This window comes from Molossus molossus, unplaced genomic scaffold (genome assembly GCF_014108415.1).
Source record: "Molossus molossus isolate mMolMol1 unplaced genomic scaffold, mMolMol1.p scaffold_m16_p_23, whole genome shotgun sequence".
NCBI classification, from domain to species: domain Eukaryota; kingdom Metazoa; phylum Chordata; class Mammalia; order Chiroptera; family Molossidae; genus Molossus; species Molossus molossus.
This window is the reverse complement of record NW_023425359.1, coordinates 2,564,285-2,689,577: the sequence shown is the minus strand read 5'-3', so window position 1 is coordinate 2,689,577 and position 125,293 is coordinate 2,564,285. Positions and strand designations below refer to the sequence as shown.

Here is a 125,293-nt window from a genome sequence, read left to right as displayed (position 1 = left end):
GGCGCCTGGTGTGGGACGGGCACCCCTCAGTCCTCAGGGAGGACCTTCCCAGCCGAGGTGTCCTCCTGATTTTTATCCGCCACACGTGGGTGTGGGGCCAGCCTGTCCCCTCCGCCCCTCCTACCAGTCTCCATGTGGCTGCTGCTTTAATCCCGTAGTTGTAGGACTTCCATTCAGCTTGATGTCAGGCGGTTTTGGATGATGGTTGTTCTGTAGTTTAGTTGTAACTTTGATGTGGTTGTGGGAAGACGAGATACCGCGTTTACCTACCCGCCATCTGCACCGGAAGTCCTTCAAGTTGATTTTTTTTGTTGTTTTTTTTTTAATCCTCACCCGAGGACATTTTTCCATTTTTTATTCAGATAGAGCGGGAGGGAGAGAGAGGAAGTGAGAGAGAGAGAAACATCGATGTGAAAGGGACACATCGAGTGGCTGCCACCCACACGACCCAACCTGGGCCGGGGACAAACTGCAACCGAAGTACATGCCCTTAGCGGGAACCGAACCCGGGTCTCTCTGGACCTCAGGCTGACAGTCTAACCTCTGAGCCAAACCGGCCAGGGCTCAAGTTGATTTTTTATACAGTGTATCTTCTTTGCAGCTTTGTCATAAATTAATTGGCTGTATATGTGTGGGATTATTTCTGGCCTCTCTATCTGTTCCACTGATCTGTGTATGGTTTTTTATTTGTTTTGTCTTTTACCAATATCATACTATTGCCAGTCTTTTTAGTGTTAGTCACTCTGTTGGGTGTGTAGTAAAACCTCACTGTAGCTTTGACAGCTTATAATCGACGCTGAGAACATATCCATATGTTGATTAGACATTTAGATATTGTCTTTTTGAAGTGACTATTTTAAAGAGGCCATTTTTTTACAGGGCTCTGTTTGTCTTTTTGATTTAAAGCAGCTCCTTAAATATCCCGAGTATGAGTCATTGGTCAAATATTGCAAACATTTTCTCTGTTCTTTGGCTCATCTTTACACGGTCTTAATGTTGGTTCTTGATAAATTTGTTTTTAAATATCACTACTCCTAGGTGACCCAGCTGCTGAACTCTACTTTCCAGTGGGGCCACCCCTTGCCTCTGGGCCCTCCCTCCTGCTGCCCGTGCCCTTGCCTTCAGGACAATAGCTCTTGCTGGCTGCACTGAATGCCACCAGAGTCCAGCACACCTGTTCCTGTCCTTCCCGGCCTGCCCCATCCCAGGATGCAGATCTGGTTCCAAGTTCCACCACCTTCCACTCTTCTGACTCCCTGCAGTTAACTAGATGTGCTCAATCATGTTCTGAAAATAAGTTCAGGATGTCCAAACAGTTTACTTATAAGTGAACTTTTGAAGCCATGGCTTGTACATCAGGGAGCCCTAGTTGTATTTCTTTCTGTGTTAGTCACCAAGGTCCAAAAGGACCTCTTCTGGCTGCAGGGAACTAAAACACTAAAACCATGAAGTGGATCACCAAGACAGCACTGCCATTCAGTGCCAGCCCACCAGTCATGGCAGAATTATTCTATACGAAAAGTCTTAAGCTTAACTGGGAAATTCAACAAACAATTGCTGTGTGCCTGGTGTGTGTCAGTCAGTGTTCCGAGCTCTACAGAAGTGACGAGTGAAACTAACAGCCATGCATACACAGCACTTATGTTCTACGTGCAAAGACAGAGAGTGAAGAAGCTGACCAAGGAAGACACCTAGCGTGCTGGATAACGGTGCTGAGAGAGGGAGACAGGCATGCCATGACAAGGGTAATAGATTGACAGTTTGGGTGGGATTTCCAGGTAGGGATGCACCAAAAAGGTGGTATTTGAATAAACACCTGAAAAGGGGTGAGAGCTGTGGAGATATATGGGGAAGAGCATTTAAGAAAGAGCAGACAGCCCTGGCCGGTTTGGCTCAGCGGTTACAGCATCGACCTGCGGTCAGAGAGACTTGGGTTCGGTTCCCACTAAGGGCATGTACCTCGGTTGCAGTTTGTCCCCAGCTCTGGTTGGTCGTGCGGGTGGCGGCCACTCGATGTGTCCCTTTCCCCTCAATGTTTCTCTCTCTCTCTCTCTCTCTGTTCCTCTCTCCCTCCCACTCTTCTTGAACAAAAAATAGAAAAATGTCCTCAGTGAGGATAAGAAAAAAAGAAAAAAGAAAGAGCAGACAGCAAGTGCAAAAGCCCTGAGGTAGAAGTGTGTCTCTTGTGTTAGAAAAACAGTGAGCAGAGAAGAGACAATGTGGCTGGAGTTGGGAGAGGTGAGCAGAGAGAAGAGGTCAAAGAGGTATAAGGGTGTAAGGCCTTCTAGGTCGCTGACCTATAAATAATATGTCGTACGGCTATACTAACTTGGGATAGGTATGCTCAGAGCCCAAGTTCACCTGATGTGTAGACAAGGAAGATGTTTGTAATTTGGCAGTTGTTAAGAATAGCGTGCTGCAGCCCTGAGGAGAAAGGAAAGAACAGCCATGAGATAGGAAGGGCCAGGGGCCACCACTGGACAAAGGGTTTGGCTGGTGGGGGTTGGGGAGCACTGAGTCCACGGAGACAAGTCCGTGGGGAAAGTCCAGGACTTGGGAGGCTCAGCAGAGCCTGGCTGGCTGTGCAGAGAATTAATAAACGAGAAAAGGGGCTGAGATCATATTAAGAGATCTTACTGGTACACAGTTCATTATACAAGGAACAACTGTTCGCCAGTGTCTGTCTGTTTTGGATCATTTCAAGTATCTTAAGGTATTGCTTTTTATATTTTGTGAAGATTTTATGATTTTTATCTGCAAGAAAATTAGTCCATCCTAACTACTATACCAGGAATAGAAGTGAGACTTCCGTTATTATTATTTTATTTATTTCAAGAGGTTGTCTGTCATCTTCAGCAAATCTGTCTTGCGCTACATGTGTTTTGTTAATTCTCTTCGTGGGTAGTAGTTCTCCTTAAGTAAGATGCATTTTCTTTGCCAGCTCACTGGGGCTCTGGGCTGACACTGGAGAGCCCTCCGTGTGATGAAAGTAGCCGCTCCGCCTATGGGCTGGCAACGGGAGGCAGGCAGGCGAACAGCTCTGTTGAGGATCACAGTGTCTTTCTGTTCTCACTTTCTTCTTACTTTCCTAGCCCTGGGATCGGTGAAGACTTGTTGAGCTTTATTTTAGTAGGCATTGCCATGCAACAACATCACCGCAAACCTAGCGGTTCAAAACAACACTCGTTTATTATCTGACACTTCCTGTGGGTCAGGTGCCCAGTCATCTGCTTCAGCATCTCACAAACCTGCAATTAAGGTCTCAGCTGGGGCTGCGGGATTGTTTAAGCTTGACTGGGGAAGGACCCGAATCTGGGCTCTCATGGCTGTTGGCAGCATTTAGTTCTTGTGGGCTGTTGGGTTGAGGGCCTCCATTTCTTCCTGGTTGTCAGCGGGAGGCTGCCCTTTGTTCCTTGTCCTGTGGGTTTTCCCAACAGTCACTGGTTCCTCAAGTCAGCACGGAACAGAGCCTCCTGGAGAGACTGATGTTACAAGTGTATGTCACGCAATCACATACCATACCGCCTCTGCCCTATTCTATTGGTTAGAAGCAAGTCACAGATCCCATCCCTACAAAAAGGAAGGGGTTAGATAAAGGCAAGAACACCAGTTCAGGGGTTGCAGGGACCACTTTACAGTCCATCTTCCACAAGTTCCTTCTTAGCATCTTGGGGCCAGGAAGACTAGACACACTCAGGCATTTGACGTCAACCTACCAGAGGAGAAGGGCAGATTTCCATTTCAGCAGGACACATTCAACCAAGAAGCCTCTCCTTGATGGTCTTCATGCAAGTTTCCTGATGCTATTAGCCTCTTGCCCTTCCTCGACACCAGGGACAGACAAACCTCACGGAGCAAAGGGTCTGCTTCTCCTAGCTGCTGCCATACCTGCTGGCCCAGGTGAGTCATAGGCAGGCAGGTCACAGTGAGCCCCATTTAGATGGCACATCTCCACAGTCCCTGTTGTATATCTTTTCTATAATACTCCAAATGTTTGGAACCCATTTAAATATTGTAAATTATGATACCCATACATCACAGCACCCTCAAATTATGTAGCTATTAACAGAGATTTTAGCATGGAAAAATATTCTGGTGAGAAGCAGTTTAAAAACCAGTAGATAGTTTAAACATGATTCTTTTTAAATATATGCATGTACATGTTTAAAGTGGTTACCTCTAGGTGGTAAGGATAATGAGTGATTTTATATTTCTTCCTCTAACTTAGCTATATCAAATATGTAATAAAATATACTACTTGATATTAAAGGACCAAGCTTTAGAAGTTTTTGCTTATTTTCATTTTAGAGTGTACTCTATTTGAGATTGAGGCCTGTGATATTATCTCTGTGTTTCTAGCCCCTAGCATAACCCCTTTGACATATCAGGCTCTTAATAAATGTTTTTGAACAAACACATGGATTTCAGAAGATTTAAAACTAATATCAAGATATTCTGTGTGAATACAAATAATACTAATTTATATGCATGATTACAAACAAGACAAAAACCAAATCTCCCAAACCTGCACTCCACCATTTTTTTAGGAACCAACTCTACTCTGCCATCCCCAGCTCAGTCAGCGGTGTAGGAGGTCAGGGTGGCAGATGGTATGGCTGCCAGTGAAGAATGGCTTAAAGAAGTGAAATTCACAGATCATCTAACATTTAATTTTAATCTATACTTTCACCTGTCTTCCCTGATATGACTTTTGAAAAGAGTAGAAAATAGGTAGAAAAATTGATGAAGTTGTCAATAATACACTTCCGATTTCGGACCACCACTGTAGGAGTTGGTAAAGTTCATTTTGAACTTTAAGATGGAGAACAGAAAAATAAGGGGCCAAATAAATAACACTTATAATATCGGGAATTTACTATAAATAATTCCTTGCTATTTTTTACTTCAACCAAAATAAATTGTTACTCACCAGGAGGGAGTAAGTGGTTTTTCCCCCAAAATACTACATGGTAACATATGATGTTTATGTTGTTCTTTCAGTGTAGCACTTTAATGCTTACTTCACTTTTTAACTATGCTTTTATTGATTTTTTAGAGAGGAAGGGAATCAAGCCAGGACCTCTCAGTCCATGGGACCACGTTCAAACCATTGAACCACACCAGCCAGGCAACTTAGTTCACCTTTTTAAGGCTAATTGGGGCAAGAATAATTTGAACCCTATTTGAAGCACAGCAAGAGGCTAAAGAAATTTTACAGATGATTTGGAAAGTGGCCCATCGAATAATAGATACTAATGTTTTTGATCAAACTGTGCTCTGGTTGCGATCTTTTTTTAACCTCCTCTTCACTAGTTTCTCCATCCTTAAGAAAATAAAACAAGAAACAACTAATTGTTTTCTTTTTCTTTGTGATTCTACTATTTTATGATGATAAGCTCAGGTTCTTCTTTTTAGTCTACGCTTTGCCCAACAAATATGTCAGGATCTGAGTGCTTTGAACGACAGACTCTTCTGATCTCAGCGGAGGAACAAAGTTATCCGCCAACGTCACGACGCGTAAGATCACAGGTGCACTCCGTCTTGCTGGGTTTCCCCTGTAATTGTGGCTCCAGCCTCAGTACCATCTAGGTTCAAACCACTGCTGCACTTTGCCCCATTTATCGTCCTAAAACCACTGGAGAGGCTGCATGTGCTAGACAGGGCGCTGAATCCTGGCTGGAGGGTGGAGGGGAGGGAAGAAAGCTGAGCCGAGACAGCCCACTTACCTGCTTCTGTCCTGTGCCCAGATTTTCCTTTCTCTTCCATTCTATGGCAGACTGTTTTTGTTTTTGTTGTTAAGCTTCTATCGCATCCCTGCTTCGATGCCCCTGGCCTTGTACATTCTGTATCTGAAATCTGAGCTCCAGCAGGTGAATCAGCGAGCAGCCTACTCACCTCCTTTCTCTCTTTTCTTACCCTTTGATCTCCTTTTCTCTTGGTTGAAACCCAGTTTTTATTTGAGAAGATCAAACTTCAATTCAACTTCTTCACCAGCGAGTGTACACATAAATTAATATGAGGCACGTCACTCTCCTAGGACTGCCTAAAGTTGACTGTCATTCATAGAAAAAGACATTCAGGAAGTATTGTTTTAGATAATATTGCTTCCAGATCGTCTTTAAAAATTTTTTTCTGATGTCAAATGTAAACACTCTTTTGACAAAATAAGAAAACACACAAGTATAGGGACAAAAACAGAAATCAGAGTGTCATCATCCAGAATTAATAGTCACATACATTTCTTTCAATATCTTATTCTATGCATATATGATTGTATAAAAGTATGTTTGGTGAATAGGGATAATTTGAGATACACATTTTTGTATCTATTTAGCACAGTTTATGACATTTTCCAACAGAATTAAATATTCTTATATGTTATTTATTTTTATTTTTTAATCCTTACCCAAGGATATTTTCCTATTTTTGTTCATATAGAGTGGGAGGGAGGGAGAGAGAGGGAAAGAGGAAGGGAGAGAGAGAGGGAGAGAGAGAGAAACATCAACGTGAAAGGGACACATCGAGTGGCTGTCACCTGCACGACCCAACCAGGGCCAGGGACAAACTGCAACCGAAGTACATGCCCTTAGCGGGAACCGAACCCGGGTCTCTCTGGACCGCAGGCCTACGCTCTAACCGCTGAGTCAAATTGGCCAGGGGATTCTATGTTATTTTTAAAGTCTACCCTTGAATTACTTTCAGATATTTCCCTTCGGATATTAATGATTGATATAATTTACTAATGATTAATATAGTCAATAAATTAATATAACCAATAATTATACGAGCATTCCTAAAATCTGAAAATTCTAACCCTACACTTTGAATTTTTTAATTACTAAAGTTAAATTTAAAAAATAAACATGGAAAAGCTAATATTGTTGTAGCTACTGAGATAAACAAAAATTTCGCATATTTGATTCTACTTGATGGAGAGCGGTGTCACTATGCATCATGAATACCAAAATGCAGCTAAAAATAACAACTATAATTGAGCAAGACTGCAGAAGATGTTCTAAGAACAGATGAAGAAACATGATAGCAAATTCCTCTGCAGTTTGCGAATAGACTTGCGTGCTCCATTGGAAAGTCTGGGTCTTCTGTTCGAATATGGAATAACGTCCAAGTTCATTTCTGTCTCGTCTTCGTGGATTAGAGGTTAGGGAAGTGGTCAGAATATAAGTATAGTAACTCTAAATGAGTATTTCTAAGATGATTATAATTATACATAAAGAAAAAAATGTGAATACATAGCTTATCAAGAGGCTCAGAAATTTGTCTTAATAAAATCAGTAAATCACACATTTTACTTTTTTCTTTCTTTCTTTTTTTAAATCTTCACCCAAGGATATTTCCCCATCCATCTTTAGGCAGCGTGGGAGGGAGAGAGAAAGAGAGAAACACTGATGTGAGAGAGACACATCAACCGGCTGCCTCCCTTACGACCCTGACCAGGGCTGGGAACTGAACCACAACCGAGGCACATGCCCCTGACCAGAATCGAACTCACGATTCTTTGGTTTGTGGCCCGAGGCTCCAAACGCTGAGCCAAACCGGCCAGGGTGACATTTCACTTTCTTAGGAGATATGGGCTATGAATAGATCCACAGGAAGCTACACATTCGGGGAAAGGTCTCTCAAGAACTTGCTTTTAGTAGGAAAAGCACCCAAATAGGATTAGAGAACGTGGGCTCTGCGCCCATCTTTTTTATTTTTATTTTTTTTATCCTCACCCAAGAACATTTTTCCATTTTTTTGTTCAGATAGAGTGAGAGGTTGAGAGAGAGAGAGAGAGAGAAACATCGGCGTGAAAGGGACACATCGAGTGGCTGCCACCCACAAGACCAACCAGGGTCGGGAACAAACTGCAACCGAGGTATGTGCCCTTAGCGGGAACCGAACCCGGGTCTCTCTGGACCACAGACCGCTGAGCCAAACCGGCTAGGGCTGGGCCCATCTTTTTAACTAATCATTTGAGTGATCTGAACAACTTCACTTATCTGAGGCTCAGATTTTTCTTCCTTAAAAAATGGTAGAAGTAATACATGCTCGTTGTAAAAATAATAAGCAATATTTAAGTATATAAAGTAAAAATACACTTTACCTCACTTTCCAAGTTTCTTCCATGGTATAACCACTGTTTAAAATTTGGTGTAGACCTGGCTGATGTGGCTCAGTTGGTTGGAGCGTTGTCCTGTGCACTGAAGGGTTGTGGGTTCAATGCCCAGTCAGGGAGGGCAACCTATCGATGTTTCTCACATCAATATTCTAATAATGTATGATGTCAGATGGGTGTGATATTTATCAGGATGAGCACTTATTGTATAACATAGTAAACTATATAATGTCTAATTAGTGGAGTGTATACCTGAAACTAATATACTATTGGATGTCAACTGTAATTGAAAAATTAAAAAATGATTAAAAAACAAAAAAATTAAAATTTGGTATATATCACTCCATATAGTTCTTTATAAGCCTTTAAATATATATTTTAATAAGAATAGGATCAAACTCCACATATTGTCCTATAACTTGCCTTTTTCCACTTATCATGGACAGTCTTTCCAACTACAGTATTATATTTCATGGTACAGTTCCCATTACCAATGGACATTTATATTGACCTCAGTTTTTCACTGTCTAAAAATCTGCAACTAGCATATAGGTGCCTATTTCCTCATGTATATATATTAGGTTTCTTTAGGACAGCTTTTTACAAATGGAATTGCTGAGCGAAAAGGTGTATGTATTTTAATCTGCATGAGTAGCACCAAACTGCCCTCTAACAACATGCCGTGTGATGCTCCCCAACCAGCACACCTTCACAGCATCGAATATCATGTGTCTCTTCATATTCTGCCAATCCCATCAGTGAAAATGGAATCTTACTGAAACTTTCTTTTTTTTTTTCTTCACCTGAAGACATTTTTCCATTTTTTGTTCGGACAGTGTGGGAGGGAGAGAGAAAGAGAGAAACATTGACATGAAAGGGACACATTGAGTGGTTGCCACCCACATGACCCCAAACCAGGGCCGGGGACAAACTGCAACCGAGGTACGTGCCCTTAGCGGGAACCGAACCTGGGTCTCTCTGGATCACAGGCCGACACTCTAACCGCTGAGCCAAACCGGCCAGGGCGAAACTTTCTTAATCTATAAAATGAAGAGCTGGATTGCATGATCTCCACGGACACTTTGGGTTCTAAAATTATGTGGAACATAACTGCTTTATCTAAAGACATAAATGTCTGGCATCATGTTAACTTTCTGGGTCCTTCCTCACCCCTCTGGAAAAATGTAATGCATATAGTCCCTGAGTTTCTGGGGAGCAGTCCAGAGGAGGTAGGACATCCAGTTAGAGATATGGACCTGTCAATTTCGTCTGGGGTGAAGAAAGACAAATGTTGCTATTTTCAGCAATTTTAACTAAAAGGGAGAAAGCATAGTACCAAAAAATAACAACAAAAGAACAAAATTGCTTAAAGTACATGATCCTTCGATACTACATGATTAAAGCAAGGACAAAAGCTTCGTATTTAAAATCTAGCATTTGATAGGGACTCTGTAACTATTGATAATAGTTCTACAGATGAAACGACCTCATTTAATATCTTCTTTCTGTCTAAATTTTGGATATGCAGATAGTATGCTAATACTAAAAAAACACTTTCAGTAAGCTCTAGGGGGGAAAAGATTATGACAGCAATGGAAAATCTACCAGGGTGGTTTGTTTGATTGATGTGCCCTTCTGGCTTCAGCACTCAGTGTTCCATGAAGAGTTACAGTGTCTTTTCAGTACTATTTGGAAGCCACCTCCTAGGTTTTAGGCTCTGGTGAGCTTCCCCCATGTTAACTCCTTATTCCATTAGTTTTTGTTTGGTGCCTTTCTTTCTGGTAGCTATTTTTTAAAAAAAGTTTTTATTGATTTTTTTAAAGGGAGAAGCGGGGTGGGGGATAGAAACATCGATCGGCTGCCTCCTGCACGCCCCCTACTGGGGATTGAGCCTGCAACCTTGGCATGTGCCCTGATTGAGAATCAAACTGGGACCTCTCAGTCCGTGGGATGACGCTCAATCCATTGAGCCACACTGACCGGGCTCTGGTAGCTCTTTTTTTTTTGTACAGATAGAGTGGGAGGGAGAGAGAAGAAGAGAGAGAGTGAAACATCGACGTGAAAGGGACACATCGAGTGGATGCCACCCGCACGACCAACCAGGGCCGGGGACAAACTGCAACCGAGGTACGTGCCCCCAACGGGAACCGAACCCGGGTCTCTCTAGACCGCAGGCCGACGCTCTAACCGCTGAGCCAAACCGGCCAGGGCTCTGGTAGCTCTTTTTATTTAATAAAATCTGTATACAGTTTAAAAGCTTTTAGCTTTTAAATTTTCAATCAATTATACTATAGGAATGGAGAAAATGATTTCTAAATGGCATTTGTAGGGAAATTTATTAAAATGTTAATATAACCTCAGTGTCATCTCCTCCTGATCTCTGCTGCCAGCCTTGCCCCTGTGACTTGACCTCCACTTTGGCCAGAGTCACCACCACTTTACAGAAGATGTGACTTGGCCTGACCTCGATCTCCAGCTCCACCTCTTTTCTGCTGTCCCTTCTAGCCCAGCCCACATTCCAGTCCATCACCTGCAGTCCCCGAACACTCTGCTCCTGTCTCCGTGCCTTCTCACTGCCCCGAGTGACTTGTCCCCTGCATGTCATACCCTCGTTAGTTTCTAATCAATCTTTCAAGACACAGCTCAAATGTTACCTTCTCTGGGAAGATGAACTCTCCAGGAGAAGATGACCCCTTGTGCCCTCTGGTATCTGCCCAGTTAGCCTATCAGCAGAGGTGATTTTATTTATTTTTATTATTATTTTTTTATCCTCACCTGAGGACATTTTTGTATTCATCTACAGATAGAGTGGGAGAGAGAGAGGGAGGGAGAGAGAGAGAGAAATATTGATGTGAGAGAGACACATCACTGGTTGCCACCCACATGACCCCAACCGGGGGCGGGGACAAACTACAACTGAGTCACGTGCCCTCAGCAGGAACCAAACCCGGGTCTCTCTGGACTGTGGGCTGATGCTCTAACTGCTGAACCAAACCGGCCAGGGCCAGAGGTGATTTTAAATGGCTGCCTTCTACCAGACCCTGCTCAGGCTGCTTTCTGGCTAAATACAGGCCCTGTAGGTCCGTCACATTCCCATCATTATCAAAGTGCAAGGCATACTGTGGAGACGTAGTTAATGTGCATTGAATTGATTGGAATTGAATCTGATATTACTTGGAAACTCATTTTATTGGTGATCTTGGCATAAGTTCCAACAAAGCATTGTCAAATAAGCTATATTTAGAAAGTATGCAAACTACTAACAAATCGTGATTGGGGCACCGTGATCCCAAATTCCTTATTATTAGAAGAAGGCGGTATGAGAGATTTCATTCTGTGATATTTATAGTGTTGGGCACACTTCTTGTATAATATTCCATGGCTCCCTAAAAATTCTGAATCTCGTGCAGTGTTTGAGAGCACATTCAATGAAAACACAAGACTAACAATGTGTGTGAAGTACAATAAGACTCATTTTGCTAATGTCCACCCAATTAACCAATTAATTCTTTAAAAGCAAACCATCATTCTTCTAACTTCAAAATGTTCAAATAATTTGGATCTGACTAATGTTGGAGCTTTTAATGGAATGGATTCCCCCTTTCCCTTTCTGATAGTCCAAAATAACAACAGCCTTATATATAAATATATCACCCTTTAATCAAAGAATTCCATTTTTTAATGTCTGCAATTCTACTTGTAGCTTAAAATTCTTACCAGTATAAGGACTTTTGTCCTCTGAGATACACCATGAGGAATTTCACAATGTCTTTATAAGTAAATTGCAGAGTGAATTCATTCTACTTTTCCTTCTGTTATAGAAACCTGATTCCCAGAACTAAATGTCTTTTTCAAAGGATGCTCTCTGCACCAGGATAAAGAAAAGCCTTTAAAATAGCATAACCCACATGTGCATTGGTATTTAAATCGTCATTGATACATTGTCTTTAATAAGCTATATGGAGTTATTTTTGGAGAAAAATGTTAACTATATTAAAGTTTAAATATCAGAGACTGATTTAAACTGGAAAATGGCAACATGTAAACATGTTTGGTATGCATAGATAAATTAGAAAAAGAGCTTTGGTTATTTTTGTTTAAAACTATCAAACTACAGTTTTTAAAAGTTTATATTTGAAAATATGTACTCATATTAATTATAGTTATATTTAATTATATATAACTGTGTTAAAAGTCCACCATTCCACACAATAAAGTGATCATAGCTTGCTTATGGCTGTGGAATGTTGGAGTGGTAGAGACTTTCAGAATGGAATGACTGTTATTGGGTAGGAACATATTTTGAGTTCCTGATGCATATTTCCAAATTGGTTCTGGAAGGGTGAGTTTATAGTATCATTGGTAATGCATGAAAATGTGAATTAAAATCTTTTTCCAGCCCTGGTCGGTTTTCTCAGTGGTTAGAGCTTCCGCCCACGGACCAAAGAGTCCCCGGTTCAGTTCCCACTAAGGGCACGTACCTCAGTTGCAGTTTGTCCCTGCCCCAGTTGGGGTCATGTGGGTGTCAACCAGTGATGTGTCTCTCTCACATCGATATTTCTCTCTCTCTCACTTCCTCCTTCTCTCCCTCCCATTCTATCTGAAGATAAATGAAAAAAAAAAGTGTCTTGTGGTGAGGATTAAAACAAAATCTTTTTCCAATATTACTTTTTAAAAATTTGCTAACTTAGTAGGTATAAGGTGCATTATTCTAATCTACATTTGTTTGCTTTGTAATAGAGTTGAACATTTTCCTGTAAATGTAATAGTTGGATTTTGTGTGTGTAAATCATTTGGTTATTTATTTATTTATTTTTGGCTATTTATCTACTGAAATCTTAGTGTTTTTCTCATTATTATGAGATGTATTATTTGCATACATATATACATATATTATCCTTTTATGTTCTATATTTATCATTTTTCACTGTGTTTTGTTTTTATTCTTCACCCAAGGATATTTTTCCATTTATCATTAGATAGAGTGGGAGGGAAGGAGAGAGAGAGAGACAGAAAGAAACATCGACGTGATACAGCCACATCTACTGGTTGCCTCCCACCCAACCCCGACCAGGGCCAAGATGAACCACAACTGAGGCACGTGCCCTTGATTGGAATCGAACCCAAGACTCACTGGTCCACTGGCCAATGCTCTAACTAGTGAGCCAAACCAGCCAGGGCTCACTGTTGTCTTGTGAGTTTGTTTATACATGACTTTAAAAGGCAGAAGATATTTGAATTTATGGTTTATATGTAGTTAGAGTTGCTGATCTTTTCCTCAATAATTTATTTCTGAAACTTCTAGGAAGTCCTCTCTTACATCATCCCCCAAATTGATAAAAACGCAATTCTATCATTTTCTGTTTTTCCTACTATTTAAGTTCTTGTATACTTTTTTGCATTTTGATTATGATGAAACTTGATGTACTTTTCCTCCTGTTCCTTATGTGTGTTCATTGAGTTTCCTTGATCTATCGATTCACTGTTTTTCTTCCAATATTTTTCTGTCTGGCCCTTCCTTTGGGAACTCCAATTACAAACACATTAGTTCATGAGACATTGTTCCATGGCTTAATGATGTTTTCTTCATTTTTATTTAATTTTTACTTTTGGTTAATCCTCATCTGAGGATATTTTTCCATTGATTTTTAGACAGAGTGTAAGAGAGTGAGGGGGAGAGAGAGCGAAAGAGAAAAACATCAGTGTGAGAGGAAGACATTAACTGGCTACTTCCTGCACAACCCTGACCGAGCCGGGGATTGAACCTGCAACCCCTGACCAGGAATCAAACCCGACTTTTCGGCCTACAGGCAGACGCTCTAACCGCTGAGTTAAACCAGCCAGGGCTGCTCTGTTCATTTTAAAAATCCTCTTTTCTCTGGACAGTTTCTGTGGCTGTGCCTTCCAGTTTTCTGGCCTTTTACTCTGTGGATCTGCATAGACATCAATCCCATGCAGTTTATTTTTCATCTCACACACTGTAGTTTTCCTCTTTAGTAGTTCAATGTGTCTTTAAAAAAAGTCCTTGTCTCTGTTAACCTTCGAATATATGGAATGCACTTATAGTAATTGTCTATTGTCCCCGTCTGCTGATTCTGAACTCGGTTAGTTCTGATTCCGTTTCAACTGACATTTCCCCTCCTGCGCTGTTTTCGCCCGGCTTTGCACACGTGCTTTCCCTGGCCGCGGGCATCGCGGGCTTCGCGCGCTTCGCCCTGTGGGTGCTGAACGTGTCTGTGTTCCTCCAGACGCGGCTGCATTTTGCTCTGGAGTGTGGACAGATCAGTTGGAAAGTTTTCTCTTCCATATCCTGCTGTTGAGACACGGCAGGGACTGGAGCCGGGCTTGGCCAGCGCCGCTTCGTCCCCCTTCTGAGACCCTTGCGCCGGACGGGGAGAACAGGCCTGCGCGCCCGCAGGGGTGGTTCCGCTATCATTACAGAGGGCTTTCTTCAGCTGCAGGGTTCTCTCACATGCAAGCCTGGCGGGTACCCCAGGGGGACCCTCTGCAGATCCCAGATGCCTCTCCTCTTCCCTGTCCTGCAGCTCTCCGCGCGGTGTCTCTGAGCTTTCAGCTCCACTTATTCAACTCAGAGCGTTCACTGTGCCCTGCCCGGTTTCCTTCCCCAGGCTGTGGCCAGGAGACTGTCCCAGGCTGCAACGACTCCATGTCTCTCTGGGATCACTGGGGACTTAATGGCCTGATGTATGAAAACTGTTGTTTTACACATTTTGTCCATGTCTTGATTGTTTCCAGTGGCAGTGTAAATATGGCCTCTGTTACTCCATTCTGGTGGGAACTGTAATTTCTGTATGTGTTCTGGAACCCATTCTTGAGTATGAATTAAGGTGAATATCCAGTTTGATTTTTTTTTTTTTTTACTCATCCAAATTACCCAAAATTGATTAGCAAGTACTTTCTTCCCTGATTGTTTTCTATGTTTACCTTGTGTTATATTAAATACTCACATATATTGGGGTCTGTTTCTGGATTAGCTCTTTGGAATTGGGGCTATTTTTGCCTAGAGCTATACTCTTTTATCTATAGCTGCTTTGTCATTTATTTTTAATATCTAATCATGCTAATCTCCCCTATTATATTATTTGCCATTATGTCCCTCTGAGAATTTTTAAATGTATTGTTATACTTGTTCTTTTATACCTATTTAAGAAACATTTTCACAAATTAAAAACACCATTCTGGGATTTTTCTTAAGACTGAATTAAATATGTAAATCAACCAGGGGATGGCACAGATATTTTATAAATTTTTCTTTCTATCCAAGAGCATATATATCTATCCATCTTTTCTACTCATTCAAATCTTTCGTTTTAATTTTCCTTAAGGTTTTATAGTTTCTCCATAAAGATCTTATAAATTTAAGTTTTCTCTCAAGTACTTTGTGTGTGTTTTGTTAGTGGAAATTGGCCTTTATCTTGTCTGTTTTCCCACAATTACTAATAAAATGTTATTGATGCCACATGAATGTATGTGTATCTTGTTTCTTGTATTACACTATATGCAGTTGTTTTCAGAAAGGAATCTTTGGCTTTTCTAGGTATATAATCATGTCACTAGGAAATAATGGTATTTTTGTCTCTTTTGTTTATAGTACTTTAATAACCCACACAAAACTAGACTGGCCTACTGGGTCTTGAAAGCATAGAGTTAGTTATACAAGAAATATTAGTCTGGCTCCCAAATGGAACTTAAAGTAAATCGAAATCTTCATATATTTTTTTTGTTTGTTTATTAATCCTCACCTGAGGATATTTTTTCCATTGATTTTTAGAGACAGTGGGAGGGAAGAAGGGAGGGTGAGAGAGAGAAACATTGATAAGAGACACAGACACATTGATTGGTTGTGTCCTGCACCACAAGATCAAACCTGCAACCCAGGCATGTGCCCTTGATTGGAAATCTAACCCACGACCCTTCAGTGTGCGGGCTGATGTTCTAACCATTGAGAAACACTGGCCGGGGCTTCATACAAGTCTTTTAAGAATATGAAAGGGAAAATCCAAATGTCATACAAAGCAAAAACGTTTATTTTCCCATCTACTTCTTATCTACCTAGTATCACACACAAGAGCTGCTCTGCTCTTCAATTTATCCTTCTTTCTACCCCAAGTCCTTCAAATCCTGCTCACATAGAGCCAAGTCCTGCCCATCCCCCAGCAAACTTTCCTGGATTTTCAGATCTTTCTTTGCCATTATATTTCTATTAATTTCATCTTGCAGTTTTCCCAGTTCTCTACTTCACCATTACCTTAATCAACACAAAATTCTCCCAATGGCAAATATTTAATGAAAATTTACTTAGAATGAGGTGGATGGGATTCAGGCTATTCACACCTACAATTTAGTGTATTTATTAAACAGATGACTTTGAATGAGTCTCATTAGCTAAGAAAATCTGAACATTTTAAAGTCTTTGGTTCTCTAAATAACACTTAAAAGCATTATTTTATTGCATTTTATAATATATGGAATACTTAATGATTAAATTTTTACATAATTGTACAGTTTTCAAATTTTAAAAGTTTGAAAACTCCACGTAAGGTCTCCGGGATACTGCTGGGTGCACCAGCATCAGGAAATGCTTGGTTGCCATCTGTTGGCTCCCAGAGGTATAGCAGACACTCGCTATGGTGGATTTCCAAATCTTTTGTTTCCAACTCCCAACTCCCTACCAGTTATTCAAAATGACCAGAAAGAAGGTTGTAAGTTTTGGTGATAAGACCAAGAATGATCACATTCATAATAATGTAAGTGACTTAGGGACATAATATGGAGAAACAGTTACTTAATTTCTCAGTCATTGAACTGGTCATGCATTTGCTGGTACTTGACTAAAATGTAGATTTCATATTGAATTCACTTTGCTAATTACATGCATCTTATTTCGTTTCTCATGAATATATTTTAAGTAGATGGTATGCCATCGGTTGTCATATATGATACAAATAATCTACTAATAATAAAATTCTGAAGTTTCTGAGTAATTAATTTTTCTTATGGTTAGAGTAACTCAGTTTCTGCGACAATGCTACGCTCAGTTTCATTCTGCTACACATTTCTTGAATAGGAAAGGGATATAGATGCAGCTTGTGCAACTTACATGCATCTGTTCAGCCAATTAATACTTATTGCCAACCACATCCAGGCCCTGTACTTTGCAGTGGGGTTCAGCAGTGAACCTGAGGAAGCCAGGTCTTCACCACCACTCCTGTGCAACCCCGTTCCAATGCGCTGAGGGCTTGTGGGTGCGCTGCCCTGGGCCCTGCTGCAGTGTGCAGGGAGGACTCGAAGGCGGAAGTGCCTCAGGAGAGGAGAGGACAGATCCACGAGGTCGACTCCTTCTTCCTCCAGACCTCGAACATGATTGTTTTGCATAACGAAGTATAATTTCTGAGTAGTTTCAAACATGCCATTTCTTGTTTCATTTGTTTTCCAATTTATGGTTCTAGATGTACTCATGAGTTAGTGTGGTATTCTCAACAACTGGATGTGGTTGCTGAGCATCATTTAACAATATTAAATAATTCATATGACTCACTTATAAACAGGTAAATACAAATTTAACATGAATGAAGAGCAATACTGATTCTTTACATGGGCAACTAGTTGGTCACTGAATGGGAAACTTGTGAATAACTTCTTTTTATGAAAATATTTAAGAAGGTAATATTGCCCTGGCCGGTTTGGCTCAGTGGTTAGAGTGTCGGCCTGCGGTCCAGAGAGACCGGGGTTCAGTTCCCGCTAAGGGCACGTACCTCGGTTGCAGTTTGTCCCCAGCCCTGGTCGGTGGTGCGGGTGGCAGCCACTCAATGTGTTCCTTTCACATCGATATTTCTCTCTCTCTCTGTTCCTCTCTCTTCCTCCCACTCTACCTGAACAGAAAATGGAAAAATGTCCTCGGGTGAGGATAAAAAAAAAAAAAGAATATTTACAAAAAAATTTTACTCATTTTAATTTTATTTAAATTTTATCACTAATCTGTATTTTGCATTCTTAGATGTCTTTTGAAAACAAGTGAAAATAAATATGTATTAAATTTTTACTTAATTTCTATTTTTATGAGAATATGTTCAAATTTTGTATATAATTAAATTTTATAATCTGATGATAATTTTTGTCAATAGAACAATATTTGTGAAAATCCGGATTAAACAACATAATTGATGTTTTTCCTGAAATGAAGGCAAATTTTTATGAGCTAAATATATAAGAAATATATTAGCTCTCTCTGTCTTTATTGCTCATCCAAAATCATCAGCCAATCAACATTTTACCCAGACAGGTATAGTGATAATTAAGTGCTGTCACCTTTCACATTTTGCTGTCTTTCATCCACATAAAAACATTTTTGTCATCATAAATTTTTATGTGTCAAAGTTGGAGGTTATAACATTTCCTAGTTAACAGTGTATTAGGTTGATTTATAAGTTTTAAATATTTAGACTGACAATAGGTGAGTTTCCAACTGTGCTCATACCTGTTTCTAGAAATCTCGAACAGGCTTCAAGCCAGCCTACGTGCAGACAGTAGTCTAGTGAGGGGATACAAGACATACAGGTCAACAGATCAGATCATTTCAGGTCACGGTAAGTACTGTGAAGGAACTACAAGCCTGGTACATTTGATGGGCAGAAAGGAGCCTGTGATGACTGCAGTAGAGTCCTGTCTGGGATGACCTCCATTTCTTCAAGACTTCTCATTCAGGTCTCATCTTGAATGCTCCCTCCTCGGAGAGTCCTCCGACCACTCAAACAAGGGATGCCCTCCCTCCGTCACCCCCATCATGTGGATCTGTGTTACTGTCACCACAGCACCCATCACATGACCTGGTGGGACGAAAGGGCCACAGGAGCAGAGACCTCAGCTATTGTGTTCACCACCACATGCCCAGCCTGGCATAAAGCACACATGGAATCCATCTGAGCATCTGTACTCTGGATTAAAAGGGGTGGGGTGAGAGAAGAATATCTTTTAAAGAACAACATATTCATTAAAATCATTCTTACACATTCTGGTTTTTTTTTTTTAGTAGAATCCTTGCCATGAACAGTGATTGACATGAAGAGTGGAATTCATCATTCTGCCGTTTGAAGTCCCCATCAGTGAAAGAACATGTGGTTAAAACATCTCCTGGGCCCTGGCCAGTGTGTTTCAGTGATTAGAACGTAGGCCTGCCCACAAAGGGTCTTGGGTTCGATCCTAGTCAAAGGCATATACCTGGGTTGCAGGTTGATCCCAGGCAGGCCCTGACATGCGGGAGGCAAACAAGATGTTTCTCTCTTTGCCTCCTTCCCTTCCACTCTCTCTAAAAAAAAATCAATGGAAAAAATATCCTTGGGTGAGGATTAACAACACAAAAAAACATACCACACACACACACACACACACACACACACAACCTGCATGGGAAACATGTCTATCCTTACGTCAAGAAATATGTATCAGTTACAGCTAAAATTATGGGTTTAATGAAAGTTAAAGAGCAAAAGCCATGAAAAGAATTATTAGAATTACAGAGCCACATCAGATCTATAACTGATATTTTAAATTCAGATAACAACAGAAAAAGTAAATTTGCTTGGGTCCTGGATCGAATGAAAAGTCTAATAGGGAGACAGGCATGTAAACACAAAACCGAGGAGACAATAATCGGAAAACAATCAGGAACACACCCAAAAAATTATTTATTTATTTATTTATTTATTTATTTATTTATTTAATAAAAACACTCAGCAATGTGGGAATAGAAGGATCATATCTCGACATAATAAAGGCCATATATGGAAAATCTACAGCCAACATCATACTCAATGGGTAAAAATTAAAAGCATTTCCGTTAAGATCAGGAACAGGGATGCCCACTTTTGCCACTTTTATTTAACATAGTACTGGAAGCCTTAGCCACAGCAATCAGACATGAATAAAAAATAAAAGGGATCCAGATTGAAAAGGAGGAAGTGAAAATGTCATTATTCGCAGATGACATGATATTATACATAGAAAACCCTAAAGACTCCATCAAAAATCTGCTAGATTTAATAAATGAATTCAGCAAGGTAGCAGGATACAAAATTAACATCAAGAAATCGACAGCGCCCTGGCTCGTTTGGCTCAGCAGTTAGAGCGTTGGCTGGCGGTCCAGAGAGACACCGGTTCGGTTCCCACTAAGGGCACATACCATTGTCCCAGGCCATGATTGGGTTGTGTGGGAGACAGATACTTGATGTGGCCTTTTCACGTTGATGTTTCTCTCTCTCTCTCTCTTCCTCTTTCTCCCTCCCACTCTATCTGAACAAAAAATGGAAAAATGTCCTCGGGTGAAGATAAAAATAAAAATAATAAAAATAATAAAAAAGAAATCGAAGGCATTCTTATACACCAATAATGAACTCACAGAAAGAGAAACTTAAAAAACAATCCCATTTAGCATTGTGGCAAAAAAATTAAGATACCTAGGAATAAACTTAATCAAAGAAGTAAAGGACCTATTTGCAGAAAACTACAGAACATTGAAAAAAGAAACAGAGGAAGATATAAAAAAAGTGGAAGCACATACCTTGTTCATGGATTGGAAGAATTCACATCATTAAAATGTCCATACTCCCCAAAGCAATCTATAGATTCAATGCAATTCCCATCAAAATACCAACGACATATTTCACAGAACTAGAACAAATACTTCAAAAGTTCATATGGAACCAAAAAAGACCCCGAATAGCCACAGCAATCATGAAAAAGAAGGACAAAGTAGGTGGAATCACAATACCGGATATCATGTTATACTACAAGGCTACTGTAATCAAAACAGCCTTGCCCTGGCCAGTTTGGCTCAGCGGTTAGAGCGTCGGCCTGCGGTCCAGAGAGACCCGGGTTCGGTTCCCGCTAAGGGCACGTACTTCGGTTGCAGTTTGTCCCCGGCCCTGGTTGGTCGTGCGGGTGGCAGCCACTCAATGTGTCCCTTCACGTCAATGTTTCTCACTCTCTCTCCCTTCCTCTCTCTCCCTCCCATTCTATCTGTACAAAAAATGGAAAAATATCCTCAGGTGAGGATAAAAAAACAAACAAACAAACAAACAAAAAAACAGCCTGGTACTGGCACAAGAACAGGCATATAGACCAGTGGAACAGAACAGAGAACCCAGAAACGGACCCAAGACATTATGCTCAATTAATATTTGACAAAGGTGGCAAGAGCATACAGTGGAGTAAAGACAGCCTCTTTAATAAATGGTGTTGGGAAAATTAGAAAGCTACGTGCAAAAAAATGAAACTAGGCCATCAACTTACACCATACACAAGAATAAACTCAAAATGGATAAAAGACTTAAAGGTAATCTGTGAATCCATAAAACTCCTAGAAGAAAATGTAGGCAGCAAAATTTCAGACATCATATGCAGCAGAATTTTCACTGATATATCACCTGAGGCAACAGAAACAAAGGAAAAAATGAACACATGGGACTACATCAAACTCAAAAGCTTCTGCACAGCAAAAGATACAACCATCAAAATGGAAAGACAACCCACTGTATGGGAGAGCATCATTGCCAATGATGTATCAGATAAGGGGTTAATTTCCAATATATATAGAGTGCTCATACACCCAACAAAAGGAAGACAAAGAACCCAATTAAAAAATGGACAGAGGAGCTGAATAGACACCTCTCCAAACAGGACATACAAATGGCCAAGAGACATATGAAGAAATGCTCAACATCACTAATCATCAGAGAGATGCAAATTAAAACAACAAGGAGGTATCACCTCACACCTGTCAGAATGGCCGCCATCAACAAATCATCAAACAAGTGTTGGCAAGGGTGTGGAGAAAAGGGGACTCTAGTATACTGCTGGTGGGAATGCAGACTGGTGCAGCCACTATGGAAAACAATATGGTGTTACCTCAAAAAATTAAAAATTGAACTTCCATTTGACCCAGTGATCCCACTTCTAGGAATATACCCTAAGAAGCCTGAAACACCAATCAGGAAGAATATATGTACCCCCATATTCATTGCAGCACTATTTACAATAGCTAAGATCTGGAAACAGCCCAAGTGTCCATCAGTAGACGAATGGATAAAAACGCTGTGGTACATGTACACAATGGAGTACTATGCAGCTGTAAGAAAGAAAGATCTCTTATCCTTTGAGACGACATGGAGAAACCTGGAAAGTATTATCCTAAGCGAAACAAGCCAAGCAGAAAAAGACAAATACCACATGATCTCACTTATTTGCGGAATATAATGAACATAACAGTCTGAGGAATAGGGTAGACCCAGAGACGTGGAAGTAGGGTTCAGACTGACAACCGTTGGAAGAGGGGTTGGTGGAGGGAGGGAGGAGATAAACCACAGAACTTATGTGCATGTACGCATAACCAATGGACATGGACTACAACACTGGGGATGGCGTGGGCGGGGATGGGGAGGAGGGTGTCAATGGGGTAAAAAAGGAGAAACATTTGTAACAAAAACAAAATAAAATAAAAATGTTTAAAAGAAAAAAATAAATAAAAATAAAAATTAATTTGCCATTTGACCCAGTGATCCCACTTCTAGGAATATATCCTAAGAAGCCAGAAACACCAATCAGAAAGAATACATGCACCTCTATGTTCACAGCTATTTACAATTGCTAAGATCTGGAAACAGCCCAAAGAATTATTTTAAAATAGAGGAAAAGAACCCGGCCAATGTGGCTCAGTGGTTGACCGTTGATCCATGCACCAAGCGGTCGCCAGTTTGATTACTGGTCTGGGCACATGCCCAGGTTGTGGGCCTGATCCCCAGTGGGGGACATGAGGTAAGCAGTCAATTGATGTTCTCTTTCATCGATGTTTCTATCTCTCTCTCCCTCTCACTTCTTCTCTCTCTAAAATCAATAAAGGAAAACAAAAAAATTTTTTTGAAAGAAACACACTCCCAGCACTTGGTTGAACCCTTTCTTTGCCAATTTTGATGGAATTTAGTGCCACATGAAATTTTACTTTGGAAGTAAATTAAGAAATCCGAACTGGCAACCTCTTGGTGCACAGGTCGATGCTCAGCCACTGAGCCACACCAGCCAGGCACCATTTTAACCATTTTTAAGTATACAGTTCACTGGCATTAATTATATTTCATTCATAATGTTGTGTAACCACCACCTCTATTTATTTCCAAAACTTTTTCATTACCCCAAATGGAAACTCTGACCATTAAATCCCTGGTAATTGTAATCCAACTCCTGGTAACCTCTAATCTACATTAATTATATGCCTGGCACCTCAGATAATTAGAATCAAACAAGATTTGTCCTTTTGTGTCTGCCTACTTTTACTTAGCATGTTTTCAGGCTTCATCTGTGTTGTAGCAGGTATCAGACTGGATATTACATTGTATGAATAGACCACATTTTGTTTATCCACCAGTTTATTATAGGTATCTGTGTTGTTCTACTTTTTGGTTATTATGAAAATGTTGCCAAGAACATTCATGTACACATTTCTGTGTGGACATATGTTTCCGTTTCTCTTGGTTGTATACCTACAAGTGGAATTGTTGAGTCACGGTAACTATGTTTAACTTCCTGAAGAACTGCTAGACTGTTAGTTTGCACAGTGGCTGTGAAGGTTCTAATTTCTCCACATCCTCACCAACACTCATTATTTGTCTGTAATCATCCTAGTCAGTTTGAAGCAGCATCCATCTCATTATAGTTTTTATTTGTATTTCCCTAGTTACTAATGTTGAGCATCTTTTCATGAGGATATTGGCCATTTGTATAACTTCTTTAGGGAACTGACCCAGGTCTCTCCGGACCGCAGGTCAACGCTCTAACCGCTGAGCCAAACCGTCCAGGGCCCGTTGCCCATTTTTATCTTGACTTATACTAGACCCTCATCAGATATATGATTTGCAACAATGCTCAAAAACTAAAAACTAAAAACATGTTCTTGCCCTGGCCGGTTTGGCTGAGCGGTTAGAGCGTCGGCCTGCGGTCCTGAGAGACCCGGGTTCGGTTCCCGCTAAGGGCACGTACCTCGGTTGCAGTTTGTCCCCGGCCCTGGTCGGTCGTGCGGGTGGCAGCCACTCGATGTGTTCCTTTCACGTCGATGTTTCTCTCTCTCTCTCTGTTCCTCTCTCTCCTTCCCACTCTACCTGAACAAAAAAATGGGAAAATGTCCTCGGGTGAGGATAAAAAAATAAATAAAAAAATAAAAACATGTTCTTCTTTGCAAGACACGAAAAAGAAAGTTACTAACTAACTGGAGGTTTGGGCTGTTTTCGACACACAGCACCCTGTCTGGGGAGACAGTGGCACAGCCACGCAGGACCATCTCATTAGTTTTAATGTGGTGATGCGGGGCACTGGGGCAGGAGGAACTGGGGGCCACAGAGACTACCTATGTCTTGGCTGGGGCGACAGTTACACCAGCACAGTCTTTGTTAAAACTCATCGAACTGTTAAGCTGACGTTTAATTTGTAAACTGTCTCTCTCCTTTTTCTGTTTTTTTTTCCCCTCACCCGAGGATATTTTCCCATTTATCTTCAGATACAGTAGGAGAGAGGGAGAGAGAGAAACATGGATTGGCTGCCTCCTGCACGTCCCCTACTGGGGATCCAGCCAGAAACCTGAGCAAGTGCCCTGACCTGGAATCCAACCGGGGCCTCTCAGCCCCTGGGATGCCGCTCAACCCACTGAGCCACACCGCCGGGCTATAAACTGTATCTCAACAGGGTGCATTTAAAAGAAAAGAAACCTCAGTGGTGGCCTCCAGGAGTGCACGACAAGACGGCCAGGCCCGCGGCGGCACCTGCAGAGAGGTTCTCTCCAGAACGAAGGGGAGTGACTGACGCCGCCTTGGAGCGGTACCGCGCACAGCTGCGCACCAAGGGACCGGAACCTTCGGTCGCCGAGGTGTCGCAGGAGGCCTACCCCTGCGAAGGGTGGCATCCGGGGTCGGAAGTTCGGCCGGCGAAGGCGGGGCTTCGCTACAAGGGGGCGGGGCTACATTTGCATTTCCGGCAAGCTTGGACCTTTTCTCTCGCCGTAGTGCCTGGGACCGGAAGCTGCCCTTGGCGTGCTCTAGGTTTCCGGAGGGGAGCGGCTGTGGCGCTCCATGTGGGAGCTGCTGTGAGGAGCTGGGGCTCGGAGTGACCGACGTGGAGCGTCGGGTGAGCAGGGCTGTGGGCCGGTGGCGTACGGAGGGGCGCGGCGCCCGCGGGGGTTCGGTGTGGCGCGGCCTGGGGGCTGAGGACCTCGCGGAGGCTGGAGTCGCACCTGCGGGCCGCGCGTCCCGGGCACCGGTTCCGAGTCCCAGACCGCTGGTGCGGCGGCAAGCATTCCGCACGCGAGGCCTGCGCTGCTGGCGGCTGGGCGGGAGATGGCCTCACTCGGTTCGCCACGTCTCACGGCGGCTGTGTTTCTAGCCCGTGGTTCGGAAACCCGCCAGCGTGGGAGATGACGTCCTTAGCCCAGCAGCTCCAGCGACTCGCCCTCCCTCAGAGTGACCCCAGCCTCTTATCTAGAGATGAAGTTGCCTCCTTGTTGTTTGACCCCAAGGAGGCGGCCACCATCGACAGGGACACCGCCTTTGCCATTGGTGAGCCACCCTGTAGAAAGCCCTGTGAAGCGTTTGTCTTCTGGGTGTTGCTATATTTTCTTTTTTTCTCTTCTGATCTGCCCTCTAGCTTAGCAGTTTCTAACTTGTTGACTTACGTTGTTAGGGAAAGAGAATGACAGCCGTGAGCTAGATGCTTGAAATGTGTACAGTTAGCGGCATCTGCGTTTCACAGATGAAATAAGGTTAGGGAGGAGCAGCCTCTCCAGAGGACTGGCCCAGGTGTTGTAGGAGATAATTAAAAAAAACAGCCCTTGCCAGGAAGCACCTTTTGTTCTCCTGGTTGCTGCGATACTACTTATTCTCTAGTTGAGAATTACAAACCTACGTTTGGGACTGTGTAACAGATTACACGTGCTCAAAGAATTAAGACACCTTTTTAGGGGTGAGTAAAACTGTAAAAGGGGTGGGAGGGTGAGATGAGTTTTCTTGCAAAGAATTGTTAAATAAACTGTCCTTTTCCTAGGTTGCACTGGCTTGGAAGAGCTGCTTGGAATTGATCCTTCCTTTGAGCAGTTTGAAGCGCCGTTGTTCAGCCAGCTAGCAAAGACCTTGGAGCGCAGCGTTCAGACCAAGGCGGTGAACAAACAGCTGGATGAAAGCATTTCATTATTTCTTATTCACTTGTCCCCTTACTTCCTGCTGAAGCCAGCACAGAAGTGTCTGGAGTGGTTGATTCACAGGTAGCAAATGGAACTGCAGAAATAATTAAGGGCTAACAACTTTGATCTTTTAAAAAATTAAGTAATGACAGCATTTATCAATTTAAAGCTGAAAAAATTAGGTGAGAGATTGACATAATATCTAGAGATACAAGATGCATGATGAGGGTGTGATGAGCATGCCCTTCTGCCATTAAACTTGTTTTTGTTGATAGTGACACAGGACTTGAAGATCTTGAGGTTGAATCTCATTGGTTCTAAGGTGCTCATGTCACTTTGCCATTTCTAATTGTTACTGCATATTTGGGGCAAAGGAGCTTACTAAACTTCTTTCTTGCCAAAATAACAAGATCAGTGGTTTGGGAAGAGGAATAGTAGCCTATAAAGTACTATAACTTTAGAAAACTATAATAGCTAACATGTATTGAACATTTATACACTAGGCCCAATGGTGTGGGAGCACTTTATGGGCATTATCTCAATACTCCTAACATTCCTATGGGAAGATACTTGTATTTCCCCCTTTTATAATTGAGAAAACTGAGGCATAGAGGGGTTAAGTTGCCTAAGTTACATATCTGGTAAGCTGGATACAAGTCCGTTTTCAAGGTCTGATGTTTCATCCACGTTGGGAATTCTCTCTGTTTATTCAGTTTTATTTTCTCACTTATTAGCATCACATTACAGCTTATACATTTTTGTTTATTCACCCATATATATGTTTTAAGAGAAGAAATATTTTTGTTTCATTAATTGGAGACAAGATAGTAAAGTGACTTCCCTTCAGGAAGCAAGTGAATCATGGAGAAAACAATTTTATCTGAGGTCTCCTGATTATCCGAACATTAGACTCATCAGACAGAAAAGAATGAAGATTAATATTTTCTTCTGTCTTCTAGCATTTAATTTCTCCCAAATAGGTCAATTAATGTAAGGAGCACTTTTTACATTCGTTCTGCATTAACATTGAGTTCGATACAAAGATGAGTAAGTTGTCCTTGGTTGCTGTTTTGAAATACATGCTACTATAAATGTATGCAAAGTTTGGGGCTTGTAGGACTGCTTGATTGGTGTGATACTATTTATTCTCTAGCTGAAAATTATAAATCTATGTTTGGGACTGTGTAACAAATTATACATACTCAGAAAATTCAGAGACATTTTTAGGGGTGAGTAAAACTATAAAAGGGGAGTGAGATGAGTTTTCTTGTAAAGTAACATCTTGATTAGTATAAAGTCACATACAAAACTAAGAAAAGGCAGAGTGGTGTGATACGCTAAGAAAGATACCGGTAGCCCGGCCAGTGTGGCTCAGTGGTTGGGCGTTAACCCATGCACCAGGAGGTCACCAGTTCAATTCCCGGTCAGGGCACATGCCCAGGTTGTGGGCCAAATCCCCAGTAAGGGACATGTAGGAGGTGGCCAATTGATATTCTTGCTCATCGATGTTTCTAGTTCTCTCTCCCTCTCCCTTCCTCTATCTCTATGAAGAAAAAAAATATATATAAATAAATAAATAAATAAATAGAAGAAAGATACAGGTAGAGTGTAGACAGATGTAAGAGGGATCACTGGCTGGGGATAAGGGAAAGCATCTTGGAAAAGGAGGCATTTAAACTAGGTTTTGAAGGCTAGAAAGTATTTAATGCATGTGACAGAATTAATCTGTCTTTTGTTATTAGAGTGGAGGGACCAATACAAAGTTTTGTGAAGTTCATGGACAAATTATATAGGGTTGTAATTTGCTAACTTTTTATTCAAAGAAGGTTATGTGGTTTTGTTTTTAATTAGTCTTTTGGTTTTAGAAATGACGATAATTAGGGAAGCTGAGGCAGCTATGGAAGTTGAACTTTGGAGCATGAAGAGAAGCTGAGCATTGCTGCCTGGTGGATCAGTTGTTTCTCTGTTGGTTTAACTGCAGTGATCCTACAGTTATGTTAATATAATAATAGGTTAAAACAAAGTTGAACAAAAGTGAATAGGACATAAATTTTAGTATCAAATATTAAAAATATTACTGCATAAAAATGGGCAGAATCCTGTTGAGTACTTCAGCGCAAAATAGAGGGCTTATGTTTAACTGCTCTATATTCTATATTTATGTGGTTGTTTTTACTGCAGTTCATTCTGAGTAGTTGTAGCTCATTGATAATACAATTTTAACATGTAAGGAAATATATGCTTGTAAGTTTTATGTCAATTTGAATTGTTTCTTTTTTCCCCCAGGTTCCACATCCATCTTTATAATCAAGATAGCCTCATTGCTTGTGTTCTACCATACCATGAGACAAGAATATTTGTGCGGGTTATACAGCTTCTAAAAATTAATAATTCAAAGCACAAATGGTTCTGGTTGTTGCCAGTTAAGGTATGACTGTTGAATGATACATATCTGTGATCATTACCAATCTTAATTAAGAGATGTAGTTTGGAAGAAATCAAATCATTAGTCCTAGTATTACCTCCATCACTTTTATTTCCTCACTTCGAGTTTGTTTGTTTATTTTTTTGTTCGTGCACCTAGCGGGAACCGAACCCAGGACTCTCTGGTCTGCAGGCCGACGCTCCAACCGCTGAGCCAAACCGGCCAGGGCTCCTCACTTCCAGTTTAAACTACTTGGACTGCCTGCTGGCTTTTATTTATACCTGATACAGGTTAGGCAGTTTACATATAGGGTGTGGCAGAAGTAGGTTTACAGTTGTGAGTATAAGAAACACAAAGTTTCTTTTTAATAATTTTTTTTAAAATATGGTTTTTTTTGTTTGTTCGTTTTGTTTTTTAAGGGAGAAAGAGATAGAAACATCCATTGGCAACCTCCTGCACGCCCCTACTGGGGATCAAGCCTGCAACCTGGGCATGTGCCCTGACCGGGAATCGAACCGGGACCTCTCAGTCCATGGGCCGACACTCAACCTACTGAGCCACACCGACCGGGCCCGAGTTTATTCTTGTATTATTTATTTATTTATTATTGTATTTTCTATACAAACAACTGTAAGCCTACTTTTGCCCCACCCTGTATATTATCTTGGGTTTTCACAAAACTGCATTTTTACAGATGAGGACAGGCTCAAAATTAAGTTACTTGCCAGAGCTGACATAACTATAAAGTGGGAGAATTGGGATTTGAATCCAAAGCTGATTTTAAAGCTTATGTCTTTCCACTATGTATACTGTCTGGTATTTTAAATTTTGGAACTGAAGAGCTTTAAAAAAGTTGGAAGTGAAGGAAAGGAAATACTTAACAAAAATAAAAAGGATAAGAAAAATTTGAAGGACTTCAAAAAAATTATTAAAGTTGTAAGGGAAAGAAACATCAATCACTTACCTCCCATACATGCCCTGACTATGGATTGAACCCGAAACCTAATATGTGCCATGACTGGAAATGGAGCCCACAACCATTTTTGGTATACAGGACGATGCTCCAACTGAGCTACACTGACCAGGACAGAAATGGGAGTTTTTAAGTAGGAGAGTTTGAGTTTGGTTGTAAAGCACTTGAACTGAAGAATGTTCAATAAGAGAAGGCCAGCGTATGCTAAAGCTTTTTATCAAACTACTCAGCATTCATACTGCTAATATCAAGATTATTTTTTTCCCCTCGTCTGCACACACACCCTGCTGCTCTCTGGGCATATTTGTTTCAGGTATCCAGACCCCACTCACCTATTAAAGTTTACTTCAGATTCTCCTTTCTTTGATATTTCAATATGTACCATGCACATTGCTAGGTGGTGGGAATAGCAATATAAGTTGGCCAGGTTCCTAGAGTTAAATTTATTACTAGAGTTATTGTAAAGCAGTGACAAAACCATATCTCGTTGGCTCAAAAACCAAATCTAGCCAGTAGTGTTACTAAGTATCTAGAGAATTCACGTTTAGATTAATATGTGTGAAGATACTACATGTGATAAGTAAGTAGGCATTTTTGGCTGCATACCTCTATCTTCACTGCTAACATTCTCTTTTGAATTTCTAAGGTTTGAACAATATTAGGTATTAATCTCATCTCTCCACCAGCTGTTGGGAGACACTATATTTTGTATTTACGAACTGCAACAATATAGAGCTGCTGCTATGGTGGGTACTTAAGCCCTGGCTAGTGTGGCTCAGTTGGTTGGAACATCATCCCGTGCACCAGTTGTGGGTTCAATTCCTGGTCAGGATGCATACCCAGGTTGCAGTTTAATCCCCAATTGTCATGTAAATCAATATAAACATATCCTCAGGTAAGGATTAAAAGTAATGACCAGTCAGTGACTATCCTTTCTGTCTGACAGCAATCTGGAGTGCCCTTAGCTAAAGGAACTTTGATTACCCACTGCTACAAAGATCTTGGATTCATGGATTTCATTTGTAGTCTGGTAACAAAGTCTGTGAAGGTGAGTAGTGTATTGTTTCATGAATGTGTAATTTCATTAGATTGCTTGCTCTCAATGGAGAGAACGTACTGAGGCCTTTCTAATACAGTGGTAGTTGGAGGAGGTTCCTGTTAATGACCTCCTGTTAGCATGAGCAGTGGGGTCAGTCTTTCCTTAATGTTTTTTCTACTAAAATGAATTACTCCTTGCCAAGTTCTGTTTATAATGATTGTTTAAACAGTTTAAAGAGAGAGTCTAAAATGTCAGGAAGATTGTTCAGTCATCTTTGAATTTGTGTATTTATTTAATGTTGCAGATGATAAAAATTAAAATGTCAGCCTGAGGTGATTGAGGAGAGCAGTAAATGTTTTTATACTTTTATTAATTGGCTTTTCACTCCTTAAATGTGTTTTGTTTTTAAATATGTTTTTTATTGCTTTTCAGAGAGAGGAAGGGAGAGAGAGAGAGAAACATGATGTGGGAGAGATACATTGATTGGCTGCCTCCTGCACGCCCCCTGCTGGAGATTGAGCCTGCAACCCAGGCATGTGCCCTGACCGGGAATTGAAACCGGGACTGAGCCACACCAGCAGTCCTTAAATGTGTTTTGTTTGTGTTTTTGTTCCAGGTTTTTGCTGAGTATCCTGGGAGTTCAGCTCAGTTGAGAGTTCTCTTAACTTTTTATGCTTCTACCATCGTATCTGCTTTGGTAACTGCTAAGGACATGTCGGACAATGTGGTTGCTAAGCTATTTCCATATATCCAAAAGGTTGGCCCTGCTCAAGTGTATAGTAGATCATTTTGTACTTGAAGGAATGTTCTTGCTTTTAGACATAGATATTCTAAAATTGACAATTTCAGATAGTGAGAGATAATTTTTAGGTAAAAAGTATGACTTTATTTGTCTTAAAAACTTATCAGAATGGGATTAAAATAAAAATAAAAAAATATATATATATGTTTTTAAAATTGATTTTAGAGAGAGATTAAGGGAGAGGGAAAGAGAAAGAGAATCATCAATGTGAGAGAGAAATAATTGGCTGCCTCCATGCCCCCTACTGGGAATTGAGCCTGAAATCCGGGTATGTGCCCTGACAAATTCAAACCGGTGACTTTTTGGTGCATGGGAATATACTCAATGAACTGAGCCACACTGGCCAGGGCCCAGCGTAGAATCTTAATTGGGGTTTCTTAAAGAATAAATGTTGGCTATTAGGCCTTGCCACTATCTCCCAGATATATATGTTTTGTCCTTTTTTTTTTTTTTTCTTAGCATAAAACAACAGAAATTCTCAAAGTTCTGGAGGTTACAAGTCTGAAAGCAAGGTGTTGGCAGGGTTGGTTCCTTCTGGGGTCTCTGAGGGAGATTCCAGGCCTCTTAGCTTCCAGTGTTGCTGGCAACCCTTGACACTGCCTGCCTTGGGGTAGCATAGCTCCAGTTTCTGCCCATCTTCGCATGGTGGTCTTCCTTCCCATATCCCTTTCTTAGTAGTCATGCTACCTCACTGGAAAGAGAATGGATTAGAGATCTTTAAGGCACAGGCTCTCATCATTCTTTTTGCACTGACTTCTACTTCTCAGTGCTTCTTCCCATTTGCCTTGGTGCTTGCCACCTTCCCAGATCCCCACGGAGGTACTGCTTTCACTTCCCACCAGTGTCCCACGACGGTTGTCCTCACTCAGACTCTGTTTGTTTCAATGGAAGGCTCCCTTACACAGGTGGGAATTTTCATGTAAAAGAAGAGAGCTCCTTAGTTCCTGTTCGGATGTGTGGCGGATGTTAGAGGGGGAGATCCTTGGATATCCCTCCTCTCGTTTGTCAAGAGACTTGTTTCTTCTGTATGTCCACCCAGGGGGTCAGCATCTCTATTTTTCACTTCTGAGGAGTGTGCACTAGGTAGTATTAGTCTTTAGATTATGGCATTTTAAGTAGAATAAAGTAACATAGTTTATTTTTTTTCCTTATATTTTAAAAAATGTTTAGGGATTGAAATCATCTTTACCAGATTACAGAGCTGCAACATATATGATAATATGTCAGATTTCTGTGAATGTGACAATGGAAGACACCATCGTCAATTCATTGGCTTCACAGATCATCAAAACATTGACTAAAACTCCCTCTTTGATCAAGGACGGATTAGGTTGCTTGATAGTGCTCCTGCAGAGACAGAAGCCAGAGAACCTTGGGAAAAAGTATGTATAATTGAATTGAGAAATCTTAATTAGAGATGAATGAAATTATTTTGAATAATTTTTTGGAAGATAAATTGCCATTTATTGTGTAACTTGTAAAGTCAACATCTTACGTACTTGCTTCTTCAAAGGCCATTTCCTCACTTGTGTAATGTTCCTGATCTTGTTACAATACTTCATGGGATTTCAGAAACATATGACATCAGTCCTCTTCTGCGTTACATGCTTCCCCATCTGGTCGTCTTCATCATTAGTCATGTTACAGGTACCTGGTTTAACATTTTATGTCCCAAAACTTGCTTTCTAATATGTGATTATCTTAAAATAGGGACCATACCCTGTTCATATCTTTAGGATACTTAAAGTTTTTGCTAACCAATTGTTTTTGTGTGATTTGTCTATTTTCTTCAGTGAATATTTGAAGTAGAGAGCATAGAATTCTTGATACGCTTAGAATTCTATTTTTGAATAAACGTATGTTCTTAAACAGTCTCTATAGGGAAGGCTCTGGAATTACTTTTAAACAATTAAAATATGTTACCAAGTATAACTTTCCCTTTCTCTTTTTTATCCTCACCCGAGGACATTTTTCCATTTTTTTGTTCAGGTAGAGTGGGAGGGGAGAGAGGAACAGAGAGAGAGAGAGAAACATCGATGTGAAAGGAACACATCGAGTGGCTGCCACCTGCACAACCGACCAGGGCCGGGGACAAACTACAACCGTAGCGGGAACCGAACCCGAGTCTCTCAGGACCGCAGGCCGACGCTCTATCCGCTGAGCCAAACCGGCCAGGGCTAACTTTCCCTTTTTATATTTAGATACTTAATGAATTTTAGTGTTTTATTTACAATAAATATCCAGTTGCCAACAAAAGAATTTTTCTCCCTTGAGTCATTGAAAATATAAGACCAAGAAAATATCATGCATAAAAATCCAAAATTTTTTTTAATCCAAAACTAATTAGAAAGTGATGACTTGCATTACATGTTTTTTACTCTTTAATAAATACAGAAAGATAAAGGAGAAAAACTTGGTCCTATTGCTACTTGGACTAAGAAAGACATACTAATAAAGACATCTCCAAATATATGTCAGTCTTTTAGAAAATAAGGTTTGCGTAACCAAATCTTCGTTTAAATATGTTTCAGACACATGACTAGTATAAATGAAAGTGCATTTTCCCTATTCTGATGGTAATGAGCAGTGTGATCCCAGTCTTTGAAGGCAGGGCCAAGTTCTGGTTCATACATTTACAGTGAATCTGAAATAGAAGGTGACAGCTCTTGGTTCAGTAAGGAGTTATTGGACAAACGTTTAGCCTGTTTTCAGAGATATAGTTGTCTCCCCTTTGGCATTCCATGGTTTTAGTTCAGCGGTTCTCAACCTGTGTGTCGTGACCCCTTTGGGGGTCGAACGACCTTTTCACAGGGATCGCCTAAAACATAGCAGTAGCAAAATTACAGTTAAGGAGTAGCAATGAAAATAATTTTGTGGTTGGGGGGGTCACCACAACATGAGGAACTGTATTAAAGGGTCACGGCATTAGGAAAGTTGAGAACCACTATTTTAGTTACTTGTGATCAACTATGGTTGGAAAATATTAAATGGAAAATTCCAGAAACTAAGTACTTCATGAGTTTAAAGTTGTGTGTTGTTCTGAGCAGCGTAATGAAATCTTGCTCTGTCCCTCTCAGGACGTGACTCATTCCTTTGTCCAGTGTCTCTATGCTGTAAACACTTACCCACCTGTTAGTCATTTAGCAACGTCTTGGTGTTCAGGTCAGCTGTCTCGGTATCACAGTGCTAGTGTTCAAGTCACCCTTACTTCACTCAGTGATGGCCGAAAAGTGTAAGAATAGTGATGCCGGGAATTCAGATCTATCAAAGAGAAGCCAAAAAGTGCTTTCCTTTTAGTGAAAAGGTGAAAGTTCTTGACTCAATAAGGCATTTTATTATCATCTCACATCATCACAAAAAGAAGGGTAAGTATAGCACAATGAGATATTTTGAGAGAGAGAGAAAGACCACATTTACATAACTTATTATTGTATATCGTTATAGTTACTTTATTAGTTATTGTTGTTAATCTCTTTCTGTGCCTAACTTATAAATTAATTTTACCATATGTATGTATGTACAGGAAAAAACACAGTATATATAGTGTTTGTTACCACTCAAGGTTTCAGGCATCCACTGGGGGTCTTCAGACGTCATCCTCATGGATAAGAGGGGGACGACTGTAGTTTAAGGAGACCTAGGTTCATATCCAAACTTCAACTACTTGTAATATGACCTGGGGAAAGACTATTTTCTGGATTTATGTTTCATTAATAAAGTAGGGATCATCATACTTGTTTTTAAAAATACAGAGAATTTCAGGTAAAGGATAAATGAGGGTAATAACATGCAAAAATGCTTTGAAAAATATAAATGATTAAATAGGTAAAAGATAGTTTTGAAAATGGGTTTTAAAAAATCACATTTTAGTATATATGTTTTAGAATTATTCCCAGGAAAGATCTGCTATAAGTAAATTTAATAGTGTAAGCATGCAAAAATTATTTCCCTAATCAATTTTAATTTGTTGTATATACTAAGGAGAAGGAACTGAAGGGATGGATGGTCAAATCTACAGGAAACACTTGGAGGCTATACTTACACATATATCACTGAGGAACAACTTAGACCATTTGTTGGCTAGGTAAGTGATTATTTTTGTTGTTAATCCTCACCCGAGGATATTTTTCAATTGATTTTTAGAGAGAGTAGACGGGAAGGGTGGGAGGGAGAGAGAGATAGAGACAGAGAAAGAGAAACATTAATGTGAGAGAGACACATCATCAGTTGGTTGCCTCCTGCATGACTCAGAAGGGGGCCGGGATTGAACCTGCAGCCCAGGTATGTTGCCCGTGACTGAGAATGGAACCCACTGAGCCTTCGGTTCATAGGCCAAACTGGCCAGAATGTAAGCAACTATTTTTAACATGATTTTGATTTGTATTTTTGGGTTGATTAGTACTTTTCCAGTATCCCTTTGTAATGTGTTTCTTGCTTTGTCCATATCATTTCATTAATTGTAAGTACTTAGTCCAGTAATTGTGACAACAGAAAAAGTAATTTTTCTTGCTTGTCTTTAGTGCTTATACTTATCATGGAAAGTTAGTTAAGCTAAAATTGGCTTATAGCCTCATGTAAATTATGGCTGTTTAGTTTCCTGATAATAAATGGACCAAAATACTTGAAACAATATAACACAGTTGATATTCAGTAAATATCAACGAGCTTTATATTGAGGATTGGCATCAAGTGAAGGTTATTTCTTCCTTTTCTGTAAAAATAGTCGTCTCCCATTTTCTTTTCTTGCTTAAAGGGCAACTTGATACAGTGCAAAGAATGTAGGCATTGCAGTTAGACGTGGACTTGAATCCTGCCTCTGTCATTTCCAGGAGAGTAGAGTAGGAAGTTCTGAAGGCCAAGCTGCCTGAGACACTGGGGGTTGCCCGTTTGCTGGTGTGTCATTATTTGTGCCTCTTATTCCAGAGTTGACTTGTGAATGAAAGAGAAGTATATTTGTGAAGTAGTTGAGAGCTTGGGCTCTGGAATCAGACCGAGGCTAAAAACCCTGCTCGTCTTTGTATAGGGGACTCACCAGTGCAGTGGCTGTTTCTGGTCTCATTTGATCTCAGATAGATTATAAGACTTCTTAGCTCTAGTGCTGTATCTGCAAAATAAGTATAACTTGAGGGATGTGGGAGTTAGAGATAATATTTCTAAACCACCTAGATCATGATAGGTACTCAATAAACAGTACCTCTGATGTCTCATACTGGTTTTGTTTTACAGCCTTCTTTTTGAAGAGTATATTTCATATAGTTCACAGGAAGAAATCGATCCTAATAAAGTATCTTTGCTTAATGAACAGTTTCTTCCACTTATCAGACTTTTAGAAAGCAAGTAAGTCGTGTGTGTGTTTGTGTCTCGTTTTGTTAATGTGTACTTCTTGTTTCAATTTAATGTAGTAAATGGATTGTAAGAGATAGTCCCTTTTTTCCCTTCAGGAAGGGACAGGTATAGAATTTAAATATATTTGAAATATAAGAGGGATTAGGGGTTGTGTGGAGGCTGTGGAGAGTGTAATTTTTCATACAGAGACTTTTTTTGTTGTAAGTCATAGTAGTGAACTTGATCGATATCACTTGGTTTTACATATTTCATCTGTTAAAATTTTAGTTTCAGTCTCAGTAATTTTTAAAATTTATTTATTTTATATATGTAGGGGGTGTGTGGTTAATAACTTTGAATAATTTTTTATATGAATTAACTCCTAATTTCTTCCCAGATATCCTAGGACATTAGATGTTGTCTTAGAGGAACACCTGAAGCAAATCACAGACCCAGGGAAACAGGAGCTTTTCCACCAGTTTCTCTCTCTCTCTGCAAGTGGAGGAAAGTATCAGGTATGTTTCCTTCAGAGGAGTTAAGACAATTTGGGGTGTGTTTGTGTGGTTATTTGAACAACACTGGAAGGAAATTTGTTAACTTTACTGCTCTCTTTGGAGTATCTTATGAAGAGATGAGATTTTACACCATTTTGCCTAGTTACCTAAGACAAGGCTGTGAGACAGGCATTAAATACCTGGAAAAAAGTACAGGACTTTAACTGTGAGTAGGGTACTTATTTCAGGAAAAATATTGTTTGGAATATATGTTAATTAGCAGTCAGCAAAAGGTGGCCTTTCTCGGGTCTGTAGTGTCCCCACCTTTCTCCTCTGTCTGCATTTCTAGCGTGGTGCAACCACGGGGTGATAAGTCATTGATCAGAAAAAAGGAGGTGGATTTTTATTCTGTGATCATTTTAGAACTTCAGAAAATTTCTGGTGATTCACACTAAGTCTTTATACTAGAAGTTAACATTTAAGTAGTTCTTATAATTATCCTTGAAAATAAATATTATCAAGAGAAATATGATCATTGGTTTTTCTCTTTCATGATTAGACTCATATCATTAATGGTGTTTCATTTCCAAATCTTAGCTTGACATAGATTTCCTTAGTCTAGTTACATTAAGTGAAGTAGGTTGTTACTCATTTGAGTGTCACTATTGTATCATTTAGAGGAATTGCATCCGTTTTCAGTGACTAGTTTTTTAAATTTAATTTTTATTAAGGTGCTGATATAGTGATTTACTTCAGGTACTTTTCACTTTGGAATCATATATAGAAAGTATAGAAAATTACTTCATAGGATTACTAAATTAAACTATAGACATACATATACAGGAAATCATAGCATTAACAATACACTTTCATCTGTTATAATTCATACTATGTTCTAAAGACAGATTTTGCTTTACTTTTTGGTTTCAGAAATTAGATAGTTGTTACTGTGTTGGGCAGTTTGGGGTGGCTTCCTCTGGTTTTTATTCTTGATCATATGCTGCCTAGATTTAGTGGTCAAATTTGTTAATTATGATGAATCCTATAGTTTTTAGCAGATTCTGATACTTCCTTGATGCTCAGTCTGAATCATCCACTTGCCCCTGTGAGACTTCTGGCCGTTAATCATCTGAAAAATATTGTGAAAACATCAAAGGTTTGTGTCAAATAGCTTTCATTTGTGATGTTTTTGTACTTATGATGAACAGTATAATTCTAGAAGAAGAACTTGGAAGTTATCACCTAGAATCAATATTGTGTAATGATAGACATAAGCTGAGTAAAGCAGATGAGAGTGCATGGGACAAAGTTTTAGGACTGGACCTGCTCTCGCCACCATTGTGACCTTTATATGCCCTAGTAACAACTGTTTTCATGCTTCCACATTGCAGCTTATTAGTTTATTTGTAGTTCAGTGTTTTTCAAACTGAAATTTATAGATCAATTTATAGAGGTTCTCAAATTATCTGAGAATTTTTTTAGTTTTGAAATTTGATTTTGATTGAAGTTTAACATGTGCATATTTGGGGACACCAGTATGATAGCATTTGGAGCACTGTTCCACATCAGTACTTGCAGTTGTATTTGTGTTTAAAATTCTGGTGGCTGCCCTGGCCGGTTAGGCTCAGCGTTAGAGTGTTGGCCCGTGGACCAGTGAGTTGAGGGTGTCGGTCAAGGGCACGTACCTTGGTTGTACTTCCCTGCCCCTGGTCGGGTCATGTGGGAGGCAATCAGTCGATGCGGCTCTATCACATCGATGTTTCTCTCTCTCTCTCTCTCTCTTTCTCTTCCTCACTCCCACTCTGTCTAATGATAAATAGAAAAATATCCTCAGGCGAGGAATAAAAAAAATATAAAATTCTGGTGGCTCCAAATAGTAACCACAGAGGCTGACTTAATTTGTAAATTCTGCCTGTATACCAAAATGATACTTTACTAAGACTTTGAATTCAAATAGAGCATGATTTTCCTAATTTGAGTTATTCAAGCAGTGTCTTCACAATTTTTGCTATAGTAGCTTAGCACTGATATTATTTACTTAATATTTTTCTTTAGCTTCATTTAAATGGACTAATTTTTTTTTGCATAGTCTTCAAATCATGGATTTGAAGTGCCAATTGTATATACATTTTACCATAGTTACTATGATTAAAATATAATATCTGTATAATATTTAAGATTGTCTCATGTATTACTTTTTATGTATTTGAAAATAGAGAGAAGTGGTAGCAGTTTATACTTTTCCATAGTGCATGGTAGTACAGACATGCTGAATTCTAGAACTGGTGTCATGCACTTAAAACCAATTCATATTACAAGTAGAACTTAGTTTCAGCTAATTATAATTACCACATTAAATTTTCTTAATTTGAATTTTACTAGTTTTGTAGTTTTTAAATATTTGACTTATACATTTTTGTTTTATATTTTTGTTTTCTATATTTTTAAGGAGTCGTACTTAGCTTTAGAATTGATATGTAAATAATAAAAGCAACATTAGGATCTGTAAGAATATTTCTTTAAAAATTGTAGATCTGTGTGTACTCAAATTTGAAATTTACATGATTTCCGATCTGGTATAAATTATATTTCTTTTTCGAACTGCTGATCAGTTTGTCTTATGATTTGTTGGAGGATTACACTCACTGAATATTGGTCTTTGTTGTAATAGGAAGATTCCTAGAGACTCCTAGCATTTCTGCAGCGCTTCTCATCATTCGTCCTTCCCCCTCCCCGCTGGTTAGTTTTTCAGTGAAGGGCACTGCACATTCAGCTCCAGGCTGCAGTGTTGTAGGTTTTCTTCTAGAATTTCAGTTTGGGATATTTGGCTATTTGTTAGCTCTTGATAAAATTTTGGTGGCATTTGATACATGAAACTTTGACTTCAGTTTTGTGAATTCTAGGGATTTTTAATTAAATCTCCCAACAGAGTGACCTTTTTTTTTTTTTGTAGGATTATTTAGTTGTTTTTCTACCACCTCTAGGTGTGAATATGTTCATGTTGATTAGCAGTCTTATTTTTCTGTTATTGTGAATGGTTATATGCTTTATTTTTTGTTACTGAAAAAAAAATAAGATCTCTCTCTTTTTTTTTTTATCTTCACCTGAGGACATTTTTCCATTTTTTGTACAGATAGAGCGGAAGGGAGAGAGAGTAAGAGAGAGAGAGAGAGAGAAACATCGACGTGAAAGGGACACATCGAGTGGCTGCCACCCGCACGACCAACCAGGGCCCTGGACAAACTGCAGCCAAAGTACATGCCCTTAGCGGGAACCAAACCCAGGTCTCTCCAGACCGCGGGCCGACGCTCTAACCGCAGAGCCAAACCGGCCAGGGCTCTCTCTTTTTTTAACAGACTGGCTTTGCAGTGCATGTCCTTTTCCTTGTAAAAATATTGATAATAATAGCTATGTTTAACAGTACTTACTATGTATAAGGCACTCTTCTAAGCACTGATATGTATTATTAAATCCTGTACCACCCTTTAAGGTAGGTATTATTACTAGTTCTATTTTATAGATGAGAATAGTGAGACCTAGAAGGGTTAAGTAACTGACCCAAGGACACACTAGAAAGTGGTAGAGCTAGGATTGAAACCTAGGCATTCTTGAGTCTGTGTGCTCTCATTTTAATATGATCAACTCTTTAACACAAAATTTATATTTAGATTATACATGTTGTGTTTTCAACGGAGATTGGAAAAGATGTGTACTAAACACTCATCTGAGAAGGCCCTTCAGAGGTCGTCTTGTTTAATACGAGTGTGCCTAGAGTGTCGAATTTGCAACCAGGGCAGAGCCTGTGTTCCTTGAATGGTGTTCTGGAGTGTTTTTCACAAAACCAAGCTTCCCTTCTAGTGGAAAGTCTTACAAGGTTTTAGCAACAACTAAATATTTTTTTTCTTGCTCAGGAGAATATCGATGAGTCTTTCATAAAAGAAGCTATTTTAACCCGATTAGGTGATGATAATATAGATGTTGTTTTGTCGGCTGTAAGTGCTTTTGAGGTGAGTGAATTTGTTGTTCATTGAAATAGACATTTTTTGGTAAATATTTTCCTGCCCTGCTCTAGGCAGGAATATATTTGAAAATTATTCTTTCACTGGAAATTATTCTCATGAGAGCACAGTTGTAAGCCTGGTTGGGGAAAGCTCATGGGAGTAATTAGATTGTGTGATTTCATGCACATGGAAGTTCTTCCTAAGGGAAAGTACTTGGTGAATTTTACCTTGGGGTCATGGGAAATTGGTTCATATATACCACTTTTGAGAAATTGCTTTTATAAAACTTATAAATTGTACTAAGATTCTTGGGAGGTAGATTCATTTTAAAGTTCATTTAACAAGCACTGTATACATTTGAAGCAAGTAAAAGTTAACTCAGGATATTTCTTTCTCCTCTAGATTTTTAAGAGACACTTTAGTCCAGAAGTGACTGTTTCACATCTTCTGAATCTCTTTCAAAGACCAGACCTTTCAAAAAATAGGGCATGGTATGTATTCATTTCTCCTCATACTGTTTGGAATTGGTGAAATTTTTATATCAAATTCATTTTTTTTTTCTTTTTCTTTTTATATTTTTTGCAACTTATAATTAAGCTACGTGACACTTTGGTCATGGTAATGAAATGGGTCTTAATGTAGCATTTTTGCATTATAAAAATCCATTTGGATTTGTGTGGTTTCATTATACTATTCTCAAATTTTTTTTAATAAATTAGGAAAAGGAGAAAATAATGTATGATATGCTGAAATCTGGAAAGTAGTATGGGAAGGAGTTTTCATTTTCTATAAATATGTTTGGGGCTTTTTTTACAAGGATAATATTTATAATTTAAAAACATATTAACACATAAACAAGCTCAGGCACATGACACTTCTGTAGTACATATTTGATGAGCTCTGGTTATTTCTTTTTGGCACCTATGCTTTTTGCATGGAAAAATCACTAAGCTCCTTAGACAAACAGCATTTTTGTATTTGTCATATTTACTTTTTAGCACATAGTATGTGTCCAGATAATTTTTGAACTTATGAGTGAGTTTCTGATTTCTAGTGGAGTTAAGATATATGGTGGATGAGTTTTATGTTATAGTTAACCTAATGTGACTTCTCAAAAAAAGACATTTGACTGAATTAGTAGTTTAAAATTACTGTCCCAAATAATTCCTTTATTAGCATAGATTTTAAGTGATTATCTTGGTGTGTCTGAATAATGTATTTGATGAGGAGACCAGGCTGTAATGATAATTTTTTGCTGAGTCAAAGTCTCTAAAGTGTCTCTGAACCAAATGTACGTTTATATGTTTTAGGTATGAGGTACTTGAGGTGGCAGCAAACATATTAATTAAAGAAGAAATGCTGAGTGGAAATGATGAGTTAGCAAATCAGGTAGTGGTGCGACTGCTTCCGTTCATGGTCATTGACAGTGACAATCTGGAGTCTGCCGATATGAAATTCGCTCTTTATTTATCCAAATCAGGAATTTGCTCTCTGCACCCTATACTAAGAGGCTGGAAAGAAGGTGAGAAATTCAGTTGTTTGTTTGTTTTTTAGAAAAAATGAACAGGTAACACTTTATTTTATTTATTTTTTATCTTTACTCGAGGACATTTTTGCATTTATCTTTAGGTAGAGCGGGAGGGAGAGAGGAAGGAAGAGAGAGAAAGAAACATGACGTGAGAGAGACACATTGACTGGTTGCCACCCACACAACCGCACCCGGGGCCAGGGACAAACTGCAACCGAGGTATGTGCCCCTAGCAGGAACTGAACCTGGGACTGACTCTCTGGTCCGCAGGCTGACGTTCTAACCACTGAGCAAAACCGGCCAGGGTGAACAGGGAACACTTTAAAAAGAAAATAAGTAAAATTAAAAATTGGCCATGCTTGTGATTTGAAATCATGTTTGTGGTATATGCCAACAAGATTTAAAATTTTTTTGCTAATGTAAAATATATACAATGAGAAAGAAACTGACCCACAAATTCAGAATTGGATAGAAGGAAAAATAAAAAGCAAACCCTTACAGGAAAATTGTAAATTTTTTGCTTAAATCCCTTGCTTTATATGATTCTTTAGGTCAGTGTTGTTGAAATGAGGGCCCTGTGTTTAATTTTTACAGCTCTTGAAAATGTGATTAAAAGCACAAAGTCAGGCAGACTAATTGGTGTAGCAAATCAGAAGATGATTGAGTTGTTGGCTGATAATATACATTCAGGGGATCCTTCTTCAATGTTAAAAATGGTAGGTATGCTGTTGAGGTCTAACCCCCAGATTTCCTTATGATCTTACTAGATTCTCAGTGTTTGCTCTACTAGATCCTTCTTCTTTTTTCTTATTAATAACTGTTGCATTCTTGACTACTATGTTTTGCTTTAAATATATATAGTATTGTATATTCTTCAGATTGTTGAAATCCTTAACATTTTATACAATTTATTTTATTGTGGTTTTATATTGGGTCAGTAAGATTAATGTGTACTTCTTACCTCCCCCCCCCCATTTAAAATGTTAAAGTTAGTGTTTTGTTAAAATAGCAAAATATCTAAAGGAGGAGAAAATTTCTTTTGCTGTAGTAAATACACTTTTATAAGGTATTGGGTTTGTGATTTAAAAACACTTACCCAATTGGCAAGTACAGTTAAATTCATTATGATTTCTGAAATTACTAATTTTTATAATCACTTAAAAATCAGTGCTTACTACTTTTTTAAGGCTTTATATTTATCATCTTACTTGAAATGTAAAACACATAATACCTAGATAGGCCCGAGGTAGAGAAAATTGTTTGGTGCAAACCAAGAGATACCAGTAATGGATGTCTATTTTTCTAGGTGGAGGATTTAATCAGTGTTGGGGAAAAAGAGTCCTTTAGTCTGAAGCAGAAAGTGACATTTCACGTGATCATGGCCGTGCTTATCTCTTGCTGTTCGTCTTTAAAAGGAACTCACTTTCCATTTGCGATAAGAGTCTTCAGTTTGTTACAGAAAAAAATAAAGAAGCTTGAACGTGTCATCACTGCAGTGGTAAGAAGTGTGTAGTCCCTGGGAAGCTGACTGATGAGTCAGGTGAACAGGCTGCCTGTCAGGGCAGAGCTGGCAGTCGGAGCCGAGGTCCTGGGTGTTTGGGTCTGGAGTAGAGGTGAAGCAGCTTTGGGGGCAGTGGAGAGTGAATCAGGTGCTCTCTTCCTTTTGCAGAAAAGTAATCAAGTTGTAGAATTTCAGGTTGCAGTGTATCTTTACCTAGTACTGCATCTTCAGTGATAAGATTACTTCTCTTAATATCTACCATATATAATTGTTTATTTGTTAATCCTCACCCGAGGATATTTTTTCTATTGATTCTTAGTGTGGGTGGGTGGGTAGGGGAGAGGGAGAAAGAGAGAGAGAGAGTGAGAGAGACATATCAATCAGTTGCCTCCTACATGTGCCCTGACTGGGGTCGAGAGTGGACCCTGCAACCCAGGTATGGGCCCTGACTGGGAATCGAACCCAAGACCCTTTGGTGCACCCACAGACACTCTAACCTCTAAGCCCCACCAGGCAGGACTATAATAGTATTTTTTATTTGTCCTCCAAACTTCAGAGGGCTCCTCATAAGATTTACTTAAATCACATCTTTTTTGCAATAACATATACCCTCATGATTTTATAAATTCCATTCATGGCCATTGATAGTTCAAGTTATGTAAACTTTAAAGGAAAAAATCTTCATATTTTAAAAAGCAGCCCAGACAGGCCCTTTTTAATTTATTTGTTATCTTTTGTAAAAGTGCTGTAACTTGAACTGTATTTGTTCTCAGTGTTAAAAATGTGGACAAATTGAGTGTTTTATATATGTGTAGGTATAAGTGGTTTTATATTTAATCCCCTTCACGAGCATCTTTCTGGCTGTGGCTGCATATTGAGCCAAGAACTCGCTCGCTAAAGATGGTATCTTGTAAGTCTAGCTTTGGACTATTTATCTTCTAAGTTATTACTCTGTATACCGTCTCAGTTGTCATTTTTCTACCCCTTTTTTCATGCTTCCTTTTGGTGTTTGCAGTATAATTTCTAAACACCTTAACAGTTTGCTACTTGTTTAGAAACATCTGCAAGGTTGGCGATGTTGTTATGTGCCTTCCTCAGATTAGCTGAAGAAAGTGAAATGAAAAAAGCCCCTTTAAGGATCTCTTGGAAATCCAACTCCTCTTTCTGTTTAGAAATGTGCCATTTGATAAACACAATTTATATGAATAATGTTTGTTTTTAGGGATGGTATTTTAAGAAAACAGATAAAATGAAGCCATGATTAACTTTTGTCTTTTCTTGTTAATAGTATTAGACCTCTTTAAAAATCTGATTAAAGTTATTCTCTCACCTAAATTCACATACAGAGTTTTGCATACTAATCATATACATCATTGTAGTCCACCTATGTAACCCATTTTCGGAACCTCTTTAAATCTTGTGCTATTTTTGTTTCCTTATCATTTCAGGAAGTCCCCTCAGAATGGCATTCTGAGCTGATGATGGACAGGGGCATACCAGTGCAGCTGTGGTCACATTACGTGCAGCAGGTCAGCACTGCCCAGAGGATTGCTGTGGAGGACTCGGTGCTACTCGTGTTTTCGCTGAAAAATTTTATTCATGCGCTAAAGGCTCCTAAATCTTTTCCTAAAGGTAGAACAAGATGTGAATCTTTTGAATGTGATACCCTAGAAAGCTTAATTCTTGGCTCCGTAACTGTTCTTTCTATTGCTTGAAAAGTCCCAGCAGAGTGTTCCCATAAGTCATGTGTCGTCTCTCTTGTCACGTCCATGTAGATGATGTATGGTGGAATCCTGAACCACTGGAAGAAGACAGCAGAGACTACCTGCGCTTGCTCATTGGGCTCTTTGAGGTTATACTCAGTGGTGCTGACACCACGCATTTCAGGGTGCTGATGAAGCTTTTCATAAAGGTACGAGGCTCCTCTTTTTCAGGCATACTCTTCTCTTTCAAGTGTTGCAGATTAGTTTAGTTATGACAGTTTTAAATGAAAATGAAAGTAGACTTTTAAACAATAAAGAACATTTGATGATAAACACAGACCTGTAAAGTAGTGCTATAATCATGACCCCAAGTTAGTAGGTTTAACAGAGAATAACATTGCCTCATGCCTCCTGATGTGTTTGGCCTGTTGATGTGTTAAATCAGACTGCTTGGTTGGTTAATGTAATTACCAAAGAGAAATTGATGTTTGGAGAGGTGATTTAGTATATGCAGGGTTGCTCAGTTGAGAAACTTTGTCACGATGCCAGTGAACTTCATGCTGCCAGGTCCAGTGTCAGTTCTTTGTTCTTGCCTGACTTGCCTTCCCAGCAGCATCTGATACAGCTGACATTCACTCCGTCTTCGAAGTACTTTCTTAATGAGGCTTCGCCAACATCACTCTTGACTCAGTGTTCTGCTTAGTGTATTCGTTTGTTTGTTTGTTAAATGTGTTCAAGTGCAAAGTTATAGGAGTCCTCTGAATTCATTTACATCCCAGTTTGTTAAAATACCAAGTATAGAATAAATTAAAGTGATTAGACAAAATAAAATACTGTAATAAAGTATATGCTTTCTATAATTGTACACTAAGGATAAGGATTTGGAACCAACCTATGTTATATTTAGTAAAGATTAAACTTCACTGTTTTTCTTTGTTTTTTTAAATTTAGGTACATCTAGAAGATGTTTTTCAGTTATTCAAGTTCTTTTCTGTTTTGTGGACCTATGGTTCTAGCCTTTCAAATCCACTGAGCTGCAGTGTGAAGACAGTGCTACAGACTCAAGCTCTGTATGTGGGATGTGCAATGCTGTCCTCCCAGAAGCCCCAGTGTAAAGCCCACCTGGCTTCCATGTCTTCCCCAGGTACTGCCGGAGCATTGTTATGTTGTGTCATGATCAGCGATTACGGCTTTCTCTGTATGTGGCTCATATGGGTTGTAGCTTGGAGAATTTCTTTTTTATAGTTTTTGAAATAGATCAAAACTGTATCTGTTTACTTCTAAGTATTTCTTTTAAGTTATAAATGTCGATTGCAAAATCTCACTAAAACAAATGATAGAAGTGATAGGTGATGAATCATAATATAATTCAGTATTCAACTACTTATAAAATGGGTCTTCACTCAAACAGCCCTCCTGGATTTATTCCTTTTATCCCATATAAGTCATTTTCAGGTTGGGCGCTCACTATGAAACCCCCAAAATAAAATTCATATTTTTGACAAAGTGAAATTGCAAATTTTGCAAAATGAGGTTGAATATTATATTGAAAGTGGGTTGACAGACTTCCAAAGCCACTACCAAATAGGAGGACCTGGCAGAAGTAGACTGTCAGTGATTGAAGAGGAGGAAGTTGATGAAGACGATGGATATGGTTGACACTTCCAACTGGAATAATGTTAATATTAGAGGAATAAGAGTGGCCCTTGGGAAATTTGGAGACATTCATGATTTTTTTTTATTCCAGAATTGCTTTTCACAAATGTTCTGTGAAAGCAACGTGAGTAATCATACACTTTTCCGAGAACAATTTCTCAGTGTTTGTCTTTTTTACTACCTTCTTGGAAGAGCACATAATTACAATTGTAACCAAAATTTTATCAAATATAAGGTAGAGTAGATATATAAATTCAAGTTTTACTTAGAAAATAAAATCCTATGAATGTATTTATTTCTCCACTACTTAGGTAGATTTATATATTTTATTTTTTTATCCTCACCCAAGGTCATTTTTCTATTTTTTTGTTCAGATAGAGTGGGAAGGGGAGAGAGAGAGAGAAAGAGAGAGAGAAACATCAGTGTGAAAGGGACATATCGAGTGCCACCCGCATGACCCAACCAGGCCCGGGGACAAACCTCAACCGAGGTATGTGCCCTTAGCAGGAACCAAACCTGGGTCTCTGGACCGCAGGCCCACGCTCTAACCACTGAGTCAAACTGTCCAGGGCAGCAGTCTATTTTTTAAAAACAAGAATTTGCCCAAATAGAGTTCATTTCAACAATACAAAACTGGTTCAAAATAACAACTGGCCGTATCAGTGCTGAAAGAGAAAACTCATATGGTCATGTTCCAATGATCTGAAATGGCATTAGATAAAAATTGGTAATTGTTCCTAATTAAGTAACAAAATCTGAGTAACCTGATGAAAATATTTCTCAAATCAAAAGCCAACATTTTCACCTGGTCAGATTGGCTCGGTTGGGCATCGTCCCATGCACTGGAATGTGGTGGGCTTGATCTCTGGTAGGGGCAGGTGTGGAAGGCAACCAATGGATGTTTCTCAGCATATCCTTAGGTGAGGATTAAAAAATAAATAAAGCTCCCCTGGCTGGTTTGGCTCAGCGGTTAGAGCATCAGCCCACACACCAGAGAGTCCTGGGTTCGGTTCCCGCTAAGGGCATGTACCTCGGTTGCAGTTTGTCCCTGACCCCAGTTGGGGTCATGTGGGTGGCAACCACTCGATGTGTCTCTCTCACATTGATGTTTCTCTCTCTCTATCTCCCTCCTTTTTTCCCTCCCACTCTGTCTGAAGATAAATGCAAAAAAAAGTCCTTGGGTGAGGATAAAAAACAATAAAGCTGACATTTTCACTGCATAGCAGGGGAAGCAAAAGCATTCCTGTTAAATTGTTCACTGTTATTGAACATAGTTCTGGAAGTACTAGTTGGCAGAAGTAGATGTTTCCGATAAAGCAGACACCTCAGATCCATGGGCTACTTGGGTGGATTATTCAGCAGGACATCTGGCCAGCCATTTGTAAACATTTGAAAAGTTTCACTCCAGCCCTGGCCGGTTTGGCTTAGTGGTTAGAGTGTTGGCCCGAGGACCAAAGAGTCCCAAGTTCGATTCCAGCCAAGTGCACATACCATGGTTGCATTTCGTCCTCAGCCCTGGTTGGGGTCGTGTGGATGGCAGCCAATTGATGTGTCTTTCTCACATCGATGTTTCTCTCTGTCTCTCCCTCCCTCCCGCTCTATCTGAAGATAAATGTAAAAATATCCTTGGGTGGGGATTTAAAAAAAAGTTTGACTCCATCCTCATTCCTTAGACAAAAATTTTATGTAAACTCAAGATGTCACCAAAAAAACTTAGCTCTAATTTTAGCAAAAAAAACTTGGAATACATGTAATCTCTAAATACACAGATTAATACTTTTAAACTCATTTAGAGTGGGGAAGGCCTTTCTGGCAACATACAAAACTAGAAGAAAAATTGGACCAAAATTTCTGCATTGAAAAGTAAAGTCACAATAAACATCAATTCAGGACAAAATCTTTGCAAAGCATGATGCACAGATGGATAATTCCTCTGCACACTTGTGCAAGGGTGTTTACAGGGGTGTTTGCAGCAGTTTTAATGCCAAATGTCTAGAAACAACCTAACCTTTCTCCAGTAAGGTACTACTTTAAAAAATATGGAAAATCAGTGGAAACCTGTACAACATAAAAGAATGATTTAATTTAGTTTTATGTAGAGAACACTTCTAGAACCTTTTGAGATGGGGCAGTAGTTTCTGCAGAACATTGTGTGCTCTCATTTGTGTACTTTCAAAAGAATTTACCACCGTATGTCTAACATTTTTCTAGACTAGTAAACAAACAGTAAATGGTCTTCAGAGTGGGAGTTTGAGTTGGGAGTAAAACTTTTCATCATGTACCCTTGGGTACTATTTAAATTTTATACTGTTTTTGGATTTTAAATTGTTACTTAATTTTTTTCCTGTGCTTTCAGTGGTGGCGTCTCTGCTCCTTAACCTGGGAAGCCCCACGAAGGAAGTGCGGAGGGCGGCCGTTCACTGTCTGCAGGCCCTCAGTGGAGTGGCATCCCAGTTTCAGCTGGTGATAGAGCACGTGGTTCCCAAAGCAGAGGAAATCACCTCGGATGCCACCTACATCATCCAGGTAACTCATCAGCACAGAAAGTTGCATGCGTGCATTCCTGTGTACACAGAAACAGTTTCCTCCTAAAAGGGTTAGTAATGTTTTGACAAAATTAAACTCCATTCTGATCAGTTATTCCTGCACGTAAACACCCGAGCAGTTTCTAAAAACCTGGGACTGACACTCGGGAACCATGAGGATAAGGGGCTAATGGTGGCCTTGGGAAACTTGGAGGGACCATAAAGAAGGAGATTAATGGTGGCCCAGACCTCTGCTGGAGCAGACTCCTCACCTCTGAGACAGCTTGTATCAGCCCCAGCACCAATTACGCGGTGCCAAGAGAATGTGTTTTTTTTTTAATGTAGTTTTTTTTTTGTAGTTTCTATAGTTTGAGCCTGTGTAAGCCAGAAACAAAGAAAGTTCAATGCTAAGCTCTTTAAGTCTTGGCCCGCCTGCACCCAGGCATATGCAATAAAGCCATTTTTCTGTACACTGACTTTGCATTATGCATGCGATCTCCCGCCGGCTCAGACCTTTTTACCTCCATTCTTGACTTTTGCTCTGTAAGGATTTTGACTGAGTTTAGTCTCTGAATTTAGAAACTGATATGTCAGTATTTGCACATCTTTCTCCCCCATTTTTAAAAGATAGGTAGCTAGGCCTGGCTAGTGTTGCTCAGTGGTTAAGCATTGACCCTGGTTAGGGCACCTGCCCAGGTTGTGGGCCCAATCCCCAGTGTGGGCATGCAGGAGGCGGCCAGTTGATGTTCTCTCTCATCAATGTTTCTATCTCTCTCTTCCTCTTCCTCTCTCTAAAATCAATAAAGAAAAAAAAATTTTTTAATAAAAAAAAATAGCTGCTAGAAGACCAGTGTCTGGCTTTTGAGAGTAAGCTGACTAAGGGGTACCAATGTCCTTTCCTAGTAAGGTTTCAAGGGAAAGTGAAAGTCACCCTCCACAATGAATACATTTAACCTTTATAGTTCCTTAACTCTTTTTTTACCCAATTTTCATTTTGGTGCCCTAGGATTTGGCTACTTTATTTGAGGAACTACAGAGAGAAAAGAAACTGAAATCTCATCAGAAGTTGTCTGAAACTTTGAAAAACCTGCTTTATTGTGTATCTAGTTGCCCATCTTATGTTGCAAAAGATCTGATGAAAGTCCTTCAGGGAGTCCACAGTGAGGTGAGTGCTGTCAGTGGGCTGCACTCCATGGAGTCCCGGGGGTCATCGGAGCACTGCTGTGTGGGCAAGGCAGGCGCGGTCAAATACATGCACTCAGAGTGAACACGTTCTCTTTAGTTTGGGAGGGGAAGCTCTGCGGTGGAGAAAGAGAGGAAACAAAAACAAATATTAGTGAGTTTCTTTGCATTTTAAAATTGTATGTTATCCCTGTCTAATCTCTGACCTGATTTTAAATGAATTTTAAAATCACATGGGGCCCTGGCCGGTTTCGCTCATGGGTTAGAGTGTCGGCCTACGGTCCAGAGAGACCTGGGTTCAGTTCCTGCTAGGGGCACGTATCTCGGTTGCAGTTTGTCCCCGGCCCTGGTTGGGTCGTGTGGGTGGCAACCACTCAATGTGTCCCTTTCATGTCGATGTTTCTCTCTCTTTCTCTCTCCTCCTCCCGCTCTGTCTGAACAAAATAATGAAAAATATCCTCGGGTGAGGATAAAAATAAATAAAATCACATGGGGAAGAACACTGAAGGTGTACTGCAGAAAAACTACTGGGTTGCGTCTGTGCTTCTGGTGAAAATTCTCCATGCCGTATATTCGGACGTAAGACTGAGCGTTCCAAAACTGTTTGCTCACTTTTTAAATGTACATAGTAGTACACTTCTCCAGGGTGGGGTGGGGAGTGGGATCCATAGTTCTTATTATGTTGACAAGGAAACCTGTGGTACAAAAGAGAGGTTATGAGAGCTCTGTTGACGTGACGGAGTATGCCGGTCGCAGAGGAAAACTTCCTTGTCCTGGGGTTCAGATGCCTGTGTGCTTCGCCAGTCTGGGACTGGCTGCAACCTGGGTAGAATGGGCCAAACACCATTTCATTGTATTTTATCAGCTCTGTCATCCCTGGTCTAGTTGAAACTAGGAATTGACAATCTTTTTCTGTAAAGGACAAAATGGTAAATATTTTAGGCTCTGCAGGCCATATAGTCTCTTACAGCTGCTCGGCTCTCCCTTCTCAGGCGGTAGCTGAGACAGCATGTAAATAAATCAACAGGCCTGGCTGTGTGTCAATAAGCAAGATTTACAGACTAGACTGTCCTCTAGATATGGCCCACAAGCCATGTTTTGCTGGCACCTGGTTTAGTTATTAAAGACTTTAACATACATAATTTGAATCATTAATTGTACCAAGTTGGAAGCATTTAGAGAAAGCTAAAATTTTTGTAATAGAGAACTTCAGTTTAGTTTGTATTTCCTATTTCAAGAAGTCTTGGGACACTCACAGATCTCCACTCATCTCTGAAGGCTTTGGCCATTGTAGACTAAACTATCGGAAGGGACCTGAGTGCTTAATTGGGTTAATAGTCATCCCATGTCCAAGAGGTCATCGTTACTGGATTTTTTTCTCCAGGCTAAGCTCCCTGTCTTCCAACATGATATCTTTGGCGATCTTTGTGAAAGCAAGCAGAAATTCATGTCAGTATAATAACTATTTTCTAATAAATTTTTCAAACTTCAGATGGTGCTTTCTCAGCTGTTGCCTATGGTTGAACAACTGTTGGAAAAGATCCAGAAGGAGCCCTCGGCTGTCCTGAAAGATGAGGCCACTGTTTTACATCTCACTCTGGGAAAATATAATGAATATTCAGCTTCTCTTTTACATAAAGACCCAAAGAGTTTAGATATATTTATAAAAGCCATGCACACAACAGAGGAACTTTTCATAGGAATGCCAGCCGTTCAGATTGCAGCCCTCGAAAAGGTCAGTGACTTTACTCAGAAACTAGAGCACATTCAAGGTTTTTAAAACATGTAATGTTCCAGTGACCTGGACATATTTTAAAGGAATATGACTTATTTGACTCATTTTGCAAAACTGAATGATGTACATTGGTCATTAAAAAGTATTACATTTGGCCCGGCTGGTGTGGCCCAGTGGTTGAGGGTTGACCCATGCACCAAGAGGTCGCTGGTTCGATTCCTGGTCAGGGCACATGCCCAGGTTGTGGGCCCAATCCCCAGTGGGAGACATGTAGGAAGCAGCCAGTCGATGTTCTCTCATCGATGTTTCTGTCTCTCTCTCCTTTTCCCTACCTCACTCTCTAAAAATCAATAAAGGGGAAAAAAAGTATTACATTTTAACCAACAAAATTGGGAATGATTTTACATTGTCAGAGAATGGTATAAAGATCTCTTTGGAATTAAAGTTTGTTCATTGAGCTCAATGGCCTCTTCTTCTTTTTTTTTTTTTTTAAATTTAACCTCCCCTAGATTACAAAGCCATTTTTCGCAGCTATATCAGATGAAAAAGTTCAGCAGAAGCTTTTGTGCACGTTGTTTGACTTATTGGTGAACTGTAAAGATGCACATTGTGCTCAGACTGTTAGCAGTGTTTTTAAAGGGGTAAGTTGCAAACAGCTTATAATATATTAATTCTTGTTCTCTTCCAGGTAACACCATGTTTAAACATCCTCCGTATACAGCGCTTTTAGAAAGCCAAATGTTACCAATTGACAAAATCACAGAAAAATCAGTCGTAGAGAAATACTAAGTCAAAATTAGACGTCTTCAGTGTTATTGTTAGTGTATGAAATATTTATGGTTTTATCCAGGCAGGGTGTGTGGGTTAGTTTGGATTTTATGTGTGTTAGAGAGGACCTGCCTATTTTGTGTAAGGGATAGGAATGATTGGTGGCCTGGTGTTCGACTGGTAGCAGCTTATTCTGCCTGACTTCACTAGTTGCCTGAGGATGAATGTCTGGTGGCATTGGGGACCTGCTTGTTGTTGATGATGCACTGAAACCTAGCTGCACTTCAGAGCAACCACCTGGTCCCTCTGTGTTTCGTCAGAAGACACGTTCATAAGAGGATCAGAGGATGGGAAAGCCTGGTGTCGGGGCTCAGCAGTTCTCAGAATTTAACATGTATTTACTTAGATTTCTAAGATAAATTAAGTGAAATAAATTGAGGTTCAAAGCAATGTTTATGATATGCTCCTGTTGGTTTTTTTTTTTAATCTTTATACAGTTGTCGATATATGGGACATTTTCAAAAGAATATATAAGTTGTCAGTTGTGTTTGCCTTTGGGGATTGGCCTGGGCTTCAGAGTCATAGGGAGACGTAAAAGTGAACATAGAGGTGTTCATTTTATCTCTTTTAGTCAACATTCACGTCTCTGATTTTATCCCATGAGTTAGGTCAACATTTTTTCTTCATATTTCAGATTTCCGTCAATGCTGAACAAGTCAGAATAGAACTGGAGCCACCAGATAAAACTAAGTCCTTGGGCACAATTCAGCAAACAAGAAGGCAAAAAATGCAGCAGAAGTAAGCATGCCGCTCCCGGGCCTTGAATGTTAAGAAATCATTGTGATTTTTTTCATACCCATCGATTTGGTATAATTGAATGTACTTATTCTTAGCACTGATAGTATTTGCTTTTCCAACTTTTTGTCTTATCTGTTTCCCAGAAAATTACAAGATGTAGAATCTGTTCAGGAAGTTGGAGGTTCTTACTGGCAAAGAGTAACCCTCATCCTAGAATTACTGCAGCACAAAAAGAAGCTCAAAAACCCTCAGATATTGATACCAACTCTTTTCAACCTGCTGTCAAGGTAATGACCCTGCCTTTGGTGCAGGAGAGAAGGGGATTGTGATTTCTCCTTGTCTTATTTTATCTAACATTCTCTTCTTGCTTCACTGTAAAATAAAGCAAGTTAAGAACTGTTGTTGAAAGATTAAAAGAATGGTTTCAGGTCCCACACACTACCCTTCATCCTGCGCTGTGTGGTAAATGACCTCTCACCTTATAGCCTCCTTACCTTCTCTCAGTGTCATGTCTCTGGAGCAGCGTTGCTTGTGCATGAAGACACAGGGCAACACCCACTCTGTTTTGTAGGTGTAAATTATTAGACAGATGGTCATAGTGTATGCCATTGCATTGTGGATATGTTCTTTCATCTGAAAAGCAAAGTAATTCTAAAATTTCAAATAGGTGATGGAAAGTGCAGTAGAAGGGAGAGGTAATTTGACATATGTACCTGCCTGTATGCGAAAGAAGTTAGAATTAGAAATCTTTTTTTCTTATGTATAGACTTGATGTTTAATGTTAATATTTTAGTCGTTGCTTATTTAATGTGTGTTCTGAGCAGTTGCCATTGGTGTATCACTGACACTGTACCGCTTTTATATCCCGTCATTTCTCTTCTGGGGTCCTGCAGGTGTTTAGAACCTTTGCCACCGGAGCAGGGGAACATGGAGTACACCAAACAGTTAATTCTCAGTTGTTTGCTTAACATCTGCCAAAAACTCTCTCTAGATGGTGGCAAAATATCAAAAGGTACGTGTGTGCTTTGTTGGAGGGGAAGGGTGAAGAGTTGTCCACTTCGGGTAGGACTGTGCCTACCACGTGAAAATTGTTTGTTTCTCACCACCGTAGATGTTCTAGATGAGGAGAAGTTCAATGTGGAATTGATTGTCCAGTGCATCCGCGTCTCAGAGATGCCTCAGACCCATCACCACGCCCTTTTACTTCTGGGGACTGTGGCGGGAATATTTCCTGTAAGTACTAATGACGTGGGACTTCAGATATTTCAGATGTTTCTGCTTTCTGTGCACATGCATGGGTGTTCACTGGTTCGGATTCAGTGGACTTGGAGAATCTTACAGCACTGGCGGGTCTCTCAGCCCTGCTTTTTACTAGATGAGACAGATTTTGCTAAGCTTTGGTTCCTCTTTGTAAAGTGGGAATAATAGGATGATTGTGAGGACACGACTGGATAATTTACACTTAGCTCTCAGCGCAGCGCCTGGCACATGTGGCCATTTGATAACTGGTAGAATTAGTGTTCCTTGGAAAAAAAATTGCTGTCCCCATCAATCCTCAAGACACCTTTCGACCAGTCACCTAAAATTAATCTGATTATGAATGACCTCAGTTAAAGAAATCATGTCCCTTACAGAAATACATCACTGAAAGATTTTTGAGAGATTGACAGTACTTTCATATTGGAGATTTCCATCAGAGGTTCCTAACCAGGGGTTCTCCATGAGCTTTAGCGGGCCTTTTGGTCTGCTAAAACCATGTGCAAGATTTTTGTGTATGGGATCTTTCTTTTCTTGGAATAAAGTCAATAGCTCTCAGGGGTTGATAATCCCGACAGGGTTAAGAATCATTGATATTTTTTCTTTGTTTTCATTGAAATATAGTTTATATGCCATAAAATTCACTCATTTAAAGTGTACAGTTCAGTGATTTAGTCTGTTCACAAAAGTATATAGCATCATATTTGTCTGCTCCTGGAACATGGCCATCGCCCATTCGCAGTCACTCCCTGTCTGTGTCACCACCACCCCTGCCTGGCAGCCACTAATCTACTTTCTGTCTCTGGATTTACCTGTTCTGGACATCTGTAAATGGAACCATATAATACTTGGCCATTTTTGTGTCTGATTTCTTTCACTTAGCAAAATGTTTTCAAGGTTCATCTGTGTTGAAGCTGAATCAGTATTCCCTTTTTTATGGCTGAGCAGTGTTTCATTTATGTACATACTACATTTTATTTGTTCGTCAGTTGAAGGGCATTTTTGTTTCTACTTTTTGGCTGTTACAGTAAAATTATGCTGCTGAGAACATATGTACACAAGGTTTTGTGTGAACATGTTTTCAGTTTTCTTTGGAGTGGAATTGCTGAATCATTTGCTAACTTTATTTTTAACTTTCTGAGAGACTGCCAGATTATTTTCCAAAGCAGTTGTACCGTTTTGCACCCACCAGGCAGTGTATGAGGAGTCTGCTTCCCCACCCTCACTGCTGCTTGTTATCGTCTTGTTACAGTCATCCCTGGTGGGTGTGGAAATTTTGTGGATTGTGCATTTCTCTAATAACTACTGGTGTTGAGCATCTTTTTTTTTTAACCCTCACCTGGGGATATTTTTCCATTGATCTTCAGATAGAGTGGGTGAGAGGGAGGAAGAGAGAGAGAGAGAAAAACATTGATGTGAAAGAGACACATGGATTGGTTGCATCCTCCATGACCCCGACTGCAACCGAGGTACATGCCCTTGACCAGAATCGAACACAGAACTCTGGTCCTTGGACCCATGCTCAACTGCTGAGCCAAACCAGCCAGAGTGGTGGTGCGCATCTCTGCATGTGTTTATTGACTGTTTGTCTTTAGGGAGATGTCTTTGCGAATCTTTTGCCCATTTTAAAACTGAGTTATTTCTATTATTGCTGAGTTGTAATGAATCATTGGTATTTGATGTGTTTAAAATAGAAAATGTTAAAAGACGTATCTTCTTTCAGGATAAAGTTCTACACAATATTATGTCTATTTTTACATTTATGGGAGCCAACGTCATGCGTCTAGATGACACTTACAGTTTTCAAGTTATTAATAAGACAGTGAAAATGGTTATCCCAGCACTTATTCAGGTAAGCTCGCTATGCCATCATTAGTTGTCGTTTTTTTTAATTTTTAAAATTTTGCATAGTAGTAGTAAATGAATGACATTTAATAGCCTTTCTGAAATGCTCAGGTATTTGTGCTTCTTAAATTTTAGATGATGAAGCTAAGAAGTAATCTTGGAAATAATGTCTTTTCCAAGAATATGAATAAATATGCATTCTACAAGGGTATAATAACTGCATAAGTGCTTTGTCACTATTCTGACAAGTGAGTTGACATTTACTGTGTATTTCAGGACGTTGCCTCAGTTTGGTAACGCCCCGGTGTAGGGCGGGGAAGTAGGAATGTTAGAGTCGCCATGGCAAAGTTAATACGCAGTTCAGCAAACACTTACAAGCACTCTAAGAGCTAAGTGCTCAGAGCTGAGGGAGATGTAGCCTCTGCCAGTAAGGAATAAACAAGTTGAAACTAAAAAGGGGCCTCGAAGATGAAAGAGGTTGGTCATCTACTTGATTTTTCTGTTTACCTCCATTGCTGTTGGTCTTATGTTAATGATTGACCATTCCAGGGATGACTGTATTCAGCACTGTCTCCTTTTAATCTTGGTATTCTCTGTTTCTAACACGTTGGCAAGTCAGGACACAGGAAAATACACACACACACACACACACACATATGAAAAATAACTCTACCTTGATATTGTATATGCCAACAGGATGGGTAAGTGCTGAATAGGGGAAAGTCTTTATGGGCCAGGCTGACCCCAGAGCTTCATGAGAAACGGGGACGTGGCAGGAAGGAAGGGTAGGGTTTGCCCAGTGGAATGGCAGAGTTATCAGGAGCCTGAGCAGATGCGTAGTGTGGGAGTGGACAGTGTGTAGAGAACGTAATGTAGGTGATTTAGTGGAGAGTAGAGAATTGGGGCAAGTAAAGGGCGTTGCGTATTCATTCTTTGTTCATTAAAAGCTCTATTTTGAGCACTGACACTAGGGTAGAATGGTTTGAACTTTATTCTGAAAGCAGCAGCAGCTCTTGGCCTTTCTGTGTCTTTGCTCTCGATTGTACCCGTTCTGAGCACAGCACAAATCCTGCTTGATTTTTGCAGCTTCTCAGACGTCCTGAGAGCACGCTGCTCTCAGCGCCTGGCATTTGGCACCTGCCATTTAGTGCCTCCTGTTGCCTTCTCACACCTACCTGTGTCTTGGGTCTGATGAATCTCCTTGTGGGCAGGGCCCACATCCTACACTTTGTATTCCCCTAGGGCCAGGTAGTGCCTGGAACATAATTTATACTTTTTGAGTTTTTACTGATTTGATTATTAAAATTCTTCTGATAACATTGGGCAAGCATGAAGGCCTTGTTCTCTCCACTTAAAACTTGTTTTGTCGTCGGCGAATTTTGTTCCTACTTGCTGACCCTCCTTGTCACTCTGCAGTCTGATGGTGGAGGCTCTGGAGAAGTCACACGGAATGTGGAGGAGACCGTGGTGAGGATCACGAGTGTGTTTGTGGATGCGCTGCCGCACGTTCCCGAGCACCGGCGCCTGCCTGTCCTGGCTCAGCTCATCGACACGCTTGGCGCAGAAAGATTCCTCTGGGTTCTCCTCGTCCTGCTCTTTGAGCAGTATGTCACCAAAACAGTGCTGACGGCTGCCAGTGGAGAGAAGGTCAGAGCCGCGGGTGGGCGAGAGAAATGGTGATGTTTCACACAGATTTTGTGATATTTTCCATCTTAAATGTGGGGCTGGTGATGCTTCACATGCATTACTTTACAGTGCTCAGAACTGCTTTTAGAGAGGTTTTGCCACTCTTTAAAGTTGTTTTCGGAGCCCATGGCTCTGAATTCCACGGTAGCAACAGGTCTCCTGAGGGTAACTTTTCTTTTCTTTTTTTTTTTTTAATCCTCACCCAAGGACATTTTTTGCATTTATCTTTAGATGGAGCTGGGGGGAGAGAGAGGGAGAGAAACATCGATGTGAAAGAGACACATCGACTGGTTACCACATGCACGACCAACCAGGGCCGGGGACAAACTGCTACCGAGGTACATGCCCTTAGTGGGAACTGAGCCTGGGTCTCTCTGGTCCGCAGGCCGATGCTCTAAACACTACGCCAAACCAGCCAGGGCTGACTTGACTTTTCTTAGAACCAGGTCTGGTGCTCTGCTGAATGGTTCTGCTTTAAGTCCAACAGAGTACAGCTTCAAAGTGATTAAACGGTGTCTCTTGAAAGTGGTTTTGAAGGCACTTTGCAGGGACAGGGAGGAGCACCAGGACCACTGAGATCAGCGAGACACGGGTGAATGTTCTGAGGAGCCCTGTTGGGATAGACGAGGACAGAACTTAGAGGTCAGGACGTGTCTAGATGACCTCACAGACCTGGAGTCTGGATGACTGCTAGACCTGCTCTGAATAAAACAGGAGGTTCTGTTCTGCTGGAAGTCATAGTGCAGACCGTCCTGGATTGTGCCCTCATAGCTCTCATAAATTGGCTTTTTCTTAATCCTCACCCGAGGATATTTTTCTATTTTCAGATAGAGTAGGAAGGAGAGAGGGGGAGAAACATCGATGTGAGAGGGACACATTGGTCGCCTTCCGCATGACCCTGACCAGGGCTGGGGATGCACCGCAACCAAGGTACATGCCCTTGGCCTGAATCGAACCTGAGACTCATTGGTCTGCAGGCCAACGCTCCACCGCTGAGCCAGACTGGCTGGGGCTCATTGACTGGCTGTTTACATAAGGAGCTCAGTAGCTTGTTCCTCTGTTGATACGGGGACCGGGAGGAGCAACACACAGTGATGTGTGCTGAGAACTGTTTTTAAGACATTTACCTCGTTGGTATTAATTAATTAACATAATAAATTTACATAGGTGCAATTTGATTACCTATGTCTCTTCTCTGTACAGGATGCTATGTTAGAAGCAGACACTGAATTTTGGATTTCAGTCTGTTGTGAATTTAGTGTCCAGCAGCAGATACAAAGCTTAATGAATATCCTCCAGTACTTATTAAAGCTGCCAGAGGAAAAAGAAGGTGAGCGTACGTCAGGGGCACTTCCTGTTGACTCTGAAAGTTCGGGGGAGGCAGAGACTGTGCAGGTTCTTCTTAGAACCCAGAGAACACCTTTAGAAGGAACTTCTGAAAGTAAGTGAATAACTTTTCACTTGGTTGTATGATTGTGTACCTTCTCAAATCTTTATGAAGAGAAAAGGTAAGTAGGGTTTCTCCTGCCATTCCTCACACACACGTTGGCGTCTGTGCCTCTGCCTTTGCACTGATGTGTTGGCTGGGCAGTGTTACAGTGTCTGGGGTGAACTGTGGTAAAAGGACAGCAGGTTACCAGGGCTTTATTAGCTGTATCTTCCCATTGAAATAGTTGTGAAGACATTTACAAGAAGAAAAGCAGTGGTAACAGTATTAAAATTTTACTGTGTGTGGGAATCTTGAAAAACCCACTCTTTGCAGTACCAATGACGTTGGCTCGATGTGTTGCATGTTCTTAGTTCTTTGCCCTTCCGAGAAGGACAGCAAGGTGCATTCAAAGGACGGGGCCAAGGATTCTGCGAGGACTGTCTTCTGGTGGCCAGCTGTGACCCTGTCATACCTGCTTGGCCAGGCAGTGACTTGCCTCATCTCACTCACAGCTCAGGGACAGATTGGGCAGTGCCTAGAGAGCTGTGTGTGGTGACATGCTAAGGAAGGAGTACTCATTCTGAGTCACTCTGACGCAGTGGTTTTTGTCTTTCTTAAATCCCCACCTGAGGACATTTTTCCATTTATCATCAGATAGAGGTGTGTGTGTGTATGGGGGGCATTGATGCAAGAGGAGAGACACATCGACTGGTTGCCTCCTGCACAACTCTGACCAGGGCTGGGGACCGAACTGCAACCGAGGTACGTGCCCTTGACTAGAATCGAGCCCACAACTCTGGTCCGTGGGCTGACGCTCTAGCTGCTGAGCCAAACCGGCCAGGGTAGGGGTAGTGGTTTTTAAGTGGCCCACCCTGGACCCCCAACCACTGCACCCAACCCTTTCAGATTAGATCCATCTGAACATGGGATTCTACAAAGTTTCAGGACATCTCTAGACTTTCAGAATTAAACGTTGAAGATTTCAGTCTGTTGTGGGCCACCAGGTAAATGCCTTGAGGCTTCAGAAATAGTGTGGAGTAGCAATTCAAGACCCTTTTATAACACTCTGGCTTCCATTTGCTTGTCTCAGCTGCCCTAGGGTTTTTTTGGTTTTGTTTTTCTTTTGGTCTTAACACACTCTTCTCAGGGCTGCTGGGTACTTTCTTGGTAAATATATTCATGTCTTTCACTAATTTAAAAGGGAAAACTGTGTGTAATAGAGGAATGAATATCTCTGAAAATTGTATCCCACTACCATGGTCCTTATGTCTACCCCTGTACTAAAGGTTCAGGTCAGAGGTGAGGGGCCACCTGTTCTGTTGCTCTTTTCCAGAAGCCACCCCTAAAGCTGCACCTAGTAAGGGTGGGGCCCCGCCGGAAGTGCTGCAGGTTTTCGACGTAGACGCTCACACTGGCAAGCAGCTGCGGCACTTCAAGTTTCTGTCAGTGTCCTTCATGTCTCAGCTCCTGGCTTCCAGTCATTTTATCAGAAAGGTGATGTGTTCTTTAAATATGTTTATGATACGATGATTTTGCTTTTTCTAAAGGAACTGTGTTTTAAATTAGGAAAGAGATCTTGGCAAATATCGTGAATGCGTGAGGCATGCCTTTAAAGATAATAGAAAAAATAGTACAACTCACCATGAAACTTTGGTGTGATCTCCATAAACCTTATGGCTCATTAATTCTACCCTCAAGTGGGAGAGGCCCAGAAGAAATGTGCGCCTGCATCAGAAGATGTCAGGGTGTCGTGGGAGCCCCGAACTGGCAGCGTCCAGTGTCTGTCCACAGTGGGGGATGAAGTGTTGCCATAAAGGGACGTGGGTGAACCTGGTGACCCCTGTAAGCAGTGTCCAAGGAGAGAAGGCAGACACAACAGTGCGCCCTGGGATTCCAGTTGTATGAAGCTCAGAAACCGCAAAGCAGATCCGGGGTTTAGAAGTAAGGACGGTGCTCATGTTTGGAAGGAGGGGAGAGTCGTAGTGGGGTCAAGTAGAGGAGGGATTTGGAGGCTCTGACCTGCTGCTCTTTACCTGAACTTGTGAACTCCACGTGCAAGACTTGCACCCTTTCCGTTTGTGTGTTAAACTTGAAACAGAGAGAAAGGAGGAGACAGAAACAAAATGAGGAAGTAAACAGTGTGAGAGGAGGAAGGGCCATGACCCGGAATACCGAACAGTTTCCCGCAGGCTATCTGTAGTGTACATCTGCTGTTGCTCCATGAGCAGTTCAGGGTGGTAAAGCAGGATCACTGAAATATTTACAGAGAAATAGTTCAGTGGATTTATTACTTATTCGTGATTTAAAAAAATAATCCTCTTGGCATCGAGAACGCAACCCAAGGAAGTGCCAGAACCTGTATTTCATCACCTTTTCACGGTGGATGTCAGCTGTGTGCCTGTCAGCCTGGCACACGGATGCTCTCTGTTACTGTTCCTATTTGGCAAAAGAAGTGACGTGTAAGAATCAGAAAAGATAAATTCATAGAGCTAATAATTACTCCAGCGAGCTTGCTTGATAGGGGTCAGTGTGGACACTGCCCAGAGGGGGTCCGTGAAGACGCAGTGGGCAGGTGGCTCGGTGTGGCTGGGCGGGAGCCTGGGCCCACCTGTGTGCCTGGGAGACGTGTGTGTGGCAGGAGGCAGCACAGAGCAGCGGGGAGAGGCCTGTCCAACAGCCACTGCTGGCACAGTTCACGTGCACGTGGGGAGGAGGTGACCTCACACTGTAACAGAGGACACTCTTAGATGATTAAAAACTTCAGTGTGGAAGACAATATTTAGAACTTTATATTTTTTAATCCTTATCCGAGGACATTTTCATTGATTTTTAGAGAAAGTGGAAGGGAGAAAAAGAGAGAGAGAGAGAGACATTGATGTGAGAGAAACATCAGTATGAGAGACACATGGATCAGTTGCCTCCTGCACGCTCTCTGACTGGGACTGGGAATTGAACCTGCAACCTAACCATGTACCCTGACCAGGAATTGAACCTGGGACCTGTCAGGGCATGGAATGATGCTCCTACCAACTGGGCCACACTGGCTAGGGCTAGAACATCGAGAAGAAAATCGGGGGTATCATTGTGACCGGAGAGTGAAGAATTTTGTGAAAACTTTGACTCAACAAAAGGCCACTGTAAACAAAATGACAAAGAAAGCCACAGACTAAGAGAAGGTTGCTGTGTGTAAATCCCAAAGCATCAGTTTCCACTAGAACACCTGGCGGAGGTGTGCTCACTGAGGAGGAATCGTGGCCAAAAGTGCACGGACACCACCTCCTGGTGAGAGAAAGTTCAGGTTAAACTAGAGGCCACCGTGATGTCCCTCAGGCTGGCAGAAGTGAAGAGCTGTTCATAGGAAGCAGTGGCAAGGCTGTGGGGACTCGGCCTTTTCGTGCTCAGGGACAGGTGCCGTGGGCCCCGACAGCTCGGCCGGGTCCAGCCAGGCGGCAGGTGCTCAGGCCCGCTGTCAGGTGTGCTCTGCAGAAACGTGTGGGCGTGCCCAAGGAGACACACAACGCTCTTTTCAGCATTGTCACCGAAGGAAAATTAGGGACATGAACTAAATGTTTACCAGCAGAGCTGAATGAATAAGCTGTGGTTTACATGGAAGGTTCTTGTGCAGTTAAAACGAGTGAACACGACAGATCTCAGAAATTCAGTATTAGCAGAAAAGTACGTTGCTGGCAGCAAATTCAAGTTCGTGGGGCTGGAAGTGGTGGGAGAAGGGTTAGGGAGCAATACAGAGGGGAGCACAGCTGTACCCACAAGAGATCATCTTAAAATCTGCTGCGAGCTAAAGACATCAGCATTTCATAATTAGTAGGTAAATGAGTATTAATTATTTGCTGTATTTTTCTGAATCTTTGTGGTTCTTTACAGATATTACTGGTATCCATAGAGTGTAATTAAAATAAAGGGAAGTAGAGTTGTTATTTCAGTATAATGGAGGTGATAGGAACCTGATTACATTATAATGTCAGAAAACTGTTGCTGTGGGAAGTGTGGATGGAACAGTCTTCAGTGTTTCATCGCACCTACTTCAAATGGTTTGCTATCAGCTCCTGTACTGTTCTAATGATGCCTTCTTTAAAAACCAGGTAGTTGAAAGTGGTGGTCCTCAAGTTTTAAAAGGCCTTGAACAAAGGTATGTTACTTTTTCTTTTTCAATTTTTATTTGGAAATAATTTCAAACTTTTATCAAAATCTGGAGGAACAGGTCACAGAATTCTCCGGTCTGTGCTAGGTTGCTGGAAGCCGTCCTGGGCTACATCAGCGCGGTTGCACAGTCGGTGGAGAAGAACGCAGACCAGCTAACGGGGAAGTTCTGGCGAGCGCTTCTCAGCAAAGCGTATGACATGTTAGACAAGGTAGGTCTCCGTCTCTCCCCACCTCTGCTTTGTTGCTGTTTCCATGTCATTGTGAATTGATTTAACATGGTTTTACTTTAAGAATAAAGTTAGCAATAGCTTCTGGTAATATAACGCAGCTCAGATTTTTCTTGGAAAAGAATCTCTTTATGACTAGAAGTAATTTTGTGGGAAGGACAGTTGTGTCCCTCTCGGTTACGTGAACACGTGCGTCAGTGATGCCATGCTTTTAACATGCAGCCGTGTAACCCTCTGTAATGTTCCACTTTATTCACAGAGAATAAAGGAAAAACACCTGTCAGGTGGTCTGATCTCTTTGCAGTGTCACTGGTCTTGACATAGGGTCCTGCCCACAGTCTGGCTGAGACACTTGGCTGCTTGGCATCGGTCAGTCCACTTAGTCTGAACATCAGTTCCTGTGCTTTGTTTTAATAAACGAGATTAGTAATGCCTTCCTGAACGTCAGTGTAAGGATTAAATAAGAAAATGTGTTTGAAAATGACTGGCACCTAGAAGGTGGGCCATGATTAGAAAGAAGTCTATCTTAATCTGAGTTTATCTTCCCTTTTTTCTAATTTCTTTTTTGTTAAATGTAAACCTGCTCCATAGGTCAATGCCTTGCTGCCCACAGAAACCTTCATTCCTGTGATTAGAGGGCTGCTGAGTAACCCCCTGCCGTCTGTTCGCCGGAAAGCAATGGATCTTTTGAACAACAAGCTACAGCAGAAAGCGTCCTGGAAGAAGAAAACCGTGAGTGAGACTGAGCGCACTGAGGCTGTGCTTCAGCCCTGTTGGGATTCTTGCTGAGCATGGGCCACGGATTGGCTTTGGGGTCATTCTAATCTGCTCTTCCTCCGAACCAGGTGTTCATGTAAGTCAGGAGCTGGTCACGAGCACACGCTTTGACTTGGTGCAGTCGGTCACGTGTGGCCCAGGACCTCTTGTTTGGGCCTCTGCTCAGGCATCGTCAGCAGTAACGGGGGAAAGCAGACCAGTAATGTTTTGCAGCTTTAATTACAGGGAATGTTGGTTGTTCTCCTCAGGTTTGCCATTTCCTACAACTGGTTCCAGTCCTTTTGGCCATTGTGCAGCGTAAGAAAAGGGGGACAGAAGAACAAGCGGTAAACAGACAGACAGCTCTGTATACCCTGAAGCTTTTATGCAAGAATTTTGGTGTAGAAAACCCAGAGCCTTTTGTCCCCGTGCTGAACACGGCGGTGAAACTGATCGCTCCAGAAAAGAGGGACGAGAAGAACGTCGTGGGCAGCGCCCTGCTGTGCGTGGCGGAGGTGGCCTCCACCCTGGGCGCGCTGGCCGTGCCCCAGCTGCCCAGGTATGCTGGATGGACCTGGGCAGGAGCGTCGAGTAGGGTTCCTGGTACCAACTGAAAAATAATACCTCAGTGATTTTTCTTGCTTTTAATTAGAAGTTACATAAACTTAGATTTGCTAAATCTCTGGCCGGGTGGCTCAGTTGGTTAGGAGCGTCGTCCTGTACACCTAAAGGTTGCGGGTTTGATCCCCATTTGGGGTGCATACAGGAGACAACCGATCAGTGTTTCTCAGGATGTTCTCACTCTCTCCCCCCACCCTTTCCCTTTGTCTCTCTGTCCCTAAAGTCAATGAAAACATGTCCTCGGGTGAGGATTTAAAAACTATTCTAAAGAATTGATCTTCAAGCTGAAGAAAACAGCATTCTCATTTACCTTCATGATGTTTCTTGTCCCCCAGTTCTCGCTCCCCTTTGACCAGCTGTAATTAGAAAGCCGCAGGTGAAGCCCCCTCTAGAGGGCCATCCAGCCGGGGGAAGTCGGACCCCTGACTCTGGGGCTCTGGCACTGACTGGCGGTGCAGCCTTGCAGGTCACTTGGCTTTGCGGTCAGTGAAACCGAGGCAGCGCCCACCTGTGGATCCTGTGGGGCGGAGCACGGAAGGCTGTTCACACGGTGCCTGGCACAGGGCAGGTGTTCAGTTGAAAAATGTCACTTTAAAATGAGTGCTGTGGCCCAGCCGGTGTGGCTCAGTGGCTGAGTGTCGACCCTGCACCAAGAGGTCGTCAGTTCGATTTCCGGGCAGGGAGGGCACATGCCCAGGTTGTGGGCCCGATCCCCTGTGGGGGTATGCAGGAGACAGCCAGTCGATGTTCTCTCTCATCGATGTTTCTGTCTCTCTCTCCCCCTCCCCCTCCCTCCCTCTAGAGTCAGAGAAAAATGTGTGAATGAGACGCGCACTGTCAGCACTGTGGCGCTGGAAGAGCTCGCGCTCTGTCACGTGAAATGTGTACCCAGTGTTTTTTAGGCTCTGACAGTGATGTAATGTGGGCACCAGTGTGGGATTTTTCATAAGGACTTGTACTCTGTTCTCTATTCTGTTTCTGCTTAAGGCTACTCTAAAACTTGTTCTTTATTTCTAGCCTGATGCCCTCATTGCTGACAACAATGAAAAATACCAGCGAGCTGGTGTCCAGTGACATCTATCTGCTCAGCGCCTTGGCAGCCCTGCAGAAGGTGGTGGAGACTCTCCCCCACTTCATCAGCCCCTACCTGGAAGGTGTTCTGTCACAGGTGAGCCACTGCACCTCAGCATGCTCTCGGGGTTCAGGGGGAAGGGGAAAACGACAAACCTAATAATACTTGCTCTTTAAGTTTTTAGTTTCTGTTTGGCAAGAAGATTCTTATTTCTGAAAAGAAGTGTTTGTTATTCCTAAATGTGTGCCTTTTTTCTTCCACTTCATTCCTCCTGCTTAATCCCGACATTGACACGGTATCACTTTGTCATGAGGCTCGTCTCCTTTGATTTTGCATAATGTATTTTATTGTTTTTTCCCCTTTGAGATCTTTGGAGTTGAGCTGGCAGAGCTTCCTTTATTACTCCCTGTAGAAACTGGTGTGTGTGTTTCTGATGTTGGAGGGTCTCCTGAATCGCAGTACAGAGGTTACTTGCAAACACAGTGGGCAAGGGTGTTTCCATCTGGAAACGCCTGAGAATGGCCCTTCTGCTCTGTTGATGTCTGTCATGCATAAGGTCAGGAGCCTTGATGCAAATGACTTCAGTGATCCACATACGCTCCTGTCAGCACTTGGAATTTGTAGCAGGGACCTCTGCACCTCAGGAACTTTCCAGACTTGTCAGCAAGAGGAGCTCAGGTTCTCATGGTCGCTGGATTCCTGTCCTCTGAAAACATAAGTCTGAATGCTCTGTCCCCCCGTGCCACTGACCCACATCCCCGACTCCCAGTTAGGAAAGAGGCATCTGTCCATTTTCGTCTACAGATGTTCAGGGTTGGCTTTAACCTGTTAACCGAGCGGGACGTACAAATACGTCAAACGTTGCATCCAGTGAAAAGGGAACTCCCCGGCTATTCCCCGGGTGACAGGTTGAGAAGAGTTCTCTGTGAGCTGCCGTGTCCTGGGCTCTGTCCAGCCACTAGCATTTGGGCCTCTTGCACCGTCTGACTTGCTGTGCGTGTGTAGATGTTCTCACTAAGTACCTGGGGAGGCCTTGGTCACTGTTTTATATTTCTATAGGTGATTCATTTGGAGAAAATCACCAATGAAATGGGTTCAGCCTCCCAGGCTATTGTCCGTCTCACGTCTCTTAAAAAGACACTGGCCACCACTCTGTCACCCCGCGTCCTGCTACCGGCCATCAACAAAACATACAAGCAGATCCAGAAGCACTGGGAGGTGAGAGGACGTCGGGGATGAGACTTTGGGGAAAGAAGGTGTGGTGCTGAAATTGTCACTCTCACTCATGAACTCGGGAAATCCCTCTCCTGTTATTGTAGAATCACATGGGTCCATTTATGAGCATCTTGCAAGAGCACATCAGGGTCATGAAGAAGGAAGAGCTCACCTCCCATCAGTCTCAGCTCACTGCATTTTTCTTGGAGGCCCTGGACTTCAGAGCACAGCACCCTGAGGTCAGCTTGTTGCAACTCCCCCACATCCTAAACTTACCGCTAAGAGCCAGAGAAAACCAGCTAGTGACTGTTCTGCTTGCCAAAATTACGTAGAGCTATGTCAGAATTCTGCCTAATAAATCAGCTTTGTTTTCAGGATGATCTGGAAGAAGTTGGAAAAACAGAAAATTATATTATTGACTGTCTAGTGGCTATGGTGGTGAAACTTTCTGAAGTCACCTTCAGACCCTTGTTTTTCAAGGTGAGCTTTCTTCTTCACCGTCGCCCCTGTACTTATGTAAGTAACAAGGTGTGTAGAAGAGACTCTTATTACTTTATCTTTTTAGTTGTTTGATTGGGCTAAGACAGAGGATGCCCCAAAGGACAGACTGTTGACGTTTTACAACCTGGCGGATTGCGTTGCTGGGAAACTGAAAGGGCTTTTCACTCTGTTTGCTGGCCACTTAGTGAAGCCTTTCGCTGACACCTTGAACCAAGTGAACATCTCCAAGACAGGTTGGTAGCTGACTCCAGTTCCGTGGACACCTTGCTCTGTGGGCCTTAACACAAGGCCCGGAAAGTATGCTAAAAGGAGGGTGCAGTCGGTTGCCAGGCCCCAAAGTGTTTGTTTGAGCGTAATGAAAACAGGGCATGAATTAATTGACTCACTGGGAGAAAGAATACAGTGGGCTTTACTCCGAGTCATTGCACATACCTTTAAAACATTAAAACCAAGATTGCTTAAGTGATGCTAGTAAGCAACTCCCTTGACACTGGTCACTTAACTTACCAAACCAAGTCTCTCAACATCTGAGACTCCTAACTTTGAAAGGAGGAGTCACTTCCCCGAGACCATCCACCTTGTGTTCCACCTCATCCTAAGCTCGATTTCTAAATCGTTGTGGAAATGCCCTCTGGCCCTGGCCGGTTTGGCTCAGCGGTTGGAGCATCGGCCTGCAGACCAGAGTGTCCCAGGTTCGGTTCCCACTAGGCCCTAGCAGCTAGGAGCACGTACCAAAAAAAGAAAAAGACCCTTCTGATTGTAGTTCTCTTCATAGTGATTTGTACTGAACATTGGAGGTGACATTGTGAACTTTTCATCTTTCCTCTCCCCCATCTTACAGATGAAGCATTTTTTGACACAGAAAATGACCCTGAAAAGTGCTGCTTGCTCTTACAGTTTATTTTGAACTGTTTATATAAAATCTTCCTTTTTGACACCCAGCATTTCTTAAGTAAAGAGAGAGCAGAAGCCCTGATGATGCCCCTCGTGGACCAGGTAACCCAGTAAGACCATCTGTCAGAGGAGGGAGCCTCACGTTGCTGCAGGTCTCATACCTACTGAAATGAGTTTGCTGGAATTTTTATTTCCCTACAGGTTTTGACAAAATTTTTATTTCAAAATTGATTTCTCATTTTAGTGGATTTAACTTAATCTTCTTAGTAGTGTTTATTGAGTTTTACTTTTGAATTTTTCAAGTGAAAGACACAATATAATGTCTAATGGTTAAATTTTTAATTTTTTTTTTTAATCCTCACTCGAGGATATTTTTACATTTTTTTCAGACAGAGTGGGAGGGAGGGAGGGAAACATCGATGTGAGAGAGACATTGATTGGTTGCCACCCGCATGACACCGACTGGGGCCGGGACTAATCGCAACCGAGCTACGTGTCCTTGGTCAGAATCGAACCCGGGACTCTTTGGTCCGCAGGCCGACGCTCTACCCACTGAGCAAAACCGGCAGGGCTAAATTTTTAATTTTTTAAAACCGGTTTCATTGAGAATGTTTGAGGCAAGGCTGCCCTGTGCAAGAACAGCTGTGTGTGTTCCGCGGGAGGGGGCGGGGTGCCGTGGGCTGAGGGTCTGTGCGCGTTCCAGAAGGTGGACACTTTCCTACAGACAATATTAGTCGAGTACCTGGTGTTTGAGCCTGCTCAGGTCATGACAGAACATTACTTATATACTGGGTATGAGGCCTGTTGCTCAAAGTCCTTTTCTCATCTCGATAGCTGGAGAACAGGCTCGGAGGGGAGGAGACGTTCCAGGAGCGGGTAACGAAGCACCTGATTCCGTGCATTGCTCAGTTCTCAGTGGCCATGGCCGATGACTCTCTTTGGAAACCACTGAACTACCAGATTCTGCTGAAGACGAGAGACTCCTCGCCCAAGGTCAGGAGCTGTGGTGACCGGCACTGTGTGCGTCTTCCATGTAGCCCAAACAGCTGGGACGCGGTCATGATGTGTGACCGTGGTGACTAGTGGGACAAACATGGCTGCTCGTCTTCTAGGACCAGGGGTCGGGCTGTGGTGGACAGAAATTTGTAGCTGAGTTTTGGGTTTTATTTCTAAGTTATTTAAAAATAATAGTTGTCCGCCTGTCTGCCCCCACCCATGTGTGTGTGACACAAGCACTCAAATTCTTTTTAAGTCTTGAAGAGACGTGAAGTGGTTCCTTGTGCTTTTTCAGCACCCGTGTGTGCTCCAGGAGACACATGCTTTGGGTTTGTCCACAGACATGCCGAGTGGGAGATCTCAGGCTTAGGGTTCCATGGAATAATGAAAGTAGATGGTGGCTGCTGACACCCTCTGACACCAGGGAGGACCAGCAGAGGTTCAAGTCCCACACCCGAGTGTCAGAGCCACACTGAATCACCATTTTTCAAACTAATTATCTTACTAGAACCTTAGTGGAGAAATCAGACCAAAACAGAATTTTAGCAATAGATTAGTTGAAGTTTGTGATATTTATTATTAGGAAATAATGAGAACAATGATGCTATTTTGATGAATTTCAAATTTTAATTGTCGGTTCTTAGAAAGTTGTAATAAAGTTATTGTTTTGATTGTACAGTATCAAGAAAATTCTGATTGAACATAGGTAGTTAGATATTATTTTAAATAACTCGCTTTGCTATATCCAAATATTCTTTAAATTGTCCAAAACCAGAGCGAGGACTAGCACAGTTTCTGTGATCACTAACACAACGGAACAGCTTTTTGCATTTCTTGTCACAGACAAGTCATGTGAGAAACACCTAGACTTGAATTCCACAACCAGTGTGATATGTGTGTTTTCACTCTGCCGAGATGGCAGCATGGTGACCAGGCCCCTCACCAGTGGTGACCATAGTCAGGGCACTGTGGCAGGGTCCTCCCTGAGGTGGCTGGGGACACTGTCCTGCCAGGTTGGCCTCACCGGTCAGCCAGGCGAGCTGGTGCACTCCAGTGCAGTCAAGTTGATGACACATTTGAGTTTGCATATGGCATTGCATATGGCATTGCATTTGTTTTTAAAGGAAAATGTTATAAAAAGACATTCGCCTTCAAGGCCTGCATTGCTGGGGCCCAGTTCGGGTTGCCTGTATGACAACCAGGTCCCAAACTGTTCAGTAAACTGCATCCTGAGGTGAAAGTTGAGTGGACATAACGTGAAATAAACTCATGTTAAGTCACATTTAGTTTAAGAAGGTAAGAGCTTGTCTCAAATTAGATTTTAAGATAAAATAAACCAGTACTGGTTTTACCCACCTTGACCTCGTTCCCTTCAGGTTCGATTTGCTGCCCTCATTACCGTGTTAGCACTGGCTGAAATGCTAAAGGAGAATTATATCGTCTTGCTACCAGAATCCATTCCTTTCTTAGCTGAATTGATGGAAGGTAATTCCCACATTATTAGGGAATAATTATAGTACAATTCCGTGAAAATGTGCTCAATGATAATGCACATTTGGGTTACAATGTGATTAGCCCTTGGCTCAGACTGCGAACACAGGAGGCTGAATTCCTATTTTGAGTAGGGTGGAGGGAATATATTAGGAAATGACTTAATTTTCCCTTTACCTCACACGGGACCATTTTGGTCTGCAGATGGAGATCTCAGTGTCTAGGGGCATTAAGGCTGCATAGGGCAGCTTCCTGCTAACAGTGACCAGCACGTCCTCGATGCTGTGCATAGATGATCTCTATCCTCAAAACCAGTACATCCATTACCTAGTTTATAAAGGAAAGAACTAGAGGCTTTAAGGTGATTAATTTGATAAACTAACAAAGTGAGTGACAGCTGGAGCTGGGGTGGAAGTCGAGTGTGTGCAGTGGGGACATAGGGCACAGTGAGCGCTGTGCCACATGCAGCCTGAGAAATGACCGTAGTTCTTACTGTTAAGCAGGGCGGTGGAGGTGAGTAGGCTGACACTTCCATGTTTGCGATTCACTGCTCATCTAAACAAAGCACATTCAGCTTTGTTTCTGTTGTCCCGGAATGTGGCATCGCCAGGAATTTGGCATTTTCACTTGGGTACCTCTGTTGTGGGCTGTGTTACTCTGCGTACAAGTCTGAGACAACTGGAAGAGGGGCGAAGGCCACCTGGAGGAACGCGGGGGTCCCCAGGGACCTGACTGCTCGCAGAGATGGAGCCGTGTGTGGCTGGGCCAGTGGTGGCCGAGGCAGGGAGACTGACTCATTGTAACTTGGATTTTCCAGATGAGTGTGAAGAAGTAGAACATCAGTGCCAGAAGACTGTTCAGCAGCTGGAAGCTGTACTGGGAGAGCCGCTGCAGAGCTACTTCTAAGACTTTGGGTTTTTGATGTTTCATACTCTGTTCAGAGTTTGGATTTATGTTTTATATTTTTATTTTTGGGTGTTTGGGGCCATGTTATTTTTGGTGCCTTAACACCTATGTGGACTTGACAAAATTCCTACCTGGTGGTTTGTGCATCCCTTCAGCCCCTCCTGCCATCTGTACAGAACTGCAAAGAGTAAAGGATACGTGGTCGATTGATACAGACGGCTGTAAAGAGTAAAGGATACGTGGTCGATTGATACAGACGGCTGTGTTGTTTCAATGTTTATTGCAGTCGTTCCTGACTGGTGGTATTATTACAGACGAGTTTAATCTTAGCACTCAAAGCTAACACCTCACTTAGACTATAAAGCCTTAACTTCTGTAAAAGAATGTCTTCGGCATGTGGCATCCATGTCAGAGATTTCTTTCAAAGTATTACATTTTCTTTACTTCAAGAAAAGGAGTTATTCAACAATGCTTTTGACTGTAAAGCCATTTGGATTTTTACTTTTCGTTTTTGGTAGATAATACTTTAGCCTTAATTTTTTTGTGTGCCCATAGAGGGCAGTAGTTCTGGAATGTATTTTTTACTCGGGACAATGATTGTCTCCTTTATCCTTTTATCTTTTGGGGGAATGGGGTAGAGTGGAGGCATTAGGCTGTTTATAAAACAGCCCACACCTGACAGAGCCTACAAATAGGAAGGGCCCAGGAACACTAGGGGGCATGAAGGAGCCCCTCCAGGATTAGAAATGATGCTTTTCCATTGGTGATTGATTGACCAAAAATTGCATGAGAAAAGAATCAGATTTTTTTCAAAGCTTTGAAACTCTCTGATCTCTTTACAGTGACACTGTAAAGTGAGGGTTCAGTTTAAATTAATTCTGCCTTTATTTAACAGTTATTTATGCCCTGGCCAGTTTGACTCAGCGTTTGGAGTGTCGGCCCGCAGACCAGAGAGTCCCAGGTTCAGTTCCTGCTAAGGGCATGTAGCTCAGTTACAGTTCGTCCCTGGCCCCGTTGGGGTTGTGTGGGTGGCAACCACGTGACATGTCTCACACTGATGTTTCTCTCTCTTCATCCCTCTCTCCCTCCTGCCCCATCTGAAGATAAATGCAAAAATGTCCTCAGGTGAGGAGTAAAAAGAAAAACTAGTTATTTACTTTTTTGCCTTTTTAAAATTTAAGGCATCTAAGAGCAGCCCCATAAAATGTTCCTGTTGAGTTTGAAAGCCTTTGTCTCGTGAATAAACTCAGTGCCGAGTTGTGACAAACAGCAGAAGGTTTTGCATATTTCTCTGTAAGAAATGCGATTCACTCATTAATGCTAACAGCTTCACTTCAAAAACATCCTAAGATTTTGTATTTATTCTATCAAAGAATCAGCCTTTTGTTTTACAACCCTCCATGTAAAACAGAAATGAAAATGAACTATTTTTAGGACTTAAGAGAAAAATCTGTCACGCAGTCTTTTAGGGAGAAAAAAAAATAACCCTGGGGGGTTTTAGAGTCTTCCCGCCTTCTATAACTCTCCCAAACACTGCCCCCCACACCCCTGCCCGCAGCCAGTGTTTTGAGCTTGGCAAGACTCAGCATAATAAATTAACATAAGAGGGTGGGAAAGAAGTGCTAGAAGTTTCTACACTGAGTACTTTGTATATACATATACATACATATATATTGGTAATAGTATTCTTTTCAGTGTATGGGTACAAAATAACCAACATCGATTATGAAATACTCCTAAATCCTGACAGAATCCACCCCAGCAAGCTAACAGGATAAAACAATCTGGCTGATAGAGCTTTTTACCTCCCCACTCTCAAGCCTTTGAAATTTTCTGTAACGAGATCTGACCTGTAAGAATTCTGCAAAGAACTTCTGCCAACTCACTTCAAAGAGAACAGAAAAAATTACAGAAATGCAACAATTTAACTTGCTGATACAGGTTTGATTTTAATCACTTCAAGTGGAACAGTGTTTTGATCTCAGTCTAATGATGGACTAATCTTGAGGAAAGCAGAGAGGCAGAGTTGCTTTGCACGTGGACAGCCAACAGGTGCTTATGCTGCCTCTCTCTACTTTGGTATATTTTACTTTCTGATAGGGCCTATTTTATAAATAATGATTAAGTCAACTCTCGACTTGGCTTTGTTATCCATAAACATTTTCTAATTGAATTCCTCAAGCGTCTACCTTAAGCTCTCTCTAGAGGTACGTGCAGACCTCTGACTCACTCTCAATACATAATCTAAAATAACCACTTACTGGTACAGAAGTCTTGTGAATGACATCAAGTTAATTTCAACACCATTTGGTTTCACTTGTCTTTGTTGCCTTAATCTTTGTGCTGTGTCCAATTTCATAGTGTTAATTATTTGGTAATGCTTACAACTAGTAGAGCTAGATATTTAGTATGCTAAAGGAAACTGCCAGATGTATCACCTTCTCAGCTATGGGGATAGCATACAAGGCTCCTTAAGAACGAGGTCACTGGGGGCAGGAGTAGTGTCTTCTGTAAGTTAACATCTTTAGGTGATTTAATAGCTAATTCCAAGTCCCTGGCGAGGGTATACCAACCTGAAGAAACAGTGGCACAAAGGCACAGCACAGAAGAGCGAAGGGAACATGGTTTTGGGCACCACTGTACACACATCTCCAGCTCAGGCACTGGCAAAGGTAAGTGCTCGATGCGTGTTAGCTACTGTGTTAGAGCGGGCACTCACAAGTACTTGCTGACTGTGCAGTGGGTTAGGAACAAGAGGCCAGGCCAGGGAGAGAGGAAAAAGGCCTTAATAATGGATAAGCTGCTGTTGCCTCCAATTTCCTCCTGTGCTAGACAAAGCCACACTGCATGACAAGGACTGAACACCCAGTAGGACTAATGTTGCATTAGCTCATTTTAACAATATATATAAGCAGGAAGTCGTGAGATGAATTTTAACAAGGCCAGTGTCGCGTGAGCCACTCTGTATTTCAGTTTTTGCAGCAGTCTCGTCACTACCAGCTCCTTACTTCCAGCAGGTGTATGTCTCCGTCAATTTCCAGCATGTCAATACTGGTCAGCTCCTGAAATCTGTGTTTGTACTCCAGGCTGTGTACACCATTCACCGCAACCTTGAATTCTTTAACGTCACAGTAAATTATCATCTGAAAGGAAAGTACACACACACCATTAATGCCTCCTTGTTTAAAAATCTGTTTCTTGTACACTAAGAATGTCTAAAAAAGTAAACCATTTGCCTTTCTTTATACACACAGAAATCTAGTCTGCTGTTGCTAATGTCCCCTCCGTGATTTCTAACCCTTAATCTAAAGTGCATCTGGTGATGGCACCTTCTGCCTTGTCTCACTAAGGAAAATGACTCCGCGTGGTTGGAGCCCTTCACTGTCCCAGGACTGTGGCCTTCCTTTCCCAGCACACGTACTCACCTGTAGCCCTCTTGCCCCTTGCTCCACAAGAAGCTGCCCTCCTAAACCAATGTTTGGGAATTCTAATGAAGTAGGAAAACTGATACATTTTTAAAATTTTATTTTTATTCCCATCACCCCACCCACCACCTTCCCTTTCGCATCTATCAGCTTGCTCTCTATACTATAGGTCTGTTTGGTTTAGTTTATTCATTTGTTTTTAGATTACACATATAAGTGGAATATATTTATTTGTCTTTTTCTATCTGACATTTCATTTAGGCCCGATACTCTAGGTCCATTTATGTTGTTGCAAATGGAAAGATTTTGTTCTTTATGGCTGAGTGGTAGTCCACTGGGTATAGGTAGCACATCTGGATCTAGCTGTCTACTGAAGGTCACTAGGTTGCTTCCCTATCGTGGTGATTACTAGTCATGCTGCAGCAGCAAACATAGGGTAAATAAACCTTTTTGAATTAGTGATTTTGCTTTTGGACAAATACCAGGAAGTGGATTACTGGATATTACACCAACTGTTTTTAATTTTTTGAGGAATCTACATACTGGAAGGACAGAAAATAAGCCTTTCTTTTTTGTTACGATTTTTCCACAATTTATGAGAAGCACCTGGTAATTAAATGCTGAGACTGCTGGCATCTCTAAATTCAACCACCTTTCTACTCAAACAATAAATAAGGGCTGTGCTTTCCGCCAGTCCCCTTCCCTGCCGTTTTTAACCCTCAAGGATAACTCCCACTGAAGTCTCTAATAGAAAGTTCCCTTCCCCCACTCCTTCAAACAAGTCTCCCTTTCCGAACTCCTTGTAACTCCTTCAGACGAGACTCCCCCTTTTCACACTCTCTGTAACTCTCTTTACTCCAAAGCATATTTTACAGACTAGAGAAGATACAATAAGAACACCTCCTGGTGCATCTGCTGAACTTTCTCCTGGAGAACAAACTGCAACTTCTCAAGGCAAACCCCGGTATCTACGCAGCTTCAACACGATCTCCCTGTCCCAACTGCCCTTTACTCCCTAAAGCCCCCAATAAAGGACAACGTTCTCTTCCCTGCCCTTGTCTTGCCAGTCAATGCATGGGTACTGTTCCTGTCACGGGGAAAGCATCACCTTTCTCCCTTTGTCTCCCCCTTCTCACTGTTGTGAATTCTTTCACAAACCCGCGTCACCAACCGAACTGTCACACACACCGTCTCCCATAGTGGCTGCACCAGTCTGCACTCCCCTCTACAGTGCACGAGTTCCCTTTTCTCCACTTCCTTGCCAACGTTTGTTTGCTATGATAGCTATTCTGACAAGTATGAGGCGATATCTCACTGTGGTTTTAATTTGTATTTCCCTGAGGATTAGTGATGTTACGCATCTTTTCATGTCTACTGGATATCTGTATATCCTCTTTCGAGAAATGTCTATTCAGGTCCTCCACTTTTTTTTTATCCTCACCTGAGGACATTTTTTGTTCAGATAGAGTGGGAGAGAGAGAGAGAGAAACATCGACGTGAAAGGGACAGAGTGGCTGCACCTGCATGACCAACCAGGACCGGGCACAAACTGCAACCGAGGCATGCGCCCTTAGCAGGAACCGAACCTGGGTCTCTCTGGACTGCAGGCCGACACTCTAACCGCTGAGCCAAACTGGCCAGGGCGGTCCTCCACTCATTTTTAATGGGATTTTTTTGGTGTTAAGCTGCATGACATGAGTTCCTTATATACTTTGGGTATTAACCCCTTATCAGGTGTATCATTTTCAAATATCTTCTCCTAATCAGTAGGTTGTGTTTTCATTTTGTTGATGGTTTCCTTTGCTATGCAAAATCTTTTTAGTTTGATACAGTGTGCTACTTGTGTGTTTTATCTTGTTTCCTGTGCCTGACAAGACATATCCAAAAGGATATTACAAAGAGCCAAAGGGTTTACTGTTTACGTTTTCTTCTAAGAGTTTTATGGTCTCAGATCTTACACTTAAAGTCTTTAATGCATTTAAATTTATTTTTGTATATGGTGTAAGAAAGTGGAGCAGTATCTTTTTGTTTTTGTTTTTGCATGTATCTGTTCATTTTTCTCAACATTTACTGAAGAGACTATCTGTACCCTTGCCTCCCTTGTCATATATTAATTGACCATATATGGTAAGTTTTATTTCTGGGCTCTCTATTCCATTGACCCATGTATCTGTTTTTATGACAGTACCATGCTGTTTTACTGTATCAGGGAGCATGATACCTTCTACTTTGTTCTTTCTCAAGATTTCTCTGGCTATTCAAGGTCTTTTGTGGTTCCATATAAAGTTAGGATTAGTTGTAGTTCTGAGAAGAATCCCACAGGGATTGCATGAATTCTATATATCGCTTTAGGTAGTAAGGACATTTTAACAATATTAATCCTTCCAGTCCATGAGCAAAGTATATCCTTCCACTTATTTGTATCTTCGGTTTCTTTCCTCAATGTCTTATAGTTTTGTTTTGTTTTTGGTACGTGCCCCTAGCGGGAACTGAACCCAGGACTCTCTGGTCCGCAGGCTGGCGCTCCAACTGCTGAGCCAAACCGGCCAGGGCAATGTCTTACAGTTTTGAGAGTACTGGTCTTCCACATCTTTGGTTAAATTTATTCCTAGGTATTTTATACTTTTGACGCAATTGCAAATGGCATTGTTTTCTTGATTTCTCCTTCTGGTCGTTTGTTATTGGTGAGTAGAAATGCAACAGATTTCTGTATATTGAATCTGTGCCCTGCAACTTGAATTTATTAGTTTTAATACATTTTCAGTAGAGTCTTTAGGTTTTTCTATATATAATATCATGTCATCTGCATATGATGAGACTTTTACAATTCTTCCTTTCCCATTTGGATGCCTTTTATTTCTTTGTTGTCTGATTGCTATGGCTAGAATGTCCAGTAGTGTTGAATAGAAGTGGTAATAGTGGGCATCCCTGTCTTGTTCCTGACCTCAGAGGAAAAGCTTCTGGCTTTTCACCATTGAGTATTGGCATTAGCTGTGAATTCGCCTTTCTTATGTTGAGATATTTTCCTTCTATACCCACTATGTTGAGAGTTTTTATCATAAAAGGATGCTGAATTATATCAAAGGCTTTTTCTTCATCTATTAAGATGATCATTTGGTTTCTTTGCTTTATTTTGTTAATATGATTCATCACGCCCTGGCCAGTTTGGCTCAGCGGTTAGAGCGTCGGCCTGCGGTCTGGAGAGACCCGGGTTCGGTTCCCGCTAAGGGCATGTACCTTGGTTGCAGTTTGTCCCCGGCCCTGGTTGGTCGTGCGGGTGGCAGCCACTCGATGTGTCCCTTTCACATCGATGTTTCCCTCTCTCTCTCTTCCTCTCTCTCCCTCCCACTCTGTCTGTACAAAAAATGGAAAAATGTCCTCGGGTGAGGATAAAAAAAAAAAAAAAAAAAAAATATGATTCATCACTTAATTTATTTACAGATATTGAATCATCCTTACATCCTTGGATGAACCCACTTGGTCATGGTGTATAATCCTTTCAATATGATTGAATCTCGTTAATATTTTGTTGAGAATCTTTGCATCTATGTTCAGCAACGACATTGGCCTGTACTTTTTTATTTGTAATGTCTTTGTTTTTGGCATCATGGTAATGCTGGATTTGTAGAATGAGTTTGGAAGTGTTCCTTCCTCTTCAATTTTTTTGAAAGAGTTCAACACAGATATTAATTCTTCTTTGAATGTTTGATAGAAATCACCTGTGAAGCCATCTGGTCCTGAAATTTTAATGGTGAGGAACTCCTTTAGTTTTGTTTGTTCTGGAAACTCTCTACCTCTCTCCTTCAGTTCTGAATGTTAACCTTGATGGGTAAATGGTTATAGGTGCCTTTCTTTCAGCACTTTAACAATGTCCTGCTGCTCCCTTCTGGCCTGTCAAGTTGCTACTGAGAAATCATCTGATAACCTTATGGGGTTTGCTTTTATATATGTAACTTGTTGTTTACCTGTTCCTTTCGATACTGACTCTGTCTTGAACTTTTGCCATTTTAACCATAACCTGTCTTGGTGTGAGTTTCTTTGTTTATTGAGTTTGGAACTCTCTCTGTGCTTCATGGTCCTGGATGTCTATTTTCTTTCCCGGTGAGGAAAGTTTTCAGCCATTATGTCTCTCAACAGTTTTTCTTTCTTTCACTCTTTCTCCTTCTGGGACCCCTATAATGCAAATGTTTGAGTGATTGGCGCTATCCCAGAAGTCTCTTAAGCCATCCTTGTTGTTTTTTTATTCCTTTTTGTTTCTGCTATCCTGTTTGGTTGATTTCCACTAATGTCTTCTAGGTCACTGATCCGTTCCTCTCCATTAGGTAATCTACTGTTGGTTCCTGCTGTGTTTTGCATTTCTGTTACTATATTCTTCAGGTATGCTTGTTGGGTCATTATTATACTTTCTGACTCTTTGTTAAAGTTCTTCCTCAGTTCCTCTATTCCACTCTCAAGTTTGTGAGCATCCTTATGACCACTTCTTTGAAAACTTCATCAGGCAAATAACTTATTTCCATTTCCTTAGGGTGTCTTTCTGGAGGTTTATCCTGTTCCTTCATTTGAGAGATACTTTTCTGTCTTTTCATTTTGTTTTGACTATGTTTATTTATATGAATTTGGCAAAGTAGCTATCTCTTCCAGTGTTGTAACAGTGGCCTTATATAGATTCAGCCTCTCTGTAGGCTGTATCCAGTGATTCTGGCAGTTTGGTAGGAGCCAACTGGGTGCCTACTGAGTCCGGAGCACTGATCAATAGAGGAGAAATGACTCTGGGTGGGAGGCTACATGCACGTAGTAATACCGTTGATCCTCCTCACTCCCTTTGTTCACTGGTTTATGGCTGTGTGTCCAGGAATATGCTGCAGCAACCTTGCTGGTAGGTAAGAGCACTTGGAAAGAGCTTCTACCCACCCTATGGAGGGGGAGGGGTATGTAAATAGTGGCCAACATTGGCACCTCTAACTCCAGAGAACTCCCACAGCTCTCCAGCCTTCTCTGTACTGTCTTTCTCTTGTTTGTTGGACTACAAGTGGTCTTGTGTAGAAGTGACCTCTGTGTATGTAGGCTTTAGTACGCCAGGTAGTTTTGGAAGCTGGTTGGAGCTGGGCAGGTGTTTAATGGCACTGGATTTTCAGGCTGGCGTGGCTTTCAACAGGAAGGCCAGGTGCATGTGCTCGTTCCCTCTGGAGGCAAAGGGCTCTGGGCACTGTAGTGGGGAATGTGGTGCAGTGCTCCTGCAGGGACCAAAGCACTGCCTTATCAAAGTGCAGGGGACATAAATAATGGTGTTCACCAGCTCCTCCAGCCAGGAGAGTTCCTGCAGCTCCTGGGCAGTTCCCGTGGTTTCTCAGCCTTCTCTAATAGGTCTCTTTCTTGTTTGTTGGTCAGAAGCTGTTCAGTCAGCCTTCAGTTGTCCTGCGGGATAACTGCTCATATATATTCAATTACTCTTGAGATGAGGCAAGTTAAGCATTGTCCTGCGCTGCTGCCATCTTGGACCTCCAAAAGCTGCTGATATCTGACCCTCATTCACAGAGGAGGTGATTCCAACACAGGCTGGGAAACAAGGGACTTGGATCCTTTTCTGTCTCAAACTCGAGGATCACTGACCAATCAGACAAATTTCAAAAATGTAGGGCAACTGCTAGGGACTGCACCACTGCCTGGTGGCCCTCATTGCCATCCCAGTTCAGCATATCCTGGCCTCCATCTGTTTCTCAAAAGCTCTTCAAAGCTCAGTATAGTCTATGAACCTATGGAGTAGTTAACATTCTGGCAGAGATTCAGTTCAGATTTATCACTGGTGTTTTCCCTTCAGAATTATTTGCCTAAAACTCAAAACAGTAAAAATCCTAAAGAAACTACTACCCTTTTACATCACTTCCACCTAAACCTCATGTTTCTGGTATCACATCCCAATGCCAGTCTGGCTCCTGCTTCTTCCATTTGTTTTCTTCCCACACTGAAGAGGCCCGTCTGGTGAGCCTGCATGGTGTCCCCTGTGCTCCTGGCCTGCACCAGGGCTACAGAAGACCAGAAAGGAGCAGCATAGCTTTGCTACTAATCTGCCCATCCCGAGGCCAAGCTCACAGAAAAATCTTTATCTGCAAAAAAGCAAATAGAGTATTTTTACTCTTTTTTTGTTGTTGTTTCTTAATCCTCATCAAGGATATCTTTTCACTGATTTTTTAGATAGAATGGAAGGGAGGGAGGGAGGAAGGGAGAGAAAGAGAAAAACATCGATGTGAGAGAGACTTACCGATCAGTTGCTTCCAACACAACCCTGACCAGGGCTAGGGATCAAACCTGCAACCTAGGCACATGCCCCTTGACCGGGAATTGAACCTGCAACCCTTTGGTCCGTGGGATGATCCTCTAACGGCTGAGCCAAACCAGCCAAGGCAAGTATCTTTTTTTTTTTTTTAACCTCACCTGAGGACATTTTTGCATTTATCTTCAGATAGAGTGGAAGAGAGAAGGGGGAAGAGAGAAACATCGACGTGAGAGAGACATCAACAGGTTGCCACCCACACGACCCCAACTGGGGCCAGAGACAAACTGTAACTGAGGTACGTACCCTTAGTGGGAACCGAACCCAGGACTCTGGTCCGCAGGCCTATGCTCTAACCACTGAGAAAACCAGCCAGGCAAGTATCTTTATTCTTGATAGGACTAGTAGAAATGGTTGCTGGAAAATTCCACAGAACCTAGAGCTGACAGAAATCAAGGCTCTCTGGTAATATAGACAATTGGGAAAAATAATGCTGTAGAAATCCCAGTTTCAATCAGGTGGAAGGGACCTTTGGTAAGGTACATTTAACAAGATTTTAGGAAACCACAAAACACAGCTTCATGCTCTCAGAAGCAAAAACAAGTGGCATCAGATGGATGCAGCGGGAAAGAGTCAGCTATATCAAAGCAAGAGCAGAGCCAATGCATGGCAGGCAAAAGGAGAAGAGGTGGCACGTGCCTAGTGGAACACAGTGTCAAAAAACAAGGGAAGTATGTAACCTGGAAGAAAACATGGAACAACAAAATCCCTCACAACCATCTGAGATTACAGGAAAGCTGACAACATGAAAATGGTTAAAAAAAAAGGTCACAGGTGAAATTACAAAGCAAAGATATTTTAATACATACATTTGAAAAGACAAAAATGATCCAACACGAGGATAACTGTTTCTGAAGTAGAAAACTAATAAAAAGACGATTATTTAAAAGAATTGATTATCACTGTCCTTTTGTATTTGATTACAGTAGTTCTAAACTGGGGCTCAGATCACCACCCACAAGGACCTCCTTCCTTCTTCGGCATTCAGCCCTGCCTCCCTCCTGCCACATCAACAAATCTCATGCTACCCCTGCCCTCCTCCAATGACTTGTTCAGATCACTGTATCTGGAAAACCCAACTTGACTTCAACCTTCCACATCCTTCTCAATTCCAAACCAATAGTCATAACTTCTATGATCAGCTCACATCTGTTTGTTTCTCCACATGCAGGGCACATAGACTACAATTTAGGAATATCAACCTCTGATCGCCATCTTCTACGCAGCCTTGATTTTTATGCTTTTAAAAACTAGTTTTGATGCTTCCTTAAGAACTCAAATGGTCCAGACCCAGAGACTGTTTACGATGTTGCAGAAGCACGACCTAAATCAGTGACCCTAAAATGCCCTGTGTAGCAGTGTCACCTGAGCTAATGAGCGAATCTAGCCAATCACCCAGCATCTGCATGCTCAACATTCCAGAAACATTTGGAAAGGGTTATGTTTTCATAATATTCACACATTTGGGGACTCAAGACTACATGCCTTCAAGTTCCAATGGTCTAAATGTATCTTTTCTTGAATATACACAAACAGGACAAATTTCTTGGGAGAAAGGACTACCACCTAAAGCCATGTGTAACCAACAAAGACGACGACACAGTGTAGGAAGTTGGCTGGTTCCTGTGTCTTCACATCCACTGGTTATTAAGCATATTACTACAGGACCGGGACAAGGTTCCTGTTATAATTCCTATTAACTATTATGAGGCTACACAATTTTCAGTTTGACAACAAATGTCCAATAATTCCAATGCAAATACTGTGGTACTCTACTGGCTTTGCCATTTGCACTGACTTTGTTATAAAAGGGGCTTTCAAAATACAATCTCGAAATAAAAAACATACACAAATCTCCACAGGACTTGACTGATTTGCATGGACCGTTTACCTCACCCCTGCTCCCAAGATTCTTTTCCTTAACCCATTTTCAAAAAACATAATCTTACCTCAAAGTACATTCCAGGACTAAAGGGGAAACAGGTAATATTTCTCTCTTCTTCTCCCCAGGACTCCTGAAGAAAAGAATTTCTTACAAATGCTTTACTCTTCAGGCGTGGGTTCAAGTGGAGAGCAATATCCTTTGATTTTCCAGATAGTAGGTCAACATTAAAGCTTTTAAGAGGAAAAAAATAATTAACCAAGTAGATGAGAATAGAGCATGTTCTGAAATTTTAACAATCAGAACTGAACTCTGATTATAACTACACAAAAATACATTTGCATATGGATACGGGAATACAGGAAGGTAAAACTTTAAATTCCAAGCTAACATTCCATAGATATAAGTATGTTATTTGCAAAATAACAACTAAAAAAAAACTTTAAAATCAATGTTGAGTGTACAGATCTGACTGGGAGGAAACTGAAAGGTTAGAAGGAAAAAACCAAGTGGTTTCTCCAGGCTGCAGGAGCAGGGATTCTCTTCTCACACTTATATGTGTTCGGTTCCTGGAAGAGTACTTCTTTCTAGGAAATACTCTAATTTCAAGCTTTCTGAAATCCGAACATCTCTGGAGGTTTTTAAAGCAGAAACTTTATAAGTTACATGACAAGAAGGGCCCTAACAAGACTTACAGGACCTCACAGAACTGTCCTGAAGTTCTACAAGGCAAGGAGGGGCCTCGCGGACAAAAATGCCACCCTCTTGTCTGGCCATAAAAAGCATAGGTCAGACGATACAATTTAGTCCTGGTTCTGCCACCGACTAGTTGTTGGCAGTCTAACTTCCTCTTGCTTTCATATACTTATGAAATGAGTATTATGACACTAGCCCTACTTGTATCTCACAAAGACTGTTAACTCAGTGATACCGACCCTTTGGCATTTGTATTCACTTCTCCTTTAATGACGACAGTCCGTCCAGGGCCCATTGAGGAGTTCAACCTCGCCACGAATGGCAGAGTCTGAAAAGAAATCACAGTCAGCACCAGGAAGCCTGCAGAACAGGATCTCATGGGGGAAACTGTCCAAACACTGGGCGATGCTTAAAGGCTGTGACTGTAAACCCCATGAAAGGATAGCCTGTGTCTGCCTTGGTCCCAGACGGGTCCCCAGCAGTAAACGCTGTGCCTGGCTCACTGCAAACACTTCATGAAATGAATAGATATGGAATGGGACCTGATATCCTTTGTATGAGTGAAACTCACTCTGAAAAGACGTGTACTTGGGGTCTGAAGCACTGCTCCTGTTCTGCCTGAAGAGCAGCAGTGAGGGAAACACACACTAATGGCTCCTAGACGTAACGGTCCAGGGACAGCGTATAAATGTCAGGTGGCTGCTTTGGGCTTCTACTGAGGGTAGAAGTAACATTTACCAGCAAATTAAAACTTAATTTGTGATACAGAATTAAGAAAAATTTGGGCTCTTCAAACCTTTGACAAACAGTTGATAGGTAGTATTTTGGCGCAAGTCAAAGTGTGATTGGCAGTCGAACCTTTGCTCTTGGTGTAGACAGTTCTGGGTACGATTTTATCAATGTCTCCTCTATAACTAGGCTGTAGGGAAACAGTTCTGCAGTAAGGTATGGAATGAATGAAGCTGTCTTCCAAAATTTAAACTATTTGCTTCCTGGGCAATTTTATAAAATGTTCTACATATTACAAGCAAAAATACTTACATATTGTGACATGCCAGCATTTTGTACCTATTGAAAGAGAAAGACAAAATGAGGACATCTGAGAGGAAAGAACTGTAGCGTTGTACAGTATGAGGAGCTGCGTCTTACTGGTTATACTGATCCAGGCGGTGACGCTAGGCACCAGAGCGTCAGGATGCTGTGGTACGGAGTCAGAAAGGGCTACTCAGGCTAGGAGTACAGTATGAACCCTGTATCCTCCCCTGTAATTTACTAATTTTTCATAGGAGCTTCGAACACATTTATTTTATTTTTTAATTTTTTCTTTATTGATTTGAGAGAGAGGGGAAAGAAGAGGGAGAGAGACAGAAACATCGATGAGAAAGAACATCGACTGGCCGCCTCCTGCACACCTCGCACTGAAGATCAGGCCCACAGCCTGGGCATGTGCCCTGACCAGGAATCAAACCTGCGACCTCTTGGTGTATAGGTCGATGCTCAACCACTGAGCCACACCAGCTGGGCAGAAACACATTTATTTTAATCCTCACCTAAGAATATGTTTTACTGATTTGAGAGAGAGGAAGGAAGAGCAAGAGACATCAATGTGAGAGACAAACATCAATCAGTTGCCTCCCATACATGACCCAACTAGGGATCAAACCCATAACCTTTTTGGTATACAGGATGATGCTCCAACCAAATGAGCCACCAGCCAGGGCCAAACACATTCTACTTGTTCTCTCCAGGGTGCTCCGTAAGTGCGGAGCTTAAATTCTACTTATGAGGTACAAATGTGCTGAAATCAATAAAACCTCACTTGTTCCATCAGTAACAGATAACAGAAAGCCAATGTTTAAGCCATACTTTCTCCTAAGGGGGGAAGACACGTGGAAGTTCACTCCCCAATGCACTGAGAGTGGCACTGCCTCATGCAGTACTAGTCACTCAACATTCTACACAGAACGGCGGGCACTGGGCAGACACACTGATCATTTCAGCACCAGCAAAACGTACAGTGCTTGATGCCTCAGATGTTGCCTCAATTTCAAATGATTACTTCCAGCCTATTAATATTAAAAACAATTTTCCATATTGAAAACATGATTACAAAAAACTGAGCCTGCCTGCCATCTGATTGACATGGCAACTAAATTAGTATTTTTAACTGGTGGTTTAAGAAAAGATTTAATACTTACATTTTCTCTACTTATCTCTGTCAGTTCCAGAGTAGATGCTTGGGAACTTCTTAAATCCTGAAGAAAAGATGAGATTAATTTTTAACATCCATAAAATTCCAGATATAACCTGCTTGACATATCAAAAAGAATTATAAATGGGACTAAAAATATACTTGAAAATTGTGCTTTAATCTATTTGAAGGGCAAGTTAGCAGTATCAACCCTAACTTAAAATGCAGATACCCCTTGGCTCATACATCCACCTGAAGAAACTATCTTAGAAACACACTCCACTGTAGTCCTGTGTCAAGGAAATAACCCCCATCTAGATAAAAAGGGTTTTTGTTAGAACCACACTAGACTTGAGAGCCTATGGACAATAAATAGCATCAGGAGGTCCAGATGGTGCCAGTGGAGGACACTGAACTCACCCCTCCTATGAGCAAACTCAAATGCACACATACATGGAGAGCAGTGACTCCCATTAGACAACTGAGGGCAGAATGAACAGTTTCTGAACAAAGAAGAGAAATAGACCAAATGGAGAGGCTGGGAAACCAGAGGCCTTCAAGGAGCTGTGGGAACTCAGGGCCAGAGGAGCCCATGAGCACCATTGTTTTGGTCCCCTCCATTTTAATAATGTACAGTTCTATCCAGTTCTGGCCGACCTGCAGTAGCACTGCAGCAAATCCCCATCTACTAGGCCTGGAGCCTTGACCTCCAAAGAGAGCAAGCAGCCACAACAGAATGTCTCACACCATACTGGGCCTTCCTCCTGAGAGCCACTCCAACCAGCAAGCCAGAGCCCCAGGTGCAGTTAAGCACCTAACTAGCACCAACCAGCTTCTAAAACTACCAGGCACATAAAGCCCACATGGAGGTCACTTCTATGCAAGACCACTTTCTGTACAACAAACAAGAAAAAACTGTACAGAGAAGGCTGGGAGCTGTGGGAAATTTGCAGGACTACAGAAATTCTCCGGGGTCAGAAGTGCCCCAGATCACCCATGTCTATCTCCCTCCACTTCCACAAGGGGAAGGGATAGGGTAGGCTCTACCCAGGTGCTCTACCTGCAAGGTCGCTGCAGCACTTCAAGAGGTACCTCACCCGTCAGCCCTAAACAAAAGGAGCAAGCAGGATCAACAGGGTGTGACAAGATATACTTGGCCTCCCCACCTGCAGCCACTCTAGCTCCACAGACCAGTGTCCGGGACACAGTAGGTACCCACTTGACTCTCACCTGCCAAAACTACCAGGCACACACAGCCATACAAAGGTCGAATCAATATGAGACCACTTTTTCAAGACTGGAAGAGAAAAATATTTTGTCAAAATCGCATGAACAAACATGGACAGACAAACAAAACAAAAAGAACAGTATCTCTCAAATGAAGGAACAAGAAAAAACTCCAGAAAAACACCCTAAGGAAATGGAGATAAGTAATTTGCCTGATGAAGTTTTCAAAGAAGCAGCCATACGGATGCTCACCAAACCTGGGAGTGGAATAGAGGAACTGAGGGAGAACTTCAACAAAGCATTAGAAAGTATAATACAGACACAACAAACATACCTGAAGAATGTGGCCCTACATCAAACTAAAAAGTTTTTGCACTGCAAAGGAAACCATCAACAAAGTGAAAAGACAATCTACTGATTGGGAGAAGATATTTGAAAACAATACACCTGATAAGGGGTTAATATCCAAAGTATTATAAGGAACTCATGCAGCTTAACACCAAAAACTAAACAATCCAATTAAAAAATGAGTAGAGGACCTGAACAGACATTTCTCCAGAGGACATACAGATGGCCAACAGACATATGAAAAGCTGCTCAACATCACTAGTCATCAGAGAGATGCAAATTAAAACCACAATGAGGTATCACCTCACAACCATCAGGATAGCTATCGTCAATAAATCCACAAACAAGTGTTGGTGAGGATGTGGAGAAAAGGGGACCCTTGTGAGCTGGTAGTGGAATTGTAAATTTGTCAGCCACTATGGAAAATAGTGCAGATTCCTCAAAAATTAAAACTAGAACTACAATATGCCCCAGCAATTCCAGTTCTGGTATGCATCCAAAGAAACACACAACACTAATTGGAAGTTATATTCACTCCTAAGTTCATTGCAGCATTACTTACTGGGAATGGAAGCAATCTAGGCATCCGTGGATAGATGAATGGATACAGAAGAGGTGGAACATATATACAATGGAGTATTATTCAACCATAAAAAATAATAAAATCTTGCCATGTGTGACAACATGGATGGACCTAGAGGGTATTATGCTAAGTGAAATAAGTCAGACAGAGAAAGACAAATATCGTATGATTTCACTTATATGTGGAGTCTGAAAAACAAAACAAAAGAAATGAGTAAGGAAAAATAAACAGAAACAGACCCATAGATATAGAGAGCAAGCTGATGGTTGCCAAAGAGGAGGGGCCAGGGAGATGGGAATAAAGACATAAAATAATTTTCAAAAGTAGTAAAGAAGGCAAGGCAGGATTACAGAACTAAAAAATAAAAATAAATAGGCCTCACAGAAAAGCAGGTCAATTTGCTAAATGACTAATTTACACAAAGTCAGTTCACAGAAAATAAACAGAATCCTACTAGTTTTAAAAGATTTACTTCCAACAATTAATGCACTAATAGGATATTTACTTTATCTTAATAGAAGATGTTAATTAAAGATGTTCCATCCCATTCATCAGAAAACATCATCAAAGAAGGCCCCACAGTATGGAAGGGCACTCACCGAGCTGAAGCTGAAACCAACTGAGTGAATATTCACTTTGCCGTAAATGCCCAGAGTGTCTATTTTCTCAATGCTAATCCTGTGGGCGTAGAGCAGTATATGTTTTCCATTTACAGCCACCTAGATGGACACAGAACACCCCCCCCACCAAAAAAAACCATTTAGTTAATAAATTAATTTTATTAATTTACCCAAACTGAAATCTGTTTACTTGGGTTTCATTTTATCCCCTTTCCCGCAGGGTTCCACTTTATGCGCCTGACCAGATGGCGACTGAAAGCGTCACACCACCAGCAGTGCTTATCTTCTTTTGACTTCCTGATCTGATTCAATGCCATGGATCCTTCTCTCCACACCAGTCACATATGCATGCTCATATGTGAGCATGCATGTGTGTATCTGTGCATAAATCTGAGACCTCCTGGGATTCAGAGGCCCCGGAGAGCTGTAAGCCCAGGAGAGATCTGCCCTGCAAGCTCACTACCCTCCCGAGAGTTACCACAGTGCACATGGCAGGCACTCAGTCAACATCTGGTACACATGGGCAAGTTCCCCAACTTCTTGGAGATTGCTATTTGTGAGCAGGAAAATACTCTCGCTCAAAGGGCCGCTGTTGTGAGGTGATGAGGCCACTGGTGAATCCCAGTATGGCCTGAAGCAGAGCAGGTGTCCAGCACATAGTTACTTTCCCTCCCTCCCATTGCCAGGTCCTGTCGTGGGGAAAATAAGAAAACACACGCAGAATACAGTATGGTCTCTAAGCTAAAGGAGCTTAAAATCCCAGTTGTGGACAAAATAAACACAGGAATAAACTAAAGCACAACAGTACAGGAACAAGTGCTGAAAGGTCAGAGGAGGGAGGGGTGAATGGAATTCAGGAGATTTAGGGGTGATGCTCTGGAGGCCAGGAAGGACCCACACTGGGGATGGGAGAATCTTCTCTCGAAGAGGATGGGTCTGCAGCCTGGGAGGCTCCACAGGCATGAAGGTGAGCAGCGGAAGAGCCTCTGGGACCAAATTTACGTCACACACATGCAAAAGATACAAAATGCTCGTGGAAGCAGTGATGGTATTTCTACATGCAATATTTCTGAGATCTCTGGGTCTAAAAATCTCATGACCCTAAAGAACTATCTTGTGGCAGGACCTAACTTCAAATGGGATTCTGACTTCTACTCTCGGGTTCCCCAACTGTCCTTTAGTCCTAGATTCCCCCACACTTTGGATCATCATGGTGGTTATAATTTACTAACCCATAATTAATATAGTGCTGTGCCAATTCAGAACTAAGTTTAGCCCTGCTAGGAGAAAACAATCTAATAAAGAACTGTGGCTGCCCAGGACCCGAATTCCACAAGGGACCACTAGGCAGGAGATAGGAGCTGCACCCACCTCCTCTGTGGTACCTGCCTGGCCCCTACACTGAGAAAAATGATAAAGACAGACTCTCTTTGGACTTAAGAAATATAAGGGTGAGTTCACTACTGTGAAAAAGCTTCTTGTGCACTTATTCTCATTAATGAGGATTCAACTTTCATTCTCCAAAACCTACCTGAAATTTGTCTTTCAGAACCATAATCACAATTTCAAAAGACTTTTCCTTTTGGAAAGGCATGTCGTAGGTGATCTCTTCCCGGCCCCATTTTTCATTTTTCAGAGTATTGCAAACAATGCAGTTGACCCTTTTGAAACGTGGATTGAAGTGAAAGATGACGTCAGCTCGAGGTTTCACACTGTTGCCACACTGTAAGTCCACCTGGAATCTGTGTGAGGAAAGAAACAGGCCCCCTGAGCACTTAGAGAGGAAGGCTGCGGGAAGGGCCCAGAGCAGGAGAATCCAGGCTGAGTAATACATGTCTGATCCTGTCATTCACCCACGTGCCCTAACTACCCTTCCTTTGCTTAGTCCTTAGGAACAGACTCCTGAGCTGTAGCTGGAGCCGCATCTGTCCAGGAGTCTCCGTCCTCCAGCCTCCCTTGCAGGCAGGCACGCTCACGTGGTAAAGTTCTGCCAAGGTGGGAGTCAAGGAAGTGTTCAGGGAAACTACTGGAAACTGCCTTAAAAGTCAAGTGGCATCTGCCTTTTGTCCACCCTCTGCTCCTCCCTGCAAACAGCACACGTGTCCACCCAGCTACCCCAAAACACGTAAGGGCTAGAGTTGTAGCGTCAAGAATCACGGAAAAGAGGACCTCGCCCTGGGACAGCAGAGCAGACAGCCAGAAGAGGCCTGCTTCTCCAAGACTTGATGGAGCTGCCTTCAAACTCCTGGGCTGTCTCTTTTAGACCCGACTTCCTATCTCATTTAAACCACTATTATGTGGGTGGCGGCCCAACTCTAAAAGATACGGCCTCATCCAGGTTGTACCCGAAGCAAGCATTGGATAAAACTACCCAAACAGATGTTAAGAGATGCTGTGGGACTGTGACCCTGTAACTGGACCCTGTCCCTGTCATCTGACCATGGTCCCTCGTTAACCATATATCCAATTTTTTATAATGAGATCAGACTTATAGCAATAAAATAAAAAATCCAAGTAGCCTTTATTTCAGTCACTCAATCCAAACCCAGCATCTGGGCCAGGATGCTGATGAAAGCAAAATCAGGCCTCAAATACTAAAATGTCTCTCCCATGTTATTTTTTTTAATCCCCACTGGAGGATATTTTTCTATTTATCTTCAGATAGAGTGAGACGGAAGGAGAGAAAGGAAGAGAGAGAGAGAGAGAGAAACATCGATGTGAGAGAGACATATTGACTGGTTGCTTCCTGTCCAACCTGACCAGGGCTGGGGACCAACCACAACCGAGGTTATATGCCCTCGACCACAAGCGAATCCGAGACTCACTGGTCCGTGGGCCAACACTCTAACCGTTGATCCAAACCGGCCAAGCCTCTCCCACATTATTTTTCATTGTTCCATACTCACAGAGAGACAGTTTATTCATGTTCTTTTTCATTTAATACAACGATTTTACCTGTCCGAATCACCAGGAACATGTCCACGTATTACAATCAAAGTTCCAGGCTCCAACTGCTCAGGAATGGTCCCAACATAGGGGATTATCTGGGAAAAATAATTTTAACAAATGTACTTTTACATAAAATTGAAAGACAACATTTTTATCACATGTAAAACTGTTCACATAGCATTTTCCAAGTTGTCCTCACTATTCAAACAGCTACACAATATCTGCAGCCCTGGCCAGATAGCTCAGTTGGCTAGAGTGTCACCGTACTCCAAGGTTGAGGGTTTGATCCCCTGTCAGGGCACATATAAGAAGAAACCAATGAATGCAAAAATAAAGGGAACAACAAGTCGATGTTTCTCTCTCTCAAATCAATCAATACTTTAAAAAATATATATATCTACATAATACCTGCAAATATTTATTTGGGAAAAGACACAAGATAAATACTATTTATGATTATTTTCTGGGGGTTTTGTGGGAAAAAAACAACTTCCACCGAACAGATTGATTCTGACAACAGAAAACACAACTTGTTGCAACGCTGTGCCTTCCAGCCCACTAAGCAGCAGGATCAAGACTGCGCCAGGCCCTAGGCCAACGCTGATGGAGATGAGCATACTAACTGCCTGTGGAGGGGGCTCATCCACACCTGGGATGTGACTGCCTAATCCGGGCTTCCAGACTGCAGCCCACACCACACTGCTGGACATCAGAGAACTCTGTGCCTGTGGATTTCTCAAGGCACGGCTTCCACCGACCTTGACCTGGTCCATCTGTGGGCTTGGGCTCCAATGGCTGTTTCCACATAGTATTTGGGTCTCAATCTGCCCCCTTATCACCTGAAACCTAGCCTTTCTGTCGTGAGGCTGACACACTAAGACCTCGTCACTCCCCCTTGCCTACGGTGACTCTATTGGCCGGGGACCTGTGCTGTGTGGGTTGCATCTCCTGACTCACCACCATCAGGGCCCTCCTTCTTCCACTTGGGAGCATCTGGCCAGACATCAGCATGCCTTATGCCAAGCTCACCTGAGCTGACATATGTTACAATCTATCTGAGGTAGCTCTGATCGTCAGGATATAAATAAAACAAGAGGGGCTTGTTGTAAATGGGTGGCTTGTAGCTGAAAACCTCAGCTCAAGTGTACTCTCCTCTGTGGAGCCTTTTTCAGACTCCCTGGGCCAGCTGAGGGGCCATCACAGCACTGTGTGCTCTGTCCACTGCACACATCTCTGCCTAGAGTGTGAACTGCATGGAGCAACACTGGGTTATCATCACCTTTACATCCCCAGGACAGGTCCAGAGATGATCAATGACCATGTGGTGAATGAATGAGCGAGCTCTCACTGCCCAGAAACAGCTCTGGCAGGCCTCTCAAGACAAGTGAGCAGTAAATAAGCAGCTGATGCATAGCAAGTGTTGCTGCCTTAAGCAATAAGATAAGACATTTCCAAAACCAGTTACCATCTGGTGTCATGACAACTGCTGAAGGCAGGGTGGGTGGGATGAACAGACCTGTGCCACTAGAAACTGAAAACACGAGATGTACTGGGTGGTTACAGACACACAGCAGAGGGGTAAGGTTTTGTGTGTAGAGAATGTGTGGAGTCACACCTCACACTGGTCTTTTGGACCACAGCCCATTCCAAGAATAGGTGGTAGCATCTCCCATAGGGTAAATCTCTTAATAAAATGAGAACAGTTTTTGTAACTTCAAATTTTATATATATTCTATTATATTTATGAAGACTATTTAATAACACAAAAATGTTAGTGATATAGTGAGAAAGCCTACAAAACTATCTACAATATAATCTTAAGGTAATAAACATTATCTTAAGTTATAATAAACATTAAAAAGAAGTGTAAAGAAATAGGCCAAAAATTATTTCTACAATAAGCATTTATATTTTTATAACCACAGTTTAAAATCATGTATTAAATTTTAAGGTTGTAAAGCTGAAATATTTGGCCATTTGCCATTTTATGTATTTATTTTAAACTGTTTTTATTGATTTTTTAGAGAAAGAGATAGAAACATCGTTGTGAGAAACATCAATCAGCTGCCTCCTGCACGCCTTCTACTGGGGATTGAGTCCGCAACCCGGGCATGTGCCCTGACTGGGAAGTGAACTGGGACCTCTCAGTCCATGGGACGATGCTCAAGCCACTGAGCCACACGGGGAGGGCTGACCATTTGCCATTTTAATTGTTTGGATTAATGTTCTCTACTTTGTAAAGTACCCTAAATTACATCAGTAATGCTCAGCTTTTTCGGACCACGTAAGACAAAATGCCCTGCAGCCCGCTCACTCAGCTCATTGCTATTTGTTTCTGTGAAAAGGAGGAGAAGGGAATTATTTTCCAGGCAACTCCAAGCTTTGGTGCTTTATGTTTCACCAATAATTAATATATGTAAAAAATTAAGAGATATGATCACATTGGAGATAATACTGTAAGTTTAAGCCCTAGTTAGGCTTGGTGTTACTTGCCAAAACTTCCTAGCTAATTATTTTTTAACGATGACTTATGTGCAAGGATATCCTTTAGGGAGACTACAACTAGAAAGGAGTAAGAGAGTCCTGTGTGTAAGAAGAAAAGCGAAGACCCATGGAAAGACACTGAGTGAAATGGGGTACACTTTGTTTAGCTGTTCAAAACCAAATCTTCCCTACCTGGAAAAGCTCCTACCTAGGAACACCAGCCCTCATCTAGACCTCAGTGAGGGCCAAGCCATACAAAGCAGCTCTGGCAATCAGCACCCCAGCTTAGAAGACGTGAAGTGAGAAGTAGTGACAAGAAGAAGCCAGAATCATACAGTATTCGCTGTGGCAAGGGGGTAGCAGCTACACCAGGGTCAGCAGTGGTAACAGATGTCTCTTCATGGGAACAGTTCTCGGGAACATGCTGCTGGGTGCTGTCTGTGACTAGCTGGCAAATCAGTGGTTCTTCCATCCTGCTAGAGATTCTGAGAACTACAGTATCATTTAATAAATTAGTTTTGGCATAGAGATTGGCTTCTGTGCTTGCAACTACAAACCCAGACTAATTTAGCATCTGAAATAATGGGCAGTAAGTATCAAATAAATGCATCAGAAAAATTATAAGGAATCCTAATTGAGTTGGTGAAAGAAAGTTTATGAAACAGGTATGATCTGAGTTGGGAAAATAGTGTTAGGCAGACAGCAGGAGAAAGTCAATTCAGGTAGAAATGACAGTTTACAAAAGCAGAGGGGCAGGAAAAGACAGAACGTCTAGGAGACAGCAGTAAGGGAGCAGTTAAAGACTGAGTTAGGGTCAGATGCTAGACTAACATAATGAAAGTGGGCTTTGGTAACAATAGTCCAGTGGGCACATGATCTGGGAGACAATACTTCCAGTAAGCCAGGCATAAGGAGAGAAGGATATAATCCTGGCTGATGGCAATACACACTGGGTAGGGAAGTTATAGCAGACAGATAAAAAATATTTCAAAGGAAACTGTCTATATAGGGTCACCATCTAAAATGGTAAAACTGTGCCAAGCTCTACAACCTCCCACTGGAGTCCTTTGGCAAGTTATTTAGCCTCTATCTGTCACAGCTTTGCATCTTCTAAACAGGAAACACAACAGTATCTTCACCATAGAAAGCATGCAAGGATTGTAAGGGTCGATACATGCAAAGAATTTAGAACTAACTATATAGTAAGTACTCTAACAATATTAACCATTATTTTCATTCATTAATCAGAAAGCGATAAAGAGATCTATTGCTGCCCCCTCAAAATAAATAAAATAGTTGGTAGGACAATAAGAGCAAATATAGTGAAAGACATAGGAGATTCAGGACCACACACTAAGTGAATGGCAAAAACTCATACTTAAAGGTCAGAGTAAAGATGATTCTGTCAAAGCAGATAAACTGAGAGAGAGAAAAAGTCAGGGGGAAAGTCTCAATGGTTTGTAAACTTAGGGGTTGTACAGAGAAGAGAGAACAAAGCAGACTTGACTGCTATCCTTGAAAGGCCTTGTTACAAGGCTGGCTCTTGGATGGTGTCTGGGAACTTGGATTTTGGGAGAGCACCACCACCCTAACTGACAAGGGTGGCTTGCTGTACCTAAACGATCTGTGCAAACGATATGGTTTATGCTAACACCTACTTCCTTTTGGGAGTCTGGAATTTTGGTATGAGAGGTAGCAATCTATGTGAACAGCCTCCAGTAAAAACCATGGGAAGTGAGTCAATGTGCTTCCCTGGTAGATAGCATGTCATATGTGTGCTGGGATTTGAGCAAACCTGTACGACTCCACTAGGAGGTTCCCCTGGCCTTTGCCCATGTGATTTTCTCCATGTCCTTTCACTGTAATAAACCACAGCCATTAGTGTGACTCTATGCTGTTGAAAGTGTAAGATTTATCCTGTAAATTACTAGCACACCTGCACACAAATTCACATACAAGTATGTATATCACAGCACTGGGCATAATCACAAAAGGAAACAGTCCTTTAACAGGGGACTGGTGAGATCAATTACATACATATGTTAATACACACAATGAACAAATTATGCAGCAATTAAAATAAGTAAGGAAATTCTAAATGTACCGATATCTCCAAAAGTGTGTAAAAAACAAAAATAAAGCAGGGTGTAGAACAGATTATATGATACGTACATGTGAAGAAACAGGACATACAAAAGGTGATATATACAACACACTTAGACATTCACATATATTCTCAGGAAAAACATACAAAATAATGGTAGAAAAAGATGACCTTTGAGGAGGGGAACTGAGCACCAGGGTAGCAAAAATTTATGTTTTAATGAAAACTTTAAACAATGTTTGAATTTTTTAAAATGATTTACATGTATTATCTTTATATTTTAAAAAGTAATAAAAAGGAGCCCTGGCCGGTTTGGCTCAGCGGTTAAAGCATAACCCCGCGGTCCAGAGAGACCTGGGTTCAATTCCCACTAAGGGCACGTACCTTGGTTGCAGTTTGTCCCTGGCCCTGGTTGGGTTGTGTGGGTGGCAGCCACTCGATGTGTCCCTTTCACATTGATGTTTCTATCTCTCTCTCTCTCCCTCCCATCCTATCTGAACAAAAAAATGGAAAAATGTCCTCGGGAGGATAAAAAAAAAAAAAGTAATAAAAAGGGAAAGACACTGGGTTTGACATAAATGAATTTTAAACTTTGAACTTTAAAGAGAGATTATCTTCAAACTATTGAGGGCTTGGCAGCCTGGGAGGAGGCAGAAGCTCACAGCAGGGCACTGACAGAAGTGGAAAACCACCGAAGGGAAGCCAGTTCAGGGAGAAAGGTGCGAGTTTAGTTTGGTACTCCCGGTCTTGAAAGGTTGGCAGGGCATCTGAGAACTGGAGATTCACCTCAGGTGAAAGGCCAGAACTGTACACAGACTGTAAGCTTATCTGAAAGGACTGAAGGTGATCAAGGAAGACATGAAAAAAAGAAGGTAAAGACAAGATTGGTAAAAACAAGAAAGCAATTAAGAAAAAGTTAAAAAATCAGACTTCCGGTCAAGATGGCGGCATAGGTGACGTCGGTATCACCTCCTCCCACAACCACATCAAAATGACAACGAAACACAGAACAACCATCATTCAGAACTGCCTGAAATTGAGCTGAATGGAAGTCCTACAACTATGAAATTAAAGAAGCCACTGGTAGGAGAGACTGGTAGGATGGCTGGTCCCACACCCACATGTGGTGGATAAAAATCAGGAGGACACCTCGGCTGGGAAGGTCCTGAAAAGTAAAAAGTGAAAAGTGAGGGGTCCCTGTCCCATACCAGGCGCCCAGCTCAAGGTTCCAGTGCCAGGAAGAGAATCCCCGTAACTTCTGGCTGTAAAACCAGTGGGAACTGAGGCTGAGGGAGGCTGATGCTGCTGGAATCCCAGGCAGTTCCTCTTAAAGGGCCCAAGCACGAATTTACTCAGACCGGCTCCCTCCAAGCTCCAGCGTGGGGGAGGCAGCTTGAAAGGCAGCAGAAACACACAGGGAAGAATGGAATTGTTCAGCATTGGGGCGAGAGTTGGAGAGGCAGCTTACTTCTGGACAGACTTGCTGTGGAAGGCCGTTGTTCCTTTGGTGAGCCCTTCCCCTAAGGGGCTAGCAGATGGGTGCAAGCAACCTGGCTCACACTGTTTGCCCCGCCTTGATGATTCTCTGAGGCCCTGCCCCACCCAAATTTCAGGTCCACCCAAGTTGTTTCCAGTGGCTTTATCATAGGATTGGCCTGTCTTGGATCTAGCTTCAGATTTTCCTAAATTCTCTCAAGGAAGCAGCACCTAGCCTCAGTGAACCCCATACCTTAAGCTAACTGGCCCTAGGCCTGGCACTAGAAGCAGCCAGCCCTGGTTCACAGTTTGGCTTTGCCTGGGCACCTCCAAGCTCAGCACAAGAAGCAGCCATCTGCAGATCACTCTGTAGCTTATGCCTGGTGGCCCCGGGTAGAACACAGGCAGTGGCTGACCTTGCCCCAGAGCCAGCACACCCAGTGGACAGCTTCAGACCACATTGAAGCACCACCACCCAACCACCCCCACAAGTGACACACTCAAGCAGTGGATTCAGTGGGTACCAGAGCCCTGCTGAAATAAGTCTTGCTCTGTGTGGTGCCCCCTCCCCCTGACAGCTGATCCTCCAAGGTAGTCAGAGGCCAGTGGTCAGTGGGCACAGCCAGTCCTTGCAGCTGATCAGCCTGAGTAAATCCCTCCCATTGATGTGCCAATAGCAATCAAGACTCAATTACAACAGAAGAGTGGACAGTCCACACGAGGGGTGCACTTCGAGGGCCCAGCTGGGGTGATCAGGGAGGCTGTGCCCCTGGACCCTACAGGACACCTACTATAATAGGCTGCCCTAGAAGACATAGCCTAGGAGACATAGCAACTCTACCTAATACATAGAAACAAACACAGGGAGGCAGCCAAAATGAAGAGACAAAGAAACATGTCCCAAATGAAAGAACAGAACAGCCCTGGCTGGTTTGGCTCAGCGGTTAGAGCATCGGCCTGCGGTCCGGAGAGACCCGGGTTCGGTTCCCGCTAAGGGCATGTACCTCGGTTGCAGTTTGTCCCCGGCCCTGGTTGGTTGTGCGGGTGGCGACCACTCGATGTGTCCCTTTCACATCGATGTTTCTCTCTCTCTCTGTTCCTCTCTCTCCCTCCCACTCTATCTGAACAAAGAATGGAAAAATGTCCTCAGGTGAGGATGATAAAAAAAAAAAGAACAGAACAAAACTCCAGGAAAATAACTAAATGAAATGGAAATAAGCAACCTAACAGATGCAGAGTTCAAAACACTGGGTATAAGGATGCTCAACGAACTTAGTGAGAATTTTAAGGAACCTAGTGAGGACCTCAAGAACATAAAAAAGGACCAGTCAGACATGAAGGATGCACCAACTGAAATAAAGAATAATTTACAAGGAATCAATAGTAGAGTAGTTAAAGTTAAGAAGCAAACCATCGATTTGATATATGAGGAAGCAAAAAAACACCCAATCAGAACAAAAAATCCAAAAAAATGAGGATAGTGTAAGGAGTCTCTGGGACAACTTCAAGCGTACCAACATTTGCATTGGGGGTGGGGGTGGGGGTGCCAGAAGGAGAAGAGAGAGCGCAAGAAACTGAAAACCTATTTCAAAAAATGACAGAAAATTTCCCTAATTTGGTGAAGGAAATAGACATACAAGTCCAGGAAGCACAGAGAGTCCCAAACAAAATGAACCAAAGAGGTCCACACCAAGACACATAATCATCAAAATGGAAAAGGTTAAAGACAAAGAGAATTGTAAAAGCAGCAAGAGAAAAGCAGTTAGTTACCTACAAGAGAGCTCCCATAAGACTGTCAGATGATTTCTCAAAAGAAACTTTACAGGCCAGAAAGGAGTGGCAAGAGATATTCAAAGTGATGAAAAGCAACAACCTACAACCAAGATTACTCTATCCTGCAAAGCTATCATTTAGAATCAATGAACATATAAAGAGTTTCCCAAACAAGAAAAAGCTAAAAGAGTTCATCACCACCAAACCAGTATTATATGAAGTGTTGACAGGTCTTGAAGAACAAAAATATGAACAATAAAATGGCAGTAAGTACATATCTACCAACAATTGAATCTACAAACAAAATGAGCAACCAAAACAAAAACAGACTCATAGATACAGAGAACTTTTTGATAGTTGCGAGATGGGAGGAGGCTGGAGGGATGGGTGAAAAAGATAAAGGAATTAAGAAGTACAAACTGGTTGTTAGACTGATGAACCTCAAAGGGAAGGGGAGAAGGGGGGAGGAAAGAGATAAACCAAAGAACTTATATGTATATATGCATAAACAATGGACACAGACAACAGTGTGGGGAAGGCAGGAGGGGTGTGGGAGTAGGGAAGAAGTGGTCAATGGGGGGAAAAGGGAGGACATTTGTAATACATTCAACAATAAAGAAGTTAAAAAAAGTCAACCTACAGAATAGAAAAAATGTTTTCAAATCATATCTGATAAGGGGTTAATATCCAAAATATATTAATAACTCATACAACTCAACAAAAAAATTAAAAAGAAGACAGAAGATTTGAATAGACATTTTTCCAAAGAAATCATACAAATGGCCAACAGGTACATGCAAAGATGTTTAATATCAGTAATAATCATGAAAATGTAAATCAAAACCACACTAAGATATCACTTCACACCTACTGGAATGACTACTATTAAGACAACAAACAAGTGTCGATAAGGATGTGGAGAAAAGGGAAGCCTTGTGGACTGTTAGTGGGAATGTAAATTGATGTGGCCAATATGGAAAACAATGTGAAGTTTTCTCAAAAAGTTAAAAATAAAACTACCATATGACCCAGGGGGGAAAAAAAGAAAGAAAAAGTAAAAAAATCAGAGGGCAGAGCTGTGGTGAGAAAGTCAAGGCAGCAGACATTGAGTCTCAGGAAGGGTCAACCAAAGAGCAATAAGGGAGGAAACGCTGGAAGGAACCTCAGGTAGATTTTATTGTTTTGTGGTTTAAGATTAGATTGAAGGGGAAATAAACAAACAAACAAACAAACAAATAAATTGAAGGGAGACAAGGAGGTATTTAGGCTTCTAAGGAGGAAGAAAGTAAGGCTGCTAAGGAAACTGGCCTGATGAGCTTTTCAGCACCAGGTGGGATTAATGTTAAGTGGTTTATTAATTTGGAGCAACAACTTCTTAATCACATTTTAAGAACTAATAAAATACAGTGGAACCTGGATTCTCAAACTTATTTTGTTCTGGAAGGCTGTTAGAGAAATGATTTATTCGAAAATAGAATAACTTTTTCCCATTAGAAATAATGTAAATTGAATTAATCCATTCTAGACCCCCAAATGATTCTGTTTTAATTTTTTCAATTGCCTACAATAGTTTTGTGAGCACTGTCACACCCTTAGCAACATCAGCACTCTTGCTTCTTTATGTTTTAAAATTATGCTAAATCATCAATTTTGCCACACCATTCTTATAACCAGATCAGGCATGTGAACACCTCTATCATACTTTGCAATTATTTCTTTTTAAAGCTCTGTCATGGTTCTCACAACTTTCCTTTTCAGTTTGCTATCACTAACCATCTTTGGACCCATGGTGACTTACTGTACGTATTTAATAATAATACGCAACAAAAGCAAAAAAATACGAAAATATTCACAGCATAATTTCCTGAGATGTTAACTCGAGATTAACTGACTCATACTTGTGCATTCTCTACTTTGTTGCCTGAGAGGCGTGTGACTGATCATACAGGTATCAGCATGAAAGGGTTTTTGGTTCGAGAAACAAGGTTTTGTTCAACAACCGAGACTTTTCCTCATAAACAACTTGTTCGAGAACCAAATTATTCAAGATGGGAGGCGTGTGAGAACTAAGGTTTGTTTTTTTTAAATCCTCACCCGAGGACATTTTTCCATTTTTTATTCAGAGAGAGCAGTAGGGAGAGAGAGGGAGAGAGAGAGAGAGAAACATCGACATGAAAGGGACACATCGAGTGGCTGCCTCCCGCACGACCCAACCAGGGCCGGGGACAAACTGCAAACAAAGTACATGCCCTTAGCGGGAACAGAACCCGGGTCTCTCTGGACTGCAGGCCGACACTCTAACCGCTGAGCCAAACCGGCCAGGGTGAGAACCGAGGTCTTGACTGTATTTAGGTGGATAATGAGTTGTCAATATATTTCACTGAGGGCATTTCTGGTACGAAGTAAAGATACTGTCTTCCAAATTATTCACTGAATTTAAATGGAAAGAAAATGAACCCGACTTTCTTAAGCCTTAGAATTCTACCAATTGAGCTAGTCAATGAAATATATTAAATGTGAAAAAAGTACATAGGCCAGTTATCCAATTTATCTTTTCCAAGAAAAGGTAATATGGACAGAATTTTTCTATCACCAGTAACCACAACTTTAGAAACATTAAGGAATAAAGATAAAACAGTGTCAATTCTTTGTCTTCATGCTTAATAAAGAATATAACAGAAACTGCCCTGGCCGGTTTGGCTCAGCAATTAGAGCATCGGCCTGTGGTCTAGAGAGACTCGGGTTCGGTTCCCGCTAAGGGCATGTGCCTCGGTTGCAGTTTGTCCCCGGCCCTGCTTGGGTCGTGCGGGTAGCAGCCACTCGATGTGTCCCTTTCATGTCGATGTTTCTCTCTCTCTCCCTCCCGCTCTATCTGAACAAAAAGTGGAAAAATGTCCTCGGGTGAGGATTAAAAAAAAAAAAGAACATAACAGAAATCAATAAACACTTTCCCACTGTTTGAACTGATCACCAACAAAATAACCATAATGCAAAGAGTTTGTTTGTTTTTTAAACCTACCTTGTACAATATCCTAAGGGATTAACTTAAAATATCTAAGTTATTTGTGGCCTCTTTTTTTCCCACGGTCTTTTGAACACTGGAAAGGCAACTAGCTACAAACGGTAGAAAAGCTGAAGTGCAATAGGGGACTAAATGCTATGAATATTTAATAAGTGAAATTTAAAGACACATCAAAATGTTATTTTTGCCATTCAGTTCAGTCTTTCTGCCACTACCCTCTTGCTTCTGAGAATTAACTATAAACAGAGAAACTGGGAAAAAAAAAAAAAAAAAAGCAGCTATGTGCCAAAAACTTTTGACTTTGTAAACTTGTTATCATGAACTATCCTCGGAACAGAGTGAGGTTATCTGAGAGGCCTGATGCATTTACTGCTCTAAAGTAGCCCGACTTGCCCTGGCCAGTTTGGCCCAGCGGTTAGAGCGTCGGCCTGCGGTTCAGAGAGACCTGGGTTCAGTTCCCGCTAGGGGCATGTACCTCGGCTGCAGTTTGTCCCCAGCCCTAGTTGGGTTATGCGGGGGGCAGCCACTCGATGTGTCCCTTTCACGTCGATGTTTCTCTCTCTCCCTCCCTCCCACTCTATCTGAACAAAAAATGGAAAATGTCCTCAGGTGAGGATAAAAAGATAAATAAATAAATAAAGCAGCCCAACTTCAGGAATTAAGCATCAATATATTTTTGTTTCAACTCTACAGTTTAGGGTACTAACCCCAGAAATCACGTGACTCATCACTATGTTCGTGTCAAGATAAACAGGGATTTTAACCTAGAAAATGATTTTCTAAATACCATTCTAATAAGGCAACTTTGTGCATGAAGGCCCGCACTGACCAGTGTAATTCAACAGCCCACTCCTCCTCCTGGCTCGAGTCAAGGTTACTCTTCAGTCACCCTTTGGCAGGTGGCTTTTTTTTTTTTTTTTAATCTCTGCAGAAAGTCAGTCTACGACTTTGAGATGCTTTTAAACTCTAAGATGAACAAAATCATTTTAAATGTCTCTGACTTCAAGTTCAGTAAGTTTTCCTCTTTTTTTTTGTTAATCCTCATTTAAGGCTATTTTTCCCACTGATTTAGATAGAGTGGACAAGAGGGGGGGGGGGGAGAGAAACAGCTATGTGAGAGAGATACACGGATCAGTTGCCTCCTGCACAACCCCCAACTGGGACCAGGGATTGAACCTGCAAACCCAGGTTATATGTCCTTGACCGTGAATCGAACCACCCTTTAGTCGGTGGGCAGGTGCTCTAACGGCTGAGCCAAACAGAGCCAAAAAGGGAAAATCTTCCTTTTTTTTTTTTAAATTTTTTAATTTTTTATTAATTTTTGTTACAGATGTTTCTCCTTCCCCCCCCCCACTGGTTCCTCCCTCCCCCTCCCTCCCTGCCCTGTCCCCAGCTTTGTTGTCCATGTCCACTATTCATGCATACATGCATATAAGTTCTGTGATTCATCTCTCCCCCACCATCCCCTCTTCTGGATTGTCAGTCTGTACCCCACTTCCATGTCTCTGGGACTACCCCCTTCCTCAGACTGTTAGGTTCATTATATTCCACAAATAAGTGAGATCATATGATACTTGTCTTTCTCTGTTTGGCTTGTTTCACTTAGGATGATACTTTCCAGGTCCCTTCATGTAGTCTCAAAGGATAAGAGATCTTTCTTTCTTACAGCCGTGTAGTACTCCATTATGTATATGTACCACAGCTTTTTATCCATTTGTCTACTGATGGACACTTGGGCTGTTTCCAGATCTTAGCTATCGTAAATAGTGCTGCTACAAACATGGGGGTACATATATTCTTTCTGATTGGTGTTTCAGGCTTCTTAGGGTATATTCCTAGAAGTGGGATCACTGGGTCAAATGGAAGTTCAATTTTTAATTTTTTTTTTTTTTTTTATCCTCATCCGAGGACATTTTTCCATTTTTTGTACAGACAGAGCGGGAGGGAGAGAGAGGAACAGAGAGAGAGGGAAACATCGACGTGAAAGGGACACATCGAGTGGCTGCCACCCGCACAACCAACCAGGGCCGGGGACAAACTGCAACCGAGGTACAAGCCCTTAGCGGGAACCGAACCCGGGTCTCTCCGGACCGCAGGTGGATGCTCTAACCGCTGAGCCAAACCGGCCAGGGCCAATTTTTAATTTTTTGAGGTAACACCATATTGTTTTCCATAGTGGCTGCCCCAGTCTGCATTCCCACCAGCAGTGTACTAGAGTCCCCTTTTCTCCACACCCTCACCAACACTTGTCGTTTGAGAAAATCTTCCTTTTTAAACCTAGTACTACTGGAGGCTATTTCTTCTAAAACTGAGTTTGCTTGATGTTGGTCACACCTTATTCTTGTACAATGACATTAAAACTTGGGAAAAAAAGAGTTATATCTACAAACTAAATAACAAAAAATTAAACCCACTTACACAAGTAAGACTGGTTTAGGGCCTTACTTCAAGGACCCTCACCCTCCCTACTGCCCAAGAGTCTCTTGGGGGAGAGGGTTATAAAAAAAGCAGCAACTCACCCTGGCCAGTTTGGCTCAGAGGTTGGAGCATCAGCCTGTGGACCAGAGAGTCCCGGGTTCGGTTCCCACTGGGGGCAGGTACCAGAAAGCAACTCTACCTAAGACCTAAATTCAGGATTCAGCTCCAGATACACAGAAACTGCTGCAACCACATGAAACTAAAATGAGTTTGTTACTTCCCAGGATGTACAATGAAACTTTCAGCAATTACAGCCATTCAGAGGTCCTGGACCAGCCTCAAGACTGTTCTTTTTTTTTTTTTTCTTTATTGATTTAGAGAGAGAGGAAGGGAGACAGAGAGAGAAACATCGATGAGACAGAACATCGATTGGCCGCCTCCTGCATGCCCCCATTGGGGATTGGGCTCACAAAGTGGGCATGTGCCATGACCGGGAATCAAACCAGCAACCTCTTGGTGCACGGGTCAACCTTCAACCAGTGAGCCACACCAGCTGGGCAAGATCCTTAATTTTTTTAATTCTCCATCTCACCACTAGCTTTTGACATTTCCCTGCTCAAGTAATAAGTGTCATTTGAAAAGTAGAGGGAAAAACTGAGACTTCTCACGAACAGGTCTAATTCAAAACAAAAATTTAGGACTTCTGGTCAAGATGGCAGTGTAGGTAACCACAGTATCGCGTCCTCCCACAACCACATCAGAATTACAACTAAACTACAGAACAACCATCATTCAAAACTGCCTGAAATCAAGCTGAATAGAAGTCCTACGACTACGGAATTAAACAAGCAGCCACTTCGAGACTGGTAGGAGGGGCGGAGGCGGATGGGCTGGTCCCACACCCACGTGTAGTGGTTAAAAATCAGGAGGACACCTGGGCTGGGAAGGTCCTCCCTGAGAACTGACGGGTCACCGTCCCACACCAGGCGCCCCGCTCAGGGTTCCAGTGCCAGGAAGGGAATTCCCATTACTTCTGGCTGGAAAAAGCAGCGGGAACTGAGGCTCAGGGAGGCTGAGGTGGTTGGAGCCCCAGGCAGCTCCTCTTAAAGGGCCCGCACACGGACTTACTCAGACTCACTCCCTCTAACCTTGGAGGGGAGGCAGCTCCAGGGGCGCCAGAGACATACAGGGAAGAACTGAGCTGTTTGGCATTGGAGCAAGGGCTGGAGAGGGGACTTTCTCCTGGACAGACGTGCTGTCAGAGGCCTTTGTTCCTTTGGTGAGCCCTTCCCTGGGGCAGCAGACAGCCACCATATCTGGGACTCCAGCAACTTGGCTCACACTGTTTGCCCCACCCTGGTGATTCCCTGAGGTCCCGCCCCACCCAACTTTCAGGCCCACCCAAGCTGTTGCCAGTTGCTTAACCATAGGATTGGCCTGTCTTGGATCCTGCTTCAGGATTTCCTAAATTCTTTCAAACTAGCAGCATCTGGTCTCAGCTAGCCCCATACCTCTGGTTAAGTAATACATAGAAACAAACACAGGGAGGCAGCCAAAATGAGGAGACAAAGAAACAGGTCCCAAATTAAAGAAAAAAACAAAACCCCAGGAAAAGAACTAAGCGAAATGGAGATAAGCAACCTAACAGATGCTGAGTTCAAAATATTGCTTATAAGGATGCTCAATGAACTTAGTGAGAACCTCAGTGAACTTATTGAGGGCCTCAAGAGCATAAAAAAGGACCAGTCAGAAATGAAGGATGTGCAGTCAGAAATGAAGGAGGCACTAACTGAAATAAAGAATAATTTACACAGATTCAATAGTAGAGTAGGTAAAGCCAAGAAACAAACCATCGATTTGGAATATAAGGAAGCAAAAAACACCCAATCAGAACAACAAAAAGAAAAAAGAATCCAAAAAAATGAGGAGAGTGTAAGGAGCCTCTGGGACAACTTCAAGCATGCCAACATTTGCATCTTGGGGGTGCCAGAAGAAGAGACAGAACAAGAAATCAAAAACCTATTTGAAACAATAATGGCAGAAAACTTCCCCAACTTGGTGAAGGAAACAGACATACACGTCCAGGAAGCACAGAGAGTCCCAAACAAGATGAACCCCAAGAGGCCCACACCAAGACACATCATCAAAATGCAAAAGGCTTACAACAAAGAGAGAATCTTAAAAGCAGCAAGAGAAAAGCAGTTAGTTACCTACAAGGGAGTTCCCATTAGACTGTCAGATGATTTCTCCAAAAAAACTTTGCAAGCCAAAAGGGAGTGGCAAGAAATATTCAGGGTGATGAAAAGCAAGAACCTACAACAAAGAGTACTCTATCCTGCAAAGCTGTCATTTAGAATCGATGGCCATATAAAGAGTTTCCCAGACAAGGAAAAGCTAAAGGAGTTCATCATCACCAAACCATTATTATATGAAATGTTGAAGGGTCTTCTTGATGAAAAAGCTAAAAAATATGAACAAACAAAATGGCAACGAATACATATCTACTGACAATTGAATCTACAAACAAAATGAACAAGCCAAACAGAAACATTCTCATAGATATAGAGAATATTTTGTTGGTTGCCAGATGGGAGGGGGTTGGGGGAATGGGTGAAAAAAGTGAAGGGATTAAGAAGTACAAATTGGTTGCTAGACTGACAAACCTCAAAGGGAAGGGGGTTGGGAAGAAATAAACCAAAGACCTTATATGCATATAGGCATAACCAATGGACACAGACAACAGTGTGGGAAAAGGCAGAAGAGGGGCGGGAGTGGGGAGGAGGGGGTCAATGGGGGAAAAATGAGGAACATCTGTAATACATCCAACAATAAAGATATAATTTAAAAAAATTTTTAAAAATAAATAAAACAAAAACTTAAAAGTTGTATAATAACAAACCCATTTTCCTTTTAAAATTATGTCTTATGATATCTGCACCCTCCTACCACCCCCAACATAGGCATTCCCTCCACTGCTGTTTCCCAGTTCCCATTCACAACACATTCTCATCACTTTGTGTTGTGACTGTGACCTGGTCCTTCACCAGAATGAGATCCAGGGTGGCATATGTTTTCAGTCAGCACCCACCACAGTCGCTGTCATACTGAGGATGCTTTACACGTTTACTGAATTTTATTCTTGACCCCCTCTGCCAGCAATAATTACTATCCCACTGGATTTGCTCTTAATCCTGCCAAAGGTAAAAAGTGATTTCAGAGAAATCAGTTACCGGGTTATAGATGACATTCTGTAGGTTGTTTAAGGACAACATCCTTCTTGTCCACTTGACTGTTGACTGGGGTCTCTCTTCCGTGTATGATCTAAGATTTTAAGCAAGTTTCATTTAAAGGCTTCCCTGATTGAAACTGAAGCAGTTGCCCTGTGTAAAATGAAAAGAGTGAAAGAAAATGCATCATTTTTCTTCATATCGTAACTACTCTTAGATTTAAATTATAAATTGATATTTACCAAATAACAGGATGCTGTTACAATTAAAGATATGACCCCAATTCTCACCTAGCGTACTTATATACTAAATAATTTTGGATTATAAATGCAGGAAATATTGGTTTAAAAGTTACATCAGTAGAAAATTTCTAATATGGAACTTATTATTAAAAATACTAGCCCTGGCCCTGGCCAGTTTGGTTCAGTGGTCGGAGCATTGGCCTGTGGATCAGGGAGTCCGGGTTCAGTTCCCGCTAGCCCCTAGCAGCTAGGGGCAGGTACCAAATAAAATAAAATAAAATACAATAAAATAATAGGAAATTCTCCAATACAACTATCGGAGATAATCATTTAAGTTTTCTCATCTGAACAATGAGAAAAACAGCACTCACTTTCACAGGTCTGGTCTGAGGACTAAATGAATTTAAAAAAACACAGAAAGTGCTTTGTAAGCCTTAGCTATTATTATTAATAGAAAAGATGGCTCCTTCTCCTAATTTAAACAAGACAAAGGGGAAAATCCACTCTCTTGACTATTAGTAAGATAGTTCTCCGTTTTACTGGCATCAGCCCGTTTCACAAACTTCTAGTCACAAGTCAGTCACGGGCGGGAACGTCCAGCACGGGAACCCCACGCAAAAGCCTCGTGACAGCTGTGGTGACACCCCGCGGGACCACTGCGGCCGGCCTGGGGGGCAGTCTGTGCCGCAACCTGAAACTAACTGGATGCTGGACGTCAGCGACAAGTGTAGGAAGGATCCGTCGGGCGGCTCGAGCGAAGACCTGACGACTGAGCACCGAAGGGAAACGGGCTGCGGCGGGCCTGGGCGCGCGGTCGGGACGCCGCGGCGGCCGGCGGGGAGCCCGACCTGGTCCTGCCTGCACGTCCGCGCGGGGGCACGGGCCAGGCGCACGGAAGGGGCAGCGGCGAGGCCGGCCGCCCGGCCTCAGGCTCCCGAGCGCGCGGGGACGGCCCGCGTTCGCTCACGTCAACAGGCAGCCCACTGACTCGGCCTCTCACCGGGCGCGTCCAGGGCGAACCCGGGCCCCGCGGGGTCCCTCACGAAACGTAAAACCCGTCCTTTAAACGGCGGAGGAGGGAGCCTCCCAGATGGCCGGCCCCGGCTGGAGGGAGCCGGAGACGCGGCGGGACCCCCGCGCCATAGCCGGCGGGCGGACCGGAGACGGGCCCACCGTCCACTCTGACTGGGGACAGCGACGGCCGAGCCCCCCCGGTTCGGCGCGCCCACCCCCGCCGCTGCCCGCGCAGCCGACTCACCGGGCGGGCTTCGCAGGCGCTCAGGCGGAGGACTTTGACCGCCGCACCGCGCTGTCCGTTCCGGCTCGGCGTCCGCGCGCCTACGGGACGCGAGAGCGCTCAGTCGCTGCCATTTCCGGGTTCGCGCCGGGCGGCGGCCTCTGGAAACGGAGCGCGGCCGAGGCGGGGGGGCGACAGGGGTGAGGGTAGCCTGTGTTTGAAACAGTCCTCGGGCGGAGCTGGGCGCCTCCGCCCCGTCGTCGGGATGGGCGGAGGGAAATGTGGGGAAAGCAGGAAAGCCTTGGGCTCCCGGCCGAGCGCGTGCCCGTGCCCGCCGCGTGGCCGGCTCCAGCCGAGCGAGGGCGCGCGGGGCCGGGTGCGCGCCGCCCGCCTCGCCGCGCTGCCGGTGCTGTGACGCTTGGGAGCGATGCACACGGTCTCGTGCGCCGCCCGTTCGCTGTCTGTTCCTGCCCGTCTGCTGGATTCTCATCCGCCTTTGCTTAGCCGACGCGGCTCGGTGTCACTGCAGCGCGCCCTTCTGCTCTGGAGCTTTTGTCTTCATTACTTTTTTGTTTAAATTGAGGGGTTCCGTCCACACCCCATACCAGTGAACTCAGGTCTGAGTCACTTACTTTTCTTTCATTTTCCATGTTTGATTCACTCTTCAGGATCCAACTTAAATTGCTGCATTAACCCTGGATACGCACTACCTTGGACTTGGACTTGTCTTTCTGTGCCCTGTGTTCTACCTGTCCGGCTCCCCTGAAGACTGAGAAGAGGAACTTGGCTGTGCCTAGTAGGGTGCTTTGCAGGAAGTAGACACTGGAAGTACTGGGTTATTGAAAAAATGAGGAGCCATGGGATCTCTTCACGCTTTTGCCTGAGTTTAGTTCCTCTCCTTTACAAACTAAGTTGAAATAAATGAGATTTAGGTGCAATGAGTAAAAGGGCCAGAAATCCAATGTTGGTGAAGCAATTCCTAATTAAAAGATGCACAAATCCCAAGAACTTATTCTTAGAAATAACCCCTTCATTGGTCCCTGTTTTGTTTAATGAGCTCAGTATATTTTTTATGTCTTTAAGATCAACAAATATGGCCCTGGCTAGTGTGGCTCAGTGGTAGGGCATGTACCCGAGTTGCAGGCTCTATCCCCAGCCTGGTAGGGGTGCGTGTGGCAATCTACATCAATGTTTTTCTATGTCCCCCCTCCTCCCATCCACTCTCTAAAAATCAATGGAAAAATATCCTCAGGTGAAGATTAACAAATAAATAAAATAAACAACGACGTACTGAATGCCCACCATGACCAGGCATTAGTGATCAGGATTAAGTGTATACAAAGGACTTGTCCAACCAGAAACCTTCCAGCACCCCCAGCAGAGGCCTGGAACCACAGACCAGAACCAAACCCATACTATGCTTTCCCTATACATACATTCTGTGATCATTTATAAATGAGGCACAGTGAGAGGTCAAAAGCAACTAATAATAAGATAGAATAATTACAATTAGATTGCAATAAACGTTATGGAGTAAAATAAGGGTGACTTGAACACAAGCATGGCCATCACATGATCGTTGATTGGATAACTGAGATGGCTACTAAGTGACTAATAGATACTGGACAAAGGAATGATTCATATCCCTGGCAGGACAGAACAAGACAGCTGGAGATTTCATCACGATCCTCAGAATGTCATACAATTTAATATTTATGAAATGTCTATTTCTGGAATTTTTTATTTAATATTTTCAGACCACAGTTGACAGTGGGTAACAAACCACAGTTCAGAGGGAATGACTACTTGCCTCACAAGACACTTCTAGATGCAGAGAAGAGACATAAATATTTGTAAGTCCTACACTGCTTCCTTGGGTTATTGTAAGAACCTCCTAATTGGTCTGCCTGCTTTTGCCCCCCCACCTCCAAATCTATTCTCAACCAGCAGCTGGAGACATGATGACAAAGCATAATCCATACAATGTTACTCCTCGGACCTTTGAGTAAAGGTCCATGTTCTCACAAGAGCACTTCATGGTCTGCCCTACCTGCACACACTCAGACTTCATTTCCTACTACATTTCTCCTCCCTTATTCTGAGGCAGCCACTGGCCTTGATATTCTTACGGCATGCTTGTCACACTCCCACCACAGAACTTTTGATGCTTTCTTTGCCTCCTTCAAGTCTACCCAAATATCACCTCTCTGAGGCTCTTCCTGACCACCAAATGTAAAATTGCAAAACCATCCTGAAACACACACACACACACACAATCCCTATCACTCTAATTTAATGTATTTTTCTTGAGCCTTTGTCATAGTCTAATATGCTATGAATTTGCCTTTTTATTTTACTTCACCTACCATAGTGTAAGCTCCAGGAGGACAGGGAGTTTTCTGCTGTTCTTGCCTCACTGGAACTTACACGCCAGTGGGAGACAGAGAATATGTCGGAGAAGATTAAAACAGGATGATGGAATTGGGAGCGCTTGGGTGGACATTTTAGTAGGGTGCCAGTGAAAACCTCTGGAAGACGTGAAGTTTAAGTTGCTTATGAATGAAAGAAAGGTGGAAGCAAGTGAAAATCTTGAGGAAGAACATTCTGGGCTGGGGAACAATTAGTGCAAAGAACCTGAGGCTCCTGAGAATGCATCTAGTGCCCTCAGGAACAGAGAGGCTGGCTGCATGGCTGAAGCCTAGTAGGCAGGAAAAAATGGTATGAGATGAAGTCATAAAATTTGATGAAGTCACTTGGGAGAGTAGCTAGATGGACAACTGACCTAGGCCATAATAAAAAAAGAGAAAAACCAATGAGACTGAGGGGCAGCAGCCGTGGAGACCTGCTGAAAGTGGTGTCAGATGACAAAGTTGAGAAAGATCAGCCAAATGTGCTGAGAGGTCAAGGAACAGAGAAGAAAGCAACGGGCTTAGAAACATAGAGGTCATTTGTGACAGACTGAAATGGGTTGAGAAATTAGAGGTGAAGTGTGAAGGACAGACAATAGGGCAATGAAACATAAAGAACATACAACTAAAGTACTGTGGAAACTTGTACTTAAAAATTTCCCACTTGGCAGACCTTGCCCTGGACCCTCAGAGGATTCCAGGAACTAGGCAGGAGGGAAGGAGACGGGCATCAGCCGGAGCTGACCACTACATCGTGCAAATAGAACTGCTCACCCCTCAGACACAATGGCTAACTGCAGATATCCGCTTCTGTACCTGCTTGCTTGCTCGCAGACCCTTAGCCCAATTTCTTAACAGGGGCTAAGACAACTATATAAGCAGCCCTCCCCCTGAGCTCGGGGCTGCTCTCTCCTCTGCGTAGCATGGGACAGTTGCCGTGTGGCTAATAAAGCTCTCTTCATTTGAACCCAGTTTGGAGTCTGAGTCTGGTCTGTCTCGTTGGTCTACAGAAGAAGTGGTGGAAATAATGACTAAATATTTCAGGAAGGTTTTCTGTGGAGAGGAACAGAGTGTGGAAGCCAAGGAAGCAGAGTAAAGGGAATATCTTCTTTTCTCCTCCTCCTCCTCCTCCTCCTTTCTTCTTCTTCTTCTTCTTCTTCTTCTTCTTCTTCTTCTTCTTCTTCTTCTTCTTCTTCTTCTTCTCTTCCTTCTTCCTTCTTCCTCTTCCTCTTTTTCTTCTTCTCTTCTTTTTTGTTGTTTATTTTAAAGACATAAGATACCACAGTGGTGCCTTTTAGACTTTTTCCAAGTAAGCCACAAGAAGGACTACATTTACATTTTTACTTGTTATATACATACTTAAAATTATGGAAACTAAAATTTCAAAAACAATACTCTTTTTATGCTTGAACGATTCTAATTTTTCATTTAAAAAAATTCTGCTTATAACCCACAAAAATATGTGCAAGTTCCACCAATGGGTTATGACCTTACTTGGAAAACAGGGTTGACAGAGTATTGGAGTTGGCTCATACACCTGTGAGAGCCAAGTATGCACCTTGAAATTGGCCAGGATGGGAGTATTTACACCATGGAAACAGACAACTGCTGCAACTTAGAGCTCCCGGCCCCCCGAAGCCAGATGTTAAACATTCACCAACACACTACTGTCTGCTCATGTGAATGACACACCACCAGTATCACTGTGTACACTCAACCTCTTTTTTCGCCCTCTAGACCCCCAGTGTTCAGATTCACCAGGCTTACCTCTTATGTTCTACAGGATCATGTCCCAAAGTCTAGTTTTTTTCTGGTGTGAGAATCGAGCTTCTAGAACTATGGTTTTGTCATAAAATGAAAGAATGTTGGAGATTGGAGAGATCTTCAGAGTGCAAATTAAATTCATCCCAATGACTCAAAGAATGAGATGCTATCCTATTTTTAAAATACTTTCTTGAATAGCTTGGCAGCTTATGTATGTTAACCAAAGAATTTGTATTGTTATTTAATGTGAGAAAAATATATCTGACACTAGGTACATTTAAAAAGTCAAAACAAAATTAAATACTTCAGGAAAAAAAATAGTTCAAATATGTACATTCCAGTGGACCAGGCAGCATGTGAAACATTGTAGGTCCAGTAAGTAAAAACCAGAGAGCTTTCCTGGAGCATAATCTAGAGGGAGTTATATTTTAAGTCATTACATATATGTATTTTAAAAAGAATAAGGTTTAGCCTGGCTGGTGTGGCTCAGTGGATTGAGCGTCGTCCTATGGACTGAGAGGTCCTGATTTTATTCCCAATCAGGGCCCATGACTGGGTTGCGGGCTCAATCCCCAATGGAGGGCGTGCAGGAGGCAGCCTATCAATGTTTCTCTCTCCCGTCAATGTTTCCATCTCTCTCTCTCCCATCCTCTCTCTCTTAAAAAAAAAAAAAGAAACATATTAAAAAAATAAATTCCAGTTCTTTAAAAAAGAGAATAATGTTAAAAACTATTAAATTCCAGTTCTTTAAAAAAGAGAATAATGTTAGAAACTAGTAATACTCATTATAATCTTGGTTCCTACAAAGTTGCTGAGATACATAATACCATTGAAAAGCCTCTCTCAGCAACTGTCTCAGTATTTAGCCAACCCTCCTTTTACATAGCTCTCCTCTGCCAGCTTGTATTGACCTAGTTCATTGTAAAATAAAGTGACAAGTGAAACCTCAAGGGAAGAATTTGTGACAGGTTGGAGCAAGCAAGAAATCCAGGTGGCTTTTCCAAAGTAAAAAAAAAAAAAAAATGTTATTGAGTCCAAATACTTCTCAAAAAACTTTTTATTTTTGAAGTTTTAAAACATACACATAAGTAAAGATTGTGATGGATTCCCATCCCCATTTTGTCCAGCTCCAGCCATGATCAATGTGGCCCATCTGCTTCATCTTCACCCCGCCCTACTGTCCCACCACTGGCTCATTTTGAAGCAAATCTCAGACTTCATTCAATCTATAAAAACTTCAAAACTGGTCTGGCTGGTGTGACTCAGTGGTTGAGTGTCAACCAATGCACCAAGAGGTCGCTGGTTCGATTCCCAGTCAGGGCACATGCCCAGGTTGTGGGTCAAATCCCCAGAAGGGGGCATGCAGGAGGCGGCCAATCGATGTTCTCTCTCAGTGTTTCTATCTCTCTCCCTCTCCCTTCCTCTCTCAAATCAAAGAAAAAAAAAATTTTTTTAAAACAAAAACTTCAAAACTGGTAGTTAGACTTACAGGTTTAATCAGACCCCGTTCAATTTTTTGGCCAGAAGTTTACAAAGGTGGTATGTACTTCCAACTGCAAATCATTAGGCGGCACTTGAAGTCTGGTTTTTCTTTGTGTGACATCAAGCTGATGAGTGGTTTCAGCTACTGTTAGCCTGATCCACCTACTACACAGTTTTCATTGTGTGTGCATCAAAGTTTAGCAGCTAGCTATTGATGGTCATTGCTTAGATCCATTATTTCATTAGGAATTGAAAAATGGTGATATACTATAAATTTCATCACATTGGACTTCTTTTTTTTAATCCTCACCCAAGGATCTTTCTCCATTGTTTTTTTTTAAATGGAGTGGGAAGGAGAGAGAGAGACAAACATTAATGTGAGAGACACCAATTGGTTGCACCCTGTACGACCCAGCTGGGGCTGGAATCAAACCTGTAACTAAGGTATGTGCCATTGACCAGGAATTGAACTGTAACTCTGCGGTCCGAGGGTCGTCACTCTGACTGCTGAGCCAAACCAGCCAGGGCTGGAATTCTTCTATAAGGAAATACTGTTTCCTTCATCACCATTTGATGACTCCAAGGTGAAGTTTATGCCAGAAAGGCATGGTAGGTGCTTTATCCTTTCTCTGTACTTAGGAGTTTTCTTAATAAGATCGGTTCCCCACTTACTGTTTCACCCACGACAGGTGGCCAATGAGTTGGTTTTTTAAAAAAAAATCATTATGACTTCATGAATGTTAATTCATGTATTAATTCAATATTAATAATCATTCATTACATATAAATGTGTTTCTTTTTTTGATACTTAAATCTTCAGTGAAGGTGGGGTGGAGGGAGTCAATGGAGGAAAAAGCAGAGACATCTGTAATACTTTCAACATTAAAGATAAATTTTAAAAAATTATCCCATCTTTAACCACAGGGGACCCCTTTGGCCTCAGTGTTCTTTGGACATAAATCTTAGTTCCCTTGCTTTCTGGTATGACAAGGTGTCCCAAGATATAATCTTCATTTCCAGCCAAACCTGGACTTCACAATTTCTCCAAGAAAACTTTTGGTGGGAAATGCTATATAGAGACCACAATTTTGACTAGGGATGCTCGTGGCAACTGGGTTGGTTTCTAAACTTCTTCACGGGGTGGAGCTAGAAAAAAAATTGTTTTAAATATCTGAGTTTCGCCCTGGCCGGTTTGGCTCAGCAGTTAGAGCGTCGGCCTGCGGTCCGGAGAGACTCGGGTTCGGTTCCCGCTAAGGGCACGTACTTCGGTTGCAGTTTGTCCCCGGCCCTGGTTGGTCGTGCGGTGGCAGCCACTCGATGTGTCCCTTCACGTCGATGTTTCTCTCTCTCTCTCTTCCTCTCTCTCCCTCCCACTCTATCTGTACAAAAAATGGAAAAATGTCCTCGGGTGAGGATAAAAATAAAAATAAAAATAAAAATAAATAAATATCTGAGTTTCCACTTATTTCTTTTAATTCAATTCAGGGTTATAATGTTTTCATTTAGCTTTAAAATTTTACATTTATACCTCATTTTTCTTGTGAAAATCTTGGTTTCTAACAACATTAACATAATTACTTACTTGCTCTATCCCATTATATATAATAGTTTCAAGATAAAAAGATAAATATTATAACAATATGATTTCAAAACAAAATCAAGGTTTATTTGCAGTTTTCTATCTCTAGGCTATACCTCACAAGAGATAATCAAATGTTTATGTCAAAATAATTTGACAAAGTGATCTATAAATTTATTGCAATCACTATCAAAATTCCAACAGCCCTCTTTACAGGATAGAAAAAAAAATTCTAAAATTCATAGGGAATCTTAAGGGTCCCTTAATAACCAAAATAATCTTGAAAAAGAACAAAGGAGTTGGAGGTCTCACATTTTCTGATTTCAAAATATATTACAAAGCTAGTAGGCAAAAGAGTGTAGTACTGGCATGAAGACAGACATACAGACCAATGGAACAGAATTAAGGAGCCCTGAAATGAACCCCCTCATATGTGGTCAAAGGATCTTCGAGAAGGACAACAATCACTCAATGGGGAAAAGACAGTCTCTTCAACAAATGATATTGGGAAAAATGGATAGCCACATGCAAAAGAATGAAGTTGGACCCTTATCTTACCCACTTACAAAAATTAAAAATGGACTAAATATCTAAACATAAAATCTAAAACTATAAAAATTCTAGAAGAGGGGTAAAACTTCATGATTTTGGATTTTGGCAATGATTTCTTGGAAACGACACCAAAAGCACAGAGAGCAAATTTAAAAATAGACAAATAGGACTACATCAGACCTAAACATTCTGTGCATAAAGGACACCGTCAACAGAGTGAAAAGGTAACCTGTAGAATGGGAGAAAATATTTTGTGAATCTTTATCTGATAAGGGGTACTATCCCTTATCAGATGAAGAACTTCTAGAACTCAACAGAAAACAACAAGAAAACAAACAGAAAACAGATAACCCAATTCAAAAGTATACAAGGGACTTTAACAGACATTTCTTCAAAGATGATATACAAATGACCAACAAGTATATGAAAAGATGCTCAATATCACCAATCATTACATAAATGTAAATCAAAACCACAGTGACATACCTGCTCACATTCATTAGGACGGCTGTTATAAAACATAGTATGTGTTGGCAAGGATATGGGGAAATCAAGCCCTTGTGCACAAGGCTACGCACTGAAGCATCACTCGTGAAAATGTAAAATGGTGCAGCCACTTTGGAAAACAGTATAGAGGTTCTTCAAAAAATTAAAAATAGAGCTGCCATAGGATCAAGCAATCCCACTTTTGGGTATGTATGTATGTATTTATTTATTTATTTAATCCTCACCCAAGGACATTTTTTGATATTTTGTTTAGATAGACTGGGAGGAAGATAGAGAGAGAGAAACATCAACGTGAAAGGGACACATCGAGTGGTTGCCATCCACACGACCCAACCAGGGCCGGGGACAAAGTGCAACCAAGGTACATGCCCTTAGTGGGAACTGAACCTGGGTCTCTCCAGACCACAGGCCGACGCTCTGACGGCTGAGCCAAACTGGCCAGGGCCCCACTTTTGGGTATTTATTCAAAGGAACCAAAAGCAGAATCTGGAAGAGATATATTTCACATCTGTGTTCATAGCCAAGAGGTGAAAACAACCCAAATGTTCATTGACAGACGAATGGATAAATAAAATGTGATACATACATACAATGAACTATTATTCAGCAATAAAAAGGAAGGAAATCCTGCTATGCCTGCTACTACATAGATAAATCTTGAAGACATCATGCTCAGTGAAATAAGCCAGTCACAAAAGGACAACTACTATATGATTCCACTTATACGAGTTGTCTAAAATAGTCAAATTTATAGAAACAAAAAGAATGGTAGTTGCCATGGGCTGGGGGAGGAGGAAATGGGGAGTTGCTTAATGGGTACAGAGTTTCAGTTTTGGAAGATGAAAAAGTTCTGATTTGTTGTACAACAGTGTGAATATACTCGTTACTGAGCTGTACACCAGTAACATCTCTCATGTATACAGTGATTCTCCCGAGTCCTCAAGCTCCTTGACAGTGGAAGGTGTTTCTTATCTCTGCATCCTCAGTGTCCTGGACACATTTTAGAAACTCACTAGACTTCAGTGACCATGTTGGAATCCACGTAAAAGTACCAATTAGAGAGAGTGGTTGACATCAATCTTTAATTTTGTAGCACCCATTATAACAGATTAAAAAAAACTTTAATTCTAAGAAAAATATAAAATCGTACAGGAGATAAAAATGAAGGCAGCTTAAAAAGTATAACATTAAGATATATAAACAGAATATCACAAACATTCAGTAGTTTAAAAGCACTGCCTTCAGTGACTGAAGAACTATCATCCACGAGGCTTCTGAGGGCATGCCTCCAAGGAAAATGTCGATGCTGTCACGTACAACAAAGGGGCTTGGCTTGGCTTAGGAAGTCCTGGGAAGCTACCCTCTTTTACATTTCCAAAAGGGGTGGTGAATTCAGTCATTTCAAGCTGCACCTCAGTTCAATGCATGGTTGATATCTAGGAGGCATCAGGGCTGAGGGTCTTCCCTCAGTGGTGAGTACCAGTAGGTGTGGCATCCTCTTGCCTGGAGCTCCTGCAGACCCAGCACATGGCTTAGCAGCACGGCCATGATGCTCTCTAAACACAAGGGAAGAGAGACTTGCCCTCCTGCATTTCGAGCCAGGTGCACAGGGTTCAGAGGTGGAGCTTGAGCTCCCATGGAGCAAATAGAATGATCTCATCAATTCTTTGGGCGCATGTCATTATGTAGTTTCAGTTTCAAGGTTAGCAACAGTTTTAACATTATTAAGCCCAAATTGTCATTAAATATGAAAGACAATCCCACAAATTGTCTCTGCATATATAAGTGAAAAAAGAAAGCAGATGTTGGCCTGTAGCTGGGGGAGAGGCATATAGAGGGAATCGAGAAATGAATGAATGGCTCTAAAATAAGCAACACAAAGAGCAGAAACAGGGAGAAAGGAGAAGAAAAGTATGTAACAGGCAGGACAGAAGTGGAAAATGTTATAAGGAGAATAGTCTTGGCTCAAAACTAAATGAAACATTTCTTCATCTAAAAATAAGGAAAAGAAAGTCTGCTGGGCCTTACTTATTAATATTGCATTCAGAAGAACATCTTTTTATGTATGAATCACAGAGAAAGAGGGAAAGCTAGTTCTCCGGTCCATGTGCACCGTAGCCTCAGGGGTTGGAGCAGCGCTAAAAGGGAGAGACCAAATATCCACAAACGGCCACCCCAAAATCTACACGGAAGTAAGGCCCTACTGAGTGTTTAAAAACAATCCCCAGAGAATAGAAGTGTGAGTAGGGTTGACTGTCACACATGGATTTGAATGATGAGTGATGTAAGAAGGTACCTTCAGGGGACTGAAACCCTCATCTCATGCATGCTGGTCTCATTTTACACACCTGTGTCCATTTGTAAAATAGATGTGCAACTCCTATATTTTTGTGGGGCTACTTGTAAGGGCTATCTCAGTGCTGTACTTTTAAACGTTCAATCAATAATTAATAGAGGTTGTTGCTAGGCTGGTCTTAGATGCCAGAAAGGGTGTGTGGATCTTACGCTCCAGCAGAGGGCAGCACCACAACACAATTGCTGTGAAGGAAACAGGCACAGCATCTTTAGTCTATCACCACAAATTATTATTTATTGTCACAAAAATAGGGGACTCGCTCATAGGGTTATCTTGAATTGATGGTCAATCCTGACAAACAATTTAAGCCCTAACAATTCTGAATCTTACAACTGGAAATAACCTGCCTTATTGAGACCCTCCTCTTACGAGTCTTCCTGTGTGTCCGGGGCGTGTGGAGTCCAGTGCATCTTAGCTCTCAGTCCCTCGTGTGCGGTGATTTTCTACTGCAACCCAGTAAGATGCACATTACATTGAGCCTCGTCACAGGACTCTGCAGGTGGGCGTCCTGCTTAGAAGAGTTTAGCTGAAGAGATTTCATCCTTCTAACAGCCAAAGGACCCCAGCAGGAGCAGTTTAAGTCCCAATGTGGCCAGTCGAACGTGGGTCCCTACAGACAGCATGTGAGTAAAGCCCTTCTGTATCAATGAGCTTCAACGTGAACAGTTGGATCAACGGGTCATAATTTTCTTCCTTCTCACTCTTGCCCTTGTGAAGTATCAGCATGTTTACCCTATTTCAGTATTTGCTATAAATTAACTTAAAAATTATTTGGGTAATTACACAATTGAGTCATAGTTCGATTTCAGTTGAGAATTACTCTGCTATTTCTGTAACACAAATAAAAGCCACCCTACGTTTAGTCAAAGTCTAGAATCTGAATAAACTTTATTTTTAAAAATCTTTTGGTTCAGTTTCTTGCTACTAACATCATACTCCTAATACCTGAAGCTTCATAAGGTAGATGCCAGTGCATACAGACCTGTGTGTACGAGTAATGGCAGAGTCCTGCCGAAACAGCGCGCCATTGCCACTGCCCCACGCACATGCCATGGGATTCGGAGCTTTCAGAGCCTGGGGTACAAATGGTTAGTCCTCAGGACTTTGGAAATAACAAAGCCAAAGGGAGAGAGACGTGGGTGGTGCTGTGGTCACAGCGTTTTCCTGTGTTTCCTGATTTTAAAGATAAAGGAGCACACAGCTCGCCCACATCGGGCCTGCCTGAGCCATTCTCGTCAACTCGAGGATAAGTTTGGCTGACACCCATGAGGAAGAGCCACATGCAGGATACACATGATGATACGTTCACCTACAAGTCAGTTTGGAGACTGAGATTTTGAGTTTGGGTTCTGGGAACATGGCCCATGGAAGCAGAGCCAGCAGGGACCAGGGTTCCCAAGCAGCCCACAGCCACAGAGAGCTGTCCGTTCACTGTGGAGAAGGGACAGCGCTGTAGAACCTCATTACCACGTGACAGTGTTTCCGGGGGAAGATTCCCGCCACACTTTCCAGATTTAAAATCTAGGATAGGAGGAACTTACAACAAATTTATTTGTAGCTGTGGCCCTATTGGAGGGGTTAGCAGCCCACGTCCCAACACCGAGAGTGGGGCCTCCACAAGCTGGTGGGGCAGCGGGGGGAGGGCAGTGTGGAGAGTGGGTGTTATTTCCATCCCCTCCTCGCTCAGGTTGCCCCTTGGTAGTGGATGTGCAGGGACCCTCTGGAAACGGAACCCTTCCTACCCGCCCTGATGGCGGGGTGGGGTGAAGGTATGACCTGCCCTCCTATTCTGTCTCTGTTTGGGGGAGGTTGGGGCCCCAGATGGGAAGAGGAAGGAGCAGAGTTAGGAAGGGACCAGAGAGGGGATCCCCTCCTTCCCCCCATCCCACGGCCTCTGTTAGTCACAGGCCCTGCAGGCTGCTGTGGAGTTGAGGTGACAAGTCTGCCTGGGTGGCGACGGGGGAGGGAGCTGTGCAAGGAAGGAGTAGAGGGGGTTCCCCAGCAGCCTGGGGATGGAAGGGACTTTCTGGTGGCACCTGGTCAGGCAGCAGTTAGCAGGACATTTGTCAGGCGGGGACCCACTCTTTATATCTCAAGGGGGTGTCAGGACACTAGGAGTGATGACCATCTGAGTGCTGTGGTCTGGTACCAAGCGACACTAAATAAGCACAACCTTTTAGTTCCAATTCCCTGAAAATGGCAATAATGAACACCAGAAGCTCATCTGTTTCCCAGAGTAAATTTTGGGCTAACATATGAAAACATGTCACATGTCGCTTCATGAGAAGATGACACATGAAATCTCATTCCTGGGAGACTAAGCCCTGTACAGGGCTGGAGCGTGGCCGGCAGCAGAGATTTCAGGACCACCTCATTGGACTGCAATTTGCAAAAATGTCTCTTCTTTAAAATCTACATTTTACTACTGACTGTCACTATACATCTTGCAAAAACCTGACATTTATTGATAAATCTGACAAGGGAAGACAAGCTGGGTGTGATCAACCCTGAATCAGAGGCAACAAGTCTCTAGAGCAGATTTGTTAGTTT

General features: G+C 42.0%; 2 protein-coding genes across 7 annotated transcripts; one reads left to right on the top strand and one right to left on the bottom strand.

The window, feature by feature from the left end:
* The first annotated feature begins 25,215 nt into the window (after positions 1 to 25,215).
* On the top strand, positions 25,216 to 74,058 carry HEATR1 (HEAT repeat containing 1). 2 transcript variants are annotated; one of them, XM_036277668.1, is made up of 45 exons: positions 25,216 to 25,300; positions 25,556 to 25,728; positions 26,213 to 26,429; positions 28,635 to 28,776; positions 30,693 to 30,794; positions 31,402 to 31,542; positions 32,758 to 32,969; positions 33,101 to 33,234; positions 35,569 to 35,671; positions 36,814 to 36,924; positions 37,310 to 37,427; positions 38,455 to 38,562; positions 41,318 to 41,413; positions 41,810 to 41,898; positions 42,718 to 42,929; positions 43,530 to 43,651; positions 44,242 to 44,433; positions 45,885 to 46,068; positions 46,212 to 46,348; positions 47,091 to 47,283; positions 50,152 to 50,321; positions 51,327 to 51,485; positions 52,995 to 53,237; positions 53,747 to 53,878; positions 54,700 to 54,803; positions 54,947 to 55,090; positions 55,697 to 55,815; positions 55,915 to 56,036; positions 57,784 to 57,912; positions 59,322 to 59,552; positions 60,795 to 60,921; positions 62,354 to 62,514; positions 65,121 to 65,167; positions 65,267 to 65,390; positions 66,000 to 66,140; positions 66,434 to 66,723; positions 67,803 to 67,953; positions 68,917 to 69,075; positions 69,177 to 69,311; positions 69,448 to 69,552; positions 69,638 to 69,806; positions 70,415 to 70,569; positions 71,302 to 71,460; positions 72,840 to 72,948; positions 73,772 to 74,058. In XM_036277668.1, exons 2-45 carry the CDS (start codon positions 25,587 to 25,589, stop codon positions 73,858 to 73,860), a joined length of 6,429 nt encoding a protein of 2,142 aa, XP_036133561.1. In that variant the 5' UTR covers positions 25,216 to 25,300; positions 25,556 to 25,586; the 3' UTR covers positions 73,861 to 74,058. The 2 variants fall into 2 exon arrangements, with proteins under 2 accessions (XP_036133561.1, XP_036133562.1); XM_036277669.1 differs by lacking the exons at positions 25,216 to 25,300; positions 25,556 to 25,728; positions 26,213 to 26,429 and adding an exon at positions 28,933 to 29,063 and having other exon boundaries at positions 28,660 to 28,776.
* Positions 72,852 to 112,134, bottom strand: LGALS8 (galectin 8). Of its 5 annotated transcripts, none has more exons than XM_036277671.1 (12): positions 112,117 to 112,134; positions 110,620 to 110,769; positions 94,119 to 94,207; positions 92,695 to 92,905; positions 91,143 to 91,262; positions 88,393 to 88,449; positions 87,236 to 87,262; positions 86,991 to 87,113; positions 86,434 to 86,522; positions 85,566 to 85,731; positions 76,869 to 77,003; positions 72,852 to 72,884 (listed from the first exon to the last, which is right to left on the bottom strand). In XM_036277671.1, exons 2-12 carry the CDS (start codon positions 110,659 to 110,661, stop codon positions 72,867 to 72,869), a joined length of 1,077 nt encoding a protein of 358 aa, XP_036133564.1. In that variant the 5' UTR covers positions 110,662 to 110,769; positions 112,117 to 112,134; the 3' UTR covers positions 72,852 to 72,866. The 5 variants fall into 5 exon arrangements, with proteins under 5 accessions (XP_036133564.1, XP_036133563.1, XP_036133566.1 ...); XM_036277670.1 differs by lacking the exon at positions 72,852 to 72,884 and adding an exon at positions 73,991 to 74,038; XM_036277673.1 differs by lacking the exons at positions 72,852 to 72,884; positions 86,991 to 87,113; positions 112,117 to 112,134 and adding an exon at positions 73,991 to 74,038.
* Positions 112,135 to 125,293: the final 13,159 nt, after the last annotated feature.

Coding starts and splice junctions, on each gene's coding strand:
- HEATR1 (XM_036277668.1), top strand. CDS start 25,587: ATGACGTCCTTAGCCCAGCAGCTCCAGCGACTCGCCCTCCCTCAGAGT. Junction 50,322..51,326: donor ATGCCACCTACATCATCCAG/GTAACTCATCAG, acceptor TTGGTGCCCTAG/GATTTGGCTACTTTATTTGA. Junction 53,238..53,746: donor AGATTGCAGCCCTCGAAAAG/GTCAGTGACTTT, acceptor AACCTCCCCTAG/ATTACAAAGCCATTTTTCGC.
- LGALS8 (XM_036277670.1), bottom strand. CDS start 110,661: ATGTTGTCCTTAAACAACCTACAGAATGTCATCTATAACCCG. Junction 94,208..110,619: donor AGAATGTCATCTATAACCCG/GTAACTGATTTC, acceptor TATTTTTCCCAG/ATAATCCCCTATGTTGGGAC. Junction 87,114..87,235: donor ATGCTGGCATGTCACAATAT/GTAAGTATTTTT, acceptor GTTTCCCTACAG/CCTAGTTATAGAGGAGACAT.